This window comes from Mustela erminea, chromosome 14 (genome assembly GCF_009829155.1).
Source record: "Mustela erminea isolate mMusErm1 chromosome 14, mMusErm1.Pri, whole genome shotgun sequence".
NCBI classification, from domain to species: Eukaryota; Metazoa; Chordata; class Mammalia; order Carnivora; family Mustelidae; genus Mustela; species Mustela erminea.
The window spans coordinates 81,777,006-81,893,375 of NC_045627.1; the positions used below are offsets into that span (position 1 = coordinate 81,777,006).

Genomic DNA, 116,370 nt, shown 5'->3' on the forward strand with positions numbered 1-116,370 from the left:
TCTGGCCATCCCTGCAGTTCCCTGGAGAGTCACACAATCTCTATTAGAAAAGTGGCCACTTGTGATTCTCATTGATACCAGAGCCTCTTTTCCCCCTGGGTGCTCATGCAAGAGAGAAAAGGCAGAACTTTGGGTCAGTCTATGTCACATTATATTAGCACTTCTTTCTGGAGACAAACGGCTCCATTAAACACTAGGAAAGCCTTCTGGTACCCAGACAACCAGCTGAAAACATAGAAATTGAATTCCACACTCATAGCACAAATCTGTCTTTATAATACAGTCCCCAAAAGAACTTCAAATGACTTTGTAGGACTAGTTTCAGAGATTCAATGAGAAGATACGACTTTGGAGGCGGGGAAAAATTGGGAGGATGATTTTATTAGCTTTGTCAGTTTGGGCATGAGGTGATGATAAGAAAGGAATTAGCATCCCTGGGGACTCTTAAGGGAATAAATAAATATTTTAATATAATTTGTGAGATAGTGTAATAAGGCCCAGCATGGATAATCTACGACTGTTGTTATGATGTGCTTATGGTTGGAAGTCAAATATCTAAACATAAAAAAAAAAAAGTAGTTCTGGTTATTATAAAAAGAGCAAAAATACATATAATTTCCCAGACTGTGATTTGTATAGGGGTTGTTGGCCTCAAGGACCAACAATGTGGTGTGCTTGGGTAGAGCTTTCTCAAGCTAATTCTGGGGGTAGAAGGTTGCTTCCATATATCTGGGCAGGGAAAGAGGAACCGCAGTACCTATCCTCTGGAGGACCTGCTGTCCTTCCTGGTGGGGCAGGTCAGAAGGACAGGAGGCTATACTCCTAATCTGTAAATATCCTCCAGAGACAAAGTGGGAATCTACCCCAGGGATGGTAGAAGGGAGTATGTTTTCACCACACCAGAGCTGGGCAGATTCTCAGTCAGCTACCTCCATTCCCACAGGTCACACACATGGGGCCCACGAAGAGGTTCTCTAACCTGCGTTCTGCCAGCAAGTGCCATCCCTTACTCACTAGGAGGTCTTGGGCAAGTTGCCTTAGTTTACTGACCCTCAGCTTCCTCACCTGTAAAACAGGGGTGTTTGGGCATAGTGTGCTCCGGGACTCAGTGACATGACCCACAAGCACGGTGCTCCTGAGAGTTGTCCCCCAGCTCTCTTGTCCTTTCTAACATAGATGAAGGAGGGAGCTCTCAATTCTTCTTTAAACAGTGCTAACTACCATAGGCTACTTGGGTTGCTATGGGTTTATGAGAAGCTGAGAATTATGATTCTTTTGAAGAGAACCACATCCAGTTTTTCTTTCCTCTAAATTTCTCTGTGACACTGAGAAGACTCCTAGTCATTCTGACCTCTGGTGACCTGGACAACTTAGTCTTCACAGGGACTTGCCGCTCTGTTGTTCACTGACTCTGATATTCTGAGGGGGCTGAGGCCCTGGAGCGTGGTAAACCTTTCAGGGATTTTTGATTGAATGCCTTCTTTTTCCAGAAATGTGTCCCCATCAACACAGCTAGGTGGGGTTTTTTCGTTACTACACAGCCTGTCTTCCCTGGGCCTGAGATGACTCTTACAGGAATGTGACCAAAGTGGGTGAATCAGGGTTCTTCCCCATGAGCTGTTCTAGAATTGGGGAAGAGGGACTAGAAGTAATGAAATATAGCTCAAAATCTGCTGATAGCCATCTTTCCAGCCATTTGCTACAAAACAGGCTGCAATGAGAGAGGAAAAAGCCAATGCACACAGAGAAGCAGAGAGCAAAGACCCAGGGAGAGTTCAATCAAGCCCTTGACTTTCTAATCCCAATATCCTAGATGCTCACTGCATTCCTCTCCTCTCTACAGCTTGGATATTTCCTTCCTTGGATTCTTTCAGTCAGAAAGCTCTCTTTTTGTCACTTGAAACCAAAAATCCTAACTTGGAGCCCCTTTTTATTTGACCTAAACGCTTCTCATGTTTATTTGGGATGGCACAGTTGTCTTTATTTTGTTTTGTTTTATTATGGTAAGAACACTGAACATGAGATCCACCTTCCCAAAAAAATCACTTTGAGCATACAATAAAGTATTGCTAATGATAGGCACAGTGATGTACAGCAGATCTTTTGAATTATTCATGTTGTACAACCAAAGTTTATGCCCACTGATTGGCAACTCCCCATTTCCCCCATTCCCAGTCCCTGGCAACCACCGTCTTATTCTTTGATTCTATGAGTTTGATTATTTTTTTAAACAAAAACAATCCCACAGCATTTATTGTCCTCTGGTAATAACATAGAGGTAGTCAAAACAATACAAGCAAAAGTTTTAGAACTACATTTCCAACAAAGGACATCTAAAAAAACAAACAACATGACCATCTCAAGAATTTCTCACTTTGTTGATCATTTCTAATTGGAGACACTTTAGAGGAGGGTAATATTATCTCCTTTTAGCACAATCCAACCTAGTTATTTTCCTGATTTTGTTTCAGAATGAATCTCTTTGGCATCGCCTAATATGAGGTTCATGTACTCATCAAAACCAGTGATACACCCCTCTACCTGCATGGTCACTTGCTCATAAGGCATCACCTGAATCTGTGATTTACTTTGCAAGTATCTGAAGATGAGGTTGATGGGCTGAACCATCACCTTCTGCACTCTTTGGCCCGGGCCACAGTGCACCCGGTAGAAGCTGACAAAGACCACCCATGAGTTGGACTATTTTAGATGCCTCATGAAAGTGAAACCGTGTTCTCTTTGTCTTTCTGTGAATTCCATGAAGATGCAGGATACAAATGCAACACATAAAAATCAGTTCTGTTTCTAAACCATAGCAAGGAGCCACCTGAAAAGGACATTAGGAAAACATTTCCCTTTAAAATGGCACAAAAAAGAATATAACACTCAGGAATAAATTTAGTCGAGGAGAGGAAAGATGTGTACATTGCAAGCTACAAAACATTGCTGAAAGAAATTAAAGACACAAACAAATGGAGTGACATCTTCTGTTCATGGGCTAGAAGAAGAATATTGTTAAAATGTCTATACCACTCAAAGTGATACACAGATTCAGTGCAATCTCTAATAGAGGTAAGGGATCTGTACTTGAGGAACTACAGAACACTCATGAAAGAAACTGAAGAAGACACAAGAAGATGGAAGACCATTCCATGCTCTTGGATTGGAAGAATAAACATTGTTAAAATGTCTATACTGCCTAGAGCAATCTATACTTTTAATGCCATTCCGATCAAAATTCCACCGGTATTCTTCAAAAAGCTAGAGCAAATAATCCAAAAATTTGTATGGAATCAGAAGAGACCCCGAATTGCTAAGGAAATGTTGAAAAACAAAAATAAAATGGGGGGGCATCACGTTACCTGATATCAAGCTTTACTACAAAGCTGTGATCACCAAGACAGCATGGTACTGGCATAAAAACAGACACACTGACCAGTGGAACAGAGTAGAGAATCCAGATATGGACCCTCAACTCTATTTTGTCAAATAATCTTTGACAAAACAGGAAAAAATATACAGTGGAAAAAAGACAGTCTCTTCAATAAAAGGTGCTGGGAAAACTGGGCAGCTATATGTAGAAGAATGAAACTCGACCATTCTCTTACACTGTACACAAAGATAAACTCAAAATGGATAAAAGACCTCAATGTGAGACAAGAATCCATTAGAATCCTAGAGGAGAACATAGGCAGTAATCTCTTCTATATCAGCCACAGCAACTTCTTTCAAGATATGTCTCCAAAGGCAAAGGAAACAAAAGCGAAAATGAACTTTTGGGACTTCATCAAAATCAAAAGCTTCTGCACAGCAAAGGAAACAGTCAAGAAAACAAAGAAGCAACCCAAGGAATGGGAGAAGATATTTGCAAATGACAATACAGACAAAAGGTTGATATCCAGGATCTATAAAGAACTCCTCAAACTCAACACACACAAAACAGACAATCATATCAAAAAATGGGCAGAAGATATGAACAGACACTTCTCCATTGAAGACATACAAATGGCTATCAGACACATGAAAAAATGTTCATCATCCCTAGCCATCAGGGAGATTCAAATTAAAACCACATTGAGATATCACCTTACACCAGTTAGAATGAATAAAATTAGCAAGACAGGAAACAACATGTGTTGAAGGGGATGTGGATAAAGGGGAACCCTCTTCCACTGTTAGTGGGAATGCAAGTTGGTGCAGCCTCTTTGGAGAACAGTGTGGAGATTCCTCAAGAAATTAAAAATAGAACTTCCCTATGACCCTGCCATTGAACTATTGCGTATTTACCTCAAAGATACAGATGGAGTGAAAAGAAGGGCCATCTGTACCCCAATGTTTATAGCAGCAATGGCCACGGTCGCCAAACTATGGAAAGAACCAAGATGCCCTTCAATGGACGAATGGATAAGGAAGATGTGGTCCATATACATACAATATGGAGTATTATGCCTTCATCAGAAAGGATGGATACCCAACTTCTGTAGCAACATGGACAGGACTGGAAAATTATGCTGAGTGAAATCAGTCAAGCAGAGAGAGTCAATTATCATATGGTTTCACTTATTTGTGGAGCATAACAAATAGCATGGAGGACATGGGGAGATAGAGAGGAGAAGGGAGTTGAGGGAAATTGGAAGGGGAGGTGAACCATGAGAGACTATGGACTCTGACAAACAGTATGAGGGTTTTGAAGGGGCGGGGGGTAGGAGGTCGGGGTACCAGGTGGTGGGTATTATAGAGGGCACGGATTGCATGGAGCACTGGGTGTGGTGCAAAAATAATGAATACTGTTATGCTGAAAATAAATAAAAAATAAATTTAAAAAAAATCCCCGTCTTTTTTTTTTTTCAGAAATGGAAAGAAATTCTAAAATTCATATGGAACCACAAAAGACCTTGAACAGCCAAGTCTATCTTAAGAGAGAGGAACAAAGCTGAAGGTATCACACTTCCTGATTTCAAAGTATATTAGAAACCTACGGTAAATAAAACAGTATGATATCAGCATAAACACAGACATATATACCAGTGGCACAGAGTCTCTTTAATAAATGGTGTTGGGAAAAACAGGATATTCTCTTGCAAAGAATGAAATTGGACACTTGTTTTACACCATATATAAAAATCAGTTCAAAATTGATTAAAGACTTAAACACAAGGCCTGAAACTATAAAATTCCTAGAAGAAAACAAGGTAAAATCTTTGTGACATTGGTCTTGGCAATGATTTCATGGATATGACAACAGAATCATGAGCCACGAAAGCAAAAATAGTCTCATTTGAGGCTACATCAGACTAAAAACTTTTTGCACAGCAAAGGAAGCAACCAACAGAGTGGGAAGACCATCTATGGGGTGGGAGGAAATATTTGTAAGCCATATATCCGGTAAGAGGTTAATTCTCAAAATATATGAGGAACTCCCACAACTCAGTAACAGGAAACCTAATAACCAAATATTCAAAGTGGGCTAACAGCTTGACTAGACACTTCTCCAAACTGGTCTTACAAATGGTCAACAAGTACATGGAAAGATGCTCAACGTCACTGGTCTCAGGGAATTGCAAATCAAAACCACAATGAGCTATCATTCTCACACGTGTTAGGATGGCTGTTATCCAAAACACAAAAGACTGCAAATGTTGGTCAGGATGTAGAGTAATTGGAACCCTTGTACACTACTAGTGGGATGGCGTAGTTTTCAGTATTTTATTAAGCCTACTGTTACATTAGCCTTGGAATTCAGCTTCTGTTGCAACATGCTGTTACCGCAGGGGAAAACTGTGAGTCCCTCCGGAGTACATAATCCTTACGTCTCTGGGCACAAAGACATCCTCTGTCTGAAGGTCTGAAAAAGAAAAAGAAAAAATCAGGGAGCAAGTTACCACTAGCCCAGCAGGTGGAGAGATCGAACTCTCTGGAATTCCTCAGATTACGCAGCCTATCAGTTACTGTCTGTTAGTGTGGAATTCATTACAGAGTAGACCTAACTTTCTGAGAAGAGAGCATGAATTTCTCCTTTAGTCACTTTGAAAACATTTAAGGCAGACTTAAAAGTCAACAATGGCTATGGGCTCTGGAGTTCTGAATTCTAGCATGGCCCTGCAGGGTTACCCTGGGGGCTCAGCTCTTAGATTAAACTGAGTGTTTTGTGAAGCATCAAAGACCCAACATTTCTCAAAAAGTGCCAGGGAGAATCTTGTTTCCCAGGCAACAGCTTTTCTATTGCTGTCCCTCAGCTGGCTCCCACAAATTAATCATGAATATAAATGAAATGCTTCTCAAGGTAAGTCACTGGTGCCCTGCTCTGCCTGTTGTGACAGCAGTGGAAAAAGAAAGGAAAAAAGAAACAGAATGAGGTCTTAACAAAATCAATGGTGCAACTCAAAGCTAAGTGTCCAGAGTATAGCTGAGTGGCTTTAATGCTGGTCAAAATAGGGTCCGCCAAACTCAGAAGCACATACTACAGAAGCATTTCCTGCCTTCACAGGAGTGGGTGCTTCCTGATAGGAGGTGTTCTTTCTGCATTTGATGCCATCTAGCAGGGAGTGTGGACTGCTCACGCACTCTTGAAGCGTACCTTCAGACGCTGCTCATACCAGTAGTTTCAACTAGGGTTTCACTTTTGAAGTGTATATTCTTTCCAATGTCAAAACATGTCAACTTGAGTGTTTTGGGTTGCGGTGATAGCAACTCAAGCTGGATTAAACTAGAAATCCATTGTTTACTGAAGAAGAAGTCCAAAGACAGGGTACGCTTTGGGTAGGTTGGTGTAACTAGGCTCAAGATATAATTGAGACCCAGGCTGTCTCTGTGATTCTGCTCTGCAGTTCAATGTCAACGGCATCCTAAAGCTGGTTCTCCTTCTCATCCGAGGTTGGCTTCTGGCTATGTTCTCCCTTGCTCATATCCAACAGAACAAAGGGAGGCCTGCTGCTGGAAGCCTTTCAGAGGAGCAGGGAAGAAAGTTATGGGAAATTTCCAGAAAAACCTTAGCATATTTCATTAACCTGAAGCATATCACAATACCCATTCCAAACTACTTCTTGGTAAAGAGGAATGGAGTTCCCTTGAACAAATCAGGCACATGACTAGAGCCATAGGTGGTAAAGTCAGCTTCTCCTGAATTATGGAGATTATTTGGGAAGGGGGGTAGGTAGCTGAGTCAAATCTGAGCACTATTAGAAAAGACACAGGGCAAATATGAGGCTAGGCAGTCATATATTTAGCTACTGTTGACCAGCTAAAAGTTTGAATAGCCCACTTTCCTTTCTAGGTTGCAGTTTCAATTCAAATACCATTTCTTGTTCAATTCTTCAAGTCCTACCTCTGGACTTGTTATGGATGGAATGCTTGTGTCTCCCTCCTAAAACTCACATGTTGAAATCCTAACCCCCAGGGTGGTGGTGTTAAGAGGTGGGACATTTGGGAGGTGATTAGGTCATGAGAAGAGCTGATTAGGTCATGAATGAAATGATTAGGTCATGAATGAAATCATCATAGAAGGCACATGGGGAAGTTTGTCCTTTCTCTAATTATTTCTAAGATATTTTTATACAGGTATCAGAAAGTATGGAGAATAATACAAGCTTTCAGATTCCAGTACCTAGAACTTCCTAAATGTTAGTTCAAATCTTTTCCTTTATCAAAAAAATAAATGATGATGGTTAACATGGAGGATTCTTTCCCATCCCTTCTTCCCAGACCAAGGACTACTGTGAATTTGGTGAGTATAATTCCAGTCCATTGCTTGGGATGCATGTACATTGTTTATTTGTTTGTTTTAATCACTTTTTGAAGCCTACTGAAGTTTGTATCTTGTTTCCTCAGCCAGGCTTCAAGGTCTTTGAGCAGTGGGAAAACCACACTTACAGAAAGTTTACTATGTGCCAGATACCATCCTAAACACTTTACATACACTATCCCCTCTAATCCTCATAATCGCTTTATTATTTGGGCACTACCATGATTTTAGTTTTACGGATGAGGAAATAGAGGCACAAACGGGCCCAAGGTCAAGCAGCCAGTCAGTAGCTGAGGAAGCCTATGCTTATGCTCACCATGTGGGCTGCCCCCCTTCCCTTTGTTCTTCCTGACTGTTCACACAGCTATCACAAAAGGCCAGAGACCAGGGGGCTTATAAACAACGGAATGTATTCCTCCAGTTCTGGAGGTGGGAACTCTCAGGTCAGGGCGCCATCTTGTTGTGTGTTCAACATGGTAGAAGGAATGACTATCTCTCTGAGGTTTTCTTTTTTTTTTTTAAGATTTTTATTTATTTGACAGACAGAGATCACAAGCAGGCAGAGAGAGAGGAGGAAGCAGGCTCCCTGCCAAGCAGAGAGCCCAATGAGGGGCTCAATCCCAGGACCCTGGGATCATGACCTGAGCCAAAGGCAGAGGCTTTTAACCCACTGAGCCACGCAGGCGCCCCTCTCTGAGGTCCTTTTTATAAGAGCACCATCCCACTGATAACGGCTCCACCTTTGTGATCAAATCACCTCCCAAAGAACCCATCTACTAATACCATCACATTGGGGGTTAGGTTTTCAGCATATGACTGGGGGTGGGGCAGGTCACACACACAAACAGATCATAGCACTGCCCCTCACCTTGAGCCCTTCTACTGACAACCGTCACACTAACCTCAGGCTGTGATATTATCCTGCTCATCCTCTGGGCCTCAGAGGTCTGACACACTAGCTTGACTCTTTTATCCCCAGAAGGAATGAACTAGAAAAGAAAATCTGAAGAGGATGTTGGTTACTCAATAGCATCCTTTCTGGAATCTTCCTCATTAACAAGGACCACACAGAGGAGATCCCATGCTAGGCCTTGAGGTGAGGGGTACTGGGAACAATGCAGGTCCTCCTGACTTCTGGCCCCACACCAGGCTGTCGTAGCTGTGTGCTTGTATCTCTGTGTCAAAAACCATTTTGGCAGAAAATAAATCAATTTTAGGTACATCCCATAACAGTAACATACATTAACATGTAATTTTAATAATACTGAAATAATATTATAATTAATATCCACAATATACATGGCTATAGTAATTATAGCAGTTAACACTTATTTTTTTATTTTTGTTAAGATTTTTATTTATTTATTTGACAGAGAGAGGCACAACAAGAAAAGGAACACAAGCAGGGGTAGTGGGAGAAGCAGGCTCCCCGCTGATGTGGGCTTGAACCCAGGACCCTGGGATCATGACCTGAGCTGAAGGCAGACACTTAACGATGGAGCTACACATGTGCCCCAACAGCTAACACTTTTATAGAACTTACCATGTGCCAGATATTCTAAGCATGTGTTCATTCAATCAGTCTTTACAATGATCTTATGAGAAAGCTGACCCCCATATTACAGATGAGAAAACTGAAGGACAGAGCAATGGAGAAATAGATGTTTATATTGGGGCACCTGGATGGCTCAGTTGGCTATGCGTCCAACTCTTGGCTTTGGCTCAGGTCATGATCTCAGAGTCCTGAGATGGAGCCCTGTTTTGGGCTCCAGGCTCAGCATGGAGTCTGCTTGTCTCCTTCCCTCTGCCCCTCCCCCAACTCACTCACTGTGCCCTCCCTCTCTCTATCTAATAAATAGATAAATAAAATCTAAAAAAAAAAAATGTTTATATAGGTACTCATATAAAGAACTCAACAAATCATGCATGCCCACTGAAGACTGAAGATACAAAGATGCCTATGGCAGGTTTCTGTTCTAAAGGAGCTTACAATTTTATTCAATCATTCATTCATTCATTCTTCATTCCAGACAATGCATTGAGCACCTACATATTGTGCCTATCACTGATCTAGTGAAGAAAATAAGAGACAGATTCCCTTACAACTGGGTGGGGAAGGCACTCAATAAAGAGATGAACAATAAAGAGATAAACATGGACTACAGTGTCAAGAGTGATAAGAACCATGGCGGGAAAGTGGCAGGTAAGGGGGAGGATCATGAAGGGCTCATCTTCTAGGTGCTGGGAGGCCCCTCTGGGGCGGAGAACTTCGTAGCAAGTGTGTCTTTTATGTTGTCGAACTCTGTGGAGAAGAGCACACCAGGAACCCCAAATAGGCTTCCCTCCCTGCATCAAGGGGAACGTTCGCCAGAGGAACCACTTGGAGTCCTGGTAGGAGGGAGTTGCACGGGACCTCTTGTAGGATATGTTTGTGCTGGATCATTCTAAGGAGGACTCAGGGAAGCAGGGGCTAGTTCCGGATTGCGTGTTGTCAAGAAGTGGATCAGTTCATTGATGCGTGTCTCACTCTGCTCAGGAGGCTGAAGAATGAAGGCGGCGGGGGCAGGTGGATGGCACTGACAAAGAGCAGCGATCCCCTGAAGGGATCCCTAATCACTTCTGCTGCCCAGGATGGCCTCACGTAGAAGCATTGTCTGCGTGGCTTTTCCTGCCCACAGAACACACTGTTCACATCCTGATGATCAGAGGGGCTAATTTTCACTTTCTTAAGGCTCACTGTATGCCAGGCGCTGTCAGAAACACATTCAATCCCTACAACAACAGTGTTTAGTAGGTATTTTTCTCACATTACGAATTAATAATTTGAGGTTCAAAACGATGATGTGAATTAGTCGAGCAGGGTGGTTAAGTCTATGTCTGCCAGGCTCCAAAACCCACATTCTTAACCACTCCACCCTAATCCTGCTAACAGCAAAGTGTAAAGCAGATTGCATGAAACCTTACACGTTACATATTCTCCCTCCCTCCCTGCCTTGGCACCCCCCTCCCCCCACCCACCCCCTTTCCACTCCTTCTCCTACCTAACCGTGGATGTGTTTAGATATGCCGTATGCCCAGACCTTGTTGGTCAGCATTATGAGGGGCCAGAGTTTTTTACCAGGCACAGTCTTTACCTAAAAGATAGTCAGAAGTTATCTCTAGGGAACGGAGAGTTGATGTAAATGCGGGTAGAGAGGGGGTTTAATCACATTGAATCTTCTGAAAGCTGACTTGGATTTTATGGGCTTTGCTTCCTGTGCGCTGTAAATGAACGCCATGAAGTCAGCCATCTCCCCAAACCAGACTGGTGGAAACAATTCTATTTTAGATCGAAAGTGTGCTACATCATGCTTGGAAGACTTGAATCAAGAACAAACTTGGCAGACACACTCCACCTCACCTCTGTCGAGGGTCTCATATTCCCCGTTTTTCTGGATTATATGAAGATTGGTAAAGAAATAACGAAATTCTGGGGCACCTGGGTGGCTCAGTGGGTTGAGCCTCTGCCTTCGGCTCAGGTCATGATCCCAGGGTCCTGGGATCGAGCCCCGCATCGGGCTCTCTGCTCTGCAGGGAGCCTGCTTCCTCCTCTCCCTCTGCTTGCCTCTCTGCCTACTTGTGATCTCTGTCAGATAAATAAAAAAAAAAAAAGAAAAGAAATAACGAAATTCTGAATATTTGAGCAACAGTGTGTGTGTGCTGCTTGCAAATTTTGGTTAAGTTTTTAGGGTAGAGATCATTGGCATTTCTTTGAGAAGGAAGGCTCTGTTCTAGAACTAGGGATCATGCTTATAAAACCCTAGCACGGGGGTACCTGGGTGGCTCATTAGGTGAAATGTCTTCCTTCTCCTCAGATCATGTTCTCAAGGTCCTGGGATCAAGCCCCGAGTTGGTTTTCTTGCTCAGAGGGGAGTCTGCTTCTCCCTTTCCCTCTGCTCCTCCCCACTCTGCTCGTGTTTTTTTCCCTCAAATAAATACATAGAAATCTTTAAAAAACAAAATAAAACAAAACCCTAGCATAGGGCCCCACCTGTGACTGCAAAATTCAACTAAAAATTCTGTGTGCTTCCTCTTCTTCCCGAGCCCTGGGTTCTGCAATTTGCTTTTGTGTTTTGTTTTAAGGAAACTCTGCACCTGGGGACAGCCCAACTCTCATATCTCTGGGAAGACGCTGTCCTTTCTTGGAGTCCGGTTACTCCTTAAAAATCTGGGGTTTTTTTAAATATTTTATTTCTTTATTTGACAGAGATCACAAATAGGCAGAAAGGCAGGCAGAGAGACAGGAGGAAGCAGGCTTCCTACCAAGCAGAGAGCCCGATGCGGGGCTCAATCCCAGGACCCTGGGATCATGACCTGAGCCGAAGGCAGAGGCTTTAACCCACTGAGCCACCCAGGTGCCCCCCTTAAACATCTGTTTAAAACTCCTTCTCAGCAGCTGCTTTAGGAAAACCCAACCAGCAACCAACATCAGCAGAGCTCCCTGGAGAAAAGTCTTTTCAGGTAAGTATGGGGGGATGGATAGAGTTCAATTCTGGTGTCACCTGGGGCTTCTCTTGCTCTGAGTCGAAAGCTGTCTTGCTAGCATATGGGAAATGATGTAGTTCCTTCACCCAGATAATGAATATTGAGATGGTGTCACAGGAGAACTGGGGAGAGATATATGGGTACACCCTGTGATCGGACCCAGAATATGAGAGTATTTGTGCCTCATGAGAGTTATCAAAATTACCGTCTATGATAGAGTCTCTCGAAGATAGGAAGAGATCGTGGGGGAAAAGGCCCTAAGGATGTCAGCTGACTTCCTTCTGCAGGAAGCCCAGAGCCTGCTCATGAAGCAGATGCTCTGATGAGCTCAACATGAACTTCTCTCTCTGGAGGTGACCCTAACACTGCTATTTCAGCAACCAATTCTAAAGACCCAATAGGGTAAAGTAAGCTGGCAGTAAATTACACCAGACTCATGCCATAGTGAAAGAGCTCAGAGCTTCTCCCTCACTGGAAGAGGCCTCTTTCTGAATTTCAGTTTGCTTTTCCTGCCCACCAACCAGCCTTCTGCTGGAGCCAACCTCCATGACTCACCAGATGTATCATGGTAGCCCACACAATGTCACTCCTGTTCAAGGAACTTCCTTCTCGATGAGAGAAGTGTTTTGGGGAGATATGAGTCTTAGGGTCCATTGTCCTCTTTATAATCCAGAATTCTGCTAGTTTGGAGAAAGATAGTTGAACGTAATGTCAGTTTGAACCCTATGAAAATGAACATATTCAATCATTTTTTGATGCGGGAAAATGGCAATTTCACATGATTCAGTCCAGAAACGGGTGAACTGATTCGTTTGGATGAATCCTTCTTCTGAGTGTGCACTGCGGCATTTTGAGGTATAAGAGGGAGTGAACCTGCTTTCCAGGAGCCATTATTTGTAAGTGTCCATGGAGGAAGAAGCGCACATGGGCACCCAGAAGAACAGGCCATGGAAGATGCTTGGTGTTTTTCACTGTCTAGCAACAGACACTTTTGGCACTAAGCCTTGAATCTGGAGATTCTAGAAAGACCTCCCAGAGTAGATACCAGATCTGATTTTTAAGGGAGGTGGAAGAGCTAGTCAAAGAAAGACAACAGGGTGTCCCAGACAGAAGAAACAGCATAAGTGAATTCCCAGCAGTGGGGGGAAAAAGGGGGCATTGTCCTGGTTTACAGTGAGATCCACAAAGCCTGCCTCACGGCTCTATCCCCAGTGCTCACGGATGGGTGGATGGTCTCCAGCTGGACCCACAGCACCAGCCCTAACAAGTGCTCTGTGAACATGTGTGACCTCAAATGAGGATGGGTTAGGTAGGTTGGGAGGAGAAGGGCAGTAGGCAGGGGAGGGCACCATTGCCCAGGGGGACAGATTTGATCCAGGAGGGCATTGGGAATGCAGGTTTCAGAGCATAAAGGAAATTTTTACTGTACCTGAAACACTGTTTTAGAAGAGTAAGAACTGTTCAGGGATGGAGAATTTCCCCAGTTTAAAAATTGATGTTGTGTTATTATCACTTCCTCGAATCGTTACAGTACCTATGAAGGGACCTACTATCTCCTGTTGTAGATTAATGAGCCCTAAGGCAAATTCTGTAATACCAATATAATGCCGGCATGAACATATTACCGTGTAAAGACTGTTCTTATGGGCTAACTAAAGCAGAGAAGCAGTGGATTCCTCAATCATAAACACCATAAACGTCTTCCATAATGGCCGCTCCAAATACCCTTTCTGTTTGGGCTCTCAGCGGTAACTCACATGCCCCACTTCCAGGGCCCCCAGAGAGCGCTCAGCTAGGAAAGGCAAGACTTAAAACAAGAACATTTTAATATTGCTGCCATTTTCCAGATGGCAAGTTATGGTAGGAACTAAAACATTACCAACGTTTTTTTATATCCGTGATTTTATACATACATATATATATGCATATATATATGTATGTATATATATATATTTTATACATACATATACATATATAGAATCAGAAGCATGTATTTCCATTTACTATACTGCTTCTCAATAGATAGCAGTATGTAGCTCATCAAGTTTTATAAAATGCTCTTTCCACAATTATGCAAGAATCCTAGTGGCTTTCCCTTTTAAAATATCTTAAGTGAAATTTAAGCCTGATCCAATAGAGAATTAGCTTTTATAACTTCTACATTCTGCCATGAGAAGATTAATGGCCATTTTCCTTTTCCACTTTCTGTTGAAACCCTTGCAAATGAGATAAAATGTAGGGAACTTGACACATAGTAAAGTCAGGCGTGGCTTTCCTAGTTAATCTGGCTGGAAACCCCCGGGTATTAACTTCACCTTCAAGAGAGCATCCTTCAGAGGTAGAAGCCCACTTGTCATTAATCAGCTTGTTTGGCAGCCACCGGCTAGGTGTGTCTTGAGGCAGATGCATGGGTCTGGCAGCAGTCTCCCACTGTCTGAACTAGCCTCCCAGGTGTGGGGCTAAATGACTCACAGGGGAGGTGGGTTCCCTGCAGGATCCACATAGGCAGTGACTAAAGATTCTGGGATGTAGCTCCTGCTACACCAGTGCTCCCATGGGAACTGGAGCAGGCTGGTGAGAGGAGCAGGCTGAGAGGGGAGGAGGGCTGGTACCTCCTGCAGCTGCCACCTGGGTCATCCCCTGAGGGTTTCCAAAATGGCTCCTTCGCTTTAGCTTCTGTGACTGACTCCTGGCCTAGAGTCAGACTCACTGTGACCGCTACAGAACACTGCATCGTCAAATGGCAGTGGGACCGTCGAGCAATGACTGTTTTTTCCATTAAAAACATTAAATTCCTGTATTTCAAAAAAAATTCACCAGAAAAGGGCAGATTAAGTTAGTAAAATACTTGCAAATGACAGTATCTTGTTCCCTAGTGGAGTATATTTACAAATAATTACATCGGATTACTGAGTGGGAAAGAGGGGAGTAAAAATAGTGCTTATGGTATGACCTCAATTTTATAAAAAGTAAACATGTATATGCATTTTGAAAGGAAGACACAGTCACTTAAAAGAAGCCCATCTGACCAGTGATCATATAATTGATTTTTTTTGTATTTATGCTTTTCTAAAGCTTCCACACTTTCTATGTAATGCATTCCCACATTTACTTATTTTGTGATTTAGTAATTTTTAGTAAAACAGAGATCGTTATACTCCCTCCTATGAATTATTTTAGGGAAGTAACCTAATAGGATGGAAACCAACTATAGGCATAAAGATATTTACAGCAGCTTTATCTTCATTATTTAAGAAACTGGAAATGACTTCAATATCAGGCAACAGCAGAGTAGCTAAGTAAGTCCACTCTACCAACTACTGTGGAGTCATTCAAATGATAATTATGATGACTACCTACATATTTCAAAAATAATTTTGATAGAGTGATCAAAGAAAAAGATTGACAAGATGTGGAATATTATGCAACTATGTAAAATACATCTTCATTTGAACAACTGGGAGTAAATGTGTCAAGGTGATAATGGATACACCAGCAAGTGAAGATTACAGACACATTTCTAAAAATTATATTGTTCTTCATATTTCAAAAGAGTGAAACAAGCATTCTGAATAAATGCTTTCGGTATAGGTCAGGGTGGTAGGAGCCCCCTTGGTTTTATGTTGGTATTTGAGTCTCCTGATTCAGTCCATCTGCATTCAAGCCTCATCACAGGGCAGATCTGACTTACAAGTCAGTCAGTCACCTACCCTGGGCAGAAAGACAAGTGCAACCTTAGATATTCAAAGTTAACAGAGACAAACCGGCATTTATTTTTAATTACAACAATTAGTGGAGCCTGTGAAAGACCAGAAAGCGTTATAGAGTCTGTAAACCTGTTAGAGCGGCTCACAATCTATCTCCACCCAAGTCCAAGCTTGTGAAGAGCAAGAAATCAATGGGATCATTTTCCCTCCCAGAAATCATGATCATGTACCAGATACAATCTTGTTAGGTTAATCTAATTTATGAAATGCTATTCTGTGAACACATTGTTAAAGCACTGTTTACTTGGACTAATAAAATCTGATGAAGAAATCAAAAAAGAAAGTCATCTAGTTTATTCTTCCTTTAAAAACAGCCAATAACTAGATAAACGTGCACTGACAGAACCCATGTGGCCCCAAGAATGAGACAGGCTGGCAGGTCAATTTTGTAGACTGGCTGGAAAGAGAGAAAGGGCCAGAACGGGATACTGAGAGGCAAAGGGAGACCTGGGTCCTCACCCTTAGTAGCCAGGACAGCCATTACACTGGAGAATCTCACATGCATTTTTATCCCCTAAAATCACCCGAAGTCACAGATCTCATGTCTGTCCAACTGCAAAGCACTCCCCATTTCAAGCAACACCCTTCTTCCCCTCCTGTGCTAAGGGTCTAAGAGAAGCACATCCCTCACGTGACCTACTTGGGAGAAATGCATTTTGCCATGACTGCTTTTCTCCAAAAACATCCTTTAGTCTAATAAACCTCTATTACCATGTCACAAAGTGCAGCAACTAATCCATTGCATTGATATAAGTACTTGCAGTTTGTACATATGAAAGGCCATCAGCAATGACAGCGACCAAATAACAAGTCAGCCTGATGGTCATTCCCAAGGAAGGAAGGGGTGGGCAGAAGGTGTTCAAGGAAAAATCCGAGGAAAGACAAAAAAGATGCCAAGTCGAGGCTGTCAGTCCAGTGCTCCCTTTAATGTGGCACCCATGTAACTGGGTGGCAACCATGTAACATTTCCTTTAAAATGTTTTGACTGTGCTAAGTGCGCTCTCCTGGTCCCCATATTATCTCCTGGGAGAATTTCACAGCTATTTCTGTATCTCACGTGGAGTGACTCTTTGTCCTGGACAGAACCTTGGCTTTGGAGTGAGAAAACCTGGGGGATGGAGTTTCGCCTCTGCCTCTGGCTAGAAGTGGGATCTTGGGTCAGTCACTTAACCTGTCTGAGGTTAAGTTCCTTCATGAGAACATGGAGTTGGTGATACCTACCACTAAGAAAGCAGGTTGAGTTTGGAATTCAAGAGCTTTTGTTTAAATAATAGAGGACTGCCTGATTGAAAATACTAATGTGTTAAGAAAATAACAAATGCGGTTGATGTCTTGGCACATATTGATGCCATGGTTGGTGGGGAACTGAGCAACCAATGTCCAGAGATTTTGAGGGAAGACACAGCCCGAGAAGAGAGGCTCGGAGGACCCAGGTCTGGAAGAGAAATGTGGTAGCATCATCCTAAAGGCACTCAGGCTGTACCTTCCTCATTTAGAAGCCAGTCCCCGCAGCCACCCAAGGTGAGCCCCAAGCAGCATCTACTATAATAGTAGAGTGTGGTTCTCAGGACAGCCATCCCTGCCGGTGGCTCCTGGCAGAGCACCACACGGAGCTTGCCTGGCAGCTCTAACAGCCCATGTCTTTGGCTGTGGGAGGACAGCTTCATCTTTTAGAAAGTGCTGATTTGTTACTCCCACCCCAGACCCACCTCAGCATGGTCTGTCCAGAACTGTGATTTCCAAACACTGCCTGTTGTATTCACTGTTGGTGACCCTTAAGCCTTTTTTTTTTTTTTTAAATCGCTGGTTGCCATGGTTTTGGTATCCTTATGACTGATAACAAATTCAATGCCACTTTTACCCAGATCCTTATGAGTACTTCTCTCTCTTTTTTAAGAAAAGATTTTATTTATTTATTTGACAGACACAGATCACAAGCAGGCAGAGAGGTAGGCGGGGGCAGTGGGAGAGGGGAGCAGGCTCCCTACTGAGCAGAGAGCCCGATGTGGGGCTCAATCCCAGGACTCTGAGATCATGACCTGAGCTAAAGGCAGACGCTTAACCCACTGAACTACCCAGGTACTCCAATTAGTACTTCTCTTGCAGGCTGTCCCTTAAAGAGGGAAGACCTTTCTTTGCATTCAAGGTGTTATAGCTTAGATAGGCCAGTGCTGTCCAGGAGGTCTAGATTCATTCCCAGTTCTGTCAGTAAACAGGAAGGTGCTTAGGAATCTAAGTGCTACATTAGCCTTTTAAAATATATTGTCTATTGTAATGCTTTTAATCATCCAAGGATAATTATTCCCCTGCCTCTAAATAATAGAAGAAAAAGAAGAGGTTTATGGAGGTCAAGTATTCTGTCTGTCCAAGGTCACAACAAATGCTTTTCTTTTACTGATGATAACTGTCCATGACTCCCCCAGGAGAGGAGGGTCAGGAGAAGAAAATCCAGAGCAAGGATTAAAAAGCTTAGCCAACTTGGAAAGTCCTTATCTCACTGCCTAACACATGATTAAATATTCAACAAATGAGACTTTGTATTACTAATAGAAGGGCATTAAAAAGACCTGTAAAGGATTACATACCATGCTTGGTTTCCACGGACTCATGCACACAGGAGAGCTAGAAGACATTTGGACAAGTGTGAAGGTCAGAAATTGAGCATGATTACCAACAGTGTGCCTGAAGCTGTTCATTAACCTGCCATTTCAAGTGAAATAAATTAAAAGAAAAACACAAATTAAAGCTGTACAAATAGTAAAATAAGAAAAATAAAATGAAGGAAGTAATAAGAGATCCACAGATTTTTCTCTTAGATCAATTTCATTATTCCTGGCGGCGGGGGGGGGGGGGTGTACCCTGTTCTCATACACAGAATTATGTTCCCTTCCCTTTCCACAATTAGTCCAGAACCAGGTCACTGCTATCTTTCTTAGTTTGGGGAATAAGATCTTGACTGCACTGCTTAAACTTATTGGCAATATTTGCTCAGCCAAGTGGCTCAAATCTATGTTGTCACCTACAGAATGAGAGAAAGTTTTTCAAGTCTAATTAGAGACAATGTATCTAGAGCATACAAAGAACTTTTATAACTCAGTAGTAAAAGGACAACCAAACTTGAAAATGAGCAAAGGATCTGAATAGACATTTCTTCAAAGAAGATATATAAACAGGGATTGAGCACATAAAAAGATGCTCAGTATCATTAGCCATCTGGGAAATACAAATCAAAACCACTTCACACCCACTAGAATGACTATAATAATAATAATAAAAAAAGACACATAAATAATGTTGTGGTGTGGAGAAACTGGAATTTTTATACTGCTGATGAGAATGTTTCCTCTTTGGAAAACAGTCCTTCCTCAAGAAGTTCAACATAGAGTTACCATATGAGTCAGCAATTCCACTCCTTAATATAAACCCAAGAGAAATGAAAAGACATGTTCACACAAAAAAGTGTACAGGAATGTTCCTAGCAGTGGCGTTTGTTATAACTGGAAAGTAGAGACAACACAAATGCTCATAAATGGGGGAGTGGATAAATAAAAGGTGGTATATATCCAAACGATGAAATGTTATGCAGTAATGAAAAGGAATAGGGTACGGATGCATGCTTCAACACGAACAAATCTTGAAAACATTACGCTAAAAGAAAGAAGCCAGGCATAAAGGGCTATGTGGGATATGATTCCATTCATATGAAACATCTAGAAGAGACATGTTTATGGAGACAGGAGAGCAGTGGCTGCCCAAGGATGGGGAAGGGGCCAGGGAGGTCGGGAAGAAATGGGGAGTGACTGTTAATGGGGGCAAGGTTTCTTTATGAAGTGATTAAAAACATCCTAAAACTGATGGAGGTGATGGCTGCAAAACTTTGTGAACATCGCCAAATTGTGCATGTTCAGTAGATGAATTATAGGGTTTATGAATCTTATCTCTATAAATCTGTGTTCTTGATTAATCCTGCGCTTCCAGGTAGCTGGAGTTCACTGCATGTGGGCTGTGGAGTGGGTTGTGTTATGGAGGGCAGCATGCTGTGGCCGGTAGTTAACAGCTTGAGTTTTGGAATCAGACTCACCCGAGTTCCAACACTGGCTCTGCCTCCTGTTGGCCGCATAACTTCAGACAACTCTATGAATCTTCATTTTTGTCATCTATAGGACACTTGTGATCATGGTCTTGTGAATTTGAGTCGATTAAGGGAGCTGATACAGGTAAAGGGTAGATCATAGCACCTGACATTTCAGGAGTCTTCAGCAGTAAGGTATCGACTTCATCATCTTCATCCTCAACATCTCCATCATGTTCAAATCTCCATCATGTTCTATTTACCATCATTTTTTCTGACATGACCTTGGAAAGTTAATGAAGTAAGTGCTTTGTTCAGTTACCTATTATTTCCATCTTTATCCCTAAGCAGACTAGCAATCAGAAATATCACCATTGGGGTAGCTCAGGTCCTAGGATCTAACCCCCCACATTGGGCTCCCCACTCAGCAGGGAGTCTGCTTATCCCTCTCCCTCTGCCTCTCCACCCCTCACCCCTGTTCATACTCTCTCTTACTCATGCTCTCTCTTACTCTCTCTCTCAAATAAATAAATGAAATCTTTTTTTTTTTTTTTTAAAGAACTATCACCATTATACACTCTACACTTGAACAATGAGGGGTTTGGGGTGCCAACCCCCAGGCAGTTGAAATTCTGCATATAAATTTTGGATCCTCCAAAACCTCACTACTGATAGCCCACTGTTGACTGGAAGCCTTACCGATAACAGAAGTAGTTTTTTTGTTTTATTTTTAAAGATTTTATTTATTTATTTGACAGGCGGAGATCACAAGTAAGCATAGAAGCAGGCAGAGAGAGAGAGGTGGAAGCAGGCCCCCTGCTGAGCAGAGAGCCCGATTTGGGGCTCGATCCCAGGCCCCGGGATCATGACCTGAGCCGAAGGCAGAGGCTTTAACCCACTGAGCCACCCAGGAACCCCTAACATAAATAGTTGATTAACACATATTTTGTATGTTATATGTTATATACTGTATTCTTACAATAAAGTAAGCTAGGGGAAAAAAAAAGAAAACCATGAGGAAGAGAAAATACATTCACAGTCCTATATTTACTGAAAAACATCTGCATATAAGTCGAGTCAAAACTCGTGTTGTTCAAGGGTCACTCATACTCTTATCTCCACCAATTTTAAAAGAAAGAGAGGAAAAAAAAGTCACTCTAATTTATGGATGCAAGTTATATAGCACTGGATAGATGCTCTGGGTCCCCATTACCATGATTTGGAGTTGATGTCTGCATAGGCATGAGGCAAAATAGTAGTTTTTCAAGAATGAAAGAGGAGTGTAGGTTCTGTCCTATTAAAGAGATCAATATTTCAGCCTGTTCAATAATCTGTCTCCACACCGGCCAAGACAGATGCTTCAGAGAAGGCCATAAATATCCATTAACATATTTAATTCATACTCTTGTACCATGGGAAACATACCCTTGTCCCAGTCCCAGCTGATTATCCATCCTTGCCCTGAGTACTCAACATTCATGTCCTCGAGGTAGCTTGCAGATTTAAACTAATTAATCCCTCTTCCTCCAAGAAGGTTACTTGCTGTTCTTCTCCATCTGTGAGCACCATCACTGACTCCTCGTTGTCACCTCAAGCTTTGATTGACCTTATGCTTGTGGTCATTTAAAACTCCCACTCAGGGGCGCCTGGGTGGCTCAGTGGGTTAAGCCGCTGCCTTCGGCTCAGGTCATGATCTCAGGGTCCTGGGATCGAGTCCCGCATCAGGCTCTCTGCTCAGCAGGGAGCCTGCTTCCCTCTCTCTCTCTCTCTGCCTGCCTCTCCGACTACTTGTGATCTCTCTCTGTCAAATAAATAAATAAAATCTTTAAAAAAAAAAAAAACTCCCACTCCTGGGGTGCCTGGGTGGCTCAGTGGGTTAAAGCCTCTGCCTTCAGCTCAGGTCGTGATCCCAGAATCCTGAGATCAAGCCCTGTATCAGGCTCTCTGCTGAGTAGGGAGTCTTCTTCCCTTCTTCTCTCTCTGCCTGCCTCTCTGCCTGTCAAATAAATAAATAAAATCTTAAAAAAAATAAAACTCCTGCTCCTTTAATCATTTATTGAGGACCAACTGCATATCAGGATGAGTGGTTGGCATTGTGGACAAAGAAAGATTGGGATTTGGTTTCTTTCTGAAAGGAGTTCAAAGTCTAGAAGGGTGTACTTTTTTTCTGTCATTGCAGTTACCTAAAAATACATTAGTCTCCCTTTCTAGACATACATATATGCAGATAACAGTCAAGTAGGGTATGTATATTGAAATAACACAGTATAGCACAGGAGAGTGATTTCACAGAGGTCACTATAAAATATTTCCACTCATATCACATTGGCCAGAATTTAGTCCTATGGCTTGATCTAGTTGTAAGGGAAGCTGGGATATGTGTTCATTTCATAGAATGACAATGTGCTCAGATACAATTGGTGCTTCTGTCCCTATGAAAGAAGGGGAAAATGAATTTGGGGAGCCAATTCATAAGCTCTGTCACAGGAAGCATCAAAGAGTTTTAATAAGGGAGTGATAAATTTAAACCTATGGTTATTGGCATCTCTGACTGCCCCAAAAGCAGTAGGGAAGGATGTGGAGCAGGACCGGAAAGGGAAGCAGCAGCAGCTGCCAGAGAACAATTAAGAGACAAAACGCACTCACTGACTTTAACTACTAAGACGCTTTTGGAGATGATCTTTGAGAAAGCTTTTTTCTCAGAGTGAAAGGTGCACACACACACACACAAAACCAACCCTGAAGTGACAACATCACCAATTATTTTGTCCTTTGTGTCAAATACATTGGAGAAGAAACAGACATCTGCCAAAATTATTGCTCGGAAAATATCGTGGCAAGTGTTAACAGTAAAGGGTATTGTGAAAGATTCAAATGAGGTAAGGATTGAAAGAGTGTCGCTAAACAGAGTGGGATGGATGCCCATGCAGAAGTAGTACGACCTCTGCCCCTCTCCTGCTTCAATCCTCCCAACACCAGGAACTTCTGACTTTTGTCAGTTCCAACTCCATCACTTCCTGGGATGCATCATTCTATTTTGAACCAAAATAAGGAGAAGATAACACCTGTTAGCTAGATAGCTAAACGTGTATCAGATGGTGACTGCAAACTCTGCCAGCACCAATCTTAAATCTTTCCCAACAAGTATGTAACCTTGCGGTTTTTGCCTTTTCCAGACTGAGCTCCCACTCCCTGGCAATTCAGAGAATACATTTGATTTCGGCGAACTCTGTGCTCCATGGATTACAACCCGTAAAATCCCAAATAAATGCTTTAGTTGCTTTACACACTCTTCTTATGGATCAACAGTGTAGATGATGCCCTGAGCACAGAGGAGAGAGACAGGGCAGAACGTGCAAAATGAAAGCTGGCCCCCCCCCCCCCGCCCCCCAGCAGCTGGCCTCAGGAGTCCTGTATTTTTTCAAGTATTTTCAAGACCAGAAGTGGAGTGATCTCCAGATTTAGAAATTGTTTATTTTGGAGCCATTCATCTCATTCCTTCTATCCATTTCACCCCGTCATGTTCCTCTATTTGTTCTATAACTTCTTGAGAGCCGGGGTTCTCCGCTTCTCCTCTTCGCCTCACACCCGATGCCTACGACAGTGCCTGGCATTCGGTCGCTGTCCTGAGCTAACAGACCAAAGTCAGAAAGGCTAACTGGGGCTTTCAGCTTTTGCTTTTCAGGATTTCCTGCAGGGTACAGAGGCCTACGCAGTCCCAACGTGAAGAAAAGAGTGGAAAGCAGCACAGCCCCTCCCTGCTCGGGCTGGCAGCACCAAGCGGGCGGCGGGCGGACTTGGAAGGAGCCTGAACGCCTGAGCCCGGAACCTGAAGAAGGCGGAATCCAAGGTGGTGGACACTTGCACCCGACGGAACCAAACGGCGGCGCTCACGCAGCCACCCGGACTCTGTTAGGAACGGAAGCGCAGGGGCCGCCGCTTCCTGGTTGCCGGTGGGCGCCGAGGGCCGGGCTGAGCTGAGGCGATGTTGCCTTTCACTGTGAACTTCAAGGTGTCGGCGCGCACCCTCACGGGGGCCCTCAATGCTCACAACAAGGCGGCGGTGGACTGGTGAGGGCGCCGGGCTTCGAGGCCGCCGGGCTGGGCCATGAGTGTGTAGGGGAAGGGGAACAAGAGGTTTCAGCCCCTGGTTCCTTTGGCCTCGCCAAGCCTGGGCGCTGCCCTCGCGCTAGAGGTTTTCTTCCAGTGCTGGGTTTTTGTTGTTACTATGAAAACAGGAAACGCCCCAGGTGTGAACCTTCCCTGTGCGAATGTAGTGGCCCTGTTTCTCCCGGACGTGTTTCTCTTTCCCCATCCCGTCCGCCCGTCTTCACCTGCGCTCCCCCCTCAGGCTCCTCCCCCTCCACCGCCAGCTCCCCTGTCCGCGTCTCCTCCCCAGTTTATCTTTCCCTTTTCTCGCCTTCATATCCCTGCTGCTGACCTTTCGTCATTCCACAGCTTGCCCGGCCCCGTGCCGGGCGCCTGTCCCCGCACCTGTCATCTCACCTTGACCTTCGCACTGTAAGCTAGCACTGCACCTCCGGACGTTAGTGCTTGGGTAGAAAGCGGAATTCTGCGGCTGGGGCTGTTGGGAATGTTGGCAAGAGGGAGGAAACCTTCTGTCCAGTGTGTGTCCTTGTATCTGGTTGGAAGGGCCAGGACTAGTCACAGATGCTTACGGAACATGATCTCAGGGACTTCGGTGGTGGGTGCTCAGGGGTCGAAGTTGAATAAGACAAGGTGCGCGTCCTTAAAGACAAATAGACGGCAGGGGTTTGTTTATACGTCTTCAGGGGTGTATGTGCATGTCACTTAGACTCTTTTTTTTCTCCACATGAAAAACGAATGTCAGCATTTCTAGGTTAGCTGGACATTTTATTTAAATGGGATAAGGCAAAAAACTGGCCTGTATGCTTCGATAATGATTTTGTTCATGGTAGTACGTATTAGATTTGTGATTGATTCTAGCATGCCTCTTGGCAAGAGAGAAGTCTTTGTTTTGTGCTTAAATTTTAATATCACTGTTTTGTTAGGGGCTGGCAAGGCTTAATTGCTTATGGATGTCACTCACTTGTGGTAGTGATCGATTCCAATACTGCCCAAACTCTTCAAGTTTTAGAAAAACATAAAGCTGATGTGGTCAAGGTAAGTCAAATCCCACTTTCACCCTATAACATGTTGCCTGTTCTGAAGTTTTAAATGTCACTAGATCCTTATTAAGTGATATATGTAAATGTTAAATAGCTTTTAAACATAATAATTCATTTGGGGTAGCCTCACAGTTCCATATAAATGATTTAATGACAATCCAGGATGAGCTATTAAATACTAGGTCTTAGGTGATTTTAAAGATGATAGATAACACTTGTTCCGCCATTTACCAGAACACTTATTCATTCATTAGTTTTGAGCACTTAGCATATGCTAAGGATATAGAGATGAAAGTCATCAAGCAATTCGTTGTCTAGTGAGGAACAATGAAGACACAGACATACAGGATGCTAAGTGAATGCATAGGGACAAAGGAGGCTACATAACACCTAGTTGTAGGGATCGGGGAGGATCACAGGAGTCTTTCCAGTTTAGGGACTGGTAAACAGTAGTTAACCAAGTGAAGAATGGGAGGAGTACCACAGGTAAAAAGAAGACTGTACACAGTGGTAAGTAGTGGGGTATAAAGATGGCTAGAAGTTGGGATATGGCCAAAGGATGATAGAAGGGGAAGCATCCAGGGAAATTGATCTGTCCTAAAAGTGTTAGAAGGTTCTAAAGGAATTTGGATTTTTAACTAGGCAGTTGATAAGGCTGTGTTTGTATTCTAGAAAAATTTACTCTGGCAGCAGTGGAGGATTTCTTGGAGAAAGGCAAGATGAAGCAGTGGGATCATTTAGGAGACTTCTGCAGAAATTTTGGCAGGAAATTCTAAGGGCCTAAAATAAAGCTGAGGCAGGAAGGAGTCATATTCAGGCGCTGCTGAAGAAATAAACTGGATAGCTTTTATAGTCATCAGCTTAAGGAGAGTCAGGGACTAGAAAGATTCCAAGTTCTCTTTGAATAACCGAATGATAGCGTTGCTATGACAAGGGGAATAGGTGTGAAATCAGTGAGTTTAAGTTTTCAACATGCAAAGTCTGAGACGCCTGGTGCAATTGAATTACAGTGATCTGAAATCTTAGGGAAGATTAGAGATCAAGATCTGGGGGTTTTGGTTTATTTCTTTTTGATAACAGCTTTATTGAGATACAGCATAAAATTTACCAGCTTATCGTGTACAATTCCATGGTTCTTAATATAGTCAGAATTATGTAGCCAGCACTGCAGTTACATCACACTGAGAAGAAACCTTGCATCTGTTAGTAGCTGCTCCCCATCCCCTCATTCCTGTCACCCTTAGGTATCCAGTAAAATACTTTCTGTCTCTAGATTTGTCTATTCTAGACACTTCATATAAATGAAATGACACAATATGTGTCCTTTTGTGCCTAGCTTCCTTCCCCCTTCATTCAAGGTTCATTTGTGTTTTAGCATGTGTCAGTACTCTGTACCTTTTTATTGGTGAATAATATTCTACTCTACCAGTATACCACATTCATGTATTAATGGACATTTAGATATTTCACACTTTTTAGGCATTATGAATAATGTTGCTGTGAACATTAATTACAAGTTTTTGTGTGAACATGTGTTTTCATTTCTCTTGAGTATGTAAAGAGGAGTGAAATTTCTGACTCATATGGTAACTTTGTGTTTAGCTTTTTGAGAAACTTCCAGATTTTCCAAAGAGGCTATACCATTTTACGTTCCTACTAGCTGTATTTGAGGATTCTAGTTTCTCCACATACTCACCAACATTTGTTATTATCTATTCTTTTGATACTAGCCATCCTGTTGGGTGTGAAGAGGTTCTCACTGTGGTTTTGGTTTGCATTTCCCTGGTGGCTAATGATATTGGGCATCTTTTCATGTGTTAATTGGACATTTGTATATCTTCTTTGAAAAGTGTCTGTTCAGTCCTTGGCACATTTTAAATGTCTTTTAATTATTGAGCTATTAGAATTCTTTATGTCTTCTACATAGAAGTCCTGTATGAGATGCATGGTAGGTAAATATTTTCTCTCATTCTGTAAGCTGTCTTATACTTTCTTGATGGTGTCCAGTGAAACCGTAAAGTTTTTAATTTTGATGTCCAATTTATCTATTTTTCTTCTTTTTCTTCCATTGTTAATATTTACACCTTTGTTTTCTTCTAAGAATTTTATCATTTTAGCTCTTGCATTCGGGTTCTTGATCCATTTTGAGTTAATTTTTATATGTAATGTGAAGTAGGGAGAAATGCAGCTGATTTTTACATATTGACCTATGTCCTGTCGTCTTGCTAAACCCATTAGATCTAGTAACTTTTTTTTTTTTTTTTTAAAGATTTTATTTATTTTTCAGAGACAGAGGGAGAGAGCGCGAGCGAGCACAGGCAGACAGAGAGGCAGGCAGAGGCAGAGGGAGAAGCAGGCTCCCTGCCGAGCAAGGAGCCCGATGTGGGACTCGATCCCAGGACCCTGGGATCATGACCTGAGCCGAAGGCAGCTGCTTAACCAACTGAGCCACCCAGGCGTCCCAGATCTAGTAACTTTTGAGGGGATTTTTTACATAGACAATTATGTTATCTGCAGATAATGACAGTTTAGTTTTTTTCATTGATAATCTGTGTGCCTTCTATTTTTTTTTTCCTTGTCATATTGCATTGGCTAGGGTTGATACTATAACATACAGGAGTAGTGAGATGATACTCTTGTCTTGTTACTGAGCCTGGGGTGAAGGCATTCAGTCTCCTGCCATTAAGTAGACATAGGGATTTATTGTGAAAAAATATGTTCTCCCTCCCCTCCATTTCCCTGATCTTTTTGGCATTTCTGGCATTTTTTTTTTCTTTATGTGGATCCAAGTTTCAGTCTGGTATTATATTCCCTTTGCCTGAAGAATTTCCTTAAAGTTCTTGAGGTGTTTATCTAATATAGGTTGAGTCTCTTGGTTTTTATTTGCCTATGAAGATGTTTCACCCATTTTTGATCTTGTGATACTTGAAAGATATTCCACTTTCAGCTTGCATAATTTCTGCGAGAAATTCTTATCTTTATTTCTCTACCTGCAGTGTATGTTTTCTTGTCTGACTGCCTTCAAGACTTTCTCTTTATCCTTAGTTTTCAGCAGTTTGATTATGATATATCTAGGTGATTAAAAAAATACCACACACACACACACACACACACACTGCTTGGGGTTTACCCGAATGGAATTCAAGCACTTATATACATAGATGCAATCAATTCTTATCCATGATAGTTTTATTCTGTAAAGTTGCTGCAAACACTGAAATTAACAAATACTGAAATGTTGATTGCTCATAGGGGAAATACAGGTTAGGTTCCTGTTAGCCTCTTGTCACAAAACTTTCATCAACTGAGCAATATGTAACTTTGTTTTGTGTTTGTTTTGTTAATTCATTAACATTGAACTCAGAGGCAGCAGCACTACAAGTCCTGTTTGAACAGAGCTTATCCCCCATGTTTGTTCCATAACACACATCAGAACTTCTTGTGCTTGGGACCACTACACAGCACTTCACCATGTGCTTGGGGACCATTTTGAATTTGAACAGTGAAATCATCAGTAAAGAGCACAGAAATGCACCCATCCCCCAAAAAAGTGGTGCTGTATAGACCACAAAAAAGATACTCGTTTGCATTATGAGAGCTGAAATAAGAACATTTTGTTTCACCTGGGAATACACATGTATGTTGGGTTACTGAAATTATTCACCACTCTGCATGTGTCTGATTGTGGAAGTACTGCAAGTATTACTTTTTTAAATGAAATCACAAATTTCAGTGAGTGGTCAAACACATCAGCAAAGAATGCAGATTGAATATACATACACTAAATATAAAGGAACACACAAACACACATTCAAACATGTGCATGTGTGCATGTACACACTCTTACACATTTTATTTAAAAAAAATTCTGGCCTGAGGAAAGGATGTATTATAACAGAATCTTAAGGCTTATCAACACTGATGTTCAGAAAACTTTTTATTTCCATCTTTTTAATGAATTCTTTAGAAACACTATAAGAAAGGCACATGCTTGCTACCTTGGCATTACGTATGAGTGTGCGTTTACATATATGTACACACACGTCTGTATACATACGTTTATATACGTATATATTTGAAGATTCTGTGGTGTTTGGGTTCATTTATTAAACATGTGCTCGTTGAGCACTAGCTTTGGTGGTGGATAGATCTGGGGATAGAAATGTGAACAAGGCCTGCGTGACCCTTCCCAGTGGAGCTTATAGTTCATGGTTGGTGATGGGTCTAAATGGGGTAAACAAAGCCATTACAAATTGTTGTTTGTTAAATGCTTTGAAGAAGACAAACTGGTTGCTGATCTAGAACAGAGGGAAGGTTGTGGCCATGGAAGGCGATGGCTTAGGGTGAAATGAAGACGTGTGTTTTATTCATGACTCTGTCAATATTTAATGCTCAAGATTAACCTGATTGGTGCTGGAATCTTATGGTTTTTGTTGTAAAAACTCCATTCTTATGATATTGCTAGAGGTATGAAGCATTTTTTTTTTTTTAAGATTTTATTTATTTGTTAGAGAGAGAGAGACAGAGTGTAAGCACAGGTAGAGTGGCAGGCTAGAAGCAGAGGGAGAAGCAGGCTCCCTGCCGAGCAAGGAGCCTGATGTGGGACTCGAACCCAGGACGCTGGGATCATGACCTGAGCCGAAGGCATCCGCTTAACCAACTGAGCCACCCAGGTATCCCGCATTTTTTTTTTTTTTTAAGGAAAAAATTAACATCTTTTTTCCAGTTTCATGAGAAGGACAGCTAAAGGGCTTTTTGCTTGCTTTGTTTTTTCCATTTTTTTCCTCTGCAAGGCTTTGGTAGTTCGAAGTTGTCTCCTTTTAATTAGGAGAGCAGAATACAGAAAACCGTTCTGCTTAATAATTCAGGCTTTTAGATGTTTTGTCATGATTAGATTTTATGATTGTATTGCAACTAAAAAAAAATCACAAATAATGAAAGTCTGACTTTTGAGATGGAAAACAGTTTCCTCTTAATTCTTTCTAAATATTTTTGTGACATAAGTGTAAAATGTAGTATGGGTTCTGGTTGATGTTTTATGAAAATTGTGTTTAGTTTCATTGAATACAAGTATTTACTTGATATGATTTCTTCTTGATACTAGGTTAAATGGGCCAGGGAAAACTATCACCATAACATTGGCTCACCATATTCCTTGCGCTTAGCTTCTGCTGATGTCAATGGAAAGATCATCGTTTGGGATGTAGCAGCGGGAGTAGCTCAGTGTGAGATCCAAGAGCATGCCAAACCTATTCAGGGTGAGGAAAGACTGTGCTCTGCTAAGTGTTCATATTATCACACTTACTCTTAGAATGGTTTTTTTCCCTTTTAATTTCATCACTTCCCAGTTAACTCTTGATTTTGTTTAGCGTGTTTTATTGATCTGTCTAGCTTTCTTATCAATATATTTCCATGCATATTTCCTCAAATCTCAGCTGATTTTTGCTTTAGTAAATTGCATTAATTTTAGTGTTGGCCTCAATCAAGCATGATGAGAAAAATTAAGCTGCTGTAAAAGTCTTATAATCTAAGCTGTGATAAAGTATACTTGGCTGAATTGCTATTTTAAATTAACCCTCAGTGCTTACTTTCCATTAGTAGAGATGATCCAGATTTTGTTTTCATTTTCGTATAGATCATTTGCTTATGTTACTGACCTAAAACCAATACAGTATCTTTTGACTCAGGGCTTTGACTAAGTGGCTGTCTTGACTGAGTGAATTTTTTAAATGACTGTTTAAAAAATATTTGTTGAGTACTTTGTACTCGGTACTGAACAAGATATTTATGGTCTTTATTATCATGTAAAAAACATGAAACTCTGCAAAGTTCCATTAAGTAATTTCACAAAGATGTTAGGAGAATCTGACGTTGGTCATGGCCAGCACAGTCTTTGATGCAAAGTTTTAAGTAATTAGTGAAAATTGTCTTGTATTTTCTTTAAAGTAATTTGAAAATGTTTCTCTTGAGATTCTAATGTCCAGAAAGCTCATCTTAATATAAAACTACACTTTTCCTGTGCAGTCTTGACATATATACACATATATGGAACATGGGGAGAGAAGTTAGGATTTTAAGAACTTTGGGGGAAAAAAACAAAAACAAACCATAAATGTCAGGTTTACATTAACGAAGTGTTCTGAAGTGATTTCTGAATTTTGCCTTCATCTGGTCTTTACAGATGTTCAATGGTTATGGAATCAAGATGCTTCCCGAGATTTACTACTTGCTATCCACCCACCAAATTATATTGTGCTCTGGAATGCGGATACTGGCACCAAACTGTGGAAGAAGAGCTATGCAGATAACATCCTTTCTTTTTCTTTTGACCCTTTTGATCCCTCCCATTTAACTTGTGAGTAATACATCTAATACATTATCCCATATCATTTGCAAGTATTTTGATGGCCAGAACTTTAAATGCACAAGCTGTACCTTCACTGTGTTGAATTTCTAAATAGACTTCGATTAGCTGGGGAGAGAGTTGCTGTGCTGTTCTAATTTGGGCTTAATGAAATTTGTTTTTCTAGGAACACATAAAGAACTTGAGTCAAAGGTTTCGTTTAGTATGTGGCCAAATTCAGTTCTTCCCTCTAAAAAATCATTTAAATTCATGCTTGTGTTTTGAGTGCCATAAACAGATGCATGTGTGGCACAGAATAAGCCCAGGGGAATTTTTCTTGCAGAGGTTATTTTTGCCCGTGTGCTCTTAGTGTTTTCACCGAGCCGCTGATCTAAAAATGTGATTTGTTTTTAGACACATTTTGTTTTGTTTTTTTTTAAATTTATTTTTTATTTATTTTCAGCATAACGGTATTCATTATTTTTGCACCACACCCAGTGCTCCATGCAATCCGTGCCCTCTATAATACCCACCACCTGGTACCCCGACCTCCCACCCCCCCATCCCTTCAAAACCCTCAGATTGTTTTTCAGAGTCCATAGTCTCTCATGGTTCACCGCCCCTTCCAATTTCCCCCAACTCCCTTCTCCTCTCTAACTCCCCATGTCCTCCATGCTATGCTATGGAGTATTATGCCTGCATCAGAAAGGACGAATACCCAACTTTTGTAGCAACATGGATGGGACTGGGAGAGATTATGCTGAGTGAAATAAGTCAAGCAGAGAGAGTCAATTATCATATGGTTTCACTTATTGGTGGAGCATAACAAATAGACACATGTTTTTGTGATTAAATGATTTGGGAAATATTCTTCATTCAATTATCCAGTGGGCATTCCTTGAGCTATTACTATATCCCAGGTATACAGAGAATGAAGGGGCACGGGAGGGACGGGAGTGGGCAGGTTGTTGTAGTAGATGAAGTGGTCAGAGTAGGCTTGATTTTGATATTGGATCAAAAATTGGAAAGAGGTAAGGGAACTAGTTGCGGGAGAGAATGTTTCTCCTGAATTTGAATGACTCAGAATTCTAACTTTTATCTACCAGCATTTGTTATTACTGAGTGTATATTTGTGTGCTGAAGAAGGAAGAGAAATGCGTACCTGCAGAAACTAAAATGGGAAACCCAACTGTGGAGTTTCAGTGGTGTGTGGTTAGGTGTTGTGTCTATATACACGTATATGGTGTGTATGTGCACGTGTGCGTACGTGCACTTACTCCTTAGTGTGCTATGAAGTGCATTGCTGTGGGATCACAGAGGAGGGCTGCTTTAGCTGATCCACTGAGTGAGGGAGGGCATCCCAAAAGAAGAGGAATGAGTGAGACCTTGGAAGGGAGTCCTGTCATCTGAAAAGGAGATAAGGCCTCAGGCTAACTTTACTGCATCTCTAATTTGGTTGATGAAAGCACAGTATATTTTAAAGCGTCCGTTCACCTAACATCTTTGATTTACTCATACTGAATATGCTAGGGCTGTCATAACTCTTGAATACTTTGCTCCCTGTGCTTAAACCTAACTGCAGGGAGCCAGGAGAGATGAGATTTCTGTTATCCGTGTATTAGCCCCAGTTTTGAGGGAGATTATTTTCAGTCATAAAAAGGCAAAATTTGTTTTGCTAAATGTGGTGCTGCCTTGTTGAATACTTCTGTTTCCTGTACACGTAGTAAGCCATTGTTGGCTCTCTATTTTTACTCTGGATATAAAGAGAAAAAGAACACTCTCATACTTCCTAAGGTTCAGTCTGATGCTCCAAAAGAAAAAAGGAAATGTATATTTAGACTGAGCAGTTCATGATACTTGTAAAAAATTAGTACCACATCAAATATTTGAACTCAGAACTAAGTGTGATATGCAAAGCCTCTTAGTATGGGATTTTTTTTTTTCTTCTGTGAATTTTATATTCTGAAAAGTCTTGGATTTGAAGTTACAGGATATAATGAGGAAAGGTTTTTAATGAAAGTCCGTGCACTGAATTTATTTGGAAGAACAAACATTTGTTCTTTCTGCTAGTAACCTTCTGATATCTTTTTAATATAAAACATTAATTTAGAAAGCTGAGTGTAGAGGCCTCTGATGAATTGTAATGAACCACCTGTTTCACTTCAACTTGGAGAACATTTCAGTTACGACTACATTATACTGCCAGTTCTATATTATTAAAATTATCATTACCTTGCTTTCAAAATTGTATTGGAATAAAACTGTGCTAAACTTGATTAAACTTTAATCAGAGTTTTGCTTCTCTCAATACAGTACTCACCAGCGAGGGTATTGTATTCATCTCAGACTTCTCACCATCCAAGCCTCCTTCGGGCCCCGGGAAAAAAGTTTACATATCCAGCCCACATTCCAGCCCAGCTCATAATAAGCTGGCCGCAGCCACAGGGGCCAAGAAGGCTCTTAATAAAGTAAAAATCTTAATCACGCAGGAGAAACCTAGGTAAGTTACAAGTATAAAACTAACCCTTTAGTTCATCTATTCTATTTATCATCCATTCAAGAAACGTCATTGTTGAAGATGTACGAATACGGATTTTATTCTTTACCTCACCCTTTCTCCTTTCCAGTTTTGAATTTATATGGAGGAGGAGAATATTCTCTCTGTCTCTTCCCCAAGGAGGAGGTTCCACTTTGATGTGGCTCCTTTGTTTTCAGTTATTATGCTAACCTCTCCCTTACTGATTTTTGCAGATGACAGTTTCTGACTTCTGATTTTTAAATCTGAAAACAGAAAATGAAGATTCCACAGTTGGCAATTGAATACATTTAAAAAATTGGGGACAAAAGCTGGATTTTCATTTTAAATATGTTTTCCTGACTTAAGTGCTCCGTCTCATTAGCTAGTAATATATGGGTGTTTTTCTTACATGTAAAGATGTTTCTCATACTGGTTAAGAGCCAAGATTCTAGGGGAAATTATAGCCGTGTGACTCAGAATTCTTTTTTTTTTTTTTTAATATCTTATTTATTATTTATTTGACAGGCAGAGATCACAAGTAGGCAGAGAGGCAGGCAGAGAGAGAGGAGGAAGCAGGCTCCCTGCTAAGCAGAGAGCCTGATGTGGGGCTCAATCCCAGGACCCTGGGATCATGACCTGAACTGAAGGCAGAGGCTTAACCCACTGAGCCACCCAGGCATCCCAGAATTCTTTAATCTTGCATAAATTTCACTTTCCCAATCTCTAAAACAGCGTTTTATAGGATTTTATATGGTTGTTGTAAGGATTAACATACAGTAGCTTAGGTACTTAATGTAGTGGCTAATAATTTTAGTAACCATTTATTTGGTAAATGCTACCTATTATTGTTTATTTCAGAAATGGCAACTGAATAAAATTTTATTTTAAGTAACTAATCTTATGCATTGGAAATAGACTTCAGTTTTCTTTCCTAGAGAGCTATGATCTTATATTTTTATTGCTTTGGCAGTTTTTTGGCATTCATTTTAAAAAGACTCTTACTTTAAATATGCTAAGATTATTCTGTCTAGATTTTGTGGGTAATTATCTGAAAAATCTATGGTCAAATACAAATTGTTCTGCAAGTATATTCTGAATTTATATATAAATATCATCTTTATGTATTAAACCATAGGCTCATTAATTTCACCAAATTATCCCCCACCCTGTGCCATAATAATTGGATTGCTCCTTACGTATTTTAAGAGAATATTCTATTTATTTTTCATTGGTTCTATGTTATAGATAAATCTTTTAGAGTCTGAATTGTTTGAATTGTTTTATTTTATGATTTGTGTGTATTATATCTTCTCATATGAGTCATATGTTCATTTTGAGTTTTGGGGAAATGGATTATTAATCCCTTCAAATAGAACTGCTCCAGGTGCTTTTACATTCATTATTACATGGGATTCTGCTGTAGTTCTGGGCAGTAATACTGTGTCTGTTTTATAAGTGAGGAAATTGAGCTGCACATTGTTTTAAATATGTTCCTCAAGCTTACCCAACTAGGAAGTGGCAGAGCCAAGATTTTAATGCAATCCATGTTCCTGTTTTTAGTCCTCTAATCTAACTTTATTTTATTTTATTTTTGGCACAAAGATGTGGTTTTATTAAAGCCTGGGGACAGAACCCATGGGCAGAGAAGAGCTGCCTAACTTTATTCCTATTGAAATAGGTTTAAGAAGGTTATGACTGAATATATGCAAGTCACAAATGGCTGAAATGATTCTTGAGACTCTTGAACTATCTACAATCTTTATAAAGTTTTATCAATTTTATTTACATAGAAGAAAATACTGTGATAAGTGAATAAAATACCCCACTTTGTTTCAAAAAAGATTTAAGGTGGCTTAGAAGTGAATGAAGGCAGAGGGGAGGAAGTGACATGCCCAAGGTCATACAGGTAATCCATTGACTCCTGGTCCAAGGGCCCTAATTGCCCAGATTGCTTTGTTCTGATGCTGAGTATTGATTTCAGCAATCTGTTTGGTACTTCTAATTGCAAAATAAAAATAAAACTACTGGTTTTGTCACTTTATAGCCTTACTACTTAAATTTTTTAAAAAATTTAAATGTATCTCTATCCAATAGTCTGTGCATTACCATTTGTCATAATTTGGGTTTTGGCACATAGTAGAGATCTTAGTTTTAGATGCTAGTCCCTGTTGGTCATTTCAGGAAACAATTGTATCTTCTCATTGACAGTTATGTGGAAAGGACAAAATTCAGTCCTTTATTAGCTTTTTCTGATATGAATAAAGTCTTTGACTTATTTCTTGATGCCTAAAGTATGTTTACTTTTTTCAGTGCTGAATTTATAACTCTGAATGATTGCCTTCAGTTGGCATATCTGCCTTCCAAGAGAAATCACATGTTGTTACTCTATCCTCGGGAGATTTTAATCCTTGACCTTGAAGTGAATCAAACAGTGGGTGTGATTGCAATAGAACGAACAGGAGTTCCATTTCTGCAGGTATGTTTGATCTAAAAGTTCTATCCCTCCAAGTTGGTCATGAATATTATAGACAGTAAAAACATAATCTTGCAGAAATCCTTAGTTCCACTTTCTCTTTTCTATTTATTTAAAAATTAACAATGTTGTCTGGGTGGCTCTGTTGGTTAAGTGCCTGCCTTTGGCTCAGGTCATGATCCTAGCGTCCTGGGATCAGGCCCCGCATTGAGCTTCCTGCCCAGCGGGGAGTCTGCTTCTGTCTCTCCCCTTTCCCCGCTCATGCTCACACTCTCAAATAAATAAAATCTAAAAAAAAAAAAAAATTAATAGTGTTACTGTATTCCTATTTTTCTGCACTTTTGATTCATGTGATTTACCTTAGAAATTCTTCTCACTGATCTGGAGATATTTATTGAACTATTTAAGTTTCCTGGATAAAGGCAAATTTTTATGATTATGAATGGATGGTTTTTCTTTGTTTTTTAGAGATTTATTTATTACAGAGAGAGTGAGCGTGCACACGCACATGCGTGTGAGTACCAGCAAGCCAAGGGGTGAGGGTTGGAGGGTGCAGAGGCAGAGAGAACCCTGAAGCAGACTCCCTGCTGAGTGTGGAGCCTGATGGCGGGGCTTGATCCCAGGACCCTGAGATCGTGATCTGAGCTGAAATCAAGAGTTGGCTGCTCAAGGGACTGAGCACCTCCCAGGTGTGCCATAAATGGAATTTTTGAATAATTCATTTAATTTTCAAGCTTGAGGATTATGTGTGTATTTTTGGTTTTTGTTTTTTGTTTTTTTTTCTGTCCATATTCTCTAAATATGCTTCCTGGCATATACTTTTTAATCTATTGTGTTTTTTAAAATGAATACATTATCTGTTTAAAGGTAATACCCTGCTTTCAGCGTGATGGGTTATTTTGCCTACATGAAAATGGTTGTATAACTTTACGTGTTCGAAGATCTTATAATAGTGTTTTTACCACTTCAAATGAGGAACCAGGTGAGTTTATATCTTAGAATAATACTAGAATATTTTTCTCCAGAATTTCATAAGCCGTCATGTGGCGGATACCAGCCAAAGCATAGAGTTAATGGTAATCCTGGCCTTGGGAAAGTAGAATATGATTGTAAAAAAGCATAAAGCCATGGTTAATTTCATGGTTTTATAATAGTGCCCCTCCTATATGCAGCAAAGAAAGTAATATTTTGTAATTACTTAATTGTATCCATGAGCCAAGTAGATACTATCTTTGCGTCTTTTTCTTCAGCACAAGTGGAGCCTTTTAAAATACCTTTATTATTACACCCCTGACTTTTCTGCTTTAGGAACGTCCATTGTAAAATGACATAGGTTAGTAAGTCTCCAGGGTATTGTCAGTTTCCGTCTTATCCTGGAGAATGAAAGCACTGTGTTAAAATGATGTACTTCTAAAAGCAAAAGCGACTTTCATGACTTTTGTAGAGTACCATTATTTTCAGGCTTACTGAGGCCACTATAAATTATGATGACCTCTAGTGTACTGTACATTATTTGGTCATATCACTGTTGATCCTTTATCAAAGCTGTTTTCTTTGTTTTAATAATATTAAAAAAAATATTGATTGTAGTTTTTATTTTGGAAACTAAAGTTGGTGTGGACAGCCACTAAATGAATCATATTTATATTCTGAAGAAATTAGTAATACTTGTAAAAGGAGAAGGCATTTTTGACAAACTGTGTGCTAGTGAAGGAATGATATTCTTTTTAGTTGAGGTTTTATTTAAATTAAAGCAAATAGTAGTGATATTGCTGTGTTGCTTTCTGATATTTAAAAGAAAACAATACTATTTTAAGATCCAGATCCTGTCCAGGAGCTTACCTATGATTTACGAAGCCAGTGCGATGCAATCAGGGTGACAAAAACTGTCCGTCCCTTCAGTATGGTGTGTTGTCCTGTCAATGAGAATGCAGCCGCCCTCATAGTGAGTGACGGCAGGGTCATGATATGGGAACTCAAGTCCGCTGTTTGTAATCGGAATTCACGGAGCAGGTAAGTGAGTGAATAGGATTGTTCTCTGGTTTGCTTTATTACCTCTTTTTAGAAAATTACTAGAATCAGGGGCGCCTGGGGGATTTATTCGCCTTCTGCTCAGGTCATGATCTCAGGGTCCTGGGATCAAGCCCCATGTCAGGCACTCTGCTCAGTGGGGAGCCTGCTTCTACCTCTCCTTCTGCTCCTCTCCCCTGATGGTGCATGCTTGCTCGCTTGCTCTCTCAAATAAATAAATAAATAAATCTTTAAAAAAAATTAGCAGAATCATGAAAATAGCAGGGACTTAAAAAAAATTTTTTTTAAGTGAGAATTTAGATTATTAGGGAATTATGTAAACCTCCTGGAAATATTTCACTGTAGGCAAGATTAATAAATACTATAAGATTAATAAATACTATAAAAATGGATAGAATGCTATGATCTGAAACTAGTAATTTGAGTTACTAAACTGTGACAGAGGTTTTAAATATGTAAAAACATGTAATTATTATGTCTTTGCAGTAGTTCTGGTGTATCACCTTTATATTCACCCGTGTCTTTCTGTGGAATTCCTGTAGGAGTGCTACAGAATAAGCTCCCAGACCTCTCCTTAGATAATATGATTGGTAAGCTATTTTTTTCCTCTAACATTTATGTTAGGTATTTCTCTTGAAGGGCAAAATTAATAGTTACTGATTTGCAATTATTATAAAGTCAAAGTTAATATCTGAGAAAACTGGAATGTGGGATCATTTTTTTCCTCAATAAATCAGAGGATATGAAATATTTAAGCCAAAAAACATATATTGGCATTACAGTTACTGGTATTAGAAAATGTTCATTCATGAGAGACTCTTGATTTAAATGAAGGAGATGACATTAGGCATGTGAATACTAGATCTGTGCTGTGTCGAGCTATACCCCACTCCTCAGGGCCTTCCTGCAGTCTGGTCCCCGGTCTCAGAACTGAATATGTACTCCTCTTTCTCCCTTTCTGCTACTCCTAATTTAAAATTCAACTCAAGCGTTGCTTTCTTTAGTCTTGTAGCCTGACTTAAATGTTCTTCATTTGCAGTCCCTGATGGTTATCTGTTGTTGGAATGGTGATTCTGTTTGTTTCCTCCAGTGAATTATAAACTCTGTAAGTGTGGGACAGTGTTTGATTGCACTTTGTATCCCTAGCACCCAGCAAAGAGCCTTGTATATTCAAGATGTGCAATGAACATTTATTGAAGGAATAAAGTGACTGAGCAGTATTAGAAAAAGTAATTTTAACATCATGACGTACATTTTTAGACTTTCGTGTTGGGGATTCAGCAAATTTATTTACAGATAAAATATTGTTTCAGAGGGGCACCTGAGTGGCTCAGTGGGTTAAAGCCTCTGCCTTCGGCTCGGGTCATGATCCCGGGGTGCTGGGATCCAGCCCCATATGGGGCTCTCTGCTCGGCAGGGAGCCTGCTTCTCTCCTTCTCTCTCTGCCTGCCTCTCTGCCTACTTGTGATCTCTGTCTGTCAAATAAATAAGTAAAATCTTTTTTAAAAATTTCATATAAAATTCATATATAAAAAATATATATATTAAAGGAAGAATGAAGATTTGTGATTTCAGATATTGTACAACTAGAAGTTGTAAATATGCCAAGCAATTTTGAAGTCTTAATTCTTTTAAATTGTGGCCGTGGCTTATAAAGGATTTTCTTTGTCGTTATTTGTTCTTTCATAATGTAATTGAAGATCAGTATTATTTTGTTTAAATGCTAGATTCATGATAATACTAGGAAGAGCATTACCTTATTAATCTTAATCATAAATGGCATTTATTGCGTACTTAGTACTGTGTTAAATACTGCGCTAAATGCCCTATGTATTACCTTAATAACCCTGCGAAGTAGGTAATATTATTATTTGTTTTATAAAGTGGAAACTGAGATCCAGAGAGATTTAAAAAAACTTGCCCCATACCAGAAAGCCAAGAAAAGGTCGCCCTAATCTTGACCCTCCTTGGCCATGGCCTCTAGTCCTGGCTACTCCACTGTGATCTTAGACAAGACCTCACCTCTTCCAAGCCTTGGTTTTCTTGTGGTTCTTGCCATTTGTAAAATCCTTCTGTTCAGTGACATTAACTTGTTTATTTAAAGTTCTTTCTCTTCACCTTCCAGACATAAATCTATATGAGGAAGTTTAGACACATACTTGTTTTGCAAAATTCATTTTATCAGTAATACAGTTTTCTGAGTTAATTGACCTTATCTCCACTTAATATAAAATATTAAAGTGAAAAGAATTATAAAATAAACAGTCATGCACAGAACTAATCAGTAATACAGAGCCCATGGGAGTTTGGAATTTCATGCTGTTTAAGTGTCTAAGTGATATAAATTACATTTTTTTAAAAGACAAAAGGATACAGATTGTATACAGTTCCTGACAATGTAGTTGATTTGAAAGCATTAAATAAATAAAGCTCTGTTACTCAAGAACATTTTAATTAAAACTTTTAATTAAACTTCTAATTTGATATTCACAATGTCCTTAGTGATAGTTGAAAGCTGTTCAGCTAAATATAGAGGCCTGATTTATATTCATTGGGTACAGCCTGCTGCTTTTTAAGGCCTAATCTGCCCTACCTTTTGAATTGCCTGTTATGGAAGAAGTTTGAAGAAAAATGATGGCCATTCCCGGGAGTCCATTCCAAGCTGTGGAGGGTTTGTAAATGTGGTACTTCTCTGTTGAACTCCATGTTCCTTTAGACTCCCATCTTCTGTTATCAAAGATTGACACCAATCGTATGATATCATGGAATCTTCTTATTTGGATAAAATTGATGGCCATTTTTTTCTGTACATCTTATGAATTTCAAAATACCCGCAGTTTGCCGCAGTATTAAAACAACTTTATAGCCTCAGAAGGTTACAGTATTCACAACCCCATCACCCGCTTATGGTAATTACTTACATTTTTCCCTTTCACGGGTGTGTGTGTGTTGTGGGTACATACACACTCAGGTATCCTTTATTATGTATTTTTGACGACTATATCCCAGTATTCAAAAATGGTTTATAGGCAGAAAATTTGTGTACCCTTTTTAGTGAACGGTCTGGGTTTTGTTGTACTCATCATGTTCACATTTTGTTAGAATGGTTTTACTGAAGCCTTTTAGTTTGAAACTTAATAACCTGAGTATAATCGCTGTATCTGAAAATAATGCCCATTTAAGATTTAACTATCAGCAGTGAACTTATATATTCTTTATATTATGTATTTGTATATTCTTTTTTATGTGTAATTTATGTTACGTACATTATTTTGTATGTTATTGTATTATTTTGTATGTTATATTATTTATGTATGAAGTATTTAATTATAAAGCTTAGATTTTGTAATTACATTGCCACATTGAAAAGATTTCTGATTAGAAACCTAAATGAGTTCCTTGAACCTACAGTTGGTGATCACCAGTGTTATGTATGGTTTAGAAAGTGCATTAGATTGAAAAGCGACCCTTTAGAAAGGTGGGTGTTAAGTTGGGAATGAGCTGCAGCGTCCCACTCCCCAGAAGCTGGTCTCTGACCTGGGTCCCCTGATGCGCCTTGTTTGGTGCCTCATACTGGGAACTTCGGCTGACAAAAGTCCCTGAGTTCTGGACAGCAGTCCTCCAGAGTAATCTGTGGTTTGAGGTAGCAGACAGTGCAGTTTCCGTCCGAGAGCCAAGTACAGAGCCATTCTTCAGCGGCGGCCCGTGGAGTGCCACCTGATACCTTGTAGACCTGAAAAGGGTTGCTGCTGCAATTTTCTTTACATTTCAGAATACATTGTAATGAGTGTATTTGTACTTTTGCTAACCCCTCAGGACAAAGTGCCATTGCTGGGGAGGAGCATCCCAAAGGCCCCATTCTGCAGGAGGTGCACCTCCGCTTCCTGCTGACGGGACTGCTTTCAGGGCTGCCCTCCCCGCAGTTTGCCATCCGTATGTGCCCGCCACTGACCACCAAAAACATCAAGGTGTATCAGCCGCTGCTCGCCGTTGGTAAGTATTGGATCTATTCTTTTCTTAATCCTTCGTGCCTGTTTTATGTTTTATAAGACATTTAAGTGTGGTAGTGATTAGAAAATCCTTTATTTGAGGATAAGGAGGAAGAGGCCCCATGAAATCATATATATACTCATCTGAAAATATTTTTCTTCTTTTGTTTTTCTGTCCTTTTAATCCACCCATCTTTTTATTTATTTTTAAAAATTTTTTAAATTTAATTTAATTTAATCTTTTTGTATGTGTTCCAGAATTCATTGTTTATGCATCACACCCAGTGCTCCATGCAATATGTGCTCTCCTTAATTCCCACCACCAGGCTCACCCACCCCCCACCTGCCTCCCCTCCAAAACCCTCAGTTTGTTTCTCAGAGTCCACAGTCTCTCATGGTTCGTCTCCCCTTCCGATTTCCCCCAACTCACTTCTCCTCTTCATCTCCCCATGTCCTCCGTGTTATTCCTTATGCTCCACAAGTAAGTGAAACCATAGGATAATTGACTCTCTCTGCTTGACTGACTTCACTCATCACAGTATTAACTCATCCACCTGACACTGGGTGATAGAGACTCTGACCACGATGGGTACCTTTCTGAAATGTTAGAATAATCTCTGCATGATGCTAAATCCAGATTCCTTGTGTTTTTAAGTCCTAGTTAGTAGTTTAGAAATAGCAATGTTCTTCATTTGCCAAGAATTGTATATTGAATGTTTAAAATGGCTATGGTCTCTTTAAGATTTGCCTTTTGGGTTGAAATTACATAGTTTAATATTTTTGATAGAAAATTGGTCTTGGTTTCAACCTCCTGTCACATTAATTTCATAATAATGTGAGTAATCTAATCTCCTTCATAGATAAAAAACAAATTTTATTTGCTATTATGTACAGAAGGTTAAAATGGATTTCTCAAAAATTTCAAAAAGTAGTATATTCATTTGAAATTGTCAACATTTTTTCTTAAGATGCTGTTCGTTGGCTTCTGGCTTTCTCTCTAGGTCTATAACATGTTTTTTTTTTTTTTCTAAAATGCAGACATCATCCACATTTATTTTGTTGCTAGTGGGTCTTAGTTAGCTAACAGCCTACTCGTGAGTACTAAAGGCTCATTTGACTAATCGGTTATGGCAGTATTCTGATTTTCCCAGTTTTTCCATTACTGTCTTCTGAAAGTTTGCATTTTAAAGTTTGGTAGTCTGTGTGTACATGTGTCCAGATTTATATAAATGCAGATAAATATTTAGTTTTTGCCTTAGAAACTATTGACTTATATTAAACCTCTTAGTGAAATTTTAATTGAAATTTGTTAATGTACATTATAGTGCATGTATATACAGTGTCCGTATACATAAATTGTCAGTTAGGATTTTGTCAGTTTCTTGGAGTAAAGTACTTCTTGCCATACCTAGATAATTGAGAGCTAAGTCAGGGTCTGAGATTTCTGTTGTAGAATAAGCTGTATTTTACTTGTATAGTGTGATGATCAAGTCATTTATTGAATTTAGTATAATCACAAAGTAAAAAGAAAAAATATAAAATTAGTTCCTAAATTTTTTCACTCACTAGGGCAAAGAGTCAAGAGTTCCACTATGGAATTACTGCTCCTTGTGGAGCCCCTAGAATATTAGATCATAGGTTCAGCATCATTAAAACCTACAGAATGTAGGGGCACTTGGGTGGCTCAGTCATTTAAGCATCTGACTCTTGATTTTAGGTTAAGTCATGATCTCACTGTCATGGAATCGAGCCCTGCATAGTGCTCTGTGCTGTTCATAAAACCTGCTTAAGATTCTCTTTACTTGGGGCACCTGGGTGGTGGCTCAGTTGGTTAAGCATCTTCCTTCAGCTGGGGTCATGGTTCCTGAGATCGAGACTGCATTGGGAATCCCTGCTCAGTGGGGAGCCTGCTTCTCCCTCTCCCTCTGCTTGTGCTCTCTCACTCTCTCTGTCAAATAATAAAATATTTAAAAAAATTCTCTCTCCTTCTCCCTCTACCCCTCCCTTTCATCCCCCCCCCAGTTGTGCAAGTGTGCGAACATGCACGCATGCTGTCTTTCAAAAAAAAACCCCAAAAATCAACCCCCTCAAAAAGCAAAAAGCTTGCAGAATGCAAAAATCATTTTATTATGATGATCTGTTAATTGAAAAGTTTTAGTAATTCTTTAGATATTGTCTCAGTAACAGAAGGTATTACTGTGGAATAGATGATAAATGTAAACAAGTCTAATACTATATTTTTCTAGAATAGTTCTGTAAAATATTTAATAAAGCATTTAGTAGCAGGTACGCTAAAATTGAAACTTGCCTAGTGTTTTTATTTCTATTACTATTCTATCATTTCTACATTCTGTCATTCTGCGTGAATCCATTGATTTTTTTAAAGTCATGTGCAGTGAGAAAGTGATTGTCCAAGCAATTGTATCGTTCCCTTTCTTGCTTAACTTATAAAAACATTTTGAGGACTAAAACATTACTTTTCCAAGAATGGCCGTGTTCCTCCAGATTAAATTATAGACACACACTCTACCTGAGGCCATAAAGCTTTAGACATAAAACAACTACAAACTGAATTACAACAATAATAGAAATAGTGATAAAAATGTGCTTAGTTTGTGCCAGGTACTATAGTAAATGTTTGAACTGTGTCTTCTCATTTACTCTTCAGCAAGTAGATTTTCTATTATTCCCATGTTAAAGGAATTAAAAACACAGATTTAGTGTGGGCAAGTAATTTGTATGAGTGTAAGACAGAGCCAGAGCTTGAACTCAGGCTAGTTTAACTGCAAAATCCATAGCTAACCACTACACTTGTCCATCTCTATGATTTCTAGAATATGAAGACAAAACAAAAATCTTTGGAAAGAAAAACAGAAAAGATCTGGTTTCTGAGTTCTGCTGAGGACTGAGGACTTGCTGTTGTAAACATTCAAAATCTGAAAAAGTAGAAGTTCCCATGTGTGAAAAAGCTTAGCAAAGTGCTTCTTCAAATTTTATGTGTATCGAGTTAGATGTTGAAGTCTTTCGTGAAAATCTATCCCTGGATTTAGGAAGATCTCAGAGCACATGAGATTAGGCCCATTTTTGAAAAGAGAGTAGACAGAAAAATTGACTCTTAACACATAGCTTGAGTCCCTTTTGTAAAAGATACATTTATAAAATTATTAAAATCCTGAGAAAAGACTTTTTGGAAAGATCTGGAACTACGGCTTGAGTAATTCTATTCTCTTACATCGTTTCGATAGGTACAAGTAACGGTTCTGTCCTGGTGTACCACCTCACCAGTGGGCTGCTGCATAAGGAGTTAAGTGTCCACTCCTGTGAAGTCAAGTGAGTATGCATTGTGACGTTGAGATCACAAACAAAGCATACTGGAAAGAAGTTCGGGACACTTTTCTACATTGAATATTATGCAGTGGTGATTATTTGCCTCAAAGTTTTGAATAATAAATATTCACATTTAAGTAATGGTTATGTTATTCAAGGCTGAACACTAATTGTTTGCTTTGTAAAAGGATATCATGCAGTGGAAAATTTTGTCTGACTTCTGTTGCGGCATCTGATTGTGGAGGATATTTTCTCACTGGCTGTCCCTGCGTTCCTTTGTTCCGATGGATGTAGCTTGTTTTTCATTTCTATAAAGATCCATTGGTAGGACTATTCCTGACAAATTGGAATGAAGTCATGTTAATTATTAACTAATCTCATTTGTTTTTTGTTTAAGCACCATGAGAAAAGGACCCAACTGGATAGCATTTCTAGTTTCATTTTGAGGTGTTGTGTTTGATGAGTGCTGTGCGATCAGAGGGAGCTGAGGGAAAAAGTTGCTTGGGTTTGAAGCACATGCGTCTCCACAGCATTATTTTGTTCATGGCGGGGCTGCCCCCCCCCTTCCTTTGTTCTAGCCATGATGGATTGTGAAGTTACATGTGATAACACAAATTTATTACATCTCCCATATTTTTGGATGATCTTTTAACAAATGTACAAGAAAGGCCATTTTCTCTCCTCTGAACGTTATATAATCACAGGTCTATGCACATGTTAAAATTCATAGTTAATCCTTCCTACATACTTTATTCTGAGTAATTGTATTTTCTGGATGGGGAAAGGTTAACCCTTTAAGTATGACAACTGATTGTGATGGAATTTCCAGAAGAGTCTACATTGCCTTATTCTGTCAAGTACATTGTTTGTGGTGCAGCCCAGGTAGCTGTCAGTCTCCACCTCCTGCTGAGCCCTCCAGTAGCTCACTGAGTACTTCTGCGTGGCGTCCTAATGTCTTCAGAGTCACTAGTCCCCTGGGTGCAGTGACAGAGGTCTGTTTGGGCCATCTCAGACTGTTCATCTTTCTCTTCCTCCGTGAGACCCTTCTGACACTGCTGCTACCTGCTGTCTCCCTTTCTTTCCTGTCTACATTGCTTTTCTTTTTTTTTTTTTTTAAGATTTATTTATTTATTTGACACAGAGAGAGAGAGATCATGATTAGGCAGAGAGGCAGGCAGAGAGAGGGGAAGCAGGCTCCCTGCTGAGCAGAGAGCCTGATATAGGGCTCGATCGATCCCAGGATTCTGGGACCATGACCTGAGCTGAAGGCAGAGGCTTAACCCACTGAGCCACCCAGGTCCTCTACATTGCTTTTCTTAACATTTCCTTTCACCTTTGGCTTAGTGTATAGTGTTTGCTTTTGTGGCCAACACCCACCAGTCAAATTCTCCATTTAGTCAGTACTTATTCCAGGGACGTGTTAAGTGTTAATACTTTACATGACCATTTCTTTGACTCCCCACTCCTCTATGTGGTAGGCACTATTTTTATTCCCAATTTATAGAAGAAACTCAGTATTGTAATCTGTGAAATTTAATCTGGGCCTTTCAGGCTTCAGAACTGACCTTTCTACTTAAAGTGCATGTGCTCTATCTCCAGCTAAAAAAATGCACCTCAGGCACATTTTGGCAATAAAATGAAAATGTTGATTGAGCCAGGATTCATGCTAGAAATTTATACCTGCTTCTGGAAAATCAAGTACATTTTCATTTTTTTCTGAACACTGAAGTCTTTAATAAAGACTCAATAGCGAGTTTATCAGCAAGCTATTAGTTTTAAATAAGATTTGTTTTCCTGGAACATTCAGATGGTAGATGTCACTAAATACATGACTTACACATGCTGTGATAATATTTGTTATTGAGTAATACTTGAAATTATAGTGTTACTTGGGATACGAAATAATGGATATGCTACAAAGGCTGATGTTGTGAATGATCACACAAATGTGCTCCATTTTTTTATGTGAATTTTCCCTCTTAATTACCATTTTGAAGATAATTCACATTTTATATTCAGAGATCATGCCCAAGAGGATGTTAAAATCCTGCCGTCTTTGTGTTTCAATTAATGTGATTATAATATTACAATTAAAAGCCATTACGAAAATTTCACAGATGTGTCATAAAAATTGCTGAACTTATTAGCAATAAACCCAACATATTCTAGATTTTCATACACAAATTTAAGGTCAACTTTTTAAAAAGTTGCTTTTACTTTGTACTAAACGTGTTTTTTAAAGATCACTTACATACTTGAATCTTATGCGTATACATGGGCAGGGACTGCCCAACTGCAGCTGGTTTTGCTGTGGGTTGTTTTCAGAATCATGGTGCTTTAGCCAGTTTGATGTTACAAATACATACTGAGCAGCTTCTGTATTCCTGTAAACAAAACCTTTGATGCTTATAATCCAGTGGAAGATACCAAGGAATAAATAAATGGTATGTGGAGGTTTTCTTAGATTATTAAGACTTTTTTAGATTATTAGTTTATGTCTTTGTCCAGTAGGCTAAATTTACAATAATAAAGCACAATGCTCTTTTCAGTGTCAAACTTACTAAAATAGCAGTTTACAGGGCTATCAGAACATTGACTGACTCAGTATTGCTTTTAGTAAATTGATTTGTGCAAAGTATAATAATCTCGGTTTTGTCTATAAATTTGCCGAGGTTATTTTCATAGAATTATAGAACTTCAAGGCCTTCCAGAGGTGGGTGCTTCTTGCAGCACCCCAGGGTGGAGAAGTAGCATCTACAGCAGCCCCAGGAGAAATCAGCAGGGCCAGCCTGGGAACCTGTAGGAGTCAGAACCACAAATGCCTGCTGACAGTCTACGCTTATGGTTGTTCACTAGTTAAGAATCCAGCAGAGCGATCCTATATCGAGTCCTAAAATGAGCTGCTGTGATCACGAGTTTTTTGATAGATCTCAGTGTGTAGGTAAACCCAGACAATAGCTTTCTAATTCTGAGAGCCCTGGGTGGGTGCTGTGTTTGATGAGAGTTTTCATTCTTTTTTATAGAGGGATAATCCCACTCTTTGAAGTCCGACTTGACTTTTATTTTCTTCAAGTCGATCAGTAGGACTCAGATAGGGAAGCCGCTGCAGGAATCTGCTCGAAGACGGCATGCTAATAGTGCCACATTACACATAAAAGCCACTCCACGTTCTGTTCTGTGCTCTGACCTTAGCAACGGGGATGCCTTTGTCTTACAGGCAGGGGGAAAGCAGGCTGAGTATGTGCGACACTAGAAATCATAAGGAGGAGTGCAAGGCTTTGCTCGGACATCATTCGTTAAATCCAACAGAGTTTATTAAATGCCTTTCACGTGCTGGAGAAGCATGATGTGGTACCTTCCTTCAAAGAGAATGCAGCCCAGTGCAGTGTTTCTCAGCCACACTATTTCCGCATGCTTTTTAGGCAACACCCTGCTTGCCCTTTGGGTCTCAGCGGGCCCCAGAGGCCAGATTTTGTGCTATTACAAGTCCTGATTGAACTCTGTACCAGTTCTTTTGTAATAGGGAGTCCAGGACGCACTGGTGTAATGCCTTTTTTCTGCTAGATCATAAGCTGCAGAAGGATAGCAGAAAAATCTTTCACAGTGGTAGTCCTGGAGCCTTGCACAGTCATGGGTATACAGTAGGTACTTCCCAGACAGATTTTTTTTTTAAAAGATTTTATTCATCTATTTGACTGAGATCACAAGTAGGCAGAGGGGCAGGCAGAGAGGGGGAAGCAGGCTCCTTGCCGAGCAGAGAGCCGGATGCGGGACTCGATCCTAGGACCCCGAGACCATGACCTGAGCCGAAGGCAGAGGCTTAACCCACTGAGCCACCCGGGCGCCCCCCAGATAGATTTTTAAAAATAATGAAGAATGGGTGGCGGGGATTCTTAGTGTCCAGAGATCCTGGCATCACTGTATAGAGCATAGGTGTGTAGATCAGCAGCTATGTCTTGGAGAGTATGTCTTGGGTTTCTGTGGGTACACAGATCTGACTGACGCTGCCAGACTTACATAGAGAGCACAGTGCAGAATGATTTTGTACAGTGTTCTCCTTTTTGTTTTGACTCTGATCAAACTGATGGTCAATTTATCCTGTGTCTCCTTCTCTGCCCCCCACCCACCGCCCCCGGCCTCCATTCTCCACAAGCCATGGTGCTAGCACTGTAGTTAACGTCAGTGGGAGAAACTGCAGACTCACTTGCTATCAGTCCTCATGAAGGAGACTCCCTGGCATCCAGCTCATAGGTTGCTTGCTGTCTTGTCATCATTTCTTTGAGATTTTTCTTTTGTGCTTTTCTCTAATTAAGACACCATTTTGAATTGTCAGCCACTTCCAAATCTCATTGCTCAGTTTGAATTGTTTACTTCAGGAATTTCTCCCTCCTAACCAAATAGGAAATTTGATAAATTCCTCAGTGTACCCATCTTTAAGCAGTCGGGCTCAGAATATTTTAATACCACTCTTTCTTAAGGAATGGAATTCTTGAACACTACTGCAACATGTGACTCTCTTCTCTGCCAGATTTTGATCGTCATGTTAATGCTGCTGTGAATCCTGGCAACTAAACTCTCTCGCCCCCCATTACATGTGGAGATAAAGTGGTTTGAATTAGAAATAATTTCATGTGTATATTGGAAACATATGGTAATTTAGTCTCAAATGAAAGGTCATATTGATATTCTTAATTAACTTGTATAATAGAATTTAGATCGTAGGAAAAACTTATTTTTCAAATAAGTTGCTCAGAAAAAAAGGGTATTTGACTGAACTCTATTTAATTTCTCACTTTAGGGGTATCGAATGGACAAGTTTGACTGGTTTTCTTTCCTTTGCTACTTCAACACCGAACAATATGGGATTAGTGAGAAATGAACTTCAGCTGGTGGATCTTCCCACAGGTTTGTGTATTTAGGCTACTAAAAGATTGGAAAGGGTTTGCCATATTGGTCAAAGATGTTGCTATGTATAGAACGTATTCCAGAAAACTTTCTTTCAACTTGTAAGGTTTTTTTTAGATCTTCTTTGTATATTCATTTTGTTGTTGTTTTTCTGAAATAATTGCCCTGAAAAGGCTCCTGGTGGTGGTTTGTATGCACATTATGTAAACCCGAGTGCGCGGCAAGTGGAGTACCATTAGCCTCAACAGACAGATTCATAAGTACGTAGGGTATCACTTCTAAGTACATTGCACGGTTTTAACACAAATCTTTGTGGTAGGCTTTGTTAGATTTCTCTTCTAAAACTTTTGGCCTTTGTTAGGAAAACCTTTATAAATTTTTAAGTAAGGACTGTCTTTAAGAGCTCAAATTTAAAACTTTTGATAGTCTCTGTCTAAAGAGGGAAAGAGAGACTTTCCAGGAGGAGGCATTCCAGTAAAGTAACTTGTTCAGAATTGTTTAAAAACCTATAACTCAATGAATTTCAAAACGAACTTCGAGATAGAATAAGGTGAGAGTTTCAAATTATTTTATGACACCTACATGACTTCAAATAGAATTTGTAACAAAATTGTAGTGTTTCTTTAAAATGGTGTAGCAATAAGAATATATGTAGATAGTTTGAATCCTAGGATATATGTGTGTGTGCACGTGTAGTAAATCAAGTTATTTTCTCAATATGTATTTCCATTATATGGTTGTTTTTACTTACTGAGTATGTCACTAAACCTCAAGAATTAACCCCACTGAAATCAGTCCAGTGTTGTTCTAGTCTCGTTGGAAGTGATCTGCCCTGTATTGGGGTCTCTCTGATGACATGGTAGCCCAGGGGCAAACTGCTGTTTTCTAGTATCATTCACTTCAAAATTTAAAAAAAAAAAAAAAAAGCTTCCTTTTTTATTTTTTCCAATCAGCTCAGACCTGTTAGATAACTTAAAATCTTTCTTTCACAGATTTATTTTTGAGCAACAAATTTGTAAATCATAGTTATTAACTTGCTTAACTCAAGTTAAATTAACTTGCTTAATATTTGAGTTCATAGGTTATAGACTTTCCTAGCTGTCTTACAAGGATGTTCAGGAAAGGATGCGGGTGTTTGGCAAGTAAGAGCAGGGCCCCATTCGACAGTGGGGAGTGGGGAGTGGGGAGGCGTGACTCAACCCCACTGAACTGAACGTGCTTTCTTTTGCTTAATGTAAATAAAAATGCGGGAAAAGTTACAAAAATGTATTTGTTGAGACGTAAAGTAGAATTTGCCTTTTTTAATTAGAGAAGACCGTTTAGCTTCTTTGGTAGTTAGCTAATTCTTATCATTCCCTAGTTTCAGTCTGTGGAGACCTTTCGATAGGAACAGGTCAAAAGTATTTCAGTTGAGCAATGTACCTTGGAGAGAAAATCTTAAATATCTGTTTAAAGTGGGGCGCCTGGGTTAAAGCCTCTGCCTTCGGCTTGGGTCATGGTCCCAGGGTCCTGGGATCCAGCCCTGCATCGGGCTCTCTGCTCAGCAGGGAGCCTGGTTCCTCCTCTCTCTCTCTGCCCACTTGTAATCTCTGTCTGTCAAATAAATAAATAAATCTTAAAAAAAAAAAATCTGTTTAAAGAGTGTTTTCCCTACTGGTTAGTATTTATGAGCATGAGAGTGTTTCTGTCACTTTAAATATAGCAGTCATTTCCCAGTACACCATTTCTTTACCATAGATGTATTGAAACTCTGGAAATTGGTGTTTTTGAATTTCTAAAATATAACTATTTGAAAGAAACCACTGAAAATATTCAAGAAACTCTGTAACAAAGGAAAATATCATTTTATAAGAGATATTTGAATACAAATAGTATATTATTGGTCTTCAAGGATGATGCTTTTGAGAATACGTTTTGAATTTAGATTACTTGAAAGAGCTTAGAAGCAAGTAGAAGAATGAATGGGAGAGTAGAGGCAGCACTGGTCAGATTCCTTTGGTGTGTATAGCTTTTTGTGTCTTAGATGTTTCATCTGATATTTTACATTTTCTTTAATATTTGCAATTAAAGGTAGGAGCATTGCTTTTCGCGGTGAACGAGGCAATGATGAATCACCCATCGAAATGATTAAAGTATCTCATTTGAAGTAAGTGTGAACCAAAAAGAAATCTGTGGTGTTACCACAATAGAATCTTAAGGATATTTTTTAATCTTTAAGAAAGTAAGACTGTGCTAGAATGCATATAGAATTTCTTAGTGACAGTAAATGGTGCTTTGCAGCCATTCCCAAGAAAATACTTTGATCACAAAATTAAACTGCTGTTGCTTTTAATTACTACTTTTTAGAAAGATGAGATAACTTTCGTATGAATCTTAATATTCTACTGGGTGTGGTGCATAAACAGTGAATTTTGGAACCCTGAAAAGAAACAAAATAAAATGAAAAAAAAAATTTCATTATATTGGTAAAACCAGTAATCCTGTTTCATTCTGCTATAGCAGTAGGAATGTAAATGCCTGTCACCAAGAAGATTTGTTATCTAGTGAAATTCATATGCATTTCTATCTCAACATGGGTTTGTTGAATCAAGGAACTGATTTTCTTTGTTTGTAATTTAGACCTATTTTAATTTCAGTAAGTTTCTGAGTTTTTCATTCCAAGGGAAAATACATGTAAAGCACGATTATTAAACAGAGACTGGATGAAAACCAATTGGAAGAACAAAGAAGGAAGGAGTAAGCTCTAAAATAGTTTTCACAATTGCTTTAGCTTTTCTAGGACCTTTGCATTTCCATATAAATTTTAGAATTAGCTTATCAGTTTTACCAAAAAAAGCTTCCTGGGGTTTTGAATCCACAGACCAATGTGGGAAAGAATTGACGTCTTAACAAGTGTTGTGATTCGTGAACATGGTGTATTGTTCCACCTATTTAGGGATTTAATGCCTTTCAGTAATTATTTCTTCATTGTCATTTGGTAATTATTTTTTGTTGTTTTTTTTTTCTTCAGTGCTATTATACATGTATTTTTTCCTTTTTTAAATTTCAATTACCAATTACTCATTACTGGTATACTGAAATAGTTAATTTTTCGGTATTGACCTCATGACCATGCTAACTTAATTATTATTTCTAATTGCATTTTTCTTGATTTTTTAGTATCTTCTCTATAGACGTACATGTTGTTTGCCAGTAAAGACTCTTCTGCATCTCTGTTTTCTAGGCAGTAGGCCTTTTTTCCCCTTGCTGTGCTATACTGAGTAGGATCACCAGTACAATGTTGAATAGAGCTGATGAGAACTGACATCTTTGTTCTATTCCTGGATCTTACTGCAAAAGTGTTGAGTCTTTGAACATTAAATATGTCCGTAGATTTTTTTGTAGATGACTTTTATTACATTGAAGAAGTTTTCTATACCTAGTTCACTGAAACTTTGTATCGTTGAATAACTGATAGATTTTGTCAGATGCTTTTTCTGTATTTAGGAACATCCTCATAATGATGGATTTTTGTTTAAGGTTGCCTAATGGGGTGAATTACATTGACCGATTTTTTGTATGTTAAACCAGCTTTCCATCCCTCGCATAAGTTCTTCTTGGTGATGATATATTACTAGATTTGATTTGCTGATATTTTATTACATCTGTGCTCATGAAGCATATTGATCCAGTTTTCATGTAATATCCTTGTCTCGCTTTGGAATCAGAGTAATGTTGACCTTGTAAAATGAGTTGTGAAATATTCCCTCCTCTTCTTTTTTTTTTTTTATGGAGGAGTTTGTGTAGAATTGGTATTATACCTTATTGAAATAGGAAGAATTCACCAGTGAACCTACCTGGGCCTAGAACTTGCTTTGTGGAACAGTTTTTAAGTGCGTACTCAGTTCTTTCATAGCTGCAGGACTATTAAGGTTTGATTGGTTGGTTTCACTGTGTTTCGTTAGTGTCTTTCAAGTAATCTGTCCATTTCATCAGAATTGTTGAATTTATTGATTAAAAACTTGTTCATGGTATTCTCTTAATCTTTTAAGGTCAGTTTCATCTGACCTTATATTATCTTATTTTATTTTATTCCTCATATCAGTAAATTATACTGGTCAGTTTTGTTGATCTTTTCAAAGAAACTCTTTTAGTTTCTCTCGTTTTTCTCTGTGGTTTTCTGTTTTCTTTTCATTGAATGCCATAGGTGTCTTTTTTTCTTTTTCTTGCTTACTTCTGGTTTAATATGTTTTTTTTTTTTCTAGTTTCTTAAGATAGAACTTTAGATGATTGAATTAGGCTTTTCTTTAAAATTTAATATAAGCACTTAGTGTCACATAAGCACTACTCTTTGTACCTACATGTTTTGATATGGTGAGTTTTCATTTTAATTCACTTTATAATAATTTTAAATTTCCATGAAATATTTATAGATACATTGTTTAATTTCAAAATGTTTAGGGGTTTTCCAGATACCTTTCTGTTAATTTATGGTTTCCATTAGAGTCAGAGAGCATATTTTATGTTATTTTTGTCCTTTTAAATTTAAAGTGATTGTTATATGGCCCAGACTGTAGTCTTAGTGAATGTTCCATATGCACTGGTAAAGATTGTGTATTCTCAGTGTCTGCTGTTAGTGATTAGAATATTTCATAAATGTCAGTTCAGATAGGTTTGGTAGTTATTCAGATCTCATATTCATACTGATTTTCTGCCTGCTTTCCTATCTATTACTGAATGATGAGTGTTGAAATTAACTTTATTCTGGGCTTCATTTGAAGAGCTCATGTTCTTGCTTTGGGTATTTTAAAGCTCTTATTAAGTATGTACATATCTGGTATTGTTTGTTATGTCCTTTAGATTGACTTCTTTATCATTGTGAAATATCCTCTTTATTTTTGGTACTATTCTTTATTCAGAAGTAAGTTGGATTTGTCTAATTTGTATAGCCATTCAGCTTTCTTTGGATTAGTGTTTGCATAGTACATCTTTTTCTTACCTTTTACTTGTGTCTGATCTATGTCTTCACATTTAAAGTTGGTATCTTCTAGAAGGCATGTAGTTGGGGCTTGTTTTCCTATTTGGTCATCTGTGTTTCAAATTGCAGTGTTTGAACTATTCATGGTGAGTATAATTATCAGTGTGGCTTATATTTAAATCTACCATCTTGCTAGTTATTTTCTTTAATTTAAAATGAATTAATAAGCATAGTTTTTAATTTATTAGACTTAATTTCTAATATGCAAAATGTCAGTTGTTATAAACCACATAAACAAAAGTTCTTTGGGGGAGGTCCTCAGTAATTTTTAAAAATGTGAAAGATTCTTGAGATTACAGGGTTTGAGAATTGCTCAAATTATTTGGATTCCAGTCTCTTCTGTTTCCAGTCAGTCTTGACTTTATACACACCTGCTACGTTAATACCTCGAAAGCAGCTGAGCACTTTATCCCGCCTACTTTACAACCTTCAGTGATCCACTGTTCTCTGCAGAGTGAATCTCTGCACAACCTAGCATGGCATATTCATAATGCGATCCCAGATTCACACTTCGAGCTTCTTTCTCATGGTGAATGCTCTTACGTGCTCTACATTTTCAGGTAGCAGGTTCCCCCACTCTGTGTCCTTTCTTGTCTTGGCCATTTGTCACATTTGTAACTCTGCCTAGAATGCCATTGCCCAGTTGTCAAAATAAATCTCCTCTTTCGTAGTGAATCTTTGTAGCATTTACCGGATTCTGTCTTACATTAGTTATTTACGTATAAGCCATTAGATGCCTTTATGTTAGCTATAATAAAAAATGTAACATACTGCCTTTGTATAATCCATAATGATATAATAAAATTCTTTCATGTGTGCTATTCCCTCCCTTTTTTTATTCTTAGAGCATTTAGTGAGGGAGTAAGTCAGATGTTATGAACACCATTATAAAGATAAGTAGAATAAAACTCAAAAAGATTACGTGGTTTATCTGAGGCCACATAATTATCAAGTGGCAGACTTTGTCCTGAGCGAGAGAACCTAAGGCCTTTCGTACACTGAGGATATAGGGATCTTCCTGCTCAGTCACCTTTCCTCGGTGTCAGCATGATAGGAACTTTGTGAAAAACTTTATCTTTTCATTTAATTTTTACCAGAACCTGCACACCAATCCATTGGGATAGATAGTGGTGTTCTCATGTCATGTATGAGAAAATGAAGCCCTGGGACGGTTACTGTAAATTGATAAATTTTCTCATTTTTCTGACCTGGGCTCCTTGCTTAATTGTGGCTCTATGGCTCTCAAAGGTTGTCTTAGGGTGTTACCTTCTTAATGACTATTAATAATGAGAACTAAATATTAATTTATATGGTCTGTGTTTAGAATAAATCATGCGACTTTTCTGATTTACTTAACTGTTTATTTGTATTACTTATGGCAAAAATTTTGCAAAAGGGGGTGTATTTAATAATGTTGTTTATTTTAGGCAGTATTTGGCAGTTGTATTCAAAGATAAACCCCTGGAGTTATGGGATGTGAGGACTTGTACCATTCTTAGAGAAATGTCCAAAAACTTCCCTGCAGTAACTGCTTTGGTAAGTTACAACTGAACAACTATGTATCTAGGCATGTTCGGTATGTGGTGAATATTTTTCTTTAGCTTGAGTTGAAATCATTATTATCATTTATTTCCTTGCTAAAAATGTGTGTTGAGAGAAAGAAGATGATCTAAGTACCTGGTGATAACCCTTATTTTCTTGGATGGGTTAAGCAAATATTGCATTAGTGCAATTCCAGTTAAGCTTTTACTTTGATATTTTAAGGAACATGATAAACATAAAAAGATTTGTGAAAGAATAAAGGTCATAAGAGCTACCTCAACCTTTAAAAAAAGGAGAGGACAATACTGAGAAAATGGGCTCACTTTATGGAGAAAAATACTGGATCTCTACCTAATACCATATTCAGAAGTGGGCTCCATGGGATTAAAGACCTAAATGTAAAAATATAAAGCTATATAATTAATATAGTAAAAAATAGGAGATATTTTTCTGTTCTGGAGCAGGAAAGGACATTAGAAGCTCAAACCAAATGGCAAAAAAAGAAAAAATGTATTTAATTAATCAAGATTGATGCTTTCTATTCAATGAAGGACCCCAATGTCAAAGTTAAATAGAGAAGACAAGTTGAGGACACCTGGATGATTCAGTCAGTTAAGCGCCTGCCTTTGGCTCAGGTCATGATGCCACAGTCATGGGATCAAGTCCCACATCATGGTCCTTGCTCAGCGGGGAACCTGCTTCTCCTTCTCCCACTGCCTGCTGTTCTGCCTACTTGTGCACGCTATCAAATTAATTAATTAATTAATTCAGGCTCTTTTAAAAAAGAGAGAGAAGACAAGTTGGAAAAAGAAATTTGCCAATATCTGAAACCAGCAAAGGACTAATCCCTATAGGGAGTTAGGGTTATGGGAACTCCTGCACATACACAGTGAAAAGACCAACCCCAGTAGAAAGAGGGCCCAAGTACATGAACAGTTCACGAATGGTGGAAAAACCTAAAAGGCCAACAAGCATATGAAGAAATAGTCAAACTCAGCAGTTTTTAGAGATGGGCAAAATAAAATAACCATAAAATAACTAGGATGTAACTTTGAAACTAACAGAAACTGGGAAGCCAGATGGCATCAGATGAGGGTTTAGTGCAGGTAGATGAGGTAGTAGAGGGTGTAGTGCAGGCTGCAGGAATCGTTATGCACTGCGGGGAGGAGTGCAGACTGGTGAGGTGCTCTGCAGAGCAGACTGACAGCGCCTGGGCAAACAGACATCCCCTGGGCGCCAGCTCTTTAGCCCCTGGTCCCAAAGGAGCTTCCAAGGGGCTATTGACTGCAGTGTTGTTTGTCCGAGAGTTGGAGGCGATCAAGGTGTTCTCTGCTGGGAGAACAGGTAGACTACAGGCTGGCGGATGCTCTTGCAGTGTTCGGTAGCAGACACAAGCAACAGAGATGGGCCTGCCCCTGTGCTGAATGAAAAGAGTTAGAGACGGTGGGCTATGACGAAGCCCTATTTATGTAAGTTATGAATACAGGCATGTAAAATAACTACTGGGAAGAGTTGATGCACATGAGAGGCTATTAGATTGAATGCATTAGAATAGGAGGGAAGATAAAAGAATAAATCAGTCAAGTGAGAGATATGAGATGCCTCTGGAGGACAGTGAGCCGTGGTTGGAGGAATGTGATCATCTCACCCTGTGCACCTATGGGGGACGGCTAGAGGTAGGGAAGAGAAGATACCATAATTGCATTTATTATTTTCGTTTTGTAAAAAGAAACCAAAAAACAAGGCATCAAAAAGTTAGAGCTTTTGGAAGTTTGTCATTAAACTCTTCTACCTTAAGGTCTCATAAAAGATTAGAAGTAGAAGGAGGTGGAGGGTAGAGGATTAAAATCTGCCTTAAGCACTAATTAAAATGCATTTGTACAGCCTTTCTATAAACAGATAAAACCTAAGAACAAATTATAAATTCTTGTGCAGTAATAATAAGTGATGCCAAGCAGTGGCGAGAATGCCTAGCTGTTCTGGAAAGACTGTTGGACAGGAGTAAACTGAGCACTTGTAGGTGTGCCTGTCTTTGCTTCTCAGGAGTGGTCCCCATCTCACAACTTGAAGAGCCTGAGAAAGAAACAGTTGGCCACCCGAGAGGCCATGGCCCGCCAGACTGTGGTGTCAGACACAGAGCTGAGCATCGTGGAGTCCTCCGTAATCAGGTGCGGTGTGCTGGTTCCTGCCTCTCTCATTCGTGATACCAGTGTCCTTGTGGGGAACTTGCCAAGTGCCATCCAAAGGCATCAGTAGTACCTTGTATTTCAGTCCATACCTGGACAACTGAAGAGCTAATTTTATTATTTCACTGCTTAGCGCAGTCAGTAATGTGTACAGTAATAACCTCATGTCAGCATCCGTTAACAAGCATGACCATTCTTACTACTCTTCTGTTCCCTAAACTTCGGCTTCTGGAATTCAAATGAATGTTGCGTGAACATCCAGGTAGATCATATTGTCATTTAGACACAAAAGCAAATGTGTAGCAAAAGCTATATTTATATGGACTGTCCCCATTTCTATCCCCAGCAGTTTTACAAATAAAAAAACCTCAGCGAGAATGATGGGTAAAGGTAAGGCCTCTCTTTCTGCAGCAGAAACAGTGAACAAGTTTCTTGTGTGAAGTCTAGATGACTACATCTCTCTGTCTGGGGTATATGACCTGTTGGGTGTAGTTTGTGCTTTCCTATTATTAGTTGGGCAAAGATTAGTGTCAGTGCTTTTATTATTTTTTCTCTTTTTAGGCAAATAGTTTTGGACCTCTTATTAATTCATCTGTATTTTGGGCAAGTTAATTAATGTGTGTGTCGCTCTAGGGAAAAGAAATATCTTTATCTTATTCCTCTCTATTCCAAAGCTTGTTGCAGGAGGCAGAAAGTAAATCTGAACTCAGTCAGAACATCTCTGCCCGGGAGCATTTTGTGTTTACTGATAATGACGGCCAAGTCTATCATCTCACAGTGGAAGGAAACTCAGTGAAAGATAGTGCTCGGATTCCACCAGATGTGAGTCCAACTCTTGATTACATCTTCATGAAGGGTTCTTATCCAAGATTTTGTTGATTCCATTTCCAGTGAAGCCATAGTCAAGTTGTGAAGCTATTCCAGGAAGGTTTAATGTAAATAATAAACTTGATTATTTAAGGAGATATTATCATTGATTAAACTGTTAGAGAATAACATTGTGACTACTTACATTAAATACTTACCATGTGCTACTTATTTTTTATCCCCTTAATAATCCATGACGAATTCTTTCCATTTTAACCGTGAGAGAATCAAGGGAGAATCAGTAGCTTTCTCGGTGTTACCCAGCTTAGTGACATGACAGTTTTAAACTGAGGTCTGGCTGTTGGATTCCATGATCTCTCCTCTTTCCACTTCAGGCATTACCTTGGAGGATTTGACTTACAGTCTAGCATCATTTTGGGGTAATAGTAATCAGGTTGTAGGTGCAGTAGCATTATTAATATTTACTAATTTATATATGTCCTTCTAGGACCTTGTAAAGTCCTCTGATTGAGGTTCTCTAGTTCGTAATTTGTGTCCACATGTATCTTATAGGTTGTTTCTAATGGATAGAGAAGATGTTTTTGTTAACTAGTACTGTTATAATCGTTAAGTGGAGGCATGAGATGATCTCATAAATGTATTTATTTAAAATGTCATCTAAAAATAGACAGTTTCAGTTGAATGCTAACCCCTGAATCTTGCAGGTGGCTCAGGACGGTGGCTGGGGTGGGAGGGTCCACTTCCAGGGCGGCTGACTCACCTGGCCATAAGTAATGCTGGCTCTTGGTGGGTGACCTCAGTTCTTCCTGGCAGGGACAGTCTCCATAGGGCTGCCCGAGTGTCGTCACCACATGGCAGCTGGCTTCCCCCACAGTGAGTCATCCAGGAGAACACAGAGAAAGCTACAGTGTCTTTTAGAACCCAGTCTGAGAAATCACACTCTGTCGTTCCCTCAGTGCTGCTGGTTCACGGGTCAGTCCTGTTGATTTGGGAGGTGATGCCAAGGGACATGAATATCACAGGGCAGGATCAGTGGGGGGTCTGTTAGAGGCTGCTGCCACATCGTCCTTAAAAACAACATGAGAAGAGTTGAGGCCATCCAGACCACCTTCTCTACTAAAAATGGAAATTAACATGTGAAAGTTTCATTTTTACTATTTTTTTTTTACCATTATATAGAACAAGTCATATCTGAGACTTAGTAATGTCTGTTTTGAACTTTCTCTAATGTCACTAGTTTGAAAGGTGAAAGTAGTAATGCAAATATGAAAGGTTGGTATTTGGTCATAATAGGAAAAGGAACTTACTTTATGTGTATCGGAAGAAAAACTGCTAAGGAGAGCAGACCTATTAGTTGCAGTGTTAGTGTAGCTGTCCTTTGAAATACAATTTGCTGTCTTGGGAATATAGAGAGTCCCTGCTCTAGAACAGCGGAGAAGGCCTTACCTGAAGTCTTCCAGCACCTCGCACAGGCAGCTCTGTCTGTTTCTGATCACTTTACATTTGCGATTAGGATGTAGAAACAATCCAGTAATTTTTTGAGATGCCAGTTCCTCCTTATCCCAGAAAAAGTTTAAAGCTTTTAGACTGTAGACCCTACTTTTCCTTTTTGTAGAAGTTTCTTTCGGGATGGTAATTGTGCCTCACAGCCTTTAAGATTCTGTCTCTTTTTGTGGAGGTCCAGAGTCAGGGTATAGCAGGTCTCTAGCTGCCTGCCAGAGCCTTTTATTCCACAGCTGGAAGCAGCTTTCCTTTCTCAGGGAATGAGCAGCCTAATATAGATGCAGTCTCCGGTGAAATTAGTGCATATTTAGGGAAAGGTGTTTGAACAGCTACTGAATAATACACGAGAAATTGGCTTTGGTTCATTATTTTTATTTTCTGTAATTTAAATATTTCCTAGGGACTGTCATATAGAATTTAGGCAGAGGTTTTGTTTGATCATTTTAATCCAGTATTTATCTTACTCTCCTCCCAAACATAAAGTATTAAACATTTGCTTTGACTTGACTCCCTCTGCATTATGGCCCCAGAGCTATAGAGTATATAAAAATGGTAAAAAGAAGAGGAAAACTTGGCATATTTTAAATTTTGGAGCATCTGTAGTTGACTGTCTTTATTCAGAAAACTGAAACAGTGGGAGGGAATGAGTATCTCGATGTTGCTGTCAGCCTTCTGATCTTTTGAACATCACATTTTATGTACAGAAACATAACAGTGTCAACTAATAATACTCTGTTGAGTTTTAATCTTAAATTGATTCTCTTGGGATTATTTGGAGCCACAAAGCGACTTTATGCCACATCCTCTGAAAGCTCCTTGGTGTCTGCATATGGTTTGTATCCTATCAACAAACCCTCAGGTAGAAAGGTCTGGATTGTTTAATTATATAAGTCTTATTAATATGTCACTTACAAGCTGACTTCTGAGCTTATTTAAGCTTTAATTTTTAGTTTTAGAGGTTAGGAAGTAAGATTATAAAATGTGGAAGTTTTCAAGGCTAAAAAAGTAAACTGAAAGGCCACTTTTGAATTAAACATTCTGTTATTGTGGTCAGGAAAATGGAAATAACATCTTGAAGTGTGGCTTCATATTATATAGAACTCTATTTAACATAATTTTCTAAGTTTTTTATTATTGAATTCTTTAAAATTCTCATTTTTAATCCAGTTTTTTTCTTTAATTTCTTGACTACCACGAGGATTTGTGTAATATTTGATGCATGGACCGGTCTGTTAACAGTCTGTTTGGCCATCCTGGAGCTTTCCCACTATGAACTGATCATGTGGATTTTTATTTTTATTTTGTTTTATAAATGCAACAAACAAGATTTCTGTTAATAAGTAAAAAAGTAATTGAGCAATATTATTTAATAATGAGCAGTTTATTGACTGCTGTGTAGCACGCGTTGTTTTGAGCCCTTTCCTGTATAAATGTATTAATACTAATAGGAACTCCTCAAGTTTCATGAGCTTAACTTTCTTTATTGATGACAAGTCTAAGACTCAGAAAGATTAAGTAAATGTGCCCCAAGCCACACAACAAATATACAGGATGAAGCCCAGATCTGATCCCCAGTAGCTGACTATAGAGCCCAGGCTCTTAAGGTCTTCGTCACGCTATCTCTGTGCATTTGTTAGATAGAGCTGCAAGCTCCTTTCTCCCCTCCTTACCCCCCCTCCTCCCCTTGGACTTACCTCAGTACTGTTTCATTCTTATACTTGGGTTTCCGTATGTCTTTGCAGCGTCTTCTGTGCATTCAGATTGTGCAGATGCCTTTAATCTACAGTATCTTTTTACTGTCATTATTCCAGAAGGTATCAGGGAAGCTCTGGATCCTCTTTTCAGTAGAAAAACTGCTGCACAGTTAATTATGGAACAGCTCTGAGTTTCTTCTGGAACAGACTGATTTATCCTTTTGCAGTGAGTGAGAAGTTAGAGATAAGGGCCCTTTAGAAAGGGTTTTCTTTTCTTCTCTTTATTGCTTTTAATTTGCTTTCTTTAAGTTATTTCTTCCTCAAAAAGCACCTCTTTTCTACAAATTTAGTTCAGATAACTTAATGGCCATCAAACTGAAATCTCCGGTTTCTTTATGGTTGAAATTGATAAGCTAGGTAGCTCTTTTAGTGTCCCAAGTCTGTTAGTATTTTATGGCATACATACCAAAGCAAAACCATTTATAATTAAGTTTTATTAAAATATCTTTATTATTTTGTCATATTTATTAAGTAAAAACATTACTCTGCTATGATGGCTTATAAGTGGTGAAAACTATGTGTATCTATTGCTTTTGTTTTCTAGGGAAGTATGGGTAGTATTACCTGCATCGCTTGGAAGGGTGACACATTAGTTCTTGGAGATATGGATGGAAATTTAAATTTTTGGGATTTGAAAGGCAGAGTATCCAGGTATGAATTAAGAATTCAGTATTATTTGGGGGCACCTGGGTGGCTCAGCGAGTTAAACCTCTGCCTTCGGCTCAGGTCATGATCGCAGGGTCCTGGGATAGAGCCTCACATCGGGCTCTCTGCTCTCAGCAAGGAGCCTGCTTCCCCCTCTCTCTCTGCAGGCTTCTCTGCCTACTTGTGATCTCTCTCTATCAAATAAATAAATAAGATCTTAAAAAAAAAAAAAAGAAGAATGCAGTATTATTTGGGGCACCTGGGTGTCTCCATTGTTTAAGCCTCTGACTCTTGGTTTTAGCTCAGGCCATGATCTCAGGGTCCTGAGATCAAGCTCTTTGTCAGGCTCTCTGCTCAGCGAGGTGTCTGCTTCTCTCCCTCTCCCTCTGCCCCTACCCGTGCTCCTGCTTGTTCTCTCTCTCTCACTCTCTAAATAAAATAAATAAAATCTTTTAAAAAGATGCAATATTATTTGTTTAAAAAAAAAAAAGTAACTTCTTGATATGGTTGCATTGGAGGCTCATGACCCTGCTAAAGTAGGATCATTAAACATGACCAAGTATAGCTCAGACCCTGGGTCTCTTGTCCCTCAACTTGGGAGGAAGAGCTTAGCCAGGCTCTGAGTCATTCATAAGAGACACTTCCCTGCAAGTGGCCCATGCAGAAGTGTTGGGGCATTATTCCCTCATCATTAAAAGGCTGACCCTTTCTGTCATATGGGACCCCTCTCCCTGAAAGCAAAATGGTTCTCACGTCACCAGACCTTGTCAAAAGCAGACCTAGAAAAAGTCATCGGACATCGTTTCCAGTGACCAGGTATTACTCTACGTCATATTGGCATCTTGTTTTTGTTTGTCTGTTTTCAGAGGAATACCTACACACCGAAGCTGGGTGAGGAAGATTCGTTTTGCTCCCGGTAAAGGAAACCAGAAATTAATAGCCATGTACAACGATGGCGCTGAAGTGTGGGATACTAAAGAGGTAGGCCCAGCTCCCTGAGGGGACACTCAAACCGAGCTGCTGGTCACAGGAGCTGTAATTCTTTTCTTCCTTCTGATTTAGAAATGAAACCTATGAAATGGGTTTGTCAAACTTCTTAAAATGATTTTCTGGCTTTTAGTGGTCTCACTGTCTTTGGGATCTTCAGAATGCAGTCTGCATGTGGAAGAGAGATTGCCAAAGGCTGTTCAGGTTTAACTGGCACTGGGTCTTTGCCAATGGCATTGTCTGTGATAAACATCTTCCTTTTCTTTCTGAAAATGAGCACCAAATTCACTCTTGAAGGTTCAGATGGTGAGCAGTTTAAGAAGCGGAAGAAATGTGACCTTTCGGATATTGGATGTGGACTGGTGTACATCAGATAAAGTGATCTTGGCATCAGATGACGGGTGTATCAGAGTCCTGGAGATGTCCATGAAGTCCACTTGCTTTAGAATGGATGAACAAGAGTTAACCGGTACGGAGTGCCAATGAAAGGCTCAGTGACGCCTTCTTTATTTTGCACAGACTGCTCTCTCCTGTTTCATTTTAGTCTTACTTTCTAACAATCTGAGTTTAAGGAAATAGATTAACTTCAAGCTTGAGGGGTTTTAACTGCTGAGATGCTGGACTCTGTAACTGCAGATGTTTGTTATTCTCCGTCTCCAGGTTGGCAAGTGCTCCTTGAGGAGTGCTTTGTCAAAGATCAAAGGTGTTTACATAAAAACGATTCACTTAGAATTTAAGGAGAACTCAGGGCTGCCTGGGTGGCTCAGTTGGTTAAGTGCCTGCCTTCAGCTCAGGTCATCATCCCAGGGTCCTGGATCAAGGCCCACATTGGGCTCCTTGCACAGCAGGAAGTCTGCTTCTTGGCCTTCCTCTGCCCCTCCCCTCTCCAGCTCATGCACACTCTGACTCTCAAATAAATAAAATCTTTTCTTTTTTTTTTTTAATTCTTAAAAAACAGGATTTAGGAGAACTCTGATATCAGAGGACATGAATCTAGTGATAAGGTGCCACTGTTATTTTAATAATGCGCTTTCTATCTTTTGCAAGCATATATCGCTGGGTTCACCCGGCTGGCTCAGTCAGAAGAGTGTGCAACTCTTCCTCTCAGGGTTGTGTGTTGGAGCCCCACATTGGCAGTAGGATTACTTAAATTAAAAAAAGAAAAGGGCAAGCATCTGTCACTGAAAAGTCACTTTGGAAAGTGTTCTCAGTGTCGTGAATGTTGATGCCTATCTTAAGACTTGTTAAATGGCCCATCAAAATAAAATTAGATGATTGTGCTATTGTACCTTTTTTGTAAGGTTGTTTTGAGATTATTTTTTACCAGAATGAAGAACATTTTAGTAAATGTAACCTCGTATGTGACTTAAAAAAAAGAAAAGAATAGGATTGTGAATGCACCCATCAGTCATTTTGAAAGTCAGCTTTTGTCTGATGAAATGCAGTGTCCATCCTTGCAAGATCCTTTTGGGTAGAGACAGACATTCTGACCCTCATGGGAGTGAAGCAAGAAACTTCCTTTATTAAGTATTCTCCAGGCATCCCTTTGGGGGTACACACCAGCCTGCTGAAAATTTTCAGAAGAAACTTGTTTAGTCACTTACTGGGTTTCAGCATAGACCTTTCCTCTCTGGAACTGTGTGTACCTTTGTTGGATTGGTCTTTGGCACCTTCAGGGGCAGTAACATTTTAGAATCCCGTGTTTCCCCTTGTGTTTGTACTCAAGGCATTCCCAAGTCACTGCCGATGCCGGCTGGGCTCCCTTGAAGCTGTGGTAGATACGCTTTAGTTTTTGTCGTTGTCCCAGCTCTGCTAGCAGCTTTGGGACCGCCACTTCCCCCTCTGTGACCTTGACCACCACTCGGCGAAGCCAGAAGCTATGTGATGCTTTCCTGTGTCTGTGCCTGAGATGCTCAATGGTGCTGTGGAAGTGGCAGCATCTCCTCCTTCTGAAGCACACTTAGTTATTCAGGAAATGGAGGGAACTTCAAGGGTGGTTTTCCTTTTAAATTAGCTACTGGTTCGGGGTTAAAGAGGTGTGTGAATGTAATCAAAATGTTTGGAAAGCTTTTCTACCCCTTTTAATTTAAAATTTCAATCTACCAAGGCCAGGGTAGCTTTTTCTTAAAGTGACTACAGAATTGGAGCCCATCATTAACACCATACTTGAACATCTGACCTGCAGATAGATTTTAGATTACATTTTCTTTTCACGTTTAAAAAAAAATCATTCCTACCCAGTCTGTAGTGCTGCAGCCTCAGCCAGAAAGGGAAAATTTTTGAAATAGTAACAGGGAAGTTCCATATTGACCTTTCAACTCAGAACAACATTTGATACATATTAAAGAATAAAAACTGGTGGTATGTGTAACTACGGAGTTAGCAAACAGATGTCTCTGTGTCCAGTTACATGCTGACTTGATCTTAGAAAGATATGTTCAATATATTTTTATTCTGGGGAATTAGAAATAGAGTTTAGACTTACTGATATGGGATAAAAATCATTTTAGGTCATATGCAGTGATACATTTAATAAATTTTCTTTAATTCTCCTTAATAACAAGTAGAAAATATCCTAAAATACTGGGTCAAGTCTGTCAGTTTTCTTAGAACAGCTTAGATGTCCTCTTCCTCCCCCTCTGCCCTGTGTTGACATCTGTCTCAACCCTCCTCCAGCTCTAGTAACCGGGAAGGTCAGACACATGTAGATGAGGATCCCTGTTTTTGAGTTGGAGAACCCTTCTTGTCTGCTACCTTATTTATCAGGGTCATAAAACAGCATAAAAAAATCATAATACTTTTTTTTTAGCAGCCTCTGGAAGGAATCCGAGAGGGTGAGACTTGTTTAATAGCATTCAAGTTGCAGTTTCCACACACTTTACATCGTGTCCACAGGGTGTTAGACACTGTCCGGTGCAACTTCCTCGCAGCTGCTCGGGCCATTGCCTAACAACATGCCCCCACAGAAAGAAGCTTTCTACAGTCCGGTTTATATGCACAGCTTGCCTCTTCGTCTGCCTCTGCTTTCCACTCATTTCCACTGGTTTTCATCTGGGCTGTCTGGAGATGTGTCAGGATGTACAGGTGTTGGGGCGGGGGGACATCTGGGGTTACTAAGCCGAGTGCAGTGCAGGGAACAGAGTGCAGTGCAGGGAACAACCTGAACAATGAGAAATGGTCTTGCCCAAAACATCAGGTGTGTACCTTATCTCCCCTCTTCCCTCCCGCCACCCGCATTGTAGCACAGCGACGAAATTACCCAAGCAGGGTCCTCTCCTTCCCAGACTGCCTGCTTACCGTGCCGTGGGCCACCTCCAGGTGCTGGAGGAGCAGTTTTCCTACTGTTCTTCTTGGCTGTTCGGTTCCTGATTTTCTGCATGGCTGTCACATAGGCAGCCAACAGTCTGGGTGTATTTCTGCTTAACACCTCAGAGAGCTGTAGCCCAGACTAAGCAGAGTCTGTGGGAGAGAAGTAACAGTGATGCCAACTGCCTTTTTATTCGAATTGTAATGTCCAGAAGTGAATGAGCGTTTGTAGGTGAGTTTCTCCAACTGGAAGATGATCACCTCTTATTTTTTCATGGCTGATCTTTGCCTTTGAGGAGAAAGATCTAAATTCATTTGAAGGTAGGAGGGAATAGGGTTCACTCTCAGTTTGTTCATGCTCATTGGGGTGCTATCAACAATGTTTTGTTTTAGAGAAATAACACCTTTGTTTTTAAAGATCAGATGTTTCCCTCAGTTTACCCTGGCTTGGTCATTGCTGTCTTGCTCATGTTATGTAAAAACTCTGGAGTGCTGCTTTCTAAGAACATTCTTGTGTCTTTTCACTGTCTGTTGATTAAGAAACTACACATAGCACAGAAACTTTCTCTGTTTCCAAGCTTAATTTGTACCATTAAGTTTTTGTCCCCTCATACTATTTCCAAACATTTTGTAAGCTAACGCTAGCAGCCACTGTCGTCTTGAGAGCTGGAGAGCTCCTTGGTTCTCATCTAGTAAGGATGACTAGAGAGAAAGTGCTAAGTAAACCTGCCTTTATACTTTCCAGTGCTGGTTTTAAAAAATGGTTCTGTAGGTATGTAGGTGAGTCTCCTTCTTACCAGGTATATTCTTCCCTTTATAACCTGAATGTAAAAGATAAATTTGACTGAATAGAAAATGGAAAAAAAAAAACCAAACAACCAACAAACCAAAAAACCTTTCATAGCACAGAAACTATAAGCAAAGCAAAATACATATGATAACCTGGGAGAAGGTATTTGTAAGTCTTTAGTAGACTGTCCACAGAGAAGAAAAAAATATATACAAATGGCCCTTAAACATATGAAAAGATGCTCAACTTTATTCATAATAAGAAAAATACAAATGAAAACTACACTAGGAAACTGCTTCTCAACTATCAGATTAATAAAAATTCAGGAGCTTGAAAACATGCTCTTGCAAGTCTAAGAAAACATTCAGTGTTCATGGAGGAGTTCCTGTAGGAAGGAATCTGGCATTACTTAGCAAAGCAGCCTGTATATTTACCTTTTATATTAATTGATTGCAATACCAAGAATTTACATTAACTTGGGCATCCATATATGTGACCATAGCAAAATTGGGGAAAGAATAAATCTGGAAACATCCACACAATGGAGTAGTCTGCAGCACTTAAATAGATGAGGAATGTCTCTGTGAACCGTGGAGTGCTAGGGTATGAATAGGTGAGAAATGCAAGTGTTCAAGTGTGTATAGTCTGCAAAGGTGTTTGCTTATTTTACAAAACAAGACAATTTAAAAAACCCAGAATAATCCAAGAACTAAGGAAAATGATTATTTATAGAAGGTAGACAGATTAAAAGAATGAAGATGAGGTGAAACTTCAATGAATACACTAATATATAGTTTCAGCTTTTGAGTCATTTAAATGTTGTACATATTAAAAAAATACAGACTTGAACAACATGGGGGTTACAGCTGATGAGGTTACATCAGGCTACCTGATGGCCTACCGTTGCCGGAAGCCTTACCGATGACGTATATAGCCGACGAATACATATTTTGTATGTTGCATGTATTACATGCTGTATTCTTAGAAAGTAAGGTAGAGAAAAGAAAATGTTATTAAAATCATAAGGGGTTTTCATAAAATCATCATAATTTGAAATTATAACAAAATACATTTATAGTACTGCGCTGTATTTATTGAAAAAAAATCATCTGTAAGTGGACCTGCCTTGTTCAAGGGTCAACTGTATAATGAAAACAAGAAGGATCAAAGAGAAAATAAACCCTAAAATTGGACAAAGAGACCATTGAACCTCACCATATTAACAAATTGGTAAGAAGCGTTCTCATAACTGAAATGCAGGATTCCCACAGTGCCCCTTAGTGGTTCATACTTTGAGGATGAAAAAAAGCTGTCTGCGGTTTTCAGCTTCAGTAGTTGGCAGTAGTCGTAGTGAAATGGTTTTGCGCATATTATTGACTGGAACAAACTAGTAAATAAATTACAATTTAGGGGAACCAGAGTTCCTACTGAGGGAAGAGGGAGACACAGATGTGGGGGTGGGGGTGTGTGAGGAGGAAGAGCTCTTCAGGGTGGGTCTGAATTTGACTTTAAATGTTATTTCTTTATTTCCTGGCTGTGTGTACTAATTTCAGGCATAGAAGCAATGACATTTCAGTGGCAGGAAACTCTCTTAGCACCCAGATTTGGTTTATAAATTCTGTTTCTTGACCTAAAAGAACCAGGGCTCCTTGGGCAGTTTGCTCCAGGACAGAGGCAAGAAAGCTGCAAGAGGAGTCTGGGACGTTTTGTGGTGCCGGCAACCAAAGAAGGAGTTGAAAAACCAGCGAGGGCCCGTCACAAACATACAGAAACGAGCATTTAGAAGCTTCTGCTGCCAAAGCTGGGGCAGTCTGAGCATCATCAAGAATAACATTTGTATCGATAGCAGTGTCGGACTTCTTTTTTTTTTTTTTTTAAAGATTTTATTTATTTATTTGACAGACAGAGAACACAAGTAGACAGAGGCAGGCAGATAGAGAGGAAGGGAAGCAGGCCCCCTGCTGAGCAGAGAGCCCGATGTGGGACCCTGAGATCATGACCTGAGCCGAAGGCAGCGGCTTAACCCACTGAGCCACCCAGGCTCCCTGGACTTCTTTATTTTTTGATCCATTATTCCGTAGTAATATTCCCAGCGAAAGAGGAAGGGGCCTGGGCAGGAAGGGAAAGCTCATGTTTACAGAAGAATGCCAGTTGATAAATGTAGACTGAGTGATAGAATTAGAGAATCACCAATTCCCATTCCTAATGTAAGAGTTGATTCAAGCCAGGATCACTGGTGGGTGTTAGATCACTGGGTGGAAGGGCGTTGACGAATAGGAAATTCGGTCTCACAGTATCTCGCCATAATTGTGAAGGGGAAAGAGGTGCCTTGACTTCAAGAGAGCCCATGAGTTCATCTTAACCAGATGACCACATTTCGTGTTACCCGGTGGCTAGCTAACATGCCCCCTCTGCCCGGATGCAGTAGGAAGTACGCAACATCCCCTGTGTCCCCTTCTTGCCCAGAATGTTTAGCCTGAGTCTGATGCTCAGTGGAGATCATTTCCTACGACACTGAACAGACCAGACTTTTCAAAAATGACAACATGTGTAAGACCAAAAATAAAAAGATGAGAGGACTGTTCTAAATTAAGGGAGACTCAGGAGACATGAGAAGCCAGTGCAGGCAGAATATAGCCCTCAGGATAGGGAGTAACAGAGGACCTCTGAATGTGGACTGCAGTTTAAGTGATTTTAATGAATCAGTATTAAAACTCTTGGGTGCAGAAAAAAAATAGTATTAGAAATATTTCTGGCCATTTTATGACTCTGAAAAGTCCACATAAGATATTTTATCTAAGATGTAATACTTAGCTATTTACATGCAATGATAGTTTCTAAAGCAGTAGTCTCTAACAGAAACGTAATGTGAGCCACATATGTTTACATTTTCTGGTACTCAGTGTTAAAAAGTGAAAAATGGATGAAATTAATTTTAATAGAAATTTTATTTAACCCAGTATATCCAGAGTTTTATCATTTTCAACCTGTAGTCGGTATTAAACATTACTGATGAGAAATTTCAGTTTTGCATGCTCAGTTTTCAGAACCCAGGGTGTACTTAACATTGGAACATGGATCATGGGGCGCTGGGGTGGCTCAGTTGTTAGGTGGCTTCCTTCACCTGGGGTCATGATCCCAGGGTCCTGGGATTGAGCCCTGTGTCAGGCGTCCTGCTCGATGGGGTGCCTGCTTCCCCCTCTCCCTCTGCCTGCTGCTTCCCCTGCTTCTGCTCTCTCTCTCTCTGTCAAATAAATAAATGAAATCTTTAAAAAAAAAAAAAGGATCAATTTAGGGGATGCATTTTTTCAGCAGAAATACTTAAGCTGCATTTAGATTTTATAAAATTGACAACTGAAAAAACAGTTATGTATCCCTGAGTAGATGTAAAAGTTATCCAATGACTGAATCAAGTATTTTCAAATTTGAGTTAGTTAAAATTAATTAAGGTTAATTAGTTAAAATTAATTAATGAAGTCCTGAAGAACTCTACTGGTTGAGCATTTGACCAGGTCGGGCTGTGTTAGGTAGCCACAACACGGTTGCCTGGGCACTGGGACCTTTGGGCCTTCGGCTTCCTTGAATTAGAATATGTTATTAAAAAAAAAAAAGAAGAAGCAAATCTTGTTTATTATGTCCTAAGTAAGCCCACTGCTGCATGTAGGGGATGCTAGGGCCCATGGTCTCGGGGGATAGGAGCTGCCCTTGTGAGTAAGACCTGAGGATGCCTTTGCTGAGCAGGGTGACCTGATACCTCTAGTGACAAGCTCAGGGTTGTTGGGCTGTGTTAGCTGAATAGTCTCAGAAAAGCAAAGACAGCAAACGGTGTAAGAGGATACAAGTAAATATTATTTTTAGTATTTTAAAATAATGAGCTTTATTAGTGTCTGTTGAGTCATTGCATTAAACCTTTTCATGTAGGATCAGTGTTTTTATATCATACAGGACACTTAAATTTTAAGGAGGGGAAGAAAGAGCTATTCATCAGGTTAAATGAAGAGAATCTCTGCACTCTTAGCCCGTTTGTCTTTAAGCAGCGGTGACATTGAATATACTGTCTGCTGCCACCAGATTTATGCATCGCTGTCTGTTGACTTTTCCGTAAACTGCTATAGCTGAAGCTTCACAGCAAAACAATAAAATTCTATTTTATTAAAAGAAAAAACGTACTTAATTTTTTTTTTCTTTTTTTATCTAGAGCCTGTGTGGTGCCCCTATCTCCTTGTTCCAAGGGCCTCCCTTGCCTTGAAAGCTTTCTTACTACACCAGCCGTGGAATGGACAGTATTCTTTGGACATTTCTCAGGTGTAAGTTTTTACCATTTTTATTTTCCTTTCTTAATTTGCTTGGGGTTAAAGGGTACCCACAAAAACCAGCAGGCGCCTGTACTCTGGGATTTAAAAGGATTGGGAAAAAAACAAGCTGAGGCAGAAATAGTAGATGCACTGAAATATCCTTCATCCTGCCTTGCTGGGGTCTTTGGGAGCGGGCAGGTGTGGGGCTGGGGTTCGTGAGCTGCTCTCGGCAGTTGTAGTCAGAACACGGCGATGGCACAGTGAGTGCAAAGAGAGCCAGTTAGGCCAAGAGGAAGTTGAGGCCAGGCTTCAGATTCTTTTTAAAAGCAGTAAGAGGGGTACCCAGATGGCTCAGTCGGTTAAGGGACCAGCTCTTGATTTCAGCTCAAACCATGAGCCCCATTTCAGGCTCCACGGAGTCTGCTTGTCCCTCTACCTGTGTGCCCTCCTCCCACTCTCTCTTTCTCTCAAATAAATAAAATATAGAAGAGAAAAGCAGCAAGAATGAGCTTATTACAGAGATATTTTCTGTTTTATGAATCTTACTGCCTGCCTCATTACAAAAATATATTCACAGTAACTCTAATTAGTAGTTATTAGTTAAACCGACAAGCGTTCCTGAACTTAGGCCATGTGGAGAGCACAGATAGGCATGGGTTAGGGGACTACAACAAATAATGGGATGAGTATCTGGATACTTCAGGAGGTATCTACTTAGAGAAAGGTACGTCCATTTTTCAGAGCAGAAAAGCACATCCCTTCAGTCATTGCTGGGTTCTTATTAACGTGAATCTAAGCATGATGGTTTTTAGAGCCCGCTGATAAATTTTCTGGTTTCTTGAAAGCCAGAGAGATGTTCATTACTCATTCCTTTGTTTTACCTAAACGAGGTGAAAGCAGACATGAAAGGTGGTTGGTGGGTTCTTGAGTAATTGCTGTTTGGTCTATAACCAGCTTTTCAAACCAGAGACTGCAGTGAGTTTATTTCTCTATTGGTACAACTTTTTTTATGGTGAAGAAAGGTGGTTGTAAGTGAAAGAGAATGAGCTTATTCAAAATCTTTTCTGCACAGTGATTATCCAGAAAATGAAGAAATAAAGAATCTCCTTCAAGAGCAGCTGAATTCATTATCAAAGTAAGCATCCCAGCTATGTTTTAATAGAGGGTATGACTATGACAAAGAAAATACAGTCATTTAGGCTTTTTGAAATTAGAGTAGGTTTTGTTTCAGAAAATGTTAGTAGCCCAAGGAGAAGGGTTCTATTCAGAACCATTCTGTTTGGAAGCTTATTTCCCTTGAGAATCTTTCTGTTGTAGAAAACATAATTATTTAGTAGTTACGGTGACAGCATCTACCTTCACCAAGATCCTAAGTGTTAGACGGCTGTGGTCCCGTATCAGTGCAGGAATGGAAGCTGTGGTGTGAGCTTCTTCATAGCTCAGCCCGCCTCGACCACAGATGCCCCACAAAGCTCCTCAGGTTAGAGGCCATGCACAGCGCGGTTCTTCTGTGGCAGCTGCCTTTTCTAAAATAAATTCTTCGCATCAGGTGCTATGTGTACACAGTTCTAAGAAATTAATATGTTCCCTTGAGCCAAGAGCATTTAAAAGGATATATTGGGAATAATATTGCAAAGGAAGTAGAAACATATGGATCCATCAGTTCTTGGTTAAATAGAATACATTTTTGCAATCTTAGAATCTATCACATGTAATCACAATATTTAATACATTTTCCATGTTTTATTGATGCCAAATTCAAAATAATTATTGTTTTCTGTATCCAAAAAGTAACATTTGTGTTTAAGTAGAAAATATTTAAAGAGCATCTTTCCCTCTCCCAATTTATGAATATTCTGTATGTGGCTATTTTAGGAATATCAGTTTATAAAATCATGTCTTTCTTCCTTAAATAGTTTTTGGAATAGTTTCTGAATCTCTCTCTTTTCTAAAGTACATAGTGTTTCTGATGAGTAGCAAAGTCATTTTGCCAACAGTGACATTCTTATTCCTATAGTGAGATAGATAGCTGTTCATGTTTTCAAAACCATGAGTTAAACTCTTGCAGGACTGTAAGCCAGAATCAGAGCCTCACCCCCTGTGATGGTTGACAGGTACCAGTTCTCCAGGCCTAGACCCACTGTGAGCCTTTTAAAACATTTGTCATTTCAGGGTCACGGCAAAGTAACTTCCTTTGTCAGTTCTAAGCATACTAACTAGTTAAAAAAGAACAAAATACTTCAGGAATAGCAAAACTTGGGCGCCTGGGTGGCTCAGTTGTTAAGCCACCTTCGGCTTGGTCATGACCTTCGGCTTGGGTCATGATCCCAGGGTCCTGGGATTGAGCCCTCCATCAGGTTCCCTCCTCCTTGCTCCGCAGGAAGTCTGCTTCTCCCTCTCCCATTCTCCCCTGCTTGTGTTCCTTCTGTCTGTGTCTGTGTCTCTGTCAAATAAGAAATAAAATCCTTAAAAAAAAAAAAAAAAGGGAATAGCAAAACTTTAAGTAGATTAACAATTTTGAGTGATTTCCCCTTTCAAGAGTATACTAATTTATCTCCTTTATTGTTTGATTAAAAATTTTGCCTTCCCTTTGTCTGGATTCCTGTTTACAGTGACATCAAGAAGCTCTTGCTTGATCCAGAATTCACTCTCCTGCAGAGATGCCTGCTGGTTTCAAGGTAACAGTCAGTGTTCTGTGTAAGAAACAGAATTTCAGATGAACTCATTTCTCTTATTGAGAGTTCTCAGTTAACACCAAACAAACCCTTTTAGATTTTAGAACAACGTATCAGTTCATCCTTTATATTTGCTTTACAGTTAATTTTGAAACTAGTAATACAAATAGGAAAAAAAATTCACATTTTTAATGTGAGATCTAGGCCTTCTCTACTAAAAAGGCTGCCTCCTACAGACAACTTTTTAAAATTTGTGTTTCAAAATATCAGTTACAAAGAGCATGTCCTTAGTTATACCAGTAAATTATATTTAGAGGCAGTAATCTGTACTTCCTCTTTGAATGGTCAAGTTGTCACTTACCAAAAAGAAATTCCATCCATTATGCCCCAAAAAATAAATTGCAGATATTTCTATACCTTATTTAGCCAATTTTCCCAGAGGAACTTCTTCCTTAATGTGAAGCTGTGGTCCAGGTTAAAAGGTGTGTGTGCTCCTGACAAAGCCGGTGAATCAATGCCCAGACCTTGGAACCATCATGCTGCTCTTAACACAGCACAGGGGGGTTTGGGTGTGAAGGGGCTGTGCCCTCAGGCTCTTGGGTTGTCTGAGACAACCCAATTAGGGCTGGAGAATGGGCTGCTTCCTTTGTCACCCTGCCAGGCACAGGCCAGCATCCCAGATGCTATGTTCCTGGTCCCTGAGGCTTTTGTGGAGAGCCCCTGTCCACGCCCAAGTCTGCTGTGTGCGCTCAGTGGGACTTTGGTGTCACCCTTCTCAGGCTTTATGGCGATGAGTCAGAGCTACACTTCTGGACCGTTGCTGCTCACTACCTGCACAGCTTGTCCCACGAAAAGCCAGTAGGCACCCCAGCCTCTAAAGAAACTGTGCCTCGGGACAAAGTGAATAACCCGCTGGATATATGTTATGATATTCTCTGTGAAAATGCCTATTTTCAGGTACTGTGTTGCATATATTAAACTCTTTAAAGCTCCCATCTTGTTGACTTACGTCTTTGTAAGAAATATCTTAAATTTGGGAAACTTTCCAGCTAAGTGAAGGTGCACATAATAGAAATAAGTCTGTTGGCGCCATTGCATTAAAAAAGGCCTGACTGGGGACTTGAAAAGCTCATAAATGCTCATTGAGTTTTTTAATACACATTAGAATTTTACTATTAAGTCCTTATTTTTTTCTTTGTCTTAAAATTGTTAACTTAGAAGATTCACTATTATTCTCTAATTTTATTTTCTATAAATAACAAACATTTCTTTCACTCAATTTGAATTTGTTATTCTGAAAAGGTACTTTCACCATGTTTTCACTGCAGGAGAGTCCTTTGGTATGTGGAGGGCCAGCTTCTGTAAGCGGGCAGACTCGCACACAGATGAGAGTTCGTTTCAACATTTCTCTAATCAAACTCTTATTATGTTGTGAAGTTGATTAGCTAATAACTTCAGAAGGCAAAATAATATTTATAAAAGGATTTTATTATAGTAAAATTTAACTCAAGTCTTAGATTGACTCAATTTTTTCTTTTTTTCTTTTCCTACTCTAGAAATTTCAGCTGGAAAGGGTGAATCTACAGGAAGTAAAGCGGTCAACTTATGATCATACAAGGAAATGCACAGACCAGCTACTTCTCTTGGGTCAAGTATGCCAGTCTTTACAATTCCATTCACGTTTCCCGGAATCGCTAGCTGATGAGTGTTTCAGAGCATCATGTACATTATGCACACACACGCGCACACACACATATACACATGCTTGCACAGATAGTAGATCATAGTATCTCCCTGAACGAATACATATAAATTTCAGCTTTATTTCAGAAGACCAACAAATCTTGTGAGAAAACAAAAATCTATGGTTGACTAGCTTAGAATTTTGGCTTGCGTAATGTCAGATGAGACCTGACTGGTTTGGTTTGTTGTGGTTTTGTGTCTCTGAATTGATGCAGAGCTAGAGTAAGCAGTTTCTTGAGTGTCTGTGTTAACCAGACTGTGGTTTTACCTTTGTTTCAAAGAAGCAGGCAGACACGCTGTGGTCACTATATATAAGCAAAGCATTGACAAGCAAATTTTGAAAGTGAAAGTCTTCTCTAAGCTATTAAGTTCAGTGTACAAATTATAAATTCACTAAGATTATGTTGGAAGAAAATGGTCTCATAATTAGAAAAACTCTTTCTCATTAGACAGACAGAGCTGTGCAGTTGCTGTTGGAAACAAGTGCGGATAACCAGCATTATTATTGTGACTCCCTGAAAGCCTGTTTGGTCACAACTGTCACCTCCTCGGGCCCCTCCCAGAGCACCATTAAGCTGGTGGCCACTAACATGATCGCCAATGGCAAGCTGGCAGGTGAGGCACGCTTTGTGGTATGTTTGTGCGTCCTCTGGACAATCAGGCCCGTTCCCAGCAAAGCATTTGATTATGTAGTAATTGTTCCTTTTTTTCTGTATGAACTCGTTGTCACACTGTCCAAGAGCACAGGCCCGAGGGGACGAAGCCAGGCCGGCTGACACAGCGAGAGCACTGAGCCCACACTTTCCCACTTTGTTGTTGGGGCTGAGGCGGTGCCGCCTCCACTCCTGACTCCGCGGGGCCGTGGTGTCACCTGGCCGTGATGACAGGCTATCGTTCTGTCTTCCAGAGGGAGTGCAGCTGCTCTGCCTGATAGACAAGGCCGCGGATGCCTGCCGCTACCTGCAGACGTACGGCGAGTGGAACCGGGCCGCTTGGCTGGCGAAGGTAGGTGACTTCCTGAGGCTCCTTGAGCATGTGGGGTAGAGTGCAGTCTTGAACTTGGACTTGTGATTGAGAAGCGGTGTTTTGGCTGCAAAGCTGCTATGCAGATACTTTCTTGCAACTCTAAGGCTCCCGTTCTTTATGAAGAAATTACATTTCTTCTTATGGAGTGTCGGATGTCTTTGGTAACGAGTAAGTGAAAGCAGCTGGCCCCTTTCCCTTCTGGGGTGCTGGGAGTGAGCCCAGACTCTGGCCTTGGTCGCACAGGCGCAGAGCCCATGTTGATCCCATTACAGTTTTCTTTACGTAGTGCAGGACGTCCTTGTTTTTGATGTGGGCATCTCTCTCAGGTCCGTTTAAGCTCTGAAGAGTGCGCCGATGTTTTAAAGCGCTGGGTGGACCACCTTTGCTCTCCACAAGTCAACCAGAAGTCAAAGGCCCTCCTGGTCCTCCTCTCCCTGGGCTGCTTTTTCACGGTGGCCGAGACACTTCACAGGTACACCCAGAGTGCTGCGCGCCTTGGTCGGGGTGACGGACTGCTTCGTGCTCTCTTGAGTAGTCTCTGCTGGGTGGATGGAGCACTCTGTGCAGAGCGAACGGAGAAACTTACCTTTTAGGGTTATTTCAAAACAAAACAAAACAAAAAAATACCTCTACAGAGAATGGAACAGTCATAGTCCAGGTTAAGTCGTCTTCATTGGGCGTAGGAGCTCTGTTTTCCTACCAGTATATTCACCAAAACTAACAGGTGTCTATGTAAAAAGAATGTAAACGAAGACTTCAGGAGCAGTAGCGAGGAAGGGGTGAGAGCAGTGGGAAGCACGGCGGAGTGCTGCCGGTGGGAGACGCCCCCTCTGAAAGTCATACCTAGAACCGAGGGGACATTTTATTTTATTGATCTAAAACTAAGGGATGTTGAGGCATATGGCGAAAGACTCTGTGTTAAATCTGGACAGTGGGTATGTGGATACTTGTCCTATCTCTGTGGATTTGTGAATATTTCAACTATGTTACAGTTTTTGTAAATATTAGTTAGAAAGAGCCTGGGGCTGAGGTACCAGGTGGCTCAGTCGATTAAGCATCTGACTCTTAATTTCAGCTCAGGTCATGGTCTCAGGGTGGTGAGATCGAGCCCCGCATCAGGCTCTGCACTCAGCATGGAGTCTGGTTGTCCCTCTCCCTCTGCTCCTTCCCCAGCTCTCTCTCAAATAAATAAAAAATAAAATCTTTAAAAAAGAAGAAAGAGCCTGGGGTTAGGGACATGAGTATTGTCCCCTGCTTTCTTCTGTGAGCCAGGGCTTGGATAGGTGCTCGTGTAACTTACTGGCACTCAGGTTTCCAGGGAGAATGGGTACCACTCTTTATTTGGAGATACACCCTCGGGTGGGTCTTCCCCCAAACGCGGTAAATCACGAAGCCTGACTCCCTGTGTTCTCTTGAGCAGCATGAGATACTTCGATAGAGCTGCCTTGTTTGTGGAGGCCTGTCTCAAGTACGGCGCGGTCGGGGTCACTGAGGACACAGATATCCTTTGTTGGGATGGTTATGCCAAGGAGGAGACAGATGGCACCGTGGGTTCCTCTTAGTCGTATTGCCTGGGCAAGAACTGTGTCATATCAGGGACGAGCCACACTCAGATTTGCCAAAGTCACTGAAGAGCGAGAAATGACCGAGAATCAGGAAGAAAATGGGTGCGTTGCTGGCCTCAGGTCTAAGACGGATGGGGAGGCAGTAGAGGCTGTAAAGGAATGGGACTCCGAATTTTGTGAAGGTTTGTTTGAATGTAAAAAAAGATAAAGGAAATAATTTAGGAAAGGTGTAGGAGCCTGATACTTCAAAACAGTACTATTTAAGCGAATGCACTCCATGGAATAAAATATATAAAATGTATATAAATATATATAAAATATACAATACAATATATAAAAATTTATATATTTATCTGGAATATACATTCTGGAATAAATAAAAAAGCCATTGTTATCCACAGTGACAGTCTAATGTGGGACCAGACACAGCACTTCAAAGATACGTGTCACACAGGCAGGTCCCAGTGGCCGGCTGCCAGCACCTCTTGAGTCCCACATTCTCTTTGAAAGGGTCGGGCTTGAGGACGCAGCCCCCAGTCGCTTGAGTTTGCTGAGTCTCGCTTGTTCGCATCACATCTTCATTTCCACAGGTCAGATACTTGCTCTTCTGCGTGTATGTTGTTTTGTTTGTTATAGAAAATGAAACTGAACTTGAATTTCGTCAGTGTCCCATATGCAGGCACTGGTGGAGCTGCCTCTAGTTGGAAGAGGCTGCTTGGAACGTCAGGGAAACAGGGCTGCCCGAAACCCAATGCCTCCAGGCAGGCTTTGTCTTCAGAACCTCTCGCTGAGCGCTGAGCGGTGTCTGCCCCCAGACCACCCACCGCTCAGCCTTTCCCATGCCAGACGGTGTGCGCGTGAGTCCTCTTTCTTTGTGTAGTCTTTAGTTGTGTTAGGCTTTGAGGTAGTCTAGGAGGATGTTAGCTGGATTTTCTAGAAGGAGGTGCTTTGTACTCAGCTTCTGCAAAGTGTAGTGGGTGACACTGCAGACTTAGACCTCGCCTCCCCCAACCAGGAATCACCCTCCCCCAGGAAGGGTGCCCGTGCTTGGCTGTGTTGTGCTCGTCTCCTGCTGCCCTCCTGTGGGCCCCTTGTCCCTCTGAGTAGCCCCACAGAGCTGGTTTTTTCCTGCCTGTGGGAGCGTGGTGGCATGTAATCACATCTCTCTCTGGCCTTCTTTTCCTTAACTGTGGCTTACAGAAACTCATCTCTGCTATATACGCAGATTATGCCCGAAGTTTGAAGAACCTCGGTTTTAAACAGGGAGCGGTTCTTTTTGCTTCAAAAGCTGGAGCAGCCGGCAGAGATTTATTGAGTGAGCTGGAGTCCCCCAAGCAAAAACGGACCGAAGAGTGACAGGTCAATATGTGCTGGGGAACCTGGCCTTGCAAGCAGGACGGGGGCCAGTCTGGCGGTGGTCAAGGTCATGGTGTGGGCTGCTGAAGATGCCGTCCCTGCCAGGGTCCCCGTGAGCTGCTCCCCACTTTTCTGAGGCTGCTATGGACAGCAGCAAATGAGCATTTACAGAGTTAGGAGCAAGTCCCACGTCCTGTGTCTATCTCCGAAAAAAACACAAATGTTTCGGATTTTGAAAGGGTAGAACATTTTATACTTTTGGAGACAGCTTTAAGAGTCCCTGAAAATACTTTTAATTTTTTTAAACAAAATTCAGGTGACTGAATTGTTTTTCTCATTGACTGAATGAAAAGATATTTGAAAAATCGAATAGTGAGAGAAGTTTGTGAGATTTACTCTCAAATTTGTGCTGTGCCTGTGTTATACACAATCATTCAAAAGGTGGCAGACATATTTCAGTAGTAAAGATGATTTACCAAAGCATTCCTTGTTTCTTACCTTGAGAACATAGAACTCATGATTCTCTGTTTTAGGCAGTTGCTAAATTTTGTAATTTCAGGCTCGTAGGCTCATAGGGAAATTTTAAACTTTATGTTTTGTTCTAATATGTGGGGTCTTGGGTATTTTGAATTTTAACTCTTGATGTATTATAGTAACCATCTTTTTGAATTCTCTGTGCTTTAATTTTCTGTCTTTGTGTTTGTCCAACAACTGAAGTATCTGAGATGTGACTATTATAAATTATTCCTGTCTATAACTTACCAGAATGATAAATAAAAAGGAAATTCCAGCCAGGCATTTGTGTTCCACAAGCTGCTGTGCAGGAGGTCAGGAGCCATGCTGGCTTCTCAGGAGTCATTCCAGCTTCTTACCCTCCGAAGGAGTCCCAGGATTGGACCAAACGCCCCCACCGTGGGCAGATCTGCCTCAGTTCCCAAGAGAGCAGGGCTCTTGGAGGGAGATGAGGGAGTGGCATTCCGGTCTCCCCTCCTGGATGTCCAGGGTGGTGCATCTCCTCACACCCTCCAGGAGCTAGGATTTTTGAATAGAGTCATGGCCTCTGCCCTTAGGCATCAACCATCCACTCTGACAAGGAACTGAGATCCACCGAGGGGATGGGCTTACTCTAGAATGCCTGTTCCCAGGCTGGCACTTTGGCTAAAGTTGTAGAAGAAATCCAGGATGCATTCATTAGTCCTGTAACTGGCTCACTTTTCTTGTCCTTTCTGTGCCTGGGCGGGTTACCCTGGAATTCTGAGGGCCCGGGCAAACACAGCCCTCTGTATTGCCTGTGGTTAAATGATTGCCCATGTATATTTTGTTTATGCGGCCATCAGCTACCTAAAGGGAAAAAGAATGTTGACCTTAGTAAGCAGAGAGGAAAAAAGAAATCTTACTCTAGAGTGGGGTATTTTGAAAATTAAATATGTTTGGATTCGAGGCCAACAACTAAGCAGTGAGGCACCGCCTGCTAGGGTTGGAGGTGGGGTTGGAGGCGGGAACCTGCTCCGTGCCTGACGCCAAGGCCCTGAAGTATGTCACAGCCCAGCTGGGTAGGACAGTGGTCACTGTTCGTCACCACAAGACAGAGACCCGGTCTGTCAAAGTACAACTGGAAGTCCCATCCAGACAACCTGGGAGCCCCTCTCCCTGGTGACCTTGTGGGCCGGAAGCTGAGCGTGCCGGGACAGAGGCTAACGAGGATGAATCACATTCCCAGCTGCACCTCAGCCTGTCTTTTCATGAAGGATCGTTAGGAACCTCGTGTTATTAGTGCATGAGCAAAGAAGGCTTCCCAGGGTGAAACCCACAGCCAGAACTGGGATGAGAGTGACAGTGACTTTGGAGCAGCATGGCCCCCTCTGTGGCCGTACCCATGGGAGTGCCGTCAGGGTCCTGGGCCCTCCCTTGGCAGCCAGTCTAGCGGATCTTGAAGACGTGGTGTGGAGGGGGGTTGCTGGGTGACGCCCTCCTCCTGGCTGGGTGACCCCCTCCTCCTGGCTGGTCTCGCTTTAAGTATTTTCATTGCTTTGAAAGTGGTAGCAGGACCTTCTGTTCTAAAATAGAGCAAATCAGAGCAGCGTCTGTACAAGCCAATCCCGCGCTGCTTCTCCTGATCACCTTGTCCGTGGAACAGACCCTGGTACCAAAGCAGTTCCCCTCTCAGCTGTTTGCTGCCTGGAGACGTCACCTGGCACAAGGACAGCGTTCGGTGCCGGTGATTACCCCCCGCATCACCTTCTCCTCAGCAGCGGGGCAGGATGGAAGGGGAGTGTGGAGGCGCAAACTCGTAGCTTGCACAACAGTGAAGCTCTGGCAGGCCTAGGTGCTCCGGGAGCGCATTGTAGCAGCCAGCAGGCCTCCAGTTCCCGTTCTGCGTGCAATCGAGGTGACTGGTCCTAAACAATACGTGCAAGAGAGAACCCTTGCCATTCAAAGGAAAAAGCATTTTGAGTTGATGACACTTGAAGGTGTTACTGTTTTAAAAGAAGGGAAGGGAAGAAGCTGGGCTGTGGGACTCACGTCTGAGACCCGCGGGAATCAGACCAGCTGGGCGGGCCGGAGGGAACTTGGGGAAGCAGATCGTCCTGCTGTCTTTCCTGTCCTTAAAGGATCCTTCTGTGTGTTTGCTTTTCCAGCTGTGCAGGACCCACCGAAAACAACCCCGGAAAGCCCCTCTTTTCTCTCACTCAGGATGTCCCGTGATTCTGAAGCTCTCACATGAGTCCCTTCAGGCAGTTTCAAGTATTTTCTTTCAGCGTTTGGCTCTCTTCCGTAAAAAGTCCAAATAAACACTTCTACCACCCTTTACTTTTGGGGGGACACTGAGAAGAAAGACAGAGTCAAGCTAACTGTTCTAAATACCAGAGAAGGAGAGACGTTCTGGGTTCCATAGGCAATTTGGGTGGTTTTAGCTTTCCCTTCTTCCATATTTATTTGACAGAGAGAGAGCACGAGCAGGGGGAGCGGCAGGAGGAGGAGGAGGAGGAGGAGGAGCAGGCTCCTCGCGGAGCAGAGAGCCTGGCCTGAGCCACCCGGGCGCCCTCCCTTCTTGCGTGTTTATATGTAGCACAACCAAGCGCAGTTAGGGAAGAGGGTTGTTCCAGACCCTGAGATGCACTACTTAAGAAGACTGGGCCAGAACAGGTAGTTGAAAATTTAAGATCAGATAAAAAGACATTCCTCATCACTGCCTCTAAAATGTAGTCCATTTTCTCCGCAGTTAAACGGTATTTTTAAAGCTGAAGTGAAGTGGGCTGATGTGGAGGCAGAGGGGGGAGGCATAGTGGCGCAGGAAGGGGCCTCTTCACTGTGACCAGCCCTCTAGGTTAAGGGTCTGCAGACGGACCTGGGGAGCGAATCCCAGCTCACTGCCCATTTTCTAAATAAAGTTTTACTGAAACACAGTCATGCCCATCTGTTCTTTGTGGCTGTTTTCATTCAGCAGGGACGAGTAGATGCAGCAGAGACCATATGGCCTGAAAAGCCTAAAATATTTAAATGTCTGGCTCTTACAGGAAGGTTTACACACTCCTGCTTAAGGTCCCACGTGCTTGCTTGGGATGAAATTTCACATGTCCGGCTGCCCTGTTGGGTGCAGATCGGTACGGAGCCCTTTGCGGTTTGCCTGTAAGCAGGTGCACTTGGACCAGCCTCCTTCCAGAAAGAGGTTGTTTCAGCGCCACCTGGTTCCCTGTGGAGGCCCAGTTTCCCATGGCGCTGGGTCTAGGAAACTACGTATAACGTGAACCACCCGGGGTGACCTTAATTGTATTCCTGACAATTCTGAGATAAAAGGCACTAGTAGATGATAGAAAAACTTAAATCCAAGAGCTGTTTCATATCAACACGTTAAAGCAAATGTCAGTTTTATTCCAGACACCTCCTAACCCGTTCTGCTGTGATAAAACCCTCGTTGTGTTCCAGTCTTCTGACCTCTGAGCAGCATCTTTAAGCCCTACTACTTCAGGCAGGTAGAAGCCCCAGAATACTAATGTCCTAAGCCGGTGGTGGGCCCTGCCATCGCTGATGTGAATCTGTAGGACCACACTGGGGAGAGAATCCTGGGCCGGGGAGCCCAGTCTGATGCACGGAATCCAGCTGGAGGACCCGGGAAGTGGAACAGAGACCGGAAGTGAAGGTTGGACGAGTCTGAGTGTATGATCGCATGGAAGAAGAGCTCGGGAGGAAACTGGCAAAGTGCTGCTTGCTGAGACCTGGGAGGGAGGGAGGAAAGGAGGAGGCAGGCGTGAGTCAGGGATGGGGAATACCTGGGCGGCCCTGGTGCGGCTGCTCTGGTGAGTGAGCCCCGCCCTGGGAGCCCACGTGTCTTGGCTCCAGGAAGTCACTTGCACATCCGCACGCCCTGCCACACCGGGTGTCGCCCGATCCTTACGGCTTCGTGGCTGACAGTCTTGCCCCCGCTCACAGAAGAGGAAACTAAGGTTCAGAGATGTTGGGGACAACTGGGGTGACCCTCTGTCTTGGACTGTCCCCAAATGAGGAATTTCCTGCGACTCTGGATTTGGGATGTGAAAGCCAGAATGGTGTCAGGCGACACGGGTCCTCGTAAGTGACAGAGCCGGGAGGTAAGACACAGGCCTGCCTGACTCCTCAGCCTGCATGGCCTCCACCGGCCGTGTAAACGTGAGATCGGGGACATTTCCCTCTGCAGCTGAGCTGCAGTCCTGAGTGCCCTCCTCATCTGGGGTGAGGCCGGCCTCAGTCCGCAAGCTAGGTGCAGCTAAGGCCCGGCCATCAGCGGGGCCAAGATTTAAAGAACTGTCTTCTTAGCCATCGGGTACTAGAAAGAATGTGATTTTCAAAACATTATTTTAAAAACCTCTTGAATGTTTGGATGTTCCGAGTTGCTTTATCGGTTTGAAAGAGGTTATACCGTTTGGGCTGGGGACACTCTCCTTTCGTAAGGAAACTGCCGAAGGATGCTATTGCTCTATTTTCTGTCCTTTTTTTTTTTTTTTTAAGGAATAGGAGGTCCTCTGGGGGAACTGAAACCTCACCTGTCGGCTGAATCTAAACATCCGTGTGCAAAACCCGCTCCGTCCATCACGGGCTTTGGGACAGATGTGGCTTCCTTCTGCCACCTCAGAGGTGGCTCTGTTTCCAGGTATGATGCAGGCAGGGGACAACGTTTGCTCCTTGTCCTGGCAGGGCAGGACCTGGGATGGCTGGGTCCTTGGAACCCTGGTCTCAGTGATTCTCCTGTTCAGGCCAGCTCCCACTGCTTGGTCTGCTTGGGAGTCCTGGTGGGATTCAAGTCACTCAACGAATCTCCGACAACCTTGTGGGCCCATGTGTTCTGAACAAAGACTAAAACCAGGCAGGGCTTCTGATGAGTGGTGGGGACACAGTGTGCATTTGCAGAGGGAGAGGAAGACCCCAGAGACCATTCCATAGACATTGTCCCTTTCACTGGCATTTGCCTCCACACCTTCCTCCTTCCCCCTCCTCCCAGTCCCCAGTAACTCGGCAGCTGGCCCTTCTAGGTGAGAATTGAGCCTTAGGAAGCTTCTGGAGGCCACTAGGACACTGAACAGAGAAGCAGGTCCCTACTGAGGCAGAGTGACTGGAGCTCACTGCCCCGTTCCCAGAGAGGGGCAAAGGCTAGTTTGATCGTCCATGAAAACCCAGTTCCCATCCGAAGACACAGGGCAGGAGCAGCTCACTTCTGCCCTTGGAGAACCAGTGGCCAGATGGGGGGCCAGGGAAAACCTCCCTTTGTGAGCTTGGGTCTGGTCCAAGCATTTGCTGCTTTGTCCCTTTGATCATGACACTGACCTCTCAGTCTTTTGGCCTTGAACTGTCAATGGTTGTGACAACTTGATCCTTACACCACGGATGCAGTGGAGGGAAGTGGAAGGGCCGTGTTTGCGAGGTGAGCAGCCGGTGGCTTTTTACAGAGTAGTAGCCATGCTTGGAGAGTCTCGGGGCTGCGTGGGCGGCCCAGCCCCTGAGCTCTGGACCCTCGGACCGGGATTGAACCCAGTGGATCCCGGCAGAGAGAGAGCCTATGGCTGAGACACACACACAGCCCGCAGAGGGGACTGCTGGCTCTCCTGTAGGGGCTGAATGGTGAATGGCTGAATTCTGGGAGATGCATGTCCGTCCCCCTGGAATCTCAGAACCTGTCCTTATGTGGAAATAGGGTGTTCGTAGACCTTGATGATTAGATGATCAAGCCACGTCTGGTGTCCCTAAGAGGAGAGGACACAGAGACACACAGAGAAGGTGGCCCTGGGAAGAGATTAGATGGATGCAACAGACAGCCTCTGAACACCAAGGAGGGCTGGAAGCCTCCGGAAGCCAGGCAGCCAGCCTCCAGAGCTGAGAGAATACATTTCTGCTGCTTTTGGCCCCCAGGTGTGAGGTGATCTGTTACAGTGGTCCTAGGCCCCGAACATGCTGCCACTGACCAAAACCGAGGACCCAGAATTCCTCAGGTCCTCCCCGTGGCAGGGCCTGTACCCCTCCTCCCAGAATAGTAGAAGTTCCAGCTCCACTCCCCTGGCAGAGAGGGCCTTTGGCTTGCATTTGTTTTTCTCGGGCCTGCTTTCCAGAAAGAAAAGAAAGGCTCCCAGTTGTACCTCTGGACCCAGAAAGTTCATTTTTAAGCAACTTTACTGAGCCAAGCTCTCTGCCTTCTGTGTTCTGCCCCTGGTCTCAGCAGCTCTCACCACACGTTGCTGGCTCGTCTTTCCGCTGCCTGCTGCTGATCGGAGGGAACTACAGTTCCAACATTTCCTAAGCCCACAGCCCAGGAAAGTCCTGTGTGGCCGTCAAAACCATCCAGACCCATGACTGTGGCTTGGGGAAGATTCCAGAGGTGGGACTCTGGTGGTTTTACTTTTCCAGGCTTCTAAAGCCAAGAGGTTTTTTTTTCTCCCAAAATATCACAATCTGTGTTCCTTGGAACCATAATGTCCTGCAAAATATTAATAAACATTTTTAAAGCATCATAATCAAGTAAGTTTGGGAAATGCCAAAATAAATACAGTTAAATAAGTTCTTTTTTATTGTAGACCTTCAAGGCCTTTAATATGCCAGATACATGTTGTACCCCTCTAAGCCAAGGATTATGGAATTTAAGATTCCTAAAGCTATTTGATCACAGTCCTTACCGTGTTCTGCCCGCTCCTGCCTGAGCGCGCTCTTCTGCACTTCGGCAGTGCGGACCTCCCTGCCTTCCTGCCTTCCTGCCTTCCTGCCAAGGCTTTCTCTTCCAAGTGCAAAAAACCCAAACCAAAACAAAACAAAACAAACAAACAAACAAAAAACCCCACCCTGCTCCTCCAGCCTGCCCCATAAGTGAGTGGACGATGCCATTTTCCAGCTGGGAACCCTTCACCAAGTCTCTCCCTGCAAACAGTTCCCTTTCAAATGACACAAAAGGTCCTCAGTGAGCCTCTCCCACTCAGCACCTGCCATTTGCACCCTGTGACTTAACCAACCGGCCGACATACTGGTCGTTTCTGCCACCACGGCGTCGCTCTTGCCGTCTCCCACGCCCCCCCCCCCCCCCCCCCCCCGCCTCAGCCGCCCCCTCCCCATCTCACGCCTCTGAGCTTACCGCAAGATCTTCCGCTCCGCTCCGTAATGCCCCGTTCTTCAGTCGGTGTCCTCTCCCGGGCTGGAGGCCCCAGGAGGGCAAGGTGGGTCTCCTCCAGACGGCATCTCTAGCATTTGCTACAGGTGTCCATACACGTGATGGGTCGGGGTCCCGGCCAGCCACGGGCCATGTGTTACCAGAAGGTAAGGTTCCTGCCATGACAGGCTGTTGGGTCCATAGCCTACGGTTCTGGGCCCCTTCGCTTCTTGCTCTGCGGATCCCCTGTGCTGGTGGTGAGTACGACCGCATTGCTTTTCGTGTCCCCCGAGCCCGGAGAGTTTTATGTTGAAGGGGTGTCTCTCCTAAGCACCATGGACTAGCGTTTTTTATTTTTTTACTCTTTCAGTCGGAGTCCTAGACCCCTCACACACAGCGGCGTGACTCCGTGCGATGCAGTGGGTATCCGCCATCTTCATGGTTTTCACCTTTCCCTTTTATTTGCTATCTTTCCCCCCCACTCCCTGGACTTTGGGATGAGTATTTTTTAATATCGCATTTCCCCACTATTATCTTGTTACTTATATGTTCTATTCTATTCATTTCACAATTATCTGGGGGATTACAACACTCATCCCAACTCGTTATTAAAGTCTAACATAAATTAGTATTCTTTCCACTTTCCAGACAGTGAAAAGGACTTTAGAATGTGCTAATTCTGCTGATCCTTCTTCTGGCTCAGGAGATATTGTTACCATGTATTTTAATTCTTTGTATTTGCAGACCTCCTTGAGACATAATTACTGTTTTACGAGGTCAGTATCCATTTAGACTTGCCCACGTCAGGATGGGCTCTTCCTGTCTTACCCAACTGCCCTCTGGACCCCTCTCCCTCTCCCTGAAGAACACCTTCCACTGGGGTCTTTACTCTGTGTCTGCCGGTGATGAATTCTCTCCGCTTCCCTCTGTCTTCACTGTCTTCATTTTGCTTCCATTTCTTTTGGGGAACATTTCAGGCATACAAAAATAGAGAAAACAATGGAATGAACCTCTGTGTACCCATAACCCAGCTTAAACAATCATCTCTGAGCTCCGTTATTTTGAGGATATTTTCACTGCATAGTCCAGCCTGGTGATCATTTTCTTTCTGAAGACCCTCCATCATCTTCCTGCGGCCACGATTTCTACGGAGAAGCCCACTGTCAGTCTTTGATATGCCTGATAATCTTTGATGGTCAGATGTTCTATATAAAAAACTTCATGTAGTTTGAAGCTTTGGATGGGGCTGTCTTCCTCCTGGGGTTTTCCTTTAGCCTTTCACAGGCAGCCAAGGGAGATGCCTTAGCAGTCCTGGGTTACGTTGATCCAGCTGCAGGCCGAGATGATCCTAAATGGGCTTTGACCTTTGGGAGGGCTGGTCTATTTCTAGTTGACTCTATTTTTAGTGTAAGGAGCCTTTCAGGGTCCCTAACCCCACTCTGTCCACTGAAAGGTCCACGTAGGTTCACAGCCTTTCCGTCACCTCTTAAACACAGAAAAAAACATTTTAGACCATTCTTAAAAAAGGGGGTAAGTTTCCAGTGTCCCTGGGACCTCCACTGAGTGGGCCACAGCCCACAGCCGGCTGGGCGGGAACTGGCAGGCAAGGCACCTTCCCCACTCAGCAAAGGCGTGTCGTGATCCGATCTTCCCCCAGGTCCCACGGTGCTCCCCTTCCACTCCTCCTCGTGGCATCTAACAGGGCGCTAGGGCACTCGGAAATGACCCATAGTGTTGAGGTCTGTGGCTTTTTCCCCCCTAGATTTGTGGCCATCATATTTAAAAGATGAGACCATACAGTGTCGCAGGCTCAGGGGTGGGATGGATCATGTTTCTGCTGCAGCTTGATTTGGGTGGTTTGATTTTAGTATAGATTGAGTTCAGATGCACCATAACTTTTTATTTTACAGATAACAGGCTCTAGAACAAATCAGAAAACCAAATGCTGCCAAGGAGGCGGGGAGGAGGTCAGTCATAAGCATGAGCGGGGCGGGCAGGGTGCGGTTGTGAGGGGTCTGGGGGCCCCAGGCTCAGGAAGGAGGGTTCGTAGCAGGAGACGGAGGCCCGAGTGTCAGATCTGAAGTTTCAAAAGAAGCTGAAAGTCCAAATAACTTCACAGAATATCCAGACTTTTAAGTGTTGGCTTGATTTAGAAAAAAAAGAAAAAAAAAAAAATCTCGTACAAGCTGAACAAAATACACCCCTGAGCCAAAATTGGCTCTGGTGCCGACAGTCTGTGACTCTCACAGTCGTAAAACCAGGAAAATACCAGCACTGGGCTTTACTTGGTAACTTCCCTATGTTTATAGGCAAAGCAAAGAGCTGGAAGATACTCAGCTCTTGGGAACACCCTGGTCTTGCTGCGCTGCCTGCGGGGCACCGTCCCCCTCCCCCCGCCACGCTTGGGCAGCTTGCTAGCCTGCGTCCCAGGTGTTTCTGCCTCGTGCCCGGTCACCTGAGCTGTAGGTGCAATTGTAACAATATGCACGACCCTGCAGCCTTGTGCACTTGGAGGACCGAGGGGCGGGGTGTGAGCGTCTGAGGTCCGCACGGTGCCCAGACCATTTTGTCCTGCTGTCAGGGTTGAGGGTACTTTGCTTCTCCCTCTCCTGTCCTCCTGTTGGAGTGAGAGCGGATGTGCCCATGCCGACCTCTCCATTCCTCACAGGGCCCCCCCACCGGCTTAGAAGGGGCCGCCTTCCCAACATCGGGGTGCATTGGCCCCTCCACAGCCTCGAGGGCCCATTCTCCAGGCTCACTGCAGGGATGGGGTGGGGGAGGAGAGAGCACGGGACGCAGGTCGGGAGTCAGTATGGAGTCAGTGCTTCCTGTCGCTCGCTGGCGGAATCAGGCATTTTGCTCTGCAATCTGAAATTCCGCGCTTTCAGCATCGGGGTGCAGCCAATGCTGATGGAGTGCAGCAGAGTGCAGTGCAGACCGACGCTGGCTTTCTGGGTGTTCTCCTGCCCCCAGACCTGTCTGTGTGTCTGAGCTCACCCTGCCCGCTGCTCCCCAGCAAATGCTCCCACGCTGCTTCCTGCTAGCCCTTGGCCTGGGGGCAGTTTCCATCCTCCTCACGCCTGCCCCGTGGTCCCCAGGACCTTGGGGGAAGGCTGTATCTGGTCCTGGACACAGGGCTGGCACATGGCTTCACTGATGATCGGCACAGCCTGTGGGGAGAAGGCTTTGGTCCTTGTTACTGACGTCGACACCTTGAACGCCCCTCAGAGTGGTCCTGGGTGGTGAAAGCTTCACCCCCACCTCTCTGCTCCCCTTCCAGACTCCCCAGCCCTGGCTCTCCCAGTGCGGCCGCACCTCCCCACCCGCCCCTCCCAGTCGCTGCCCTCCCGCCTGGACCTCGGAGATCCAAATTCTCTGCTCTCCTGGCCCGCAGGGCATTGTTATCTCTGAGCATAGGATCACTTCACTTCAAAACCCCCAGGGCACTGCCACTGTCTTCTTAGAGAGACTATACTGTCTTCTTTTCATTTTAAGATTTTATTTATTTATTTGACAGAGAGAGATCACAAGTAGGCAGAGAGAGAGAGGAGGGAAGCAGGGTCCCCACTGAGCAGAGAGCCCAATGCGGGGCTCGATCCCAGGACCCTGAGATCATGACCTGAGCCGAAGGCAGAGGCTCAACCCACTGAGCCACCCAGGCTCCCCGTGTCTTCTTTTTTAAAAAGAGATTTTATTTGTTTATTTGAGAGAGTGAGAGAGAGAGCACAAGCAGAAGTAGGGACAGAGGGAGAAGCACGCTCCCCGCTGAGCAGGGAGCCCAACGAGGGCCTTGATCCCGCGACCCTGGGATCATGATCTGAGCCGAAAGCAGCCGCTTTACCATGACTGAATCACCCAGGCGCCCCAAAGGGACCCTACTTTCAATAAGGAAAATCCCTCCAGTCCAGACTACGCTCGGGAGCTGTGGGAGGACAACCTGGCAGGTATCAGAAGGGAATGACACTGGAGGCACCTGCATGGCCGGGGCTACAGACTGGTGTCCGCAGGGGAACAGCGGCGGAAGGAGTCTTCACGCTCTTCACTTACAAAGCCAACGACTAGGCGGGCGTCGGGCGTGAAGGAGGACGCCGGGTGTCCTCGAAGACCTGGATCCCAGGTCTGTACCTCTGAAACCAATAATATATCACATATTAATTAGTTGAATTAAAATTTAAAAAAATTTAAATGTGAATTACTGTGGTGCCTGGGTGGCTCAGTCGATTAAGTGTTGGATTCTTGATTATTGGCTCAGGTCGTGATCTTGGGGTGATGAGGTCAAGCCCCGTGTTGGGCTCCATGCGGAGTGTGGAGCCTGCTTACGAGTCTCTCTGCCTCTGCCCCTCCCCCCACTTATGTAATTAATATAATGTAATGTAGTATCACATATAACAACATCAAAAAAAGTCAAACCTCTACAACAAATTCTTGTTGGCAGTTATGTCTACGGGGGGTGGATTCTGGGTGGTTTAAAATGTTCATCTTATCAGTATTATCTATATTTTCTGAATTTTTTAACAATAAAAATTTTCCCATAATTAATAACACGGTATTGTTTAATTCTGATGACAAAAAGACTCAGCCCACCAATCCCCAACCTGTGCAATGTCTTTCCTCGGGGCTCCCCCTGCAGCCCACGGGGTGGGGGAGGGGGAAGGTGAAGTCTCCCGTGTCCCACGCTCCCCCACAGGCCCAGGACCACCTCCCTCAGAGGCTGTGCCATCCATCACAGGGCATTACAAGCCTCCCTCCCGCTCGGCGGTGCCCTCCTGCCTACCAGCACCTGCAGAACATCCTCGTCACAGTGCCGATTACAGCGGGGACCCGTTCGTGTCCGCTCTTTCTCAGGTGCAGTTTCTGGTCTAGGTCTGTCTTCCCCACTGCGCTGCCTCCACAAGGGTAGGAATCCAGTGCCCCAGGGTTAGCTCCGTCTGTAGAACACATGGTGAGTGCTGAGTAAAGTCACTAAGTGCACAGGTGAATGCACTTGAATCAGGACTGTCTGAAAGTCCAAATCCCTGTCCCTGATGTCGTTGGCCATCAGATGCAGCCCGTTGAAATGCAGAAACCCTGCCGGGCCGCGGAGGCTCTTTCTCACCGGCTGGAGCAGCACACCCATCATCTAGATCAGAGAAGAACTTCTTACACGTTTGTCCCCAAGGAGTCTTGCTCTCTGCAAAAGCTCCAACCGAGCCCACCTGTGTGATGTGGGGACCCTGATGTTCTCAGAGCACTGGTCTTCCCAAATATGAAACTAAGCTCCTACATTTTTTCATGTCTTATTTTAATTTTGAAGGTGCACCATTCAGTTAAAATATATATACTATTTCCCCTCCGGACTTCTGTTTCCAAAGAGAGAGCAAAAGTTCTGCTCTAGCCTGTGCGTCAGCATCACCAGGAGGGCTTACTAAAATGCTGAGCCCCGAGCCCTATCCACAGTTTCTAACTGAGAAGTTGTCAGCAGGAGGCTGAGCCGGCCGCCTTCCTAGTCCGTTCCCTGGGGCAGCTGACGCTGCTGGTCCTGGCATCCCCTGTGAAGGATCGTGGAGCCATCCACTCTGCCCCGCCGATTGGGGGAGGGGAGCAGCAGCCCTGCTGTGTGGCCTGGAGGAAATCCCGGGCCCCTTTTAAGAACTGCCTGGGAAGGTGGCCCCGGCTGCCCTGTCAGCATGTCCTAGCCAGCACTGGACAGCAGAGGGCAGCAGAGATTGGGAAATGGGGGTTCCTTGGGCTGCTCAACCCCTCCACTGAACTCTGTAGGCCACTGGAGTATCTTCTGTTGGGTCTCCCATCTGGCAGCTCAGCACTCCGAAAGACATTAACCAAAGGACCAAAAAAAAAAAAAAAAAAAAAAGTCCTAATCCATTTGCGCTTTCTTGTGACTCGGAGCGGTAAATTGATGCTTCATATGGAAACCTATGTAGTAGTCAGGTGATCGTAAACCACCTGTACAGTCCTGCACACTGGGAAGAATGAGGCCCGGAGAAGGAGAAAGGGCCCCTGGCCGCACACTGCCACGGGCTCAGGATAAGCCCAAGCCGATCACTCTGTCCCATTGTGAGTTTTGCATTCGCTCTTAGAAGAGAACCCAGCCAGGAGGCCTTAAAGGCTAGTTTTCTGCCATGGGTCTCGGGGGTGGGATGGGGGGGCTCCAGAAGAGGCCTGGGTGTGGAAAGGATGTGAGTGGTTTGAGTTGGGCCCCATGAGTTTAAACCCCCTCCATGTGCAGTTGGAAATGAGGTCCCTACAAGTATTTGCCCCGGGGTCCCCAAACATCTAGTCAGAGACCGCTCAGGATTCTGGTCTGGCTCCCGTCCAGCAGGTCTTCAAACAGAGCGCCCCGTGCTCCCTTCCCAAGTGTGGATCTGCTGGTGTGGGCCCACTCCCCAGGCACTCTGAGTCCCCTGACCCCACTCATCAGGTCTGACGGTGGCCCTGGGATGTGAGTGTTAGGCTCCCACGAGACTCAGGCCAGTCTTCCCCAGCCACATCTGGAGGAGCAGTGCATCGAGGTTAAACCTGGGTGCAGAGAAGACCAGAGCCCAGGCCAAGACTGGAAATCTCCTGTCTCTGTCCTCAGAATCACTCACCCTCTGGAAGGAGCATTCCTTGTTTCTGGTAACTTCCTCCAACTGTCTCTGACCGTCCTGATGTTTGGGAGGCCCAAGAGCAAAACGTGTGTGCCTATTACTAAAAAGGCATTAATCGAGATAACAAGCTGGTAGATGAGACGTAAGTTATTTTTCTACCTTGACAACTACGTCTTCCTCATCATCTGGAAGGCCAGGTTTAAATTTAGAAATCTTACGAGTTGCCTCTCAAAACAAGCAGTGCAGAGAGCTGGACTTTGACCCGCCCCGTTTGAGGTTCACCCCCAGCGCTCTGCTGGGCCACCAGGCGCCACGTGAACGCGTGTGACTGCTCATGCGTGTGTACCCGCAGCCCCACACATCCAAGTCCTGCCCATCCCCACCACTCACACAGCCGGCTGTGCTGCCACGCACAGGAGAGAAGGCCACACAGGCCTGGGGTGGGGTCAAGGCTCCAGGTACCCAAGACAAACTCTGGGAGGTCAGGCTGAAGGGCCCGGGAGGCGCGTGCCTGTCCTGGGAGGCCTTACCCTGGAAGCAGGCACATCCTCCCCCCCCCCGCCGGGGTCTCCAGCCAAGCCCACCTCAGGGGGCCCACGCTGCCTGCTCCTCCCTTGAAGACCCCGTGCTCGGTGCCCATCAGCACACTGCACTCCTCGAAGGCCCAGCCTCTCCCCTGCACGCCTTGGGGTCCCTGCGTGTGGGCATGTCCTCCTTAGCCCCCGGGCTCCCAGCTGCTGCCCTGATTCCAAGGTGCGCTTCTCAGTTCTTTCTGAGAGGAAAAGGATGTGGGGTCAGAGCCCCACGGCTCAGAGGGCCCCATGAGGCTTTAGGGAGTCTCTGGGAGGGGTGGTGGTTGGCAGGACCATTCAGTGGCCCTCCAGCTCTGCCCCCAGCCCTAGGAGGCTTTCAGAGACCCCTCCCCGGCCCCTTTAGGAGAAGGCCAGATGCATTTGTCATTTCCAAGGCGGCTGGGGCTACAGACCTTGGGTGGGCTCGTGTCTTGGCCACGCTGAGGCTGGGATGTGCCCCCGCCCCCCGTCCCAGACCGGGCCTGGGTGCTGTCGGCAGGGTGGGAGGTGAAGGGCCCGGGTTATGAAAAGCTCCCAGCGCAGCCTGCTGAAGGCGGCACTGGCTTTGGGCACCCCCAGCCACGCAAGGGCTTTCTCGAGTCTCTGGCAGCCTGGTGAGTATTTTAACAAGTGCCTGAGAAGCTTCAGATGTGCACTAAAGGGTGAGAGGCACAGCTTGGAAATCGTTTTCTATTCATCCAGTCAACTGGTCTTCACCAAGCGTTCCTGCCCCGGACACCACCAGACTCCTGTCTCCCAGGGCCGAGGAACGGCCAGCTCTCCCCAGCTCTCCTCACGCAGATCCCCTCTCTCCCTGGGTCCCAACTGCAATTTCAGGGACGCCCCTTCCAAAATGGCTGCCACCTCCGGGCCCTCTCCACCGCATCCCCTCCTCGAGCTCCTTCTTGGCCTTTACCACAGGCACCAGCTAGCTCATTCTTGTATTTATTTTACTCACGGCTCTGCCTCCCTCTGGAATGTAAGCCCCCCTCCACGGCCCCCAGGCAAGGGCCTGATGTGTCAAGACCACTCCTCCCTCGCCAGTGTTGCTGGCATTTAGTGGGCTCGGTGAGTATCTGCTGGATGACGAATGGGGCCACCACGACTCAGCGGATGCCTGTCACTTCCCGGACTGAGACAACGGGACACGGGCGCCTGCTGGACAAAGAGGGTGTTTGAAAGGCCAGGTGTAGGTGGCGGAAGCCTCAGGTCTTGAAGCCCCGGCATGGTGGGCGGCCAGCCCCTCTCTGGGCCATGCGCTCATGAAAGGCAGAGAGGAAGAGAGATCGAGAGGCTCCCAGACAGGGCGTCCCCCCTCGCGAGGAAGGATTCAGGGCTCAACACGCTTCCTGGGGTCGGGTCTGTACAGGTAGAAGGAAGAGGCCCCAGCTGGCTCCTAGGCTGGGCCAGCCCAAGGCCTGGCAAGAGACTTCGCTGCAGAACCTGCTTGTACGTACTTGCTCGCTGGCACGCCTTGAATTGTTTTTTGGCTGCCTTGTTAGCAGATGAAGCTTTCTTTTTAAAAGATGAAGAAGAAGAAGAAAAAAGAACCTCGAGCGAGGGCTTGACTGGAGCTGACCCCGGAGGAGGCGGAGGCCGTTACTGATGGGCGCTACATTGGTCTAATTAATCTTCTTGTCAACAAAGTTGTTCGCTGCCGGTGCCAGCCCCTGACATCACCCCGCAAGCTTGCCACACTGGTTCGTACCCAACTACAAAGGCCGCCTCTGACCCGGCCCTAAGCTCACCAGCCCCCATACAAATGCCCCCTGGACTGGACCCGAGGAGGAGAGCAGAGGTCTCGCACCCGCCAATGTAGGGGGTCCCCAAGGAATCACAAACCTGGAAGGCTCAGGGGGTTCTGCAAACCTTAAGGAGCCTGATTCCCAAAGAAAGTCAGAGATCCTGGGCTTCAGATTACGTTCGGGACCTCTGCTAACCGCCCTATGGAACTGAACCCAGGCTTTAGGAATTCGGGGCACTGCGGTCAAAGGGTGGAGACCGGTCCTGCCAGCGGGAGTCCAAGGTGCAGACTGTGCGGTTTGTGGGTTTACCTGCGCCCCCTGGTGGCCACTGCCCGCCACTGCAAGAGTCTCTTATGAATTCTCCTGCGGGTCCTCCTGGTGGTCTGGATCCCCCTGCTGATTTCCCGCAAAGCGTCCAGCACAGTCTACACTCACCCTGTTTGTTTACTTGTTAATCAAGCTGCTCACCCACCAGCTTCTTCACCAAGTCGTCCCTGGATGAAATCCAGGGACTCTGTGATTCCTTTCCCTAACCTCTCATAGAAATTTAACATTTTCTTCAATTATGAACACAGACAATTCGTCACAGCATATCCACAAAGCCTGTGACTTTGTCACTGGCAGAAATCATGGCTGTTTGCACATCACATCCCTGTTGGTGCACTTGTCTCGAAATACCACGTGCGCATCACCATACGGAATAGCAATAGTTAGCATTCTGGTCTGTAGATCTTGCTACATGGTGTATTAACAGAGAATACGACTATGTCACAATTTAAGAAGACATTTTGGGGACTGTGTTTTCGTATAATTGGTTGCTTTGTAATTCTGTGTACCTTATTTTATGTGTTTGCCAATGTTTTGACTGACCAAAGTGTCCCCTCTGAGCAGCACCCCACCGCGCAGTTCCTCCTGCTGTTACAGCCACACGGACCGCCTGAGCCTAGAGCTGGAGATCAAGGGATGTTCCCAAAAGGACGGTTTGGTCCTTCCCCAACCAGGCATCACCCAACTAACTCACTGGTCCCGGAGAGGGTTTGAGCGCGCGGTCCCAGCTGCGCTTCCCATTCCAGCCACGCGATGGCGCTGTGCGCCCGGCCGCGGGCTCCGCGTGTCCAGGCCTGCAGCGCCCTAGCTGCGGACTCCCGCGCCCGACTCCACGCCCAGGATTCCCTGTTCGGTTCCCGCCTCCGAAGGGCCGTGGGACACCTCCCCCCCGCCCCCCAGCTCTGGGAAGAATGCTCGCCGAAACCTCGCTGAGGTTAACCAGCAGCAGGTCAGTTACCCATCAGCAACTCACCTGTCACGGATCAGTTACCATCAGTTCCGCGGAGCTGGAGATCAGCCCCAGGGCTGGAGGCCTGGGAACTCAGGGCAGCGGCCCTGGCCTGGCAGAAGAGGCGAGAGGAGCCGGGTTCTCACTGCCCTCGGGCTGAAACTCCAGGAGCCGGGCTTTGAGAACCTCTAACTCACTGCCCAGCACACCCCGTGCCCTCAGAGGGGGCCATGGCGTAGAGGCCACAGCCCTGTCGTGGGAGCGCGGTGGACTTGAGTTCCGATTCCGTCTCCGCCTTTGCTTCCCTTTCCTCTTTTGCAAAGCGAGGATACGAGTCCCGACCAGTTGGCAGGATGAGGGAGATGATGCTAGAAAAGTCTTACTGGGGCGGGCGCCCTGCGCTCAAGTCCTGGGGGATCTGAAATCATCATCCCTTTGTGGCCAAGCAGGCCTCGGTGTCGTCTTCCCAAACAGGAAGAACCTCCTGGTTGTGGAATTCAGTGAGGGGCATGCAGAGCTCCAATGGCGATGGGACCGGTCATCCTGATGTCGTTCCTGAAAGAGGACTGAAGTGCCCGCCGGTGCACGTCCGTTCTGATAACACAGCCCCTCGGGCCCTAGTACATGCCAGGGAGAAGGCCTGCACAGGCTCTCCCGTTTCTAGAGAGGACTGGGGCTGTGGGGATTGCTGCTTCTAGAAAGGAAACTCACTAGAAATGAACGGGGAGATGGGTCCTTTGGAAACTGGTTTCTGGTCAGAGAGGGTCAGCACAAACCCAGTTGAAGTGTTTCAGGAAAGTCGTGGGGTGACCTTGTTCCGGCTGCTGCCCCGGCCCTGTCCTGAGGCCCGTTTCCCTGCGTGGTGTCCCCAACAGACAGCCCCTGGCCTGTGCCTGTGCCTGCAGTCAGTGGGCCGTGCTGGCCTGAGCCAGGCCCTCTCTGAATCGGCCAGGGCTCAGGGTGTCCATAATTAAGAGACACACGTCAAGAATGTAAATTCCTGTGGTTCCCAGCCTAGAAAGGGTTCATTTGGTGCCTCGGGACAATTACAGGCTGAGAGAGTCTGAAAGAGCCAGTGTTACTGTTTAAAGTGTTATCAGTTTAATGAACTGCTTATGAAGTGTTAATGTGAGCGTAAACACGGCATCTGCACTTGCATTTTATTTGTAGACTTCAAACCTGGTGCTTAATGTTTTGAAAATGCCCATTAATGGTGTAAAATCAAGAATTCCTAGTAGGGAAGAAGGAGATTCTTTTGTCGTGTGTCCCCAAACTATCTCAAAACATATGTAACACACATACACACACACGATCTGGACACAAAGACCAAAAAGATTTTTTTTTTAAATTATAGAAGCAGGAATTTGCAACTCTGTTCTGTGTTGTTGCAATGACTTGGTGTGTTTTTGCTGGAAGAAAGAATGAAGAACTTAAAATCAGAGGTACCATCAACACAAATTTCCCAAAAGTTGTTCTAGGAAATCTGTCATTTCTACCCACGTCTTCCAGGCCAGAAAACAGTCTACAGTAATATTTACTGCGTTTTCATGAGAAGAATTTCCAAGCTACCCCTTGAAGCAATGAAGTTGGATTTAGAGCAAATGGAAATGTTTTGAAATTGCTTATTTTCTTTCAGAATTTGTATTTTTCTCCTTATTTCCTGTTAAATCAATGGCACTCATTAGCAACCATATTTTTACATTATATACTCAGCAGAATTTTCTCTCCATGACTGTATTCCAAATTAAACTTCTAAGTTTCCAGGAAAAGTGTAACAAATGTTTGAATCAGTCAGAAGTCATACTAATGAGTGAGAGAGAGAAACATACACACAAATTTCTTTTTCTCTTGGATAGCTATTCCTTTTTATCTGCTTCACGTTTTGGGGTGCTTTTCTTTCTTGGATCTTGAAAGGACTGTTCACCAAGCAAGAAGGCTCTGGAAAATGTGAAGATGTCTGAACTCAGAGCCATCGAACAGTTCTGACAGATGCTGGCTTCAGGGAAACAAAGGCAGGATTTGGATGGGGCTGCCTATGACCAGTTGCACAGCATTACAGCAGGAAGGCAGTCCGGTCTGGAAGCCTCATTTTACAGATGGTGTGGCACAATTCCAGAGTACGACAGCAGTGTGTCCGAGATAATTTCATGATAAAGTTGCAAGTAAAGCCCAGTCCCTTTGCTGACTGTTCTTGAATGAGCAGCTACTGTTCTCAATTTTGGGTGTCTCGCTGCTGGGAGACGGCAGAGACAAAGCTAAATGCAAGTTGTTGCATTTTAGCAACAACAGGCACATGACCCTTAATAAGAAGAAGGTGACAACTCAAATGAATTTCCTGTCAAGGTGACTTCATGAGGCCCAAGCTCTCTCTTTACTCACTCTTGTTTGCTTCTCCATCCCAAAGCCCAAGACCAGGATGAGCAGGGAAAAATTAAAAGAGTGGTTTCTCAGGGAAAAGTTGTCACTTGTTCTGATCAACAAGAATTTAATTGGAGGAGGCCTGAAGCAGGAAGTTTTTGTAGCTTGATCCAGAATATTTTGAGAAGGAACCATAGTAAACGTATTATATTGTTGAGGGGAAAGAAGAAAAACAAAGATAAATTATAAAAATTTCAACAGGCCAATCAAACCATCAGCAGATGGAGGGGATAACAGAGTCTCAAACACAGACCCTAATAGAAATACTATAGATATAAAATTAGTACATGGTTAAGATCCGTGAGGAAAGGGAGGTCAGTCCACAAGTGATGTTAGGACCAACCATGTGGAAAAGATTAAAGATAATTCCTAGTTCTCCCCATATATCAAAATTAAGTCTATAGGCATTTTTAACATACAATCGAAGATGTACATAAACTTCAGATCTTGAGAGGGAAGGACTGCATAGGTATAAAGGTTTAGATGTGAGTTAAAAAGTAAGAGATGATTGCGACGGACCACAGAAACTGGAACTCAGTGTAGCTGTCCGTAACACTGGGAAGATACGCTAAATATCACAAAGAATTGTATTTTGATATGGAACGCTATTGCAAAAGCTCGTAAAAGGGCTGACATATCTGTAAGGAAAGGGACAGAGAATGTGAGTCAACGGCAGAAACACACATGGTCAGCAAACATGTACAGTGCTTCTGTATTCATCAAAAGTGGAGATCCCAAGCCAATCATGCAAATTCACGTTGCCCCTTTCACTGTTGTTGGACCTGCGCGGGTCCACCTCCCCGGTGGGAGCTCACACTGGAGAGCAGCCTTCTGCAAAACAGTGATGTTTCTCAAGAGCCTTAACAATGACGCTGTCATTCCACCATGTTCTCCTGTTGCTCCAAGTGCGCCACAGTCTGCTAAGAGCACGAGACGGACGTATGAAGTTTTCCATCATGGAAAAACAGAGTTAGCCTCTACAGCTGGAAATAAAAGTTGTTTTCTTCCAAATAATGGAATATTATGCACTATTATTATTTTTAAAATTTTTGTTTATTTTGGGGGAGGCACGAACAGAGAGAGAGGGACAAGCAGACCCTGCACTGAACGTGGAGCCCAACACGGGGCTCGATCCATGGCCCCGAGATCATGACCTGAGCCAAAACCAAGAGTCAGATACTCAGGTGACAGAGCCACCCTGGCACAGCCCCCAACGTTATTTTTTAAGATTTAAGGGCATGGGGAGATGACCATGGTGTGATCAATGCTACAGGAAAGACTTTGAGTATAAAACCTGTACAGACTGCATATTCTAAAAGACTATAAACAAAGCCAGAGTTTTGAATGGGCAGCGTGAGGGATTGGGTACAATTTTAATTTTCTTCTTTTATGAGTTCCGCCCCCCCCCAATGCAATGTATTAATTTAAGATAGAAACCATGTCGTTGCAAAGAGCACGGCCTTCTCTGTCTGACCCCCTCATGCAGACTTGGGTGTCGGTGGGAGGGGGTGGGTATTGTCCCAGGCAGTGGGTGCGGGCACGTGGTCTCAGTAGAAACCGGGCCACGCTGTCACAAAGTGGGCCTAGTCCTCCCATGGCTCCTTGCCCACCAATGTGTTCCACGCTACCCAAATGCCTCAGGGCAGGTTTTCTTAGCCCCATTAGGGAGGCAGGGCCTTCAGAACCCCAGAGATCTGAGGCCCCAAGCTGCCCACGGCTGTCTGCGTGTCACCCCTCAGGAGGCCGGCCACTGTCCACAACACTCTTCTGTATCACGGGAAGAGAGTGCCCAATTAGGGGTCCTTTTGGATGGCTTAGAGGTTCAGTTCTGTTTGTCCACTGTGAAGCCAGAAGTGTCTCGTTCTCTACCTTGGCCAGAGGCAAGCACAGATAAACCCCACAGATTTCAGTGCTACCTGGCTCTGGGCTGCATCCCATAAACAGGAAGGAACTTTGAAACACACCAAGGAGCACCTGTTGGCCCCACAGAGCTGACCTCCTCCAGGCTCTGCCACAGCTCTGGCTAGGGGGTTATACTGGGGACAGTATAACCCTTGTGTGCGTCTCTTTCCAATTCTATGTTCACCACACTGACGGGTGTAGGGGTATTTATACCCCAGAAGTGGTCAAGGTCCTTACATGGTGATCTGGGGGCTCCGGTGAGGGTGTTTGACTCACACGGCAGAACCAAATTCCCTTTTATGACCCCACACTGAAGTCCGACAGCATCGCTTCCCTGCCTTCTGCTGATGATGAGTCAGAAACTCACCTACTTGCAAGGGAAGAGGATTAGACTCCACATCTCAGTGGGAGAGAGTCAAGTTTCTTGGAAAGTAATGGGATAAGAAATAGGAGGAGAGGTACAGCTTTTGGAAAATATAATTTGTCGTAGAGTTTTGAAGTGTAATTAAGGATTTGCCAGAGGCTATGGCACATTTTTCTAGATATTCCATAGGCATGGTTACTCTTTCTCTCTCTGCTGGCATGTATCTGATTTCTGAGAACACACAAAATGTATTGAAAGCCAACGCTAGTGAACTAATGGATAACAACAGTATCAGAAAAGACATTAGAGTGGTCGTGGGGTCAACTTTCAGATGCAATCCTTACCCAGGGCCTGAAGATATTTCCAAAAGAGGATGTCAAGACTCTTTTCAGCAACATCTCAGAAATAAGCACACCGGAGCGCTGGGTGACTCAGTCGGTCATGCATCTGACTCTTGATTTCACTCAGGTCATGATCTCAGGGTCATGAGATCGAGCCCCACATCAGGCTCCACACCGGTTAAAATTCTCTCTCTCTCCATCTCCCTCTGCCCGTCCCCACCCCTCCCCACATCACTCCCTTCTCCACGCTCTAAAATAAATAAATAAGATCTTTAAAAAAGAAAGAAAGAAAGATGAAAGAAAGAAAGAAAGAAAGAAAGAAAGAAAGAAAGAAAGAAAGAAAGAAAGAAAGAAAGTAGCGCGTAAACTTCTAAAAAGACTTTGAAGAGTGAATTTTTCTGGGCTATTTGTAAATATTACCCAAGTAGCATGTTTGACTATAAAACTTGTCTCGTTGCCTTGAGTGCATTGCACTGTTCCTTCACAAACATGCAAGTATTCATTATTCATTAGCGCTGTACCATGCACATGCTAGGGACAACGTAAATACCGGAGAGACTGATTTGCCATCCAGAGCAAAAACAGGCCAGCCCCTGGTTCAACTAGATCCTTGGTACTAATTGGAATTGGCCAACTATAAAAGAGAGAAGCTGACCATTCCTCTAGTCCAACTTCTAGATAAAATCTAATGTGTTTAGACTGGAGGACTCAGGATATAAATAATGATCTACATTTCTCTTGATTCATATTCTTGAGTCCATCTCTTTCCAAAGTCCAAATTCCAAATCTGTGTGTGCATTTGCTCTCAACCTTATGGGAGGACTGGAGTGGGTAGAAGAGTGGGCAGGGGCCACAGGAGCTGCCCAAGGTTTCCCTGTGGCTGGAAGTCAGAACCGGATGGATCAATAGCCTTATTTCTTCTTGGGCCACTATCTTTTTAATTATTTTTTCTTCTTTCTTTTTTAAAAATTTATTTATTTGACAGACAGAGATCACAAATAGGCAGAGAGACAGGCAGTTGGCGGGGGGAGCAGGCTCCCTGCTGAGCAGAGAGCCCGACGCAGGACTCAATCCCAGGACCCTGGGATCATGACCTGAGCTGAAGGCAGAGGCTTTAACCCACTGAGCCACACAGGTGCCCCTGAGTAGTCTCTTTTAATTCTCAGGCACCACTTGACTAACTGCTCCTAACCATCAAATATTAAAATCTTAACCCATTCTGTCACTCGTCCAGAAATGCCCATGGAAGTCCTTCTGCGTCTGTGCTTTCCCATTAACTGGAGCTTAGAAATGTCCACCAGCATCCACCAGAGACTAAGGAAAGAACTCAGAATATTTTTTAGGAGGACTCATGACTGTAGACATGTTGATGCTTGCACGAGATGGCAAAGACCTCCAGCTTACCGTACACCTATCAAGTGTCCACGTCCAGCCCCCTGGAAGATCGTTGGGGTCATGTGACCAGTTCTGCCCAATGGGTTGTGAGCAGAAGTGACCTGTTCCTTCTGGGTTGAAGCACAAAACAGAAGGGGGTGGGATACCCAAGGGTTCTCTTCCCTTTCCATGGTATCAAGGAGGTTCGACGTTCCAGAGAGTATGATCCCAAATTATAGGATCGGTTTGTGGGTTTAGGATCATGATCAGTGTGTAGAGGGTCTAAAAGCCAATGTCTGAGCAGCGAGGAGGACCCCCAGCATTTCATTTGAGATTGATACGTACCATTAGCATTTGAGTGTGTGTGTGTGTGTGTGCGTGTATTTATTCCCTTATAATAAATAAGGGTATTATTGCCCCATTTGTAGTTGGCAACCCAGTGGCCCTACTCTAGAAGCTAGTATCAAGCAGTGGATTTTTACAAACAGGAAATGAAGGAAGTCAGAAAAACCAACTTCAAAAGGAAGAAGGCCAGTCATTTATTGAAATAGTGGGGAGAAAAGTATATTATTAAAAGCACAGGATTGGAATGCTGAGTGCCCAGGCTATAGTCTTTGTTTCAGCCCTCCTTGGCTACACGGCCTTGAGTTTGTTATATGATCTCTATCGGCCTCGCCTGGAAAGTGTTGGTGTCACACTGTTGTTACTAGGTTCAAAAGAAATGACTCTTAAAGATCTGTATTGTGAATCTATTCAACCATAACAGAAGACAGTGGTTTAAAACAAAAGAAAGATAGTTATTTCCTTCTAAAGACGATGGCCAGGCCATCCAGGCTGGTGTATTCCCACTGTCAGGCTCCTTCTCACCTGTCGCTCCAACTCCTTCGACAAGTTGCTTCCACCGCTCGGCCCCCTATGGTCACCAAGCCCGGAGTCATCAGAACCTCACTGCGGCTAGCAGGAAGGAACGGGAGAGAGAAACAGAGGCACAGGCTCATCTGTACCTCTCACTGACCCAACATTAGTCCTGAGGCCACACCTGGATACAAAGGAGGCACGTAGATGTTGTCTCTATACTGGGAAGCCACGTGGCTTCTAGAAGGAAAGGAAAGGGGAAAAGCAGATGGCGGGGTGTGCAATCTGCGGTCTCAAGGGCTTGACACTCTACTTGGTACTCAGTGAGTGGACGGTACAGGCAGACTCACACTCTCATCAGAATCCCGCCGAGTTGGAAGCAGCAATCTGCTTCTAGCCCGTCTTAGACCTCCCCTTTGTGCTCAGGACACTTTACTTCTGTGCTCAGGGTCCGTAGACAGACTGTGCTGTCTTTGCACAATAGTAACAACAATTTAAAAATGAAAAAAGAGCAAAAAGCAAGCCGGGGAATCGACTGACTCTCACGTACCATGTGAGAGAAGTTGGGATCGTGAAGATGCTAGTGCAGCTGGCGCCTGGGGAGCCCCAGGAAGGGACTGGCGTGCAGGCTCTGGGGAAGGGCCCCCCCGGCTGAAGGAAGGATCCGTGGGAAATGCAAATGAGAACTGACCTGGTCCTCCCCAATGACACAAAGGGTGGCGTGTCACCTGGCTTCTCTCCCCCAGCTCATGGAGAGGGTAGAGAGGAGGAGAAATCAGGAGGAAGACGGAGGAAGCCTGTGGAAAGGCTGGGACCGGGGGAGGAGGAGCGGTCACCTCTGTAGCCCTGCCTGCTTCTCTCACGACTTTGGCTGCTGGGGCTGCAAGTGAGCAGCTGTCCCCAGCCCAGGTGTGAGGGGATAGCCCGGGTTGTCCTAACCTTTTCCATCTCTGAGACTCTGCTTACCTTGTTGGGAGCAGGGGCAAAGGTGTGCTCTTGGCTCCAGCTCAGTCAGCCCTCTTACAGAGACTTCATCCTGCGAACACTGTTTCTAAACCAGTAGTTCTCAAAGTGTGGCCCAGGCACTCCCTGGGGTTCGCCAAGAAACTTTCAGAGGATCCACTATGTCAAAACTTTTTTTTTTTTTAAAGATTTTATTTATTTATTTGACAGACAGATCACAAGTAGGCATAGAGGCAGGCAGAGAGAGAGAGGAGGAAGCAGGCTCCCTGCTGAGCAGAGATCCCGATGCGGGGCCCGATCCCAGGACCCTGGGACCATGTCCCGAGCCATGTCCCGAGGTTGAGGCTTAACCCACTGAGCCACCCAGGCGCCCCAAAACTATTCTTTATAGTACTACTAAGATGTTATTTTTCTTTTTTTTGCCCTCATGGTAGAGTTTTCCACAGGCTGTGTCACATGTTAGGTTTCAATGGAGTGACCCCAGAAGGAGTGATGAGAATCTCACTGTCTTCTATTTACCCAGATTTCAAAGAGATTTGCAAATACTTAAAATTATGCCACTCCTCTCCACTGACATTTTTGCTCTGGAAAATATAGGGTTTTTTTTTTTGTTTTCATTAAAAATGTGGTACATATATTAATATGATGTGGGATTATTGTGTTATTTTCAGTGAATTAATCATTTTTTAAGTGCTTCATAGATTTAATTTCAAATACGGCAGATATCAATAGATACAACCCACATTTAGCAAAAGCTCTCTTAGGTCTGCAGTGTTTTTCAAGATGGAAAAGGATTCTGAGGCCAAGTAGTTGGAGGACCGCTTTTCTCAACAAAAGCGTTTTTGCACTACTCGTGTCTCTGTGTGCACACACATACAATTAAAGTATGCTGTCACCAAGTAGCCTACCTCTAGGCGAGAAGCTGGCAAACTTTCCTGTAAGGGCCAGGGAGTAAATATTTTAGGTTTTGGGGCTGTCCCTTTCCCATAGCTACTACTCCACTCCGTGGTAATACAGAGGAATCAGCCATAGCCGATCGAGAACAAATGGGCGTGGCTGCATTCCAACCCCATTTTTATGGACACTGAAATTTGAACTCTGCATAATCTTCACGTGTCACAAAATATTATTCTTCTGCAAATATTTTTCTTCTTCCACATAAATAGATTTATAAATCAGATAACATCATTGTTTCCTACTTTTCAGTTGGGAAAATACGATTATCCATGCTACATCAATGCCACTGGTGGCCTTACGATTTAATGAGTGGTAAAAGATCAAGGGTGACATCTGGAGTTTGCTTTTCTGGGAGGGGTGTTTTTGCCTCCGAGAGATGCCTGTGAGAACCAGCTGAAGGCAGGACAGGGAAAGATACCGGTTAAAAAAAGAGAAAACAAAAACTCCAGGATCTTGACCCGGGGTCCAAACTGTATAACCACCTCTGACTTTCTTCCCATTCATCCAAGATGCACTGCATTTATTGAGTGTTTACTATGTACCAGGGGGATCACAGGTGAAAAGATAAAAAGTTTGGGTTGTCTTCTCTATAGAGACTTTCTGGACCAATTCTTGTGAATACAAAAACTCAGAACCCATGAATAGTGAGGATCAATGCGTGTCAAGGTGTTGTTGACACCCGAAAAGATGTTGGGAGGGAAACTGGTGTGCTCCTTCTGGAGGACAGTTGGACACTGCGTCCCTAAAATCTTTAACTCTTGACAGCCCAATTGCTGGGAATTATCCAGAGAAAATCATCAGGCAAGAGATTGAAGGCTGGACAAGGATGTGCGTCCTTGTGCAAGGATGCTCATCGGAGAGCTGTTATGTTATTACAGAATGCTTGTTACCACCAAGAGGGGCTTATGGAATGACGCACAGCGGAACTGGAGTCAAACAGCACCTACGCCGCGATCCCATCTTTGCGAGTAGATCTGTTCCACTTACGGTGTGTGATATCGACGTACCAAGTCTATATGATCGATACATTGAGTTTACAGGTAGAAAAAGATCTGGAAGGAGATAGATCCACAAGGTGCCGTGTCTGGGAGTTTGGATTATAGATGAGTTTAATGACATCTTTGTACGTCTCAGGGTTTTACAAGTTTGTTTACAATGAGAGAGCTACCTTGATAGCCAGAAACGTACTCTTTTGATAATGACAACTTTGGGGGCGCTTACTTGATGCCAGGGACCGGGCTGTGTTCCTCAACTCTTCAATTCACAGTAAAGCTTGATGAAAAATTAGTTGTTTCTCCTTTATGATTTGTAGTAAAAATAGAAAAAAGTCTCAAGATTCCCGAGCTTTGCTCCGGGGACTTGGAAGGCTCTGGAGGGCCGGCTCCCGCTGACGTGCCTTGTGGCCACTCTGGGAACCAGAATCATGGGAGGAGATTCTGGCCCAAATCCCCGTTTCTCAGAAAAGTGCTGAGGTCTGTCTGAATCTTCCCCGCCAGGGCAGAATTCCCGGGGCTTGGCCGCAGGGGCAGGGTGAACGGATTCAGGCAGGAATTCTGTCTGTCTCCTTCTTTGTTTTTAGAAGAAATAGTCGCTGCCTAAACTGGGTTGAGCCCAGTATTATCTGGTTTTCTTCAAAGGTTGAGCCCAGATGAGCTGCTGCTATTTAGTTTTGTGGGACTGTCTGGGGAAAGGGGTTTCTGGAGGAGCCTGTGCTCAGCCCAGACCCGAGTCAGTTGTCCGCAGGGCCAGTTGCTGCGCGAGAGGATGGGCTTAACAGATGCCAGCGTATCGGCGTGAGAGTTTCTGCTTGTAATTTATCCTTTGTAGCAAGGCTACGTCCCCAACCTGGATTTTTTCTAACAGTCAACAAATCGAAAAATGACCAAAGGTGATCATGGGAGCCGACTTCGGGCTCCTGCCGTTTGTGGATCGAACCCTTCCCCAGTCCCGGCCTCTGCAGGACGATGCTTGACAAATCCTCAGCATTCCAGCTTCTTCTTTTTCGCTCAGCTTCTTAGAAACTGCAGAGTCTGCTAGATTTGAAGCCAGACTTGGCTGCCGTTCCCGCTCTGCCACCTTTCTGCCTGTGTGATCTCGAACGAGGTCCCCGGCTCTATCCGGCCCTCAGTTTACCCACAGGAAAAAATCAGACCTAAGTATTAGATCGTGTTTTGATTTGTTGACTGTTCAAAAAAAAAGGACAGGTTGGGACTACCGCAGCGAGGTTCCATCCTTGAGACTGGGTTGCTCTCCTTCCCACTGAGGTGCAGCGTTGGGGAAGGCAAGCCACTGTGTTTGGGTTTTGGCAATGTTAAAAGCACCAGAATTAAACAGCTATACGATTTTCAGCACCAGTGCGCTGAGCTGGGGTATTTCCGTGGGCAGGAGCGGGGGGGGGGGGGGCTTCCAAAATCATACCACACAGGGGTCCCCTGACCTACATAAAACAAGTCAGGACCCCCTGGGGCCGGCCGATTGGAGCTCCTCGGATCACGTGGCAGAATTAGGCATGGTTTATGGTTCTTTTCAGGGAGCAGATTCTCCAAGAACGGTGTAAATGTCAGTTTCATGAAAATCCATTCTCAAAGCCCTGATGAACTTCTCAATCATCGGCTCCCCCTTCCGCCCCCACCCCAAGCTCTCCCAGAGTGCCCGAGGGGCTTCTGAGATCAGAGAGCGTAATTACAAATGCACTGGGGCTCTGGGCATGGTTTACAGCTTAATTAGCTCCGTCCCTACACTGTCTCTGCTTCTCGGCCTTACGCACGGTGCCCGAGTCCTCACTGCCAAAGCGTTCAGAGCAGGAGCCTCCTGGCTTGTTAACATGCTCTCCCTGGACCCTCCCGACTCACACATTCAGGTTGCAATTACGCCCAGTTGAGGAGAGGGAGAGGCCTCTGTTTGGGCATCCGGAGCTGGTGGGGGATGGGGGTAGCGGCTTGTCTGAGCAAGCCCGGAGGTGAGGCGCGGTGGGATGTGGAGTGGCGGGGCGCCGGGAGCACGCACCTGCCTGGCCCAGCCCAGGTCAGGAGGCTGCGGCTGCAGGTGTGTTTCCTGGGGCGCCGGGCAGGGGCCGGGCATTGAAGACACCTGGGGTTAGAGGGACTCATACACTTGCGGGTGGGGTGCGGGCGGACAGGCCCCCCGGCATGAGCACTCTGGCCAGCACCAGCCAGGCCCCTGGAAGGGGCTTTGGGCTGTACAACACCCAGGATCAGTTGTATAATCGCCCCCGGAGGGCCGCTGTCAAACAGTATGTTGATTTCTTGGTCATGACTTCCCCTCCGCTGTCCCTGAGCTCCTGGCTTGAGCTACCCTGAAGGGAACTCCCTCCCTTCCCCCTGGGAGAGGAAGGAGCTGGAGGAAGAGGTCAGCTCGGAGGCAGGAAAGAGAAGCCACTAGCTGCTCTAGACGGGCACATTGCTGCTCCACTGAGAAGACAACGGAAGAGGAGAAAAGGCTTCCCTCCCTGCCCCTGAGCCCCCACAGCCCCCCGGCCCCCGATCTCCAGCCTGGGGGTATCTGCAGGACCTCTAGAGGGACTGGGCTTACTTAGGACCCGGACCCTACGGAAAGTCTTAAGCCACACCCCTCCTTCAAAGAGAGGGAGTGAAAAAACTACAAGGAATTCCTGCTGAATTTAACGCCTACAGACCATTTCACATTGAGAATCCACCCTCGCTTCGCTTGACTTCAGTATTCATACAGAGACGTGTTCCAACATGAGCGGTCTGGCCTCACTGTTGGGGACACGCATCCTCGTCAAGGGACCCTCAGCATCAGGTTCCCACCAACTGGCCCCGCTCATGGGGCTGGCTGCAGACATGGGGCTTCTTCCTTGAGGAAGGAGCAGGGGGAGTGTCAGAGTGAGCGTGAGAGCTGGACATCCCCTCCACTCCGGGCAGTAACTCTCCACCCTGCCCGCTGGGCCCCGTTGAGCTAAACCAGGTGGCACTTCCCTGTCTCGTTAGGATTTCCGTCTTGAGCAGGCGTCGGCTGGATGCTGGCCACAGGCCTGGCGGGTGGTCTTCTTGAGGTGCCCAGAGGCTGGCAGGGGAGACAGGGACAGCACCCCAAGGAAAGCTCCAGAGATGGGCAGGGGCACGAGCATTCTGAGACCCGGAGAGCACAAGAGTTCTAGCCGAAGTTGGGGAGACCACACAGAGGAAGTGTCTGTGGCCGGGGGTCTGAGATGACGGGGTGTCCCTGGGCTCGGGCCTGAGAGCGGGTGGGATGCCAGCCAGGGGCTCAGGCCGGACAGGTGGTCCATCCCCTGATGGAGGGTTGCTTCAGCCTCTGGGAGAGGATGGCCTAGCCTCCGGGAGCCACAGAGCGAGCCGACAAGGGAACAGACTCTGGTTTCCCTGCTGCACAGTAGAGTCTGGCAAGGAGGGCAGGGAGGAGGGAGGCCGCCTCTGCTGATGGCTTTTTGGCAACATCATTGCTACCCGCGAGCCACAGCGTGCGGGGTCACACCGCTGTGCATCCCTCCATGCACTCTAGGGCTCCTCTTCCCGCCTCTACACTAGAGATGTTTCCATGGAAGCTCTAGCTGGGCTGGGACCCAGCTCTAGAGCCGGTCAGAGCCGACCCCTCCCCCCCACCACCACCCCAGGCCTTACTGTCCCTCAGTGTGGTTCACCCCAGAGCAGGCAGCGTCAGCAGCCCCCGACCGGCTTGTTTGGAACACAGAACCTCAGGCCCTGGACCCACTGGATCCGATTTCTCTGGCTCACCAGAGCAATGTGACTTCCCCAGGATTTCTGGGCCAACAGTGGTCCCTCCCTGGGGCAGCGTGATCTCAAGGACGGACCATCCCATGCTTGGGCTCGCACCCCAGAGGATGGGTTGGGGGGTGCAAACCAGGAACTGTCTCTAGGTGCGACGCAAGCCTTCCGCTGAGGTTTTCCTGTACTCCAGGCCGGAGGCCAGGTGGGAAGCGCTCGGTCCCCGCTGGGCACACGGCGGCTTCAGGCGCGCAGTCAAGACACACAACGGCCCAGGCATGCAGGTGAGCTCATGGGCCATGGAGCAGCGGCCATTCGTGCCTGGACAAGTTTCCTGGGCTTCCCTGAGGAGGCGGCCCGTGCAGGCGGAGTCCTGAGCCCCTGCCGGCGCACTGACATTACCCACGATTATCCGGATTTGCTTTCCATTTGGCCCCAGAGAAGGAGCCGCCACACGAAGAGTTTAGCTGGGTGAAGTCACTGGCGTCGCGCTGGAACAGTATCCACAAATGCAAAGAATCACCAGTTTCATGTGTATGTGTGCAGGGGGCAGGGGGCACCCCTTGTGGAAGGGGAACTGGCAGGGAAACCCTGCTCTTCTGCAGGTCAGAGCAGGGGAGAAATTTCGCATCGCATTGAGGGCCTTGAGCATTTGAAAATAATAAAAAGGAAAAGTTTTGAATTAAAATTTATGGTTGAGCCTGCCTGTCTGGGAGGAGCTGGCTTAGCGGGCAAACTGACGCCAGCCAGGCTGCAGGGGCTGGAGAAATCGGACACCGGAGTCCCCCAGAGTGAGAGGGACGACTCTCCCGCATGGCCCATGAGTGAGGTGGCTTCTCTTGGCCAGCTCCCCCCAGCCCCCCAGCTCCCCCCAGCCCCCCAGCACCCCCCAGCTCTCTCCAGCTCTCCCCAGCCCCCCGCAAGCTCTCCCCATACTGGCCGCTGCTGCCGGAGTGTTTACAAGATGCTCGGGGCCAGGCCGCCCCACAGACCAGGCCAATCGGTGTCTCCGAGGTGGGGGCCCGCTCACTGGCAGGCTTCCAAAGGTCTCTGGGTGCTTTTAATGTGACACCAGGGTTGAGAACCTCTGGCTAAGGCCAAGGACCCCAGCTGTCCCGTGGCCCTCCCCTCTGCTGGGGACGAAGTTACGTGCCTCAGTGGGTGCAGGAGGGGTGACGTTGGACACCGAGGTCTCCTCGAGTTTTCTCCATCCGGAGAGGAGCCTAAACAAAGAGGGAGGGCGAGTCTGACACGTTCATCTGTGGGGATGTGGTGTCGACTCGGCGGACGTCCCCAGCCCTCCTGGCCTCTGAGCAACAGGGACCCTTCCAGTTTCCATCTAGACAGCACTTGTCAAAGAACTCGTACACCCATGATCCTAACCCGTATATTAGTTTTCTGTTGGTGAGGTAACAAATAGTCCCAATGTCCTGGCTTGAAACAACACTAGCCTGTCTCACGGTTCTGTGGGTGAGAAGCCCAACACAGGCATCCCAGGCTAAACTCAAGCTGGTGCCGGGGGGCATTCCTTCTGGAAGCTCTTGGGGAGAATAGGCAGAGGCCCTCAGCTCTTCCCTCCACCGCTGCAGCGCCCCCCGGAAGGAGAGGGCCGTTTCCAGCACCACCAACGCTTATCAATGGAGCCCAAACCGAGAGCTCAGAAAACTCTTAACTTTGCTTCCCTGGAGCATGTAGGGCTCTCGCCCCATCTCCAACCCGGAGGTTCAAAGAGGACCAACTTCAAGTATTAGACCACCCTAGCAAAATGAGGACAATTACTCTTTCCCGCTTTTGCTTGCATATTTTTGGATTTTAAGATCAAATAATAGCGTGCCAAGCCAAATCCTTGGGTGTGTTTTGGACGGGTCTGAGCCCTGTTGGCTGTACCGCTGGCCCACTGGAGCCAAGGGACAGGAAGGAGCCCACACATGGAGGTGCTGGGGCTCCTCCGGAGGCGATCACCATCATCACGGGTGTCTCAGGGGAGGTTCCTTTTTCTCGCTAGTCTCCGCAGACCCCTGAGGTGCCAGGTGGGGCTGGGACCACCACTACCTGCAGAAGGTCTGAAATATGCAAACAGGACTTGCCTCTTTCCTCACAGCCTCAGAAGCTTCTTTACAAAGCCCTCCAGTTCCGAGGTCAAAAGTGCTCACCGCAAGACCTAAGATATCCTCAGAACGTTCCAGGCCCCAGTCAATATTTATGACCCGGGACTTCGACTCAGGTGGCTTTGGGATAGTGTTTGAGCTGCACTTGAGTTCTGCACACGGACTGTCTGCAGGAGACTTTTTACCCACTGGCCCCTCTCTCGTTATTATACTGTGCAATTGGGAATACACTTGACTTTCAAAGCCTCAACTTGTGCCATTCAAAGGAAACGTGCCCACCTCGTTCTTAAACCCTATCTGGTTCCCCTGCGGTCTGAATAAACATTACTCAACAGCCGAAGTTACTCAAGCATCAATCACTTCCACTTCAAGGAGAAGGTAAAGGGAACAAAGATGTAACAGCACAAAAAGATTGAAATTTAACCACCGCTGGGTGCTTTCCAAGCTTGTTCAGATTAGTTCTTCAAAAAGAAGCCCCAGAGAATGGGTCGCCTCAAGTTCGCTGAAATTCTCTTCCTTT

At 43.5% G+C, this 116,370-nt stretch overlaps 1 protein-coding gene and 1 pseudogene across 5 annotated transcripts; one reads left to right on the forward strand and one right to left on the reverse strand.

Annotated features, from left to right (window-relative positions):
* Nucleotides 1-2,388: 2,388 nt before the first annotated feature.
* Nucleotides 2,389-2,680, reverse strand: LOC116573776 (annotated as a pseudogene).
* A 21,321-nt stretch (nt 2,681-24,001) lies between these two features.
* Nucleotides 24,002-89,329, forward strand: WDR11 (WD repeat domain 11). Of its 5 annotated transcripts, none has more exons than XM_032312215.1 (29): nt 24,002-24,175; nt 25,138-25,249; nt 30,359-30,512; nt 31,436-31,609; nt 33,911-34,097; nt 36,426-36,591; nt 37,456-37,570; nt 38,406-38,601; nt 39,106-39,209; nt 42,436-42,612; nt 45,854-45,938; nt 50,734-50,840; nt 52,911-52,986; nt 57,285-57,393; nt 59,443-59,567; nt 60,260-60,407; nt 64,215-64,321; nt 65,182-65,296; nt 65,600-65,771; nt 73,597-73,705; nt 74,766-74,828; nt 76,306-76,371; nt 77,148-77,325; nt 77,925-78,020; nt 78,561-78,726; nt 79,019-79,116; nt 79,464-79,609; nt 80,558-80,637; nt 81,901-82,206. In XM_032312215.1, exons 1-29 carry the CDS (start codon nt 24,090-24,092, stop codon nt 82,056-82,058), a joined length of 3,675 nt encoding a protein of 1,224 aa, XP_032168106.1. In that variant the 5' UTR covers nt 24,002-24,089; the 3' UTR covers nt 82,059-82,206. The 5 variants fall into 5 exon arrangements, 3 of the variants coding, with proteins under 3 accessions (XP_032168106.1, XP_032168107.1, XP_032168108.1); XM_032312217.1 differs by lacking the exon at nt 24,002-24,175 and adding an exon at nt 24,257-24,354; XR_004278530.1 differs by lacking the exons at nt 79,464-79,609; nt 80,558-80,637; nt 81,901-82,206 and adding exons at nt 87,045-88,151; nt 88,747-89,329.
* Nucleotides 89,330-116,370: the final 27,041 nt, after the last annotated feature.

Bases quoted from the DNA above. Each gene is read 5' to 3' on its own strand.
- WDR11 (XM_032312215.1), top strand. From the start codon at position 24,090: ATGTTGCCTTTCACTGTGAACTTCAAGGTGTCGGCGCGCACCCTCACG. The intron at 50,841-52,910 runs GTTTGTGTATTT...TTGCAATTAAAG, and splicing joins GCTGGTGGATCTTCCCACAG to GTAGGAGCATTGCTTTTCGC. The intron at 76,372-77,147 runs GTAACAGTCAGT...CACCCTTCTCAG, and splicing joins AGATGCCTGCTGGTTTCAAG to GCTTTATGGCGATGAGTCAG.